Source organism: Scatophagus argus, chromosome 12 (genome assembly GCF_020382885.2).
Source record: "Scatophagus argus isolate fScaArg1 chromosome 12, fScaArg1.pri, whole genome shotgun sequence".
Lineage (NCBI taxonomy): Eukaryota > Metazoa > Chordata > Actinopteri > Scatophagidae > Scatophagus > Scatophagus argus.
The window spans coordinates 5,842,420-5,977,587 of record NC_058504.1 but is presented as its reverse complement, the minus strand read 5'-3'; the positions used below and the strand labels follow the sequence as shown (position 1 = coordinate 5,977,587).

Genomic DNA, 135,168 nt, shown 5'->3' with positions numbered 1-135,168 from the left:
AAGCTGCAGCAGCCTCATGAAAATGTCTCTTCCTCCATTGCACAGTGTCCTTTGGAGGTCCTCATGCTAGCTGAATAAAATGTGCCCTCTGCCTGACTACATCTGGTTCCCATCCTGCTTCCTGAGGTTTAGATGAAACCATCTTGAGTTTCCAGCTGCTGGAGAGCCTGTTCCAGTGGCCGTAACTTTGAATGGATGAACCAGAGAGGGAGAGAAGGAAAGGGGGAAGGGACAAAGAGGAAAATAGAGTGCGATGGCGGGATCAGGGGGTCATGAGGGGTACAAAAGACATGTCACATGTCAGCTCCAGTTGATTCTAGCTGATTTACTTATTACTTCTTTTTAAAGAGAAAAAACCCTTACTCCACCGTAGGTCAATTTACTGTCTGATCTGTATTTACTAAAGTATCTCTCAAGTTCACTCTTCTGATTTGGCGGATCTCCGTTCAAAATGGAAGTAACTGTTGACATGTATATTATATATTATACATCCATGATGCATTGTGTGCCTTCCACTGAATCAGAGCATATCCAGTCGATTTCCTCATCGCAAATATCCAATAGTGAATATATGGCAATTGAAAGAAAACCTGATTTGATGATACTGGTCTGTAAGCTTGAGCAGTCAAAGACTTACTGAGGTGTTGACAACCTCTGTATTAATGTGACACAGATGTACTGTTTATGTTTCGAGGAGCACATAAAGATGAAAATAGATTTATTGCAGAAATTAATCAAACTTGGAAACAGATGGAAGCAGCAGAGCTGGTTCACATTCAGTTGTTGCAGCTGGTTTGCATGTCTTTCCCCACAGTGTGGCTGTTACAGCTGTGCTAGTGACCTCTATTGGAATCAGCTAGTTTAACTTTTTATTCATTACTATTTTACTTTATTTTTTATGTATTATATTTAATAATATATCTAAGGGATTTTCGTGCGGTTATTTTCATTCTAGATTCACTGATTAATTGTTTATTCTGTAAAACGTCAGAAAATCATCATCATCATCATGAAAATCAGAACTTCCTGGAAAATAACATAATTCTTCGTATGTGCTGTTTTGCCTGATCAACAGTCCGAAGCCTCACAGTATTCCAAAGGACACAGCAAACTTTAAGAAACAGTGAAAGAAACGCTTTTGCTGGAGAAGTTACTTGTTGCTACTTGTTACTTGTTACTTTAATCAGTTATCTAAATGGTTGCAGATTTATCTCACCATTCACGACTCCATAAAGATTTCTTTGGAGGAACATTTTATCTTTGTTAAATTTCCAAATTTTGAAAACAGTTGGATTGAGGTTTCTTGTGAACTACCTATCAAAGAACACAAAGAAAACCCACAAATTTCACCTTTCCACAGTTTATTTCCTTTTAAAATAATTCATACAAATGCATACAGTCACAAACATATCTTTGTCAGGTTGTCAGTTTTGACCAAAAATAATGATATTTACTGTAGAATATAGAATATGTATACTGTGTATTGCTACGCCTACTACTTCACCATAAAGGGGACCAAGGTAGGCAACAGTGGACTGTGTGTTACTACCAGGGATGGAATTTCATGGAGCACCTCGATGATTGAAGAGTCAGTCTGTTGTTTCTACTGGTGGCACCCATCAGTTTGAGTGAGGAATGCTTTCAACTTCGAAGCATTAGCTTAGGAAGTATTGGAGTTTCTTCTCCATGTAACATCAGGCATCTGGTGAGGAAAGATTGAATGTGAAATTCAGAATATTCCACCATTCCTTTCAGGATTTTGGGGGCTCCAGTCTGAAGACGATATTAAAATGTCACCTCAGTACCTTCTGCACTGGACCCCCCCCCCCTTCAGATTCTAGTCAGTGAGAACTCAACACTAGCCTGTGCTGAAACATACTCGCCAGTGGCCAGTGAAATTTCCATCCCTGATTGCTACTCTTACTACCTCACCATGAAGAAGACCAGGCAGGCGACAGTGAACTGTTTTTACTACTCAGCTGCTGGTAGAAGGGGATCCAAAAAGCACCGTCACTTAGCTGGCCTGCTAACATCAACAACACGTGAGCTGGAATGAGTGATAAATTTTCCAGATAGAAAAAGAGTCTCAGATATTTCACTGCTGATGTAACAAGATCAGCATTTTCTGTACGCTGTGAGAATGTAACCAGTAAAACCATATGTTACTGGCTCAGCTTGAATTTGAAGACCAGTTTCGAGCATTTTTACATAGTGTTTAGTTGTGTATCGAGATGGCAGTCTCTGTAATGATGCCTTGTGGAGAGAAGAAATCACAACCCCTCCTCCCAGTGCTGCTTATTTAGACACAGATACAACCAAGTCACATTGACACAGGCAGGCAGAACACCATATGTACACATAGACACAGAGGCCACAGGGGGTGGCTAAATGGTAATCTCAGGAAGGACCCATCATGAAATGTTAAAGGGATGCTAGACTGGAGAAATCAATACATTCTGTCATGCTATCATGAAACATCTTTATTGTGCATATATGATGTCTCTCACGTTCTTAAACCATAGTTTTTTGCTATCACAAACCGGTCATTCCTCTTTTAGCAGGTGTATGAAATACTAACTGACAAGCCAGTAAGTGTTAAGTCTTAAAAGATTGATTTGGGAACAGATGAAAAGTCAGAAAATTTGGTTTGACCTAATTTCAAGTCACCATTAGCTCTCCTAACTGGATGTCACATCTGCACAAGTGAGTCCAAACAGGAACCAAAATGGTTTGGGCAGAACACAGAGGAGTTATATAAATGATAAATAGAGTATGTTGGTGCAGTTTTTCACAAGTTAGCTGGCTTAATTGACAGATCCATAGCTAGAAGGGCACCTTACTAAAACACTGATGTAGCAGCATGAAGCAACACACCAATTCACCAGTTTTGTGCATCATTTGTAAACATAAGCGTGCTGAACTCTTCATGCTCCGTATATGAATGAAAGTAGTGGATCATTAGACCTGAAGAAAGACAAAGATAAGAACTTTTTACATTTCTCAAACCGTAAAGCTGCTAGAAACTCTCAGTGCATTGCCTCATTCACAGCCTGCTTTGTCCGTCAAAGTAATTAACCCAGAGGGCTCTCTTTTGTCAAATTGTGAAGAGGGATGAAGTCGTCCCAGCCAAGCATACCATTATGCCACCTCGCTACAGCCTTTCCTCCCACAACCCCCTCAATTTGGGTCAAACATTTACACGAGTCCCAAGAGCAAAGTCGCATGCCCCTTAAACACAACAAACAAAAGCAAACATTAGATCAACTTTAGCTCTCCTTAAAGTTCTTTTTCTAATGCAGTGGGACACAAAAAAGGCAAGCAGGTAGAAAAACAAAAGCACTAAGTGGCATAAAAAGGAATTTTTAAAACTAAAAATGTAAAAAATATTATACCAACTGCGGAAACTTAATTTCCTGAGATGGTGTGCAAAAAGCTGCCTTTTTTGGGGGGTCTTGTTAGTCTGGGGACACAAAAAAACAAAAACAAATGAACAAAAAAAAACGGATATTGTATTTTCAAACCGGTTTGGGTACATAGAGAGATCACACAACCTTTGTTTTTTCTTAAGACTGGAATACAAATATCAGTATCTTCTTGCCGCATGTCTAAAAACTGTACATAGACAGGTTACATTCATTTCATAACCTACTACTTTTGTTTGTACATCAAACTAAGGAAAGGACACAGAAAAAGAGAGAAAGACATGAAACAGGCCCCTCTACCTTTGGACACACTACAGTCTAAGACAGCAGAATTTGATTCATTTTTTTTCTTCCCAAATCCAAAAAGTTCTTATTATAATCATAATTGTTATTATTATTATATTCTTGTTATTGTTGTTACTTCTGGCAGAACTTTTAAACTGGCCTATAGTGTCATTGCTATGTTAAGATAAAACTGTGGATCTTCCTCAGGACTTCAGGTTGGAGCAGAGGACAATTCTCTTGCTCTTTGATTAGAGCCGTCCACTCCTCCATCATCCTCTTTACTGTCATCAGCCTCTTCCTCTTTGGGGGCGTGAGCTGGCTGCTAAAGGTTGCCAGAGAGCTGTGAATCGATTCTTATTGGGACCTCAACCTGTAAATCTGACAAAGTGCGAACCTGTCTGATAACAACTTTGTCACAAGAGAACTTATCGCCATGATCCCATTTGCTATGCCAAACTCCTCCAGACAACACAGGCCAGTGTGTGTGTGGGTGTGTGTGAGTGTGTGTGTTTATGTGTGCATGTGTTTGTGTGCGTGGCTACAGTTGGTCATTTGGATGCTGCTCTCTGTCGCCCTCTGGTGGCTTGACTGTATTTTGTCCTGGGGACGGGGCATGAGGAGGGTGTGTGACAGCAGGTGGGAGGGTGTGTGTGATGGGCACAGCGCTGGGCACAATGCCTTCAACGGGAGGCGGGAGGCCTCCAGCTGGCAAGCTCACGACTCCTGGAGGATACCTGCAGGGAGAGAGAGAGAGAGAGAGAGAGAGAGCGGGATGCAACAAAGAGAAAGAAAAGAGATAAGGATTTTAATGGAAACAGCAGAGGAGACACACAAACTTTATTCAAGCTCTAAGAATGCTCATCTCCACACTTCCCACAATGAGGCTCAACAGATGTTTTCCATTACGTTAGTAAACCTCCACACCCTTAAAACTTAAAGCTCCCTGTTTGGATCACATTGTCTCTGTTTAGAAAGTTACAGTCTCCAAGTCAGCCTCAAGACAGCCTGATGATGTTATTTCCTCAGATTTTGGGCAGCTCTCACCTCAGCCACAGAGGACTTTATACAGCTTTTATATAGACGTGTTGGATTCTTTTAGTGGTTTTCATGATGTTTTGTATTGTGCCCTGTAACATTTTGTGTAATTTTGGTGGAAAGAGAAGCATGAGATGGGATTGGAGTGGTACACCAAACTTCATCCCCAGCATCAGCAAAATACGCGACCTTAGTACCACAATAATGATTCTTATTACGATCGATTAATCCATCATCTATTTTCTCATTCAAGAAATTAATCGTTTGAACTGTTAAATCCCAGAAAATTGTGGGAAAAAAATGATCGCAGCACAAAGCAACATTTTCAGATTGCTTACTAACACCTAACCCATAACCCACAGCTTTTCTATAGATTATCATTAACTAACTAATCACTGTCATTAATTAGTTATTATCAGTAAATGTGTGGCATTTCAGCTTGGAAATGACAATCAGTTATCAAAATAATCACACATTATCTTAAATCAGCTAATCGCTTCAGCTGTTCTGACATTTATGTGCAGTTTTATTGTTTGAGCTCAGTGAAGTGTGACTTTTTGACAGCTAGACCAGCAATGGATTAATACTGCCAAGTCTGGTCCATCAAAAAATGCGTTGATCAGCCCTCACACTGTCCCTGAAGACATCCTGACTGACTGACCGATGAAACAACAAATAGGCTTTGTCGTCACTGGGTTATTGGTGGATGCTAGTCGTGTATATCCCAGCCCAGTTTGTTGTAGCAACGCGATTTCTGCAGCTGCTTGCTGCTAACAACATTAAGCTGATGAATGCATTACAGAAACATCAAACAGAAACACTGTCTGCCCCATAGTATAATTATAGCCTGATGCAGAGCCTACAGCAGTAACACACTCTACATATCAGTGATCACATTCATCAGAAATCTGCCATCCATCAATCACTTTTCAGTTCCTACTGACCAGTGCAAGTCTCTTTACCCTGATGTTAGATATTACCTATAAGCCCCGTTGAGCTCAGGGTGGACAGTAGCTGGGTCAACTCCTGTCCAGTGGTTGTTCTGGGTGAGAAACTCCTTATTCACACAGTTCTTCAGACTGTCTGGGATACGACCTGAAAAACACAGGAAGTGAGCAAAACCACCTCACTGACCCGTTATCTAGAAGCCAAGCAGGACAACGGCGAAATGGCCGAGCCACAGGAGAAACCGCAGGACAGGAAAAAGGGAAGGAGATGTGGAAGAGCAGGTTGGAAAGAAAGAAAGAGGCAGACTTCGAAAGACCTCTAAGTCTCTTTGTGCGAAAATATCTCTTTATCGACTCATATTTATATTTTCAGCAGATGTTGATGTTACGCATCAGTGCATCTGCGTCTCTGCGATACTGTGTGTGGACGCTACCTGTGACAGCCCTTCGGATCTCCCTGGCTGCCTCCTCTCTCATCTCCAGCGATGCCTGTTCGCTGTACCAGGCGGCATGTGGGGTGCAGATCAGATTGGGAGCATCCTTCAGAGGGCCCTGACTGAAACTGACACATGTACACGCAGTGTGCCATCAGCTACAGCCATGTCAAAGGATTTTGGTTGTTTCTTGACTCATTTGAGTAGGTTATGTTTTTCAACTGAGTTATTAATCATGATATAAAATGAAAGCAAATAGTAAAACCAAAAGTCCCAAACCCAGAGAGATATAATTAAAAATGATACAAATTGTTGCATAAATTAATGGTTGATGATTGATTATCGGTCAGCTGTTAATTTAATTTATAATCTGAGTCATGTTAAAGTAAAAACATTATCTGTAACTATTCAGTCATCTGTAATTCACATTTTCTTGACCTGCAAAAGAAACATGAAATCACGTTTAATGACAGTATTTAATGTGGGGGGGGGGTTAGTTAAGTCTGTTACCTGAAAGGCTCTGTCTCGTGAACATCCAGAGCAGCTCCACGTATCCTCCCCTCCTTCAGGGCCTGAGCCAGGGCCTTCTCATCCACCAGACCCCCCCTGGCCGTGTTTACCAGGAACGCCCCCTGACGCATCTTTAACACACATATACGCTCTTGCAGTCTATGACTTACTTTGATATGATAAGGTCAAAATTTACATGTGATTCAAATTTTAATTTGGTCCGACGTTTGTGAGACTTCAACTGCCCAATGAAGCCTCATATAATAGTATGTGTTACATTTTATTGATCCCCAAAGAGAAATTTGCTTTTCACTTGCCCTACCCAGCAAGGTCAGTAATACTTAAGAGTGCAGCTTGTGTCTTGGAAGGAAAACCGGTTTTAGGCTGAACTGTAGAGATGAATGACGGTGTGTGCATCAGTCATCATGTGCATGTAGTGGAGAACACCACTCATTTGTGTGGGCCTCCCTTGATACCTGCTTCTTTTCATATCCATGACCACAGAATGTAGTAATTGATGTAGGCAGGAGCAAATCGTGCAAACGTGTGTATACGTGCTCAAGTGTGCACGTGTGTGTGCTGCTGTCACCTCTACCTGTTTGATGGTGAAGTCATTGATCAGGTGGTGGTTGTGTTCGTTGAGGCTGCAGTGCAGAGAGACACAGTCGGAGTGGAAGAGCAGGTCCTGAGGACGAATACAGAAACGGGAGTCAAAGCTAAATCAAAATCTCTTTTTATACAGCTGCTCATTACTGCAGGAGCTGAGATTAAAGCCATACTCTCACTGCTTTCCAGCCAAATCCTCTTTCAGATAGTCTGTAAGCCAAATCCATCACTAACTGGTAAAGTGTCCTTTTTTTTTGTTTTGTTTTTCATTTATTACTGACATTATCACAGTTACTGTTCATGAGCACAAGAGGGCATCACTCCTTACAGAGGGTGCAGCAGTAAAATGGTAAATGCACATTTGTCATGGTGGATGGTGGAGAAGGGAGCATTTTGTCAGCACAGAGAAAAGGAGAAAATGGATTTGGCTTCCCCAGTATAAAGAAGATTTAGTGTGAATTGGTTTTAATCCCACGCCTTGTTCTTATTGGCTAAAATCTTTAACATGTGTCTTGTGGAAACGGTGATAGGTTCACTGCAGTGATTTGCACTCAACAACTATATGAAAACTGAAATAGCACTTGGTGTTGGACAGTGTTGGTTCTGCTCTGTTTAATGCCATTTGATGTTTTCTTTGATATTGAGATTCCTTATGGAATACTGCAAATGCAAGCACAAATAACATTGCTGGTATGAATGTTTATGATAACGAGGATCTCTAATTAATATTTGATATGCAGTGAAATTAAATGTGTTAGAGGCGTAATTATACCATCTGGCTTCAGTTTACCACCTCACCATCTGCAGTGCCAATTTCCTCTGTCACCTTGTTGTAAGCTTGGGTCAAACTTTCCATGCAGTTATGTTTGTCTTTATAGATCGCAATTTTTCGTGGAAAGTGGCATACGCCTCCTTGAGGCCCTGTGTGGACGCGTATTCTTGTAGTTGTGGGGACAAAAATCTGTTTACACAGTCAGTGTGAGGACCCGTCTTGCTTATGGGGACAAAATGCAAGTCCCCACAACGTAAATCATTAAATATCAGGGTGAAGACTTGCTTTAAGGTTAAGTTAAGGTGAGGGTTAGGATTAGGCAAGTCATGTTTATTGTTATGGTTAGGTGGTGGTTAAGCCTCCAGGAAATGACTGTAAGTCTATGTAATGTCCCCAAAAGTGATGGAAACACCACTGCCTGTGTGTGTGTGTGTGTGCACTACCTGTAGTGTGGTGACCCTTTGTAGTCCCAGGGATCTCTCTACACCATCAGCCAAATAAGGGTCATAGAAGATCACATTGAAGCCAAAGGCCTTGGCTCGCAGGGCGACAGCCTGGCCCACTCGACCTAGAAACACATGAATACACACAGGCATGCAGATGCATTAACACACTCACAGGAGAATTCAGACAAATTGCATACACATCAATAGGCATTCAAATGAAACATTAAAAAAACCCAACTGTTTGCATTTTTGTGCGCATATTATTTCCTTTTTTGACTTGTGTTTTGTACAAATTACATAATTGTCTGGTTACACACATCTGCTCATTATTACTGAAAAAGCTTCCAGACTGTACAGTGAAGAGATTTGCATTTTGCTTCGGGTTAATCCGCTTATATTTTTATTGGCAGTAACTCCGTAGGAAGCCAATTTAGCTGAGGCAAGGACTAAACTTCCCAACATGAAAATGGAAAAACCAAGAAAAATCCTTTGATTAAAAACTTCAGCTTATTCCTCAGCAGCAACTTAAATCAACAATGCAAGCAAAATGAAAGCCTTTTTAGCCCTGCCTGTGGATGCCAATGTTTGTCTGTTGGTCAGTCATCCCACTGTTTTGGTCCAGGCTGAAATATCTGACAACTATTGAGTGGATTTCCATGAAATCTGGTCCCCAGAAGGTACTTCTCAATGAGTCCTACTGTGACGCCACCAGCTGGCTGACACTCAAGTCTCTCTGGGTGAATTTAATAAATTTGGTGATGCTTTGACTTTTGATGCAGCATCTCAGTTACTACTTTGTTACAACCAGACACAGCCTCAGCTCTACATTTTGTTCAGCGCTAATTAGTAAATGTTAGCATGCTAACGGGCTAACTAATACACTGTAGGCATTACACCTGCTGAATATCAGCATGTTAGTGTCGTCATTGTCAGTACGTTAGTGTGTCGATGTGGCTGTTTAGCTCAATGCACTTACTTTGCCTTACAGAGCTGCTATCAAGGCTGCAGTCTGTTTGTCTGGTTTGTACAACAACAGCATGTTGAAGGTCTCATTGTGGAGGCATGACAATGATATGTGTGTTATTACTCACCAAGCCCTATAAGTCCCAGCGTCTCTCCTCTGATCCTCGCAGCTCCTGACGCCACTTCTCGAATCTGCTCCACGCTCTGGACCCGCGTGCCCTCACGGAGAGCCTGGTGTGGACAAAAATTACTTATTCCATACAAATATCACACAGAGTTACAGTGTAACACAAGCCAGGCATACTTCATTATGTCTGCACTTAATAACCAAAGTCCAAATCCTGTGATCAAGTTAAATAATGATTTTTACTTATAACTGATTTGAGAAACAAATCATTTTACTGTACCTTCTACAACTTACATCAACGCCTTTCAAGTACAGCGACATTCTGAAGAAAATGAAATGTTTTAATTTTGCTGATTTGTCAGTAGACAATTACCAGTAACTGTCGAAACTAAAATTATAACTGTATGTGCACCTCTAACCAATACATTTAGGATTAGTTAATTTTAGACAAATTTATCTCAGGCCCTTTTAACGGCCACACAAGCATACAAACCTGGTGCAGCCAGGTGGTACGTCGGTACAAAGTGAGAATGTGACAGAGCGTCGAGTCCGCCGTCTCCTCCACTGAGGCTGCTGGCATATTACATACAGCTATGCCTGTTGGACCAGGGAGCAGATAAGGATTAGTTTTAACTTTCTGGGCCATTTGAGGAGAGAGATGAAGTTTGGTGAAAGCTGTTTTGATGGAAAAGTGCAGGCTGAAGGCGTGGTGTCAGCAGTTTCCTCTGCAAACACTATTTTAAAGTGACAGAGCCTCTTAATGGAAGAAGATAGGGAGTGTTGCTAAGGCTCTGACTGTTGTAGGACAGAAATTAGTTTTAACAAAAAAAAAAAAAAAAATGTGAATATTCCAGTACCTACTGGCAGCAGAAGAAAAAGGTTTTGGAGACTGGAGCAGTGGTGGTGAACTGCTGGTATATATAAGAATTTTGGGGTATTTGTATTTTCCATTTTATGATACCTCTACACTACATTTTGGAAGTCAATATTGTACTTTTTACTTTCACTAAATGCATTTAACAACATTAGTTACTAGATAACTAGATAACTATGCACCAGATAAAGATTTTAAGGACCTCTAGGTAAGATTTTGAATGCAGAACTTTGACTTACTGAGTATTTTTACTCTGTGGTCTTGCTACTTTTACTAAAATAAAAGATTTGAACATTTCCTCCCGCACTACCATTGAGTAATGAGTAAATACAGCAGGCAACAAAGCTTCCTATTCTTTTCATATAGCATGTGGTTTATTCTTGGCTTTGTAAAGCCAGCTGACTCAAAGGGTGTTTTCACACTTGGTCCCTTTCTGCCATCTTGTTCCAGTTGACTGTTACCCATAATCCAAAGCAGTGAAGGTCTGAGAGCTACAGAGGAACTTTGGTGTGAACAGAGAGAGAACTGGTCCTTCTTTCAAGTTAACTCACTGTGTGAAAGCAAAAAGAACTGAGTCCCGTTTCTGTTGGTTCACTTTTTGGTCCACTTTAAAGTGTAAAGTGTTTAAAGTGCACAGTTCATTTCAAAAGGACTATATGTGAAAACGCCCAGAGAAAGTCCAGCTGTGTGAACTTGCTTCGTGCTATACCCCTGTGCCTGAAACTACTTTTGCAGTTTACTTTTCCCGAAGTAAGTTTTTTGGCCAATAAAAAAAATTTTTGCTTTTCTCATTTTGAGATCAGTGTTTTTGTGCATAGTCTTTACTCGATAAAGACATTTGTGTTATGTTCTTAACACATTATGGGTATGAAGTATATTCATTGTAATAGCTAAGCAGAGCAGTGCAGGACTTCGCCAACGCAGACTTTCACTTCCTGTGTGTGGCTGCACGTGCGTGTTTGTGTGCGTGCTCTCACCCAGTTCCCCAGCAGATTTAATGTCAATGTTGTCATAGCCACTGCCAATGCGGACGATGATACGCAGAGCTTTAAACTTTTCCAGGTCTTCTCTCATCAAAGTGATGGTGTGGTACATCAGAGCTCCTACAGCTTCATTCAACACCTGAAAACACACACAGACAATCAGCAATCTGAGTTCTGTGAGTTCTCAGTTAAGTTTGTTTTTATTTTTTTTTCTATCTCTCTCGATATATGGTGGGGCCATGTAGGCAGTTTCTAAGAGAGCCGCCTTCTTGTGGGCGTTGGACAGAAATTAACCTCACAACTTCTCATCTGCCCTGAATTGGTCTGTACTTGTATTATGTGTGCCAAAAGTGTGGGGTTTGTTGCACACCACAGACAGCTGGGACAGTCCGGGACTTTAAAAGTGCCAAAGATTGCTAGACTGACTGACTGATTGACACATGTGAAGAGTTAGATATCTATTTTCACATTTCATTTCTTCAGAATGGAAACATCCAAGCCCTCATTCATGCAAGGAACAAAACAAAGAAAAAAAGGAAAGCCAGGTGTTCAGCTACTTGTGTTGTAACTTATACATCCATGATGCATCTGCTTTTATTCTACTAATGCATAAATCACAGGTTAGAACTGGACTAAATTAGAACTTAGACACAGCTGGTCCAACAGACTACAGGACTTATTTGTTCCAAAGTGCAGAAAAATGGAACTGGGCCTGATATGCTGTTTATGTCATTCTCATGTCTTGTTTGTTTGGCATCCCTGTCTGCATGCTATGATTGCTTTTCCTGAATGTGACCATGGAACCTTTGCTTTTAATAGCACAGAAATTTATATAAGGTGTCTCTGCATTTAACAAAACTCAACAGGAATCTTATTCTCATTGGCTCCCACTCAGGATGACAGCTTATAGTCTTAATAAAAAAAAAAAGAAAAAAAGAAATGAATGTGGCTCAAAAGCAGATGACTTGACCACCATATAGAATGGGAACATGGCTACACGTGGAAACCAGCTCGGTTGCCTTTTTAACTGGTTCGCTTGTGATCTTCTTCTGTCATTGCCAGCCCTCCTCTTCTTGTACATGAGAGAAGATGAAATTGACATGCGGTTCAATTACAATAAAGAAGCTCTTTTAATTACACAATGAGGTGGCTGCTGACTGGATAGCCAGAGAGAGAGAGAGAGAGAGAGAGAGATAGATAGTGAGTGAGGGAGAGCCATCTGTTTCTCCCACGCTGTGGCCTACAGAGCGCGCTCTCAGAGAGAGTGTGCCTGGCAGACGCCCAGAACGAGACCTAACCCTGCCAGACATACAAACCCATTTACAATCCATAGAGGCTGTGGCAAGATCTGACCCACATTTTAAGTTTGCTCTCTGCGCTCCCGTTTTTCTTTAATTTATTCTACTTCTCTCGTTCAATTTGTTCATGCTTTGCACACCCGCAGTGCTAATATTGTTTTAATGTGGAAGGCTTTGAGTGGACTGGCAAAAAACAGGAAAAATGAATGTTATGAATCCTTATGTCAAATGTCTTGAATCCATCTCTTTTTCCAACAAATCCAAGCTCCTGTAAAACCTGTTAGATGCATTTCACACAGAGATATGATTGAAATGCAGATTCTTTGTAACCTTTTCTAACAGCAGGTCATCAGAGAAACTACATCTTTGTGACTTGGCTTCAAAATCTCACCCTTGTTCGTGTCAGCCTTGGATTTTAAAGTTTAAGTTTCGGCAGGTAGTGACAGTTCTGCTGTTGCCTGTTTCATGGAAGCTACTCTGAAGTTAAAACACACTCTTCCTGTTGCAGAGGATGTTTTGCAGCACCTGTACACTTATCTAATCTATAATATCATCTGTCCATTCCAGAAAGTACAAAAGCTTTGTTGAACTGCTTCCTGCATCCATTATCTTAGTTTATATGAATAATTTCTTTCATATCGTAGTCAATTTATACACCGAGAAGAAAGTATTCACATGGCAGGATATGATCTTACTTGCAGCGTGTATGTGTGTGTGTTCATGATCTACTGAAGTGTGTTACCTTCTCGTGGATCTCCTGTGTGGACTGAGCGTCACAGAAGGCCACGGTCGCTACGTCCTTCAGGATGGGCATCTCCACAGTGCAGTCACGCCCGTCCAGCAGTGCCACCAGGGGGCGCGGGTGCATAGGCCCGTTCATAATGGGTGGCCTGATGCCTACACACACACATAGAAAAGAAAACAAAGAAACGGTGTCAGACAGTCAGTATAAAAGTGACAATGAAGAAAACAGAGCAGCATGGACAGAAAATAGCTTTCATTGTCAGATGCAGTGTAGTGTCTTATCGGAATAATTTGTCATTGTTGTGATGAAACACCTACACAGCTGCAGCCTCCCACTGAGAAATTAGAAAACTTGCTCTGGAAAAATGGCATCATTCTACCCCGCTGTGTGTTATTAGACCTACAGATGTGCTTTAGTCTGCTTGTTAGTCATTTCTTCACTTTTTGATATCTAAAACTGAAGATACGCTGTTGCTCTTGGCCACAGATGAGGTGCATCCCATAATGTTTCTGCTCTGTACTGGTCCAGTTGCTGTGACAACCACAACAGTGTGTCAGAGCAGGCTGTCCGCTATAGAATTAATTCATGTTGCAAGAGATCGTGTTTCACAGCCGTTTGCTTTCAACACCAAAACCTTATTATAAAGAGAGAAACATTTTGATGTTTAGTAGATCAAAAAAAATGTCACTCAAAAGTAAGTTCATATAAACTAGTAAGATCTGTGTCATTAGACCGCCAGCACCTGAAACCTCACAGAGATCTGTCAGTAGCTGAGTAAGAGTGAGTATTCCTCTTCAGCCTTATAAGGATGTTTTATTAAATCATCTCCTCGGGTTAAACATTATCCTGAGAGTAAGGCCCAGTCTAACTGAGCATTTAACAAGGCACATACAGCTCACCAGTGGGCCTTTGTTCAGCAAGAGCAATGATTCATAGGAGTTTCATTTATTTTCCTTAACTATGTCCTTCCACTACACTCTGCCTAGATTTGTGTCTCCTTTCAGGTAACTGAAGAGTGACTCATTACAGATCACTGACATACGTACTGACTGGGAACCAAGGCATGTGAGAGACAGACAGATTGAGAGGAAAGTTTGACATGCTAATTTTTTGACAGGCCTCTAAAATACTGGAGATGAAATGAGTGGAGAGTTATGCCTGTTTGTGCTGATGTCGACTCTACCCATCACTCAATCCTGACATGTTTTTGTCTGAAATGCGCAGGCTGACATCTCATATAACCCAACACCTCGGTCATTTCGCTCAAAGTATTCCAACTAAAACTTTATTGCAACTTAGACCTCCAGATGGATACGCAGTTGGCACTGCTGCAGTTTGAGACCATTTTCCAGTTGCTTCGGGTGACATCTTGAGAAAGCAACAGAATCATTAAACCAGCTATGTCCAAATCAGCATTCTGCAGTCTCTGCAATACTTTTAATGTCAGGGATCGCTGAGAATTTGACTTGTGGACAGAAGTTTGGCCACTCCAAACCCACAAATTAGCTTGGAAACTCTGGGCAGGGAAACTTGAGTGACACCCTTTCCTCGGCAGCTCTCATTAAGTGGCTTATGAGTGAAATGAATTAAAGGAAAAATCATACACTCATACTACCAGTATGTATCATATCATCACCCCAGTTGTGTTTTTCACTCAACAAAAATCTAAATGTCCATCCATCTGACAGGTGTGGCATATGCTGATCAAACAGCATGATTATTGCACAGGTGTGGACTGGTCACAACACAAAGCTACATGAAAATGTGCGCAACTCGAGGGAGAGTGGGCTTTGAGTTTCAAGGGAGTTTTCAATCTGCATGCTGGCAGCATGTTTATTAAACCTGTTTGAAATAGCAGCATTTTTGCAGCTGATAAAGATCGTTGTTATTCCGAATTGCAGATTTGCTTCATGAATCGCTTATCTTTATTTAGTCAATTTATATATTTAAAAAAAAAAACGTTTGCAGATCGGGATATGATCTTGTGGTGGTGTCTTTTTTTTTTTTTTTTTTTTTTTTATGTTTGCTTTGTCTGCAGGATCGTGTTGTGCTGGTCACCTCCCAGGGGTGAATAAGTAATACTGCATGAATAATATGATTATGAAGCAAGGAAGCACTGAGAAAAACATTCAAGAAGCGGCCCTGATCACATGTAGATGAATGACCTTCCTCTTTCCCGTGTGAAATGCTGTAATAGTAAGTAAATCCAAAAAAATGTGCAAAGATTTTGCTCACTGTTGCAAATGTGGTGATATCAAACAGACTCTGAGAAAGAGTGAGTCAGTGTGCATGCATGGGGAAGTAATGTACAGTGCTTACATGCGTGTCTGGTTCATGCTGCAGTGTTCTGTTGTGTTCTGGGTTGTGTTATCCATATATATCTTTTTGCACTGCACAGAGTACAGACAGAGATGTGTTACTGTAGCCACTGAATATGTTTGTGTATGCATGACATGTACAATTGAGAATTCTACACTGACATTTAGTATTTGTGGTTGGACGTTGTTTACTTACACAGATTGTCCCACAAGCAGAAATCTACAGGCTTAATCCTGTCTTTTGAGACTTATCTGAAAATACACTATACCACCTGACCATTACACCAACAGGGCCTTTAATGACGCTGAATTGCATTGCATTGGGAATCTTTGTCCATTCATGCAGTAGGGCATTTGTGAGGTCAGACACTGATGTTGGACCAAAAGGCCTGGCTCACAGTCTCTGTTCGTGTTCATCCCCAAGGTGTTGGGATTGAGGTCAGGGCTCTGTGTGGGCCAGTCAAGTTCTTCTACACCAAACTCATCCCACCATGTCTTTATGGAGCTTTGCTTTGTGCACTGGGGCACAGTCGTGCTGGAATAGAAAAGGACCTTCAACAAACTGTTGCCACAAAGTTGGAAGCATAGCATTGTCCAAAATGTCTTGGTGTGCTGAAGCATTAAGATTTCCCTTCACTGGAAGTCAGGGGCTGAGCACAACCCCTGAGAAACAGCCCCGTCCCAATACTTTTGTATATATAGTGTACTTACTGTAAGTGCCTGTGTTATATAGCTCTTACAGGTTATAGTGTGAGCTAAATGGCTTAAAATCCCAGTTCCTGCCCCGGTTCTGCTCATGAAATGTTGTGGTACTGTCAATTTGTCTTAAATGAACCTTAACCTGTGAAGATAAAAGCAGCTCCTGCGTGCTTTTGAACTAAATTGAGGGATGAGTAAATCATATTTCTTGCAGCACTTAGATGCTGCAGAGAAGCAAAGTCAGCTGATAACAAAATCCATCGCTCTGTTTCTAAATTGTCTTCTTGTCTGCATCGTCATATTACAGAAAGAAATCTGATCTGATGAAGCAGCGCAGTAAGGCCAGTAAGATGAAACTCAAATCCTGCTCACAATGCCTTGTGTGAGCTGGTAAAACATTAGCTTTCCATAATAGAATTTGCCTGGAGGCCATTGCACTTACACATCAATACAAAATCAATGGTGCGTAGCTGAGAAATTGGTATTCAGCGACAGCAAAAAGTACTCTCAGGCGTCAGCGCAGCCTTCGTTGTAGCCCAGATGTAATCATAAGTAGGCGCACTTGCCTGTAGGTGCAGCACTCAACGGTATTCCTGCCTACAGACTCATCTTTCATAAGATTTCATGTGAGCAGAAAGCCTCGGGAACAAAGTGTGATTCAGCCATGGTGCGTGTAATTAAATAGGCGTGATGTGCACAAAATAATGAAATCTGGTCAGGCTTGTACGTTGCACAGCATAATGCCGTTTCTGGAAAGTAGCAGAGATTCCAGACATTTCCCGGGCTCACACTTGGTCAGGCTGAGGGAGGAAATAGCTTTCATTCCAGCACCAAGCATGACCTTGGAAGGACCAGCACTGCTGACTGTTGTGTAGTACTACATGATAAAACACCCGTTCATCCTCTCGCTGTCTCTCTCTCTCTCTCACACACACACACACACACACAAACACACACACAAGCATTGATGTAACACTAAATCTGAATCCACTCTCTCTCGTTGAAATCAGACAAACTCAAAGAGCCATTATCCCCTCTTTTATTTAATTCATTTTCTCGCTTTCTAGTCACATTACACACTCATTAAATTCTTCATTATATTAAATAATTGCTTAGACTTTTCTCTCACTTGCTAAATTCTAAAACCTCATCCATCTCTTCCATCTGCATCCCCCCTCTCATTATATGCAGTACTCTCGTGAACTTTCTCTCTCTACCCCCCATAGCCCCAGGGTTTGATGGCGGCTGGGAGCCTGTTTCACAGTACAAACAGGCCTCTTGACAGCCAGCGGTGGCCACAGCTCCAGCTCTGCTCTCTTACAGTTCATCAGGGTTTCTCAAATCAAAAATGAGAAAACAGAGAACATGTTGTTTGTAATAATTGTCGACTAAAGCCAATCATCTTCATAATAACGGTTCTGCTTTTTCAATATACGCTTAATGGCCTGAGACACTAAATTACATCCCCCTGCCGATATGAAAATTGCCTGGCTTGGAAAATTTGTAATCAGACAAAAATGATGCTGAAGGCGTTTGAGTGACATTTAGAGATGGGAAAAGCATCTGCCAATGACTGCTGGGACTGAAACACGGGAGCCAGTGGGAAAGCCTTGCAGCCTGCCTGTATCCAGCTGTCATTGACCAGCTCACAAGAACAGCTGGATTTGTATCCCAGAGGAAGGAGACAACGTTTTCAGACTGTCAGTCAACAGAGATGATGTCAAAGATCAGCGATTTTCATGTCTTTTAAATGTGTAGGTCATTGGGAAGTGTGCCAGCCCCGCCAGAGAGCGGTCTGCCAAAACAAGCTGCAAATCCTGATGCTAAAGGGCCACAACGCACCACTCTCATGTCAAGGGGTTTCATTTCCAGAGCTTCTGTGGGTCACCGCATTTGATAACATCACCGTCTGAGTTGAGGAATTTCTGGTGGGCGTTTTTTTACTTCCGAGGACTAAGACAACCTTCATCATTGATGACTAATCAATGATGAAAACTGAGCTTAAGCGATAAATCAATCATTAGATTGTTATTACTAAATGATTTTGATAACTGTATATAATCATTTAAGCCAGTTATCCAGTAACAATGGCAACCGTTCGCTAATTCCAGCTTTTAAAACATGAGGATTTAACACTTATTTTTTTATATTTTATGAGACAAATAATTGTTAGCAGCAGCTCTACATAAATCTTATGTGGACGTTGTATGGAATATAACAGTCATGAACATCTCTAACTTTCACAGCCAGAACATCAGGCCTATCAGATAAATTAGGATTAAAGTGCGAGTCCATTCTCAGTCTATTCTGAACTGTGGTTAACAAAACGTTTTCAGTTGCTGCCAAACACACTCGTACAACTACCTGCTTTTAAGTGTTCTCTTGGTTTTTCCATTTATGAACTAAGGTCAGACTTCCTGAATCTTTTCGGTCTCTTTTCGACTGAACTGAAAGTGAACCCCGACAAGATGACACATTCAGATTTCGCCTGCAGTGTTTGTATTTTTTGCTGCAAGAGAGAGAGAGAGAGAGAGAGAGAGAGAGAGAGAGAGAGAGAGAGAGGGAACAGAGGAAAGCGTTGCTGTCGGCACCTGTGATCAGTCAGCCGCCTGCGACTGTAGCAACAAACCATCGAGCCACAGCACGGATGATTTATGATGTTACTGGCTCCTGTGGCATGCAGCAACATGGCGTGTTTAAAAAGCCCCTATATCCTCCTCTTTCACCCCCTCGGTGCTGATCTCGCCTTCCCTTCATCTGTTGTTGCCTCACTTTCAGATCTCCATCTCTCATTTCAGTCTTGACTCTCCAGACTTTCCTTATCTCCCTTTCCATTTCCTTTTTTCTCGTGTCCTGTCCCTCTTACAAAGAACGAGGAAAGCCACACTCTGTATCACAGCCGTATGTATCCCTGAATATCCAGGTACAAAGTGTTCGGGTTCGACGTGACTTTCCTGCAGTCTGTTATTTTTTTCCTTTGGGTTTTTGTCTGTCGCTGTCTTGCCACACTTCAGTTCCCAGGGAAAAAAAAGGAGAATGCAGACATGGTCCTCACCGCCTCCTCCCTCGTCTGTATGCTCTAACACACAGAGACACACACACGCTCTCAGGCATACAGGTGCATGCTCAGCACACAGTACATGCAGGTTGACATAACTGACATGCAGTGATATATGGCACACACACACACACACACTCAGACACACAAGTGCCTGCACATTGAAATAGTCAGCTTACAGGTTTTTTCTCTCTCTCTCTTTCTCACACACACACCCACACACACATACACATATATACAAGGTCTTGATTTGCATGAACTGTTTCAGCAAGCCAGTTCAGGTTTGTCCACTTCATGTTTCCATTACTAAGACACAGCAAGAAGATACAGCAACATTTGGCAGTAGTTTGATAGCCGACCAGAGTTCAACCCAACACACACACACACACACACACACACCTGCACTGCATCATTGTACAACACTGCAGTCTGGTTATAGAGCCTTTCCATGCCACTGCAAAACACATATGTTCAGTTGAACAGCGGATTTTCGTTGTGAAGAAATTGCTTTTCTATCTATAGAACCAATAGAAAACAGCTCAGCTTCACCACTCTACACATCCAGTGTGTTGGGTGTCACCTGTAAATGCTGCTGATTTGTGAGCTGTTGTTAACCACAAAAAAAAAAAAAAAAGTTAAGAGGTACTGCTTATACTGGCAATACTTGCACCACGGGAAATGCTACATGTAAATAGTGGGTGTAACCGGGTTGTCGTATGGCCAGCAGTGTATTATATTGGTACTGTGAATATGCAGAGGAAAGTTATCATTCTGAAGGTCGCTGGGGTTCAGTCTGGACACTCTGGATAGTAATGGATTATTAAGCCTATGATGGATTCATTGTATTACACACTAAGGGGTTCCCAGACTGACATCTAAGGGCCCAGAGGGGTTTCCTCAGTGAAATAATAAAAAAAGGTTCCATTTCCAATATTAATTCCACTTACTAGAGCTGATTTATTACTCACCATGACTGTTTATTACATGTATGAATAGTGTCTATTTGAGGGTATTCAGTGTGTCTGGTTGAGGTTTATTTTAAACTCACTTATCTATGTTTGATCCCAGTAGATCCATAGTGTGTTTGTTATAAGGTGCTGATATGAAACAACAGGTCAGCCACAGTGACTGGCTGTTTGTCAGTTTTTAAAATGACTGATAAAGTATTGCTGTAAAAGCCTTTCAGTGCAGACAATGGATAAAAAATAGTGTGTGTGAGATGACATCATTGGCGAACTGTCCCAGCTCGCTGTCTCTGAGTGCCTGCTGCAGAGATAGCAGCTGAGTGGGTTGTTTCAGCTGCAGGTTTGACTCTAAATAGACTCACTCGACTCTACTGATTTATAAATTAACAACAATAGTGCATGTTTCTCAGTCATTGGTGCTTCTAAGTTGAATTATAGCCTACCTGCTAATTGTTGTTTTGGGATGTTACACTGTTGGCCTGTTATTTTTTTTTCTTTGCATGATGGCACTGCTATTTAGCCACCTGTCTAGACTGTCAGGCTTTTCTCTTACATTTTCCCTTGTGAATCATGTTTCTCAATAAAATGCACAAGTTGTTTCAAAGTAGTTACTGGCAAGTGTCTTATTGGCAAACAACTGTTGCTTATGCCATAAAATGCTCAACAGGTACATCCTGTACTGCTTCACCTTTTGGCTCATATCTTTTCTTGTGCACATTAAGTATAATATAATAAGCCTTTCAGTGTTATTTTCTCTTTTTTTAGGGCACACAGGCTCTCACTAACCTGCTGAGTGCTGAGCGCTTTGTAAGCATAGTCAGTTATACCTGCTGAGTCTAATACATTTTATACTAGTCAGGTTTATGGCACCCTGCTCAAATCGAGTGCTCGTCAGTGATGGTAGTGCAGTTCAAATTAAAGGGGAATGTCTCTATGCAATATAAAAATTCAGTTTTTACCATATCTTTCATGTGTAGAGTTGGTAGATACAGATACAGATACAGATACAACTGGAGTCTCTTCCCAAAATGGATCTGCAGTGTTTTGGATATGTCAAATTTAAGACAACAATGAATACATTGTCTGTTCATCTGTAACTGTGCCGTTATAGCTTTTATTTAGTCTGCATCATGAAGGTGTGTTTCATGACTTACTACTTGCTAACGGTTCTCTTAACTTCTCTTAGCTGGCAACATGTCACAGCACAAGCAGTCAGCTTGATTTTGTCCTTTGACGTAATAAAGCGTCTGTATGCAACCTCCGGGTGGGAAACTGCCTGGAGCCATAAGCACCTTTTAATCAGCTCACAAAGTCATTCAATAATTCAAATACACCAGTAAAATTACCCAAACAAGTCTTCAACTGAACAATCCGATTACACTTTCTTACATGGTCTTTTGTCTGGCGAATCTGATTTTTGTAAGGGATTTGGGGGTGCCTGATGAATTCGGGCTTTTATAATCAGATTAGCCATGACTCATCACTCATGGATCAGAGGACCCCTGTGATCCAAAACACGAATCAACATTTCCGTCATTCACCAGGAATAATAAACTGGTTTTAAAGTAGCCCTTAAAGGTTCAATGATCTTTCAAAAAAGATCCAGTGACCACGTCAGACCTGAGTTTGTGCGTGACCATCTTAATGGGGAAATCCTCCCTTAGCCGTTATTCCTACTTAATATTGCAGTGACCTTGGACTCTCGAGCTGTTGGGGCATAGTTAGGACGGATATGGAGATCTCTCCCCAAGCAAGGCGGGAGGGAGGGAAAAAGATCAGAGCTGAAACTTTAATCTTTGATGTCATCAAAAGACACTGCCCGCAGCCTGTTGATGACATCACAGATTACAATCTGTACAGTCCTCTGGTGTCTTCTGAGAGAAGCAGCCTCTCAAATACACAGCCAGGTGACCACAGATACAGCGACTCAGTTTCAGAGTGGATGATTATTTATCCTCTCGCCCTCATCCTCCTACTCCACACCCAGCACCTTCTCCCTCCCTCCTCATTCCTTAGCAGCCCTACCTTGATCCTGTTTTCGAGAATAGTCTTTTCCAGCCCCCATCATCAGATGCATCTGTCACCTGTGTGTGTGAAACCGGCTGCGTGCATGCATGTGTGCACTTGAATGTGTGTGGCAGTTGAGCTCCCTGAATGTGTGCGTGCATGCATGCATGCACGCAATTTGTGTGTGTGTGTGTGTGTGTGAGAGAGAGAGAGAGAGAAGGCAGCCGTTGTCCATGAAAGAAGCATAATGAAATATGTGTCATGTCCTTGCTAGCCCTCGAAGGAGAGAGAGATCTATTTCTGTCGCCACAAATGGAGGTGTTCAGGCAGCATTCAATAGCAGAGATTTGCCTCTACACACACACACACACACACACACACACACACACACACACGCACAGAGGCACGCACACACACATACACAGACACTGGCAGCTAGAGAGAAAAGGCTAACCATTCTTGTGTGGCTAAGTGAGAGGCTGTGCGATTAAAAAAAAGATAATAGAGAGAGAGAGAGAGAGAGAGAGCATTAAGAAGAGACAGAGGAGGAGGAGACGGAAAAAGGGAGAGGAAGAGACAGAAGGGGGAGGGGAGGAGGAAGGCAGAATAATGTACACTGTAGTTCCTAAATATTGACACACACGCAGAGACACACGCACACACGCACATTTCCCACATAAAAGCAGAGTGCTACTTGTTTACCTAGAGGCATGCCTTTGTTGAGGAGATGTGAGCTTCCCATGGTGTGTTCCCCAGCCGGCCAGCACACAACAGAAACCTACAGTCTTCACACAGCAGACATGAACAGGAATCCAGTCAGCATATGGCGGCTGTGGCCAGCTACCTCGCTTCCCTTAGTCCTTCTCCCAGCCCCTTAGTGACAAGCATACACATGTGCTCCCCCTCTTCTCTCTCTCTCTCTCTCTCTCTCTCTCCTCTCCCTTCCGTCCCCTTGGCTCACCCGCTCTCTCTCTCTCTCTCTCTCTCTGTCTTACCCCTCCCTCTTTGTCGTCTCTAGCTGCCTCCCTCCCTTCGCTCCCTTTCTCACTTTCTATTCCAGAAAGACTTTTCTGTCTGTTAAGAAAAATAATAATAATGATAACGATAATAATAAAACAAACATGCGCTCACACACACACACACACACACCCCGAATGCAAACACTGCTGCGTTTATGGGAGTGGGAGGGCAAGAAAGTGTAAAAGAGATGATAGGGGGGGTGAAGAGAGAGAGAGAGAAAGCACAGTGTGTGTGTGTGTGTGTGAGAGAGAGAGAGAGAGAGAGAGAGAGAGCAGGAATGGGGAGGAGCTAAGGCTGGCAAAAATTCATCTTTTGTTTCCTGAAAGACGACAGGGAGGGAAAAAAAGAAGAGTAATGCACTTACAATAGCAAGACAGGAAAAACGTGTTCTTTCTGATATCAGGAAAACTATTACTAAGATCTTAAAACTTGAGATAAGCAAGACCAAGTTTCTGTGTATGTTTTTAATAAACAATGACAAACCCTGCAAAAGTCTGCGCCAGCCAAACTTAATCGCTAGCTTTGTCCTTGTTTTATTTACTTGATACTGACTTGTTACTAATATTAAATAATACATTGTGCTTGGCCATAAATAATCCAGAATTTCTATGCTGCATGCTGGATTTGTACCACATGTTTATACAAATACTGAAGTCTGCCTCTGATCATATTCTGGTTTGACATTTAAAATGACAACTTTTTGTGTTGTTTTGAGACTTGTTACTGTGGGGCTCATGTGAACCCTGCAAAACTTGCAGTATTATACTGATTATTTGTCGCTGATATGTCTTACCTTGTAAATGTGTCAGCTTCTGAGGGGTCAAAATACATTTGAAATAGATTTGAGGGATTAAATATTTACAGCCTTGATTTTGAAATAGTGAGTAGGGACAGTAATCATTTTCTTATCCTTTCTGACATACAGCTGAAAACAGTGCAAAAACTCTACATATTTATACTTTATTTCTCATATGAATATATGATATCAACGCACTGCTGATATATGATACATGTGGAACTTTAACACTGTAGCTTAGTATTACCTAATAATTCTACTTCTGATGATCACTGCACTTTGGTCTGGTTAAAGCCTCCATACCTGCTCGGGCTCTTATTATTCCTGCAGTGGTCATGGCTACAGTTACTCTCAGTTACATCTGGCCACTTGATTACCACAGTGATATAAGCCGCCTCAGTGAACCCCTAAACACCGGGGCCTAACCTAATTGAAGAGCAGTGATGGTTACATCACATCCTCACTATTGGGAAATGTCACAGACAGCCAGTGGGCAAGTTGTTCAAATCTGAAAGAGGCACCGGGGCATGGAAACAGTTGGTTTCAGCACAGTTGGTAGGCTGACTCATGACCTCCGTCATCACCCTCACCATTCTCATCAGCCACTCCTGCCATGATCTGTAGGTTTCATTATAAACACAGTGATCAAACAGACTTAGATTAAAAATTTGTTCTCATCTTGAAAAGAAATTTAGCAACATGCTCCTCCCTGTGTTTTGCCTTATTCTGACCATGGAATTCTGCCTCCTTTTAAATTAAAGAGTAGATAACTCTTTGGTAAAATAATACAACTGGAATTTTACAGCCTCCTCTCCAGCTGTTTGGTTTGCCACAGCCTCTTACCTCACTTGCAGTGGTATTGAGTGTTTGACAGGAAGTAGGCCTCATCAAAAGTCAGGGTTCATGTAGTCTATAAGGCTCAAAGTGAAATTGCATTTTGTGTGCTTTGTGACTGCTGCCTGCTATACTGCTGCAGGCGAATACCACCAACACCACGAGTCACTGCGATTCTAGGTGTGTCCATTTAATGATGTCCACACCAGATGGGAGAGGACATGACACACTCATTCCTCACACTAAATGCAATATAACAATGAAAGAAATGCAAAAATGCACACGTCCTCAATAAAAACATGGTGTGTTTGACTAGTTGCCGGTTACAGTGAATTTCGAGACTGTGACTTGTACAGCCCAGGAGCATATAAACCAAATTCAGCTTTGTATGGAGTTTACTCCTCACCTGACCCATGACATCTTCTTTGGAATTCATGTAGCGTATCTGTGTCGGAGTGGGGAGCTCTGTGAGAGTAATACAATGAATTTTGATCCATAATGCAGCCACCAGTTTGAAGGAATAACACTTAAGCTGCCTTGCCTCAATAACCATGATATAAAACAAATTATGCCAATTCAGGGCCAGTCACATGCTTATGTGTGCAGGTCCAGCTTCAGTTCTTACGCCAAATTCAAACTGACAACATGGAGTCAATAATGTGAGAAGCTACAGGCACATTGATCGTGCTGGCAGGGCCGATGGCTGCTTTCACGCCAACCACCTCTCACAAATCAAGAGACAAATTCTCCCCAGGAGATAAAGGAAATGGAAATATATTCGGGGTTTCTAAATAAGGATGAGGAGAGGAAATGACAGGGAGACAATATTTGGACTCCTCTAACTACACATGGGGAAAGGACTGGGAGGATGGCAGATAGAACAAATGCTCCTCATAATGAAAGAACATGTAATGATCAGTAGATCATTTAATGCTACTCATGAGGGAAAAGGGGAAACAGAAGAGAGAAGAAGTGAGGGGAATAAAGAGGAGAGAAAAATTTCTCTATTTACTTGAATACACACCTCAGTCATGCATGCAAGCAGAGAAGATGTTCACACGTGTGTTGTGAAAGGGGTGGACGTTAACCGTTAACAACCTTTCCTCTCCTTATCAGTCCTCACTCACTCTCCCTCCTTATCTACCTTCCTCCCTCACCACCCCTCTGTCTGCTTTTCCCATTCTGCTCTCTTCTTCCTCTCTACCTTCTGTTCTTCCATCTGCCAGTCTTGCTATCTGTCGTCCATCACTCCCAGATTTCTCTCGCGATCTCATTCACACTCCATCACCCCTCACTGCATATTCCCACATCTCTTTCGCTCTTTTCCCGTCCCCGCCTTGCTCAACATACACCCCACCCCCCACCTCCCACCTTTTCTCCTTCCCGCCGTAGTCACTGCAGCGTGTCTAATGGTTCAGCTCCTTCTCAGCAGATCCACCAAGTGGATGCCGCGTGAGCAGCAGCCACAACTAACACCTCCCAACCGCCGGCCTTATCAGGACTGACAGCCAGCTAGACCTAGAGCCACCGCTGACACACACACATACACACAAACATGCATAATTACAAAGTCTGCACGTCTGCACATGTACAACTGAGTACAACAAGCTTGTCTAGTTACACTAGCAGCTGCACGCCAAACAAATGCAGTCTGCAGCGCACGTTCAAATCCACGGCATGCAGGAATAAAACGCAGCTGCAACCAAGCATACACACATACAGAAATGCGTGACAAGAAATGTGGACGTACGCACACACAGGGCTGCAAGTGCACATTTGTACTGCAGTTCTTAACGTAGATTCAAAGAAACACGTCGTGGGCATCTTGCTAGCCATAAACGTGAGCACACAGCAAATTGGATTTATAGATACTGACAGTGAGCTGAAGAACAATGTGGTGACCACTGAGTGCAGATGGATGGAGAAGCTGGGAATCTAATCTACTGTAGAAAGAGACGAGCACTGTATTAAGAATGTAAGCCATATGTAAAAGAAAAGGAGGGCGAGAGGCAAGAGTGAAGAGGGTGGGGGACCAGCAGGACAGAGATGAGGTGAATGGATGAACAGGTTGTCAGAAAAGAAGAACGAGGGTGAGGGGGAAGAATAAAGGAGAGGTGAGAGGCGAACTGGGAGAAAAGGAAGAGGAATCATTAATCTTAGGTAATGATCTTAAGGTGAGAGGACTGTCTCTAAGTTAGAAAGTGTTCATTTCCCTCAACAGAGGAAAAAAAATCCTTTCAAAAACACTTTGACAGCTGATATCAGCCATAGTCCCTGTGTCTCATTCATACACGAGTGTCTTAATTCATAATAACCATAAACTTGCCATACAGCAGTTTAGGGCGGGCAGCTAACGTTTATTTGTATGATCAAATATATTTGTTTCTCCATTTTTTTCCATTTGCTTTATTACATTTCAGAAGATGTGTAGGAATCCCCCTCTCTTTGTGTGACCAACAGTCCAGAACCCAAAGCTATTAAAATTACTATCACATAAGACCAAGAAAAGTGGAGAATCCTCACATTTGAGAAGCTAAGACAAGGTTAGGTTTGGCATTTTTTTCTCATCAGTTTATCAAAAGAACCCCTCTTGCGTGTCATCAAGCAGATTTGTTTCACACTTTTAACTGAAACTGTATGCTGATGGTAATAAAAGCAGTGCAAAGCAAACGTTTGGTGTGAAGGATGTGAACTTGAAAGCCTCTCGCAATGAAAATGTGTGAGAAGATACCGTATTTCCATATAAGGATGAGGTTTTATTCAAGATTAAGCTGATAGCAAGATGTTTGGTGTCCTTGAGAATTAAAAACTCCAAGCTTCTTTCCAGAATAAATACCCAACATTCAACAACAACTCTGTGAGGAACCCTTCAGTGAAAAGGCAGTGATGGGAATACATTCATCATTAAATAATAATAAATAAATAATAAGTAATAATCCTCCTGTCACGTATGTACACACACAAACAAAAACACAGCCTCATATCCATGCAGTCACACACAAGCAAGCCTTCATACTGTAAGTACACACATGCATAGGAGTCATTTCCCCCTTGTTTAGCTTGGCACCGAGTTACCTCCTCAAAACCTAAACACGGTGTAGAGCCAGGCTGCAAGCACAGCTTCTTCTGTCACATAAGCTCACACATTGTGACACACGCAGACACCGACACACACACACGCACACACTACACACAGGAAGCACTTGATACTGGGTGAAAACACATCACAAACCTTGCATCACCTTCCTCTATGTGTCCACTGTTCCACTTTGTTCCAAAGCCGGGTGGGGGTGGAGCATGCTGCAGATAATGGGCCAATTGTAAGCGATTACAGCTTGTGCCAGCCAATCAGCGCTGCCTGGCACTGGACAGCGGCCAATGGCAATATGTTCATCGTGGCTGACAGGGGAGGGTGTTCTCGCTCACACAGGAAAAGAAATGTGGCCAGGATATGGAACGCGTGGTGGTGGGGCTTCACTGTTTGTGCTTCTGCACTGTAGCCTGCATTTTAAATATCTCACCATAAACACTATATGTCTAATTAATTATTACTATTATTAATTATTAATGGACCAACATAATTCAGATTCCTTAAAAAATGTATGGTTTTCTCACTGCCACAGATGTCTAATATTTGATATCTCTGACTAGCTTTTTTTGTTGTTTGTTTTCATTTGTAAATAATGTCTACCTGTCACAAATGAACTCCAGTCTTTATCCACATATTTCCTACTCTTAAAAACAGCTCTTGCCCTGCAGCTGGTTGTAGGCCTACACATTAGATTTTATTGACTTTCATTTCTGGTGATTTGTATTATTATTTTAATAATAATAATAAAAAAAAATAATATTATTATTTTAATTAAAGAGTTTGGTCTAGACCTGCTCAAATTGGAAAGTGTCATGAGATAACTTTTGTTGTGAATTGGCGCTATATAAATAAACTGAATTTAATATTATGATAATGCAGTAATTTGAACAGTTTAAACGATTGGACAAGTGGGCTCCACAAGACTGCAGCTAACATTTATTTTCATTAGCAAATGATTTTTGATGAGTTAATCCATCCCTAGCAAAAAAGAAGAAAATAAAATAATTGAAAATGCAGATTTAAATGTCTTAGAGTGGGTATTGATGGGGAGACTATCAATGACTTAAAGCAATTTCTATTATTAACATTGTTATCAAAATTGATTAATGTCTTGGTGCTTAGCTAAATAAGTAATTGTTTTAACACATTTGCCACACACTTTGCCTGGACGTGTAATCTATTATGTCTGGCAGCTGAAATCTCAGTCCTGAAACCTGATCTAACAGTTGTGCTGTACTAGATAGCAGCTGCTCTTAAAATAAAGTTCTGCATAAATATAGAGGATGATTGCTAAAGCTGAAACTCACGTCTGCTTGAGATGGATGCTTAAATACAACACTCCTAAGGAATACAAGAACGCAGGATCAGTGATGGTGTCTAATTGTTCATTTTTAGTGCAATGTTTGATTTACTTACAGGAACATTTTCCAAATTTGTCTGCTCTCACTCTCAACACATCGTGTATGGTTAGTGTGACAGTGACTGAATGAATGTAAGTAACATAATGTATTTTTCACTGAATCAACAAAAATGTCCAATCTGACACCACTTGAGGTAAGAAAAACATCTGAATCAAACAAAGCGCCCCATGCAAAGTACAGTCAGTACTGGCACCGTCTCACCAGATGGCGGTAGTGAGCACTCTGGCCATTCTGAGTTGATAGAAAAAACACAAACAACCACAAGACAACCACAAAACCAAGATGGCGGTGCAAGAGACAGCATCTCAACTGTCCATGGCTCTCAAAGTCCAAGAATATCCCACTCTGAAGGTAAACAGAAGTTGAAAGTGGTACATACTAATCGTCTGACGATTCCGACATGTCCAAAATACACGATGTGTTTGATGCTGTTTGGAAAATTGGGATTATTCGCTCATTTCGTAGCAAGAACAGCGAACATGACATGGAGGCTAACATTAGCTGTCCTATCTTAGGCAGGGGGCAGCGTCAAATAACTTAACTACCCGTCTTTGAAAAGCTTTCGGAAAGAACAAGTACTTCGAGGAATAGCAATCGGTGGTGGCTTGTTAGCTGGTTGTCTTCTGCCTTAACGAGTTGTGATCATCGAGGTCAAGTGTGTCGAGGGCCTCACTAATTTGAGCCTGTTGTTTCGACAGAATGATCCTTTGACTTAAGTTGTGACATGTCAGTTAACGCTGTACACCTAAGTTAGCCGACGCGACATTAATTAAACTTTTTTTTCTGTCTATGTGACCACACATTCATTATGTGTATGTTCGTACGTTAACGTTGGTAGTGGCTACGCTAACTTGGGTATTAACCGTATGACAAAAGAGTTCAGTTAAAGGATGCTATTAACGCTGTAATAAACATCACCAGAGGCAGAAAATGTAACTGCTGACACCGTGGCTGCTCAGTCCTTCAACATCCAGGCACGACGATAAAGAAATGGTTAGCAGACGTCGTTGGCCTGCTAGCTAGTGTGCTGTGATAAAACCAGTATTAGCAGTTTTTTTTGTCGGCGCAAAAGATAAACCGTCTGCAGGATACATAACGGCGAGCATGCGAATTTTAGTCGGCTTGAAGATGGTTCGGTTTAAATCACTCGGGGAGAGACCGTAAAGCTACTCTGTCAGACCGACACTCAGCCCCTGCGAGTTAGCGCAGTGTCATCAGATTGCTGCTGCCTCTCTGCACTTCAAAATGGCCAGCGAGAGAAATCACAGCCTGCTGCCGCACACACGCAGTGTTCCTCCATTCCACATAACGTTACTGCGACACCCCTGCTAAAAGACGAGCTGAAACAAGCCCGGGCTGCCTCCTGTGTTCAGTGGTCTCACGGAGGGAGAAAGCGTCGTCATATGAAGCTCGTTTGTGAGTAGCAGCGTATTGGCCGCTTTTATGTGGTATCTAATGGCATGATGTTGCCATGATGAATTTAACGTGCGATTTAGTGTTGTTGTTGGCGATGTTGAGACATGTCTGCGTTTAGAAAGACTGGCTGTGGTTTGGGGTGATGTCTGTCTTTTCTTGGATGCTGCAGTAAGGATGATGGGCACCATTTTAAGACAGGAGTGATGGTTATAATTGGCATCAGATGGGAGTCTACATCTGGGGGAAAGCATTGTTCGTTGCATTTAGACATATTTTGAACAGAATAATAATGTCACAGTGCTGCTTGGCATAGAGCCCGAGATAATATAAAAGTGCTGCATGTGTTGGATATTATGCCACTGGGGATGTTTCTGGATATTTTCACAGACAGACTGGTGTAAGGTTCACCACATGAAAATGGTAATCCTGTATATATGTGTGTGTTCACTTCATGCATGCACGCATGCATAAAGGGCTAGGCTTAGTGATCAGTGATCATGACCAGAATCTCAATTTGGTTAGGCTGCTGTCTGGTGGCCTGTTTGTTAGGCATTATTAAATGAAAGAAAATGCAGGCCCTTAATAGTCACAATACATTGTAATACTGCATAGTTGAGACAGGGTGTCTGCATTTAAGGTAAGTTCAAATTATCTTGCTAAAATTACTTAAAGTCTTAATCATTGCAGTAATTCTGATATCACTGATGAATAATGAGCACTGTTTGGAGTGGGCTTGTGGATGTCTTGCAGTGAGCCACCTCCCAACATATCATTTAAGACAACCACTCACACAGTGTCAGCGTGGCCGATATATTTGCTTTGTGAAATGTGTTCATGATTGAATTACCTGTGATTCAATTACTGTTTATTATTTTCTCAAAATGCACAAGAGAATAACAGAGAAACTTGTGACTTATTGCATTTGGGAAAAAAGTAACCCAAATTTGTTGCTTTTCACTCAGTTGTCAAGTTTAAACAGTGTTCACTGTTTTGTGGGATTGTTTTCAGTCTTCGCCTCTTGTTAAAACTACCTTGTCGCAGTAGACCAAAAAAAGCAGTTCCTGGTTTGATAGAGTAATTATTTTGGAAATTAATTTGACAAACGCCTGGGAAGCCGAGACAATTCAGATTAGAGCAAAATCTCTTCCGATTGACCTAAAGTCTACAGTGTCTGCTTCACCTTGCTTTTTTACATACAGTGAGAATGCAGTGAATATTTTATGAATTGATTTGGATTTCTCTTCATCTTGCTGTAATGGCATTTTCATTTCATGACACCTAAGAAATTTGCTCATCTTTTCCAATGTGTCTCACTAAAAATCAAGCACTGACCAGTGAAATGTGTCAGTGGGAAACCACCATCTTCCTGTAGCCCTTAGGAATAAAAAGTGCCTCAGGCTGACGTAAAGGCAGCGCTTTTTCCATCTTTTCTCCTTCATACAGTGGTCCTAGTCATTCCTGAGCAGAATAAGCCCGCTGTTCCTGTCAGCAGGACACTAATGAATATTTACTAGCAAATGCAAAACTGTTATTTAGTACAGTTTTAATATCTGAAGCACGGGTTTAATTCTAGCCTTTAATTTGACAGAATCAGCAATAATAATCCAGAGCCACATCTCTTTTTTTTATTCCACCATGATTTGTGGCAGGCTTGGATAATTTTCCTTTCCAGTGTTAGTGATCTGTGAAATTAACTTGGCTCCAACTTAAAAGAAAAAAAAATGCTCTCAATGGATTAAAGCTCTCTGTCTTGTTTTTTTATGCAGTATCTAACAGAAGGAATCACAATGGTCAGTCTGGCTAACATGTATCTACAAAGGTATCTTGTATTGTAGTGTGAAAAGCACTGTACTGTTAAGCTGGGCCATAGATAATGGTCTTTAGATCTTTAGATCTTGATGAATACAGATCTTCTAGATCTTCTATGACACAGATCTTTTAGTTAAAAAAAAAGGTAAGTCTGAAAAAAAAGTAGGAACCAGTCATCTGCTTCCTGCTTTAATTTGTAACCACTGAGGAGTTCTTGGACCCACAAATGTCATGAAGTGAAGTTGCCAGGGTCCAGTTCACAGGACATCATAAAGCACGCTGCTGATGATGTTAATCTCAATCCAGTTACTAGTGACAGAGAAACACTCTTAACAGACATTAAGAGCAGAGTGGAAAGACGTTATGTTATACATTGGAAAGAGAATTTTGTTTAGTCATGTTAAAGTTTTTTATCAGTATTTATTTGGATAGACTGTTCGTTTCTAGTCTGCATGTGATTGTTTGTGTTTGCTCCAGTCTCTTCAGTCCCTATAAAACAGAATATACATGCTCATGAATGTATTTTCATGGAGTAAACTAAAACACTCAACACTCTGTCCAACATCCATTATAGGTCCGCTATCTAAATAACATTCTGCCTTTTGCAAAATAAAAGCCTTAATCGGCTCCAAGATATTTTCACAAGCATGTGTTGAGTTCTTTACAAATGCATGCTTTCTCTTTGCCACAGCTGAACCTGAATGTCTGCACTGAAGTAAATGCCTCGTGGCAATGTCATTGCAGGTCCCCTACGAGACTCTTAACAAACGTTTCCGGGCGGCTCAGAAAAACATCGACCGGGAGACGAGTCACGTGACAATGGTTGTCGCAGAGTTGGAGAAGACGCTGAGCAGCTTCCCAGTGGTCGACTCTGTGGTGTCGCTGCTGGATGGTGTGGTGGAGAAACTCAGCGCCCTGAAGAGAAAGGTGCAGATGTATACGTATACACACTTTCCCACAGCTTCCTCCAAAACAACTTTAAATGTATAAAAGTCGAGATATTTGGATACACACATTAAAGCTGTGCACACGATCAAAACAAGTAAATTTCCTTCCATACTGACAGTTCTGGAATTTAAAACTTCAAGAGGATTGTGTGCCGAAATGTGAAAAATGTGAAAATTCCATGTCGTCAGTGGTGGTTTTAGATGGTTATCTGTCAGTGTACACTGACATTTAAAGAAAACCCAGAACACATAAATCTCTTGCTCACATTCCTCTTTCAGTTTTATTACTGTTGACAACCAAGAAAATGGTTCATTACCATCTTCTTCTCTTAAGAGATGTGGATTGATGATAGATAATTTTTGACTAATGTTGTCAGTTACACTTTGTGTATAACCACAGTGATTTTGCCACTACAGTTGTTGCAAGTCTTATCATTTCTGTTATCAGGGAGCTTCTCTGATCTCAGAGATAATCAGATGCAACAAACAGTTGGGTTAACATAACTTGGGTGTATGACCATGTCACCTATGTTTGGGAAGGTTTATTACGCCAATCATGGCTGTGTTTTTAAACTCACTTTTGTTAGTTGACCGATTAACCACCTTAGAGTCCATTTCAGTCTGGTCTTGGGTGGATAGAGATCCATAAAATATGTTAATGCTGTTTTAAATCTGTCCTCATCAGTGTGGCCAGGAATTCTCCATTTTAAGTGGCAACCCATTTAGAAGCTCTGAATAAGTCAAAGACTTCCCTTTAAGAAGCATTTGTAGTGGCCTTGGTACTTTGACCACCCGCAGTATCTCATCTACAAACAAGGTCTTCCTTCAGTTAGAGCCAGCTGTTAAAAGCCGCATTATTCGACCTTGTTCACGAGAGCACATTACTGTGGTTGTGGTTTCTTTATAATGGTAGAACTGTGGCCTTACTGAGTTGAGTGTGTCTGCAGAGGAATGCAGCCTGGCAAGTTCTTCCATCAGGCCTTTCTAAAACGACAGAAAACAAGTGATCCAAACACACCTATGTAGTATACACCAGCCAGAGTAGATATGTTGAGCCACATGCAGATGGTTTAGAGAAAACTAAATACCTGACTAGAAAGTGCTTTCGGACTTCCACTAAGGGGCTATTTTATGATTTTTGGAGACGGTTTGTTGCTAGTGAGTGACATGCATGCACTGCATGCAGAGCGGACGAGAGATATGCCAAGTTTTACCCTGGCATCAGACCATGTTGTGAAGTCTGCAACCCTGTAGCCAGTTTGCAATAAAACATAAGCCTTGTCTGTGTCAGGAAGAGGAATATTTTTGGTGAATAAGAGCATGTCATAGTTGGAATTTCTCTGAAGTTGCTTGTCTTAGCGGAGATGTTTTGTGGGGATTTGCAGTAAAAACCAGAGTAGACTTTTGATTTGTCTTTCTTCTAGTTGTTGTGAACTGGATTGGAACTGAGCTGTTTTGAGTTTATGGGGAAAACAAAACACACTCTTTACCAAGTAGATTGAACCTTGGAGCAAGTCTTTCTCACACGCTCACATTCACACACACACCAGTATGGCTTAACTTACTTGTTTTAATTTTATTTTTTTCCCAGGTCATCTGGTGAAACTTCATTTATAAGAGTTGAGCTTCTTAGTAATATCTTCGTTGTTCTTGTGCATGTATGACCCGCAGGCTGCCGAGTCTATCCAAGCAGAAGATGAGAGTGCCAAGCTGTGTAAGCGTCGCATTGAGCACTTGAAAGAGCACAGCAGCGACCAGCCGGCCTCCGTCAACCTGTGGAAGAAGAAACGCATGGACCGCATGATGGTGGAGCATCTGCTGCGCTGCGGCTACTACAACACAGCTGTTAAACTGGCCAGACAGAGTGGTATAGAGGTAATCGTCTGTGTGTGAATGATCTGTTTTATTTCTCTGCCAGTTAGAAGACACTGGATTTCTTTCAGTTCATACAGTATATTGTTGCATTTTAGAACACCAGTACAAAAATAAACTGGCCCGGTTCAAAATACAGTCTGTCAGTTGAACTTAACACATGCTGTTTTGTGACTTGTGTTGGGCCTTTTGATAAGTTAAACTGGCAGTTGTTTCTGAGTCTAATTTTTAGTTTGCCACTGTGCTGTTTTTTTTTCTTTTTTTTAAACATATCCTTTTTGCTGTGTTTTCAGGATCTGGTGAACATTGAAATGTTCCTCACAGCTAAAGAGGTGGAGGAGTCTCTGGAAAGGCAGGAGACAGCCACTTGCCTAGCGTGGTGCCATGACAATAAATCCCGCCTCCGAAAGATGAAGGTAGTTAATTTACAAGAGTTACATTTCAGCCAATGGATCCAGGATTTTCCAATTTAATATGTGACAAATACTCAAAAGGTTACCTCAGGTTACTTCAAGGTTCAAGTCAAACAAAGCAAGCAAACAGAAGTTCAAAGACAAATTATGCATTGACTCTGCATGTCCCTTACAGTGTTGTATGACTAAGAATCAGCAGTGCAACAGTGTTTGTGCTCAGAAACAGAGCTGTTCAAATTTAATTACACTTCCTGGGTGTTTTGCCCTTCTGGTAGTGGCAAGCAAGTGTTTATCCTAAGACAGTCCTATTAAATCAGAAATTACTCAGTAGAGCTCCGCCAAGACATAATCTTCCTAGTCAGCTGTTAACTTTGAGAGTCAGTCTTGTACTGCATAAATGCCTTAGTACTCCTGTTTTGGAGTACTACAGTACATTGGGATGCTGTCCTTAGGTAAAATGTCTTTGATTTTCATTTGTGAAGAAGTTTGTAAAATGTCGTTTGGTTTAGCTCCAGTTCCTTAACAAATACAGATAAAGAGACTTGTGTTTATATTGAAGCAGTGTTTATATTTATGTCTTTTTCTTTGTCATAAAAATCCTTTTTTGATGACGCAACATTTAAAGGCAGCTTGAGAAGCTACCAGCGCTGCAGGAATTGTTTTGAAAGGATGAATTTGCTGCGTTCTATGAAGATTCACAAATTAAAATACAAAAAATGAACATTTTGTATCACTTCTGGTTTGTATTTACTTACTTTTGTCTTATTCTTTGGCAGAGTTGTCTTGAGTTCAGTCTGAGAATCCAGGAGTTCATTGAGCTTATCAGACAAAACAAACGTATGGACGCAGTCAGGTATTGGACATATAACCATAACACACCCACACACTCATGTGCAAGAATCTGGGCCTTAGATGCTTTTACCTTAAATTCTTAAATGAACTGCAACTGTTTCCTGATATCATTCATTAAAGTCAGAAAAATAAATGTATCACCCACTGATCTTGTTTCTGTGTGTCTCTGTATGTCAGACATGCAAGGAAGCACTTCAGCCAAGCAGAAGGTGGACAGTTGGATGAGGTTCGGCAGGTGATGGGCATGCTAGCCTTCCCTTCAGATACACATATCTCTCCATACAAGGTAAAATCTTCTTTCTCCATGTAAATATGTACTTGTATGAATTTTTATTTTGTCAGATAAAATTATTATTCATCTGGGTTTCTACAGTTTGGAAGGTAATTAACAAAAAAACTTCACACACTGGAATGCCAATACTACCAGTGAAAATGTAGAACTTCAAGCAGAAAAAGAGCTATAACCACCGACTGCCCACTAGAGGGCACCTGTTAGCTGGTAGTAGTAGCTGCCTTTAGAAGCACTGTTGTTATTTTTCATTTTCACTTCCACTTAAAGATCCTTTGACTCAGATATACCATGGCACTACAACACTGTTCTCTTCTAATAACTCTGTAGTGAAATTTGTAGTGAGTCCACTCTTGCCTGCACTTCTCTTACCCATACTGCTCTGTGTGATGTTAAACTGAATTCCTACACTATGAACCTCCTTGATTTAAGACTGAATTGCTTGTGGAGGGATATAAAAATAACATGTTGGAGGAGAGTTGTGTAACACTGGTCTGCACCTCGTTGAATGTGCACTCTCAGAATTAGAAACTGTGGAATCTGAAGTCCGGCTTGAACTCTCTTCTGTATGTTTTTCATCATATTCTTTCAGGATCTTTTGGATCCCGCCCGCTGGAAGATGCTGATCCAGCAGTTCCGATATGACAACTACAGACTGCACCAGCTGGGAAACAACTCTGTCTTCACTATCACCCTACAGGCTGGTCTGTCTGCCATCAAGACGCCGTATCCTGCCATACTGTATTTGCAATAATAAGCTCATCCTGCCCTTTGGATTTAATCTTCTCAGACAAACTTTGCAAGGCTGCAAAATATATTTTTATTGTTATTGATTTATTTTCATCATGAAAATGGCATGGATTTAAAACAAAATGGAGTGTTCCTGTATCTCAGGGGTTTGTGACTACTGTGAGTTTAGGTGTATCATGATAGTTGATTACTGTAATACTACTTAATAAGCTTTAAGTATGTGGATTATCCTTTCCATGGATATCGTCTGAGCTGAGACCCATAGTAACATAATACATTAAGTCATTCTGGTCCTTAACCTCCATGCCCATTCCAGTCAGTGCTACAAGGAGGATGGTACCTCTAAGAACCCAGACTGCCCAGTGTGCAGTAAATCCCTCAACAAGTTGGCCCAACCGCTACCCATGGCCCACTGCGCCAACTCCAGATTAGTCTGTAAGATCTCTGGGGAGGTCATGAATGAAAACAACCCTCCAATGATGCTTCCTAATGGATATGTCTACGGCTACAATGTGAGTACCTGCCAAAAGTGAACTAAAGACAAGAGTACAGGGACTATGAGTTAAAGATATTTCTGACTATGTTGAAGCATTTTAAAATGCAACACAGAAAAAGTAATCAAAAGCCACATTATTTTTTTTTCTGTTTAATTTGGTATCTCACTTGTCTCTTTCAGTCTCTTCTGTCCATCCGCCAAGATGACAAAGTGGTGTGTCCCAGAACCAAAGAAGTCTTCAACTTCTCTCAGGCTGAGAAGGTCTACATCATGTGATCACTCAGATGAACCTTTCTGAGCATTAACACGATCGATTATTCCCCGTCATTCATCAACTGTGACGATTCCTACTCAGAAAGCCACCTGTGGACCTGTGATCCATTGACCCCTACACACACACACACACACTCTCAGACTTCGATACATGCAACATTTCCCACAAACCACCCTCTTCTTTCAATACACGAAACTCACACTCAGAAACTGGACTTTTCTCCTTTCAGACTCTGTTTTAGATGATAACAAGAAGTTGTTTAACCTGATCCATTTAGGCACATGGACTATGACCATTGTCTTTATTTTACAGGCTCACTCTGAACATTAGAGACTACAGAAAAAGACTGAGGTGGTGAAAAACTGTTAGCTAGATATTTGATTTTACTACAGCAAATAAAAACTTGTTGAGGTTCCTTTGATGTGTTCTTTTCACGAGTGGTGTTGCTTTGTTTTTTAAATAACATACAGCAGGACTGCATTTTCTTGCTCCTTTAATCACATTAACACGAGATTTGGGCCTTTTTCCAAAACAAATATGGCTGACTACCTGATCAGTGTAATAGCATCTTCTTCAGTGGTGCATGTCGTTGTCACTGTTTGTCATCTAGCCATGTTTTTTGTTGGGGGAGACTCTAAATGCTTCTTTAAAACGATCTACCTTTTGCTTTTCATCCCTTCTTGGTGGTGAAACTAGAACCTGATTAGTGCTGCAGTGGTCTCCTTTTCAAATGTAAATATTAGATGGGAATTGACCGACATTGTTGATGGTAACAAGCAGATTAATTAAGATTAATTAAGATTGCTGTGTGGACTGAACAAGTCATGTCTTGGGTGTTTTAAACCTGATGTAGCCCACAGTATCTTGAAGTTAACTGGTTGCTCAGTACACTTCTCATTTCTGAGAAAAAAAGTTAGTTTCACAAACTTTGTAATATCAGTTATGATATTTTTTACTACCATTGTGAAACTGACACAATATTCAAACAAGACAACCATCTATTTAACAGATTATATTCCTATTTTTGTTTGTAAGGTTTGCAGTTTTCAGCTCTCTTCAACTCCTCTTCTTTCTTTCTTTAGCCTAGACGAAAACATTTCAGTGACCTTTGATTTGTTTGACTTGTTGATCATTCTTCTTACAGATGAAAGCCTGGTCGATTTTAATTTAATTGCCCATGTGTCTTTAATTTCAGAGCTATTTTTGCAGAAATGTTTTTCTCAGGCATGTACTCAGTGTAAGCTTAAGCTGCTTTCTGCACCAACACTGCTGGGTTTATATAGCATTAAGGTGTACCAGCCTCTTCAACACTACATGTACTTCCATGCATATGCCTGCGTTTCATTTGGGAAGAAAAGCATAAAACGGCAGAATCAACTTTTTCTAGGCTGCTGGTTTTAATAATGATAATAATCCAGCTGTCTGCACTGACAACCAATGCACAAATAACCCTTAAATTGTGAACATTTAACCCTCAACACCCATACTAAGCAATCCAAAAGTGCAGATTTATGTTAAACATGATCAATCATTTCTTCCATTTGTTTTTTGTAATTAACAAACCAAAAGTTGCCTCATTTGTGTCCATAAACAACTTGGAATTGTATCTGTAAAGACACAGCCTGTCCTGTGTGTTTGTGTTGGTAGAATAGATAAAGGGACTGTTTTATGAGCGTTATGCCTCATAAAGATTTCATTGAATTTTGGTATAAGTGTTTCTTTATTTACAATGTCAGATTTCCTCTGTTGGCTCTAAAATCTGCATTAATATCTGGTAGGTGTGATGAGATTAATGATTCAGTGCAACCAAGTGTTGTGTCCTTTACCTGAAACTGCACCTTTGTGGCCTGAGGAGGTCAGCATTCTGTGGGGGTATGTTTTAGTAACGGGGGTCATGAAAGTAGATGGGCTAGATGAAGGTTGTACATTTGGCTTAGCGGTCTTTCTTTGCTTTGCTTCCAAAAGCTAAAATCTTTAAAACTAAACTAGATAACTAGCAAATATTCTTCATTATCCTGTTGGTTATTTTCCAAATGCAATTGATTGTCAGTCAATAAGTTTCCAAAGCAAAATGTAATTCCCTAAAATGGTTTTGTTTGACCCAGAAGTACAAAATCCAAAAATATTCAAATGACGGTGATATTAACAGAGACAAGGGTAACAAATCTGCACATTTGGGAAGCTGAACAACTCAACTGATTAAACAAATGACATTTTTATGTTGTCTTTCCATTCACTCCCATGAACTGAAGTTCCATTTTGTCAGATATATTGATATCAGTACCCATATCTCTGTGCCTTATGTGCAACTCTATGGCTCAGCTTTGGAACTTTGTTCATCTCTATACCACCCATCATATATTATGAGAATGAGGTTTTGGTTGAAGTACCGACTGTGACCCAGTTCAGAGGCCTGAGATTACTTCATTAATTTGGTCTTGGGGATTTCACATCAGGACAAAAAAGAAGAATACAGTATGGCCAAAAGAAAGTCAACCATTTTGCTATTCTAAAATTAATCTCTCTCAGAAGCTTTCTTTCCATGTATATGTCTTATTAACATAAAAACTTATTGCACACTAATCTCCATATCAGATTTGCATTTGGTCGATGCGTTTTGATGCCGTATGACATAAGAAGATGGTCGTATTAAAAGGCAGCCCGAAATGACAATGCGCCTCATAACACAGACACATACATATTTTTTTTTCCTTTTATCCACTACTACTTCATTTTATCATTAGCGTCGTAGTTTAAGAGGCCGTTGATTCTTTCGTTTCGTACCACCAAAGAAACAATAGTGAACCGGAAAAGGTGTTCCCGAATTTCAAGTTCCTTTGTCGTCACAGTGCGTCCAGTATAAATACAGTTGCGTTCAGTCCCCTCCGCCATCTTGAGATTAGCGCGTTGAGAAAGCAGTTGAGGATCAGCTCGCCGTTAGACAAAAATGAACGACCAGCTTTGTAAACTTTTTGTCGGTGGGCTAAACGTGGACACCGATGACGATGGCCTGCGCAAGCATTTCGAGCAGTACGGTACACTCACCGACTGCGTTGTCGTCGTAAACAAGCAGCTGCAGCGATCTCGCTGTTTCGGCTTTGTGACCTACTCTACACCAGAGGAGGCCGATGCAGCAATGGCGGCTAGGCCGCACACCGTCGACGGCAACGCTGTCGAGGTGAAGCGAGCCGTGGCAAGAGAAGACGCCAACAGGCCAGAGGCACTCGCAAAGGTGAAGAAAATCTTTGTAGGAGGACTGAAAGACGACATCGAAGAGGAGCATCTGTCCGAATACTTCTCACAGTACGGTCAAATCGAGAAGGCCGAAGTCATCTCGGAGAAGGAGACCGGAAAGAAAAGGGGGTTCGGGTTTGTTTACTTCAACGATCACGACGCAGCCGATAAGGCGGTTGTGGTAAAGTTCCACACCGTCAAAGGACATAAAGTTGAAGTGAAGAAAGCCCTGACCAAGCAGGAAATGCAGGCAGCCAGCAGAAACGCTATGGCGCCGAGGGGTAGACCAGGTAGAGGCATGAGGGGAAATCAAAATGGCTACGGCAGCAGGGACTACGGCGGAAACTACAACTACGGAAATGGCGGAGGCTACAACTGTGGCGGCTACGGAGGGTATGGCGGACCTTATGGGGGTGGCTATGGAGACCAAGGAAGTGGCTATGGAGGTGGAAACGGCTACAATGATTTTGGCAGCGGCTATGGCCAGCATTCTTCTGGTTATGGCCCCATGAAAGCGCCCCCCTTTGGTCAGAGGAGCGCTGCGCCCTACTCTAGAGGCGGTGGCGGCGGCGGCTACCCGAGGGGGGGCTACGGCGGCGGCTACTAAATGAAACTGTAGAGTGGAAAATCAGCTACCCCACCCCCTTTCACAGCTTACCTCCAGCCGGGATTCGGACGCTCAACTCAAATTCAGTAACGGGGCTTCTGCCGCGAAATCCAACAGCGGCAGAGATAGGACACAGAGATCCCCCCTAATCATAATGAAGACCTCAAAAACCCAAACAGGTAGGAAGGTCACTTCCCAGAGAACCTGATAATAACGATCAGCGGCTGTTGCCGTTCAACTAGGACACGTATAATGAAGAATAAACACAGTGATCCCTTTTTATTGTATGCCCACGCCAACGGCGTGTAGTTGTCGTTTAGAATATTTTTTTATTTGCGTTCACTCAGTTTATTTTCGATGTAGGATTGTTTTTCTGGTTATTCTAATATTTGCATTTTTAGCAATTAAATTTTTTTTTTCCTGGATTAAAATTAGTGTGATTTCAATGTATGAGGATGAGAAAGCATGTTATGTGGATTTGGATTTAGATGTCTCATTACATCAGTTTGTATAATTATTTACTTGAGTCATTCAACAAAGGCGGAACATTATGCAGTTACTTTGTTTCCTTCCCAACGACTTTGTATTCAAACTCTCCTCACGCATAGTAATAGTTTATAAATATTGTTCATTTCTCATTACCTGTAGCAACTTCTAATGTATATTGTATACTTTCATGTCTGGAGAACAAAAACCTACTGTTAAAACACCTTGGTATGCTTATGTATGTTCATTTTAAATAAAACGTTATACCACTTAGCTTAGTTACTTTACTTATTTAACCAGGCTTCCTCAAGTTCATCCACAGGTTTTGTAAGTGACTCATCTTGTTAGTTACATGGCATCTTTCCCACTGTTAATTCCCTTACACTCAGGTGGGTGACACGGTTGCAGAATGGTTGTACTCTACCCACAGCCAATGCATGTAGGCTTTGAAGGGTTTGACCTTGTTTTTAAAATAATGTTTTAGACAATGCTAATATGACTTTATTTTCTTTTTTACATATTTGAATACATATCTATATGTGGACATGAGGGCTCTGATTTTATCTTTGATTATTCTTACATTTAGGTGTTCTTACTCGTATTCCAGTAGGCTATCCCAGCCATAATAGCCGTAGCAGTTTGTTTTAGGCTACATCAGGACCCTGTTGATTACCTGGGGTCGATTGTGATAGGAGTCTGAAACATATCTCTTTAGGATATCCACATCCAGCAAACTAGGTATGTAAATCAACCTGTCTTCACTCTGTGTTGGTCAACCATGTATGGAATATCTTCATGAGATGGTGCACAAGTGTGCCATGATTTAATATTAAACAACTTAACTGACAATTTTAATCATAGCTCAATGCGTCTTACATAGCTAATCTTAAAGTAAAAACAAAGGGGGTTTACTTAATTTGGCCTTTAATGAACTTTTAAGTGGGTGGAAGGGGACCCAATTTTTTTTTTCCACCATTAAAAAATAGATAATGGAACAAGTAATTTGGTGTCTCATTCAGAAGACATTGCTCTGCCCAGTTTCTCACGCTGTTTTTCTCCCGTCTCCTCCAGGTTGCTACGGTAACCTGGGTAACATCACCCCGAACACGATGGGGGGGACCGGAGAGTGGTTGTGCCTTCTCTCCCTCAGGTGAAGTCAGTTTTCACAAAGGATTCCCCAGTGTGGTCAAATTGCATTTGGAAGGGTTGTCATTTAATTTGGTGGGTTTAAAAAGTTTGCGGGTCTTTTTGCAGGGTTCCTACACAGTAAGTAAATGTGTAGATTTTTATTTATTTATTTTTTTAAACAGTGTGTACTAAGATTCCCCACATGCCCCATACCTGTAAGAAATCTGGACATGACGTGATCAGATTAGTTTGTGAAGATGTGGCAATATTGTTGAATGGTGCACATAACAACCAATAATAAAATGTGTAGGAACCCTGCCTTTGATAACACAGTGCCCCGGTGCTCGTTAGTGCTCTTATTCTCAGTGAGTAGTGGAGATGTGATTTCTGAACAACACGCCAAATTATGCAAGAGTTTTCCAACCTTCTTGTTCTGTGGCCACTTAAAATGAACCTAATTGTCTAATTGGTGTGGACATGAGTGACGATTGAAGACCACTGACCTCAGTGCTGATGCCCAGGAAGAGTGAGTTTGCACTTTGGGCACTGTGAGTTTCAAAATATGCTAAGTATTTGATTATATTGTTTGTTTTTCTACAATATGGCTGTCATTTTCCACTTTAGCCCTACCTGAAATAAAATAGGTGGTAAAGAGGTAAATGCATTTGAGTGTAAATCTTGTGTAACTTTTTAAATTTTTGTGAGGTGTTAATGAATTGTGAATTACTCAGTTGCTGTGCATTTGGGCCACAAACCCAATAGGGGCTTAATATACACCTGGACTTGTAAGCATTTCTACAGACTTTGAAGACAAGGAATAATGAGGTCATATGTTGAAAAGCTCCAGATAAGATGATCCTTTATTAGTCCCAGAGTGGGGAAATTTACATTCTCACAGCAGCACATGGATAGCAAATATAGATAAAAAATAGAATGAAAATATACCGAGTAAGGGAATATTTCCACCAAATATTTTTTAAATAACTGTACAAAAACATAGTATTTAACAATTATTTACATTCACAATAATAAGTTATGTATTGCATTTAGGAAATGGGGGGGGGGGGGGGGTTATTGCACTGTGGCATATTGAAGTTCGGTTTGTGGTGGAGTCCATGGGGTCTGCTCAGTTGTAGCCTACAGTCTCTCAGCAGTGGGAAAGAAGGACCAGCAGTAGTCATAGTAAGGAGACATAAGCATTGAAGTTACTCACTAGATGTCTATTGCACTTACTTGTACAAGACATCTTCAGTGCTCATGAGAGTTTTGAAATATTTAGTTGCCAATGTTAGTTATCCCACTAAACCTAAGGAAATTATATTCTATACGATGTGTAAAACTTTTTTTAACTGGAATATCTCCTAAAAGTCAGATCTATAAAAGACAGGACCAAACAGCAGCATCTTTTAGCAGCACCGTTTTAAAATAGGTTTGCTGATATCTCACCATCACGGTGTAGTGACATATCTGCAGGCTGAGTGATGCAGACGGTGGGGTTGAGACGGGTGATGTAGCAGACTTGTAAATGGCATCACTGTAATCAATCTGCTGCCATTTAAACTGGGACTTTAGCCTGTGTGTAAAGCTTTTTACGCACATTTAAGTGTAAATTTTAATGTCTTTGCAAGATATTCAACATGTGTCCAAGTCACAATTTCCAGGTACTTGAACTTATCAGTACACTGAATAAGAAGGGTATTGATGGAGCGGTTTGGTGCCTTTGTTTGGCCGGGGGGGCACAAATCATTGTTTTAGGGTGAATTTGAGCGCAATTGCGGATCTGAGAGCATGCTGAAATCTACAGATATGGAAAGATTAGTTAGTTAGTTAATCTGCAGCTTGTTTCTTCAGTGTCTGTAAATTATAGATTGGTATCTGAGTAAAAAAAATGTAAGATCTGCTATGACAGCATAACATAAATCATTTGAAGAGAACAGGTGCTGTTGCTGTTTATATGTAATGAAAGGTCCAGAGATAAGTTAATTATCTAATGCAGGTGATATTTACATTGAACTTGCTCTGAAACACATTGGCCTGAGAATTTCTATTAACAAAATATTTTTTCCACTTTGAAATTCAGAAAACCCAGAAAGCACAGCTTATGGCAAATACTCGGGTTACTGAGTTTTCGTCAGTTTTATTATTGTTTTCGGTGTTCAGGGCTGCCAACCAAAGGTTTATCTATTTACCTAAAAATGCATTATTGTTGGTGAGGTCTCTGTGTTAAGTCAGTGTGGATTTTTATTTCATTGGTAAGTTTAAAGGAAGCTGCCTGTTCCTGTTCTGATTGTACTGTGACAGTCCAGGTGTCCCAGTGTGAAACAAGTACTGTGTTTAAGTGATACTTGACATGACAACGGGAGTGTAAATTTCACTTTTGTTCTCTTACCTTTTATAGGATATTGGTGTTTGATGATTCCTGACCCTTCCATAGGAAAAGGAAATGTTATGTTGGCCGTGCTTTTTTTTTAAAAAAAAATCTCCAATAAATATATATATTTCATACAAAAAGACTTGTTATGTTACTTTATTACACTGAGGATAGTTTGGTTGCATGTCTCTCCTGGTGATGCCTGTGATGGGGTGGGGGGGGGTCAAAAGTAAGGTTGCGAACTGACCTGTGTCTGTCTGTCACACTGATTTTCATCGTGTTGGACATGTGGTTTGCAGAAGTGGTGAATGTGTTCATGTTTAAAATCAACTAGGATGGGAGATACTAAAATCTTTTGACCAGAGTCCATTTTCAGGCTTTTAGACCACAGTAATGTGTGTTAATATCAAGGCTTCAAATTTGTGGTGCTGGTAGAGGAAACTGGCTTGGCTGGATTGTGGTTCATGTCAGGGTTCTCCTCTTGGGTAAGTCCAGCATCACCTCAGGGTGTGTGTCCCATTTCCAGCCTCAATCACACGATTTCCTGTATCTCGATGATTAAAACGTGTTGTGGCAAAATGTATTCATATCAAATAATGGTTGTTTACATTTTACCAAAACACACAATGCATATTCTTAGTGTTGTGTTGAATGTATGTTATGACTCAAAAATTTTTTTTAACGTTTTTTAAATAAATCCTGTAATATTTTTTTTTGGACACAGATGAGATAAGTGACAAGTCTGGGTCATAAAACTGAAAAAGGAAAAAAATAATCCCGTGTAAGCTATCACAGTTGGTGGTGGCACAAGTCAGTCCTGTTGTAACATGTCTTAATACCATGTAAGTTCTTTTGAACGGAGGTAGAAGAAACACTTTTGGATTCGGCTGCTTTGGGAGGTGGGGGCTGAGATGAGTTCCATAGAAGACATTTTATCTTTATCTTTCTTACACTTTCTGCAGAGAGGCCAAAGAATTACAGATGTGGGTCAGCACTGTGAATCAAATCAAGTAAAATAATGCTCTATTGGTTGCCTCAGAGTGTTGGAGATTGCTGTTTGCTGTGGGTTTAAGACCAGTGTGACTGGTTTGTCTTTCATAAATAATTAGAGGACATTGCGTTTACATTGTGGCACTGTGAACATGTTGCCCGTCTGTCATGGAGGTGCGACTCCCTCTTCTGTTTTGCCTTTTTTTTTTTTTTTTTTTTTTTTTTAAACATTTTTGGAAGCTATTCCTCATACAAAGCCCTGCGGATGGAAGGTGTATGCCACATGTCTTGTAAAGCTCCTTAATATGTAAAGTAAATGTGTGTAAGGTAAATATGTGATTTGTAAAATTGGGCTATGTAAAGTTGACTTCACAAAGTAAGACAATTTAACTGCAGTGGTAAACTAACTGCATGCATAATAGTAAGTCATGAAATCACGGTGAACACAAGACTTGACATCTGTTAAGTTTGTAGCTGCCATAGTAGCATATATGTAACTCACACAGCATTATGAAGAATTGAAATTTTAAAGAGTAAAAATGATCAAAGTGAGCCACCGCTGTTCACCAATGAAAATGCTGTGCAAAAGTTGATGTAAGCTAAGTGTTTGGTACTCTTGCCAAATATATTAGATTTTGGTATGAATTCAAGACCAGTGGGAACCATTCTTCCTGTCCAAAATGACGAATAACTGGAGGCCATGCTGTCGAAGCTCAAGCCCTTTATAAATGTTGCAAGGCAAGATACTTGCACACACTTGCATATGCATACTTAGGCTGCTATATGTTAAAACCGGCTTCTTATTTAAGGTTTAGCTTATTTAAATGTCTTTAAATAGTTTAATAGTTTAATAGTTTAAATAGTCCACTTACTGCTCCCGGGACCTGAGTCCTTATTTTGTACCATAAACATGTGAATGTGAGCTGGTATGACAATAAAATTCCTTGAATATGTTTTTACTTTTGTGTTACGACACATCAGCCTCCATATGTTTTACAAATTCTATTTGGATGTCTTATAGATTTTTTTTCCCGCGGGAAGCCTGCTTTTTAAATGTCTGTCTAAATCTGGTCTAATTTAATTCCAATAAAAATTCAAATCTAGTAAATGCCGATTTGCGGGGTATTTAAAGAATACAGAGTTGCACACCGTTGAAAGTCGGTTGGCTGAAACAGGCATCATCATTGCTGTGCCGCTGTATTTGGTGGTTGTACCGAAGCACCACTGATAAAAAAACAACTCAGGAATTAATTGGGGTTTATTTGTGTGCTTTTGTAATGTACTAGAACAAAACGAGAGACCGCGAGTGCTGCTTCTCCTGAGCAACTGAAAACAATATTTCCCACACTACTTGAATGCAACAGCAACGTGAGTCGCTTGCCAGCCAATGTGGTTGCTGGGTTTTCAAAGCTGACCAATCAGCAGCAAATACGTCTTACGAAAGCAAGTGAGTCAAATGGCCCGCCCTGACGTTTTTTCATTGAAGAAGAAAGACGGTCTTAGCATACCGTCTTCGGAAGAAATTCGATCATGTCGACTAAACTGACCAAGCTTTTTGTCGGAGGACTCAACGTGGAGACCACAGACGATGGCCTTCGCAAATACTTCGAGCAGTACGGAACACTCGATGACTGCGTTGTGGTGATGAACCAGCAATTCGGACGGTCCCGCTGTTTCGGCTTTATCACCTACTCTACACCAGAGGAAGCCGACGCAGCAATGGCGGCTAACCCACATGTCGTCGAAGGCCACAATGTGGAACTGAAAAGGGCCATCTCCAGAGAGGATGCTAATAACCCGGACATCCTCGCCAATGTGAAGAAAATTTTCGTCGGTGGTGTGAAAGATCACATCGAGGCGGACAACCTGACCGAATACTTCTCCCAGTTCGGTGTGGTGGAGAAGGCCGAAATCATCTCAGACAAGCTGACGGGCAAGAAGAGAGGCTTCGGCTTTGTCTTCTTCGAGGACACCGACTCCGCCACCAAAGCGGTGCTGACCAGGTTTCACACTATCGGCGGAAACAAGGTGGAGGTGAAGAAAGCTCTGACCAAGCAGGAGATGTCCACCGGTGGCCGAGGTGGAAGGGGGCGAGGAAGAGGGATGTATAACTATGGCGGCGGAAGAGGAGGAGGAGGAGGTGGCAGCTACGGAGGGGGCTACGGCGGCAATTACGGAGGTGGCTACGGCTATGGCGGCGGTTACAACGGTGGTGGTGGCGGAGGATACGGGGGATATGGGGGATACAATGAATACGACAGCCAGATGGGGGGCGAATACAGTAATGGTGACTTTGGGGAGGGCTACGAACAGCAGCACTCCAGTTATGGTGCAATGAAGGGGAACGGCTATTCCTACAGGAGCGGGGCTCCTTACAATAGAGGCGGCGGCGCTGGTGGCGGCTACGGCAGAGGTGGCGGATATGGCGGTGGCTATTAGTAGCTCCCTCAAGTTTTGAAATGTTCACGGGGACGATTCAGATTACAACGAACTTGAATTTTCAAACACGTATAACAAAGCCCAGTTGGGGTGAGGGGGTCAGTTTGAAGGGAACGGTGCCCATCACCCACAAAGAATGAATGAAACTGTCCCCTGGATCCTGCCCCCCACCCCGCTCACCCGGACCCCATTTGTCCTCTTATTCCACACATAATGTATTTTATGTACTACTAAGAATGGTGAATTAATGAATTGTGCTTCTGGTATAATGAAAAGACTTGTTTTGAACCAATTGCAAGGCTGTATTTAATGTCAGTCACTGCTTCTCAACTCAGAATCGAGTTTGTTTGTCTTGCAAACCAGCCAGATTTGTCTGTTATTTTTGCATCATAAACTCAGGGTTTTCAGTAGAGTTGGTGGCAGTGTCGGGCAGCATGGGACTCGATTGCTTAATTTTCTTGATCTTAAAACACATGACAAAGGTTTTTTTTTTTTTTGAGACATGTCACGGACTGTTTCGTCAGTTGTAAATTACTTTTTCCACTTTTGCCGTCCCATCACAGGCTTTTTTTTAAAGATTAAAATTGTTTAAACTACATGTGTTCACCCCTATGTTTATTCTGCTTTTATTAAAGTTTTTAATGTTTTGAAGTCTCGCAGTCTTAATTCAAATCATATGGATTACATTTTGACCCGGCCTCTTCCTTAACCCTGTAAATCAAGTTCATAAACCGACCACCAGGAGGAGGTGTTGCCTGAAAATTTCCGCATTTCCACTTCATCGGCCATTTTATACGAGTGATGGAACAACCTGTTTGTGTACACGAATAAAAGCTGCCCCTTTTTTGAAAACACGCAGTGAGTAAATCAGCTTTCCTCGGGTCAGTGAAAACACACGTCTTTTATCGGCGTTGTTGGGATATGTAACAGTAATCCATGAATGAAGTTAAAGTACGAAATCTGTCACACGCAGACCATCTTTTAGAGGTGACTGACTTTGTAATTACGCTCAGAAGACTTGATTTAGTTTGTTTTTGTCAGTTCTGCTGTTAGGTGCACTGGATGGTAGAGACGTGCAGGGGAGCTCTCACTCTGATCTTTTTTTCTGTGCGCAGAAACGTTTAGAGCAAATCTTTTAGTTACCGAACCGTACACACTGTTACATAATTAGGCTAAACACCAGTTAGGGGTGTTACAGTTTCATTCTTGAATCAGCACAACATCGCGATGCCTCATTTTTCTCATGTTTGCTTTACATTAAACTTTCAAGACAAAACAAGTTTTTACAATACAGAAGCAGACATAATAAGGCACGGAGATAACAGGGCTTGAGTCTTTCAGTCATTCAAAGTATAAGTTGAATTTCATTATTTGACATTTTCAGTTTAAGACCAGAGAATGTTACCTGCAAGGCCTGTTGATATTTGCAGTGCTGTATTTCACTTACTTGTTAGCCCATCTTAGATAAATAGATAATATCTAACGCCCCAACCCCCGTACATTTTGCTGATTGATCTGCAAATATTTAGAAAAATTAACTTGTTAATTCGGTAATTTTTCCCAGCTAAAATATGAAATGTTCGCTGGTTCAGGCTTCTTAATTGTGCTTTTCTGTGTTAAATCCTCATTTGGGGTGTTAGAACACCGTGCAGACACACACACATGCTTTACAGGCTTATATTCCAAATAAAATTTCGTGTGAATAAATTCATTATATCTTTGTGTAACGGGCATTTCTTTGTTTCTTTGCATTATAATTCCTGTTATTTATTATGTTACATTTTAAATACACGTTCAGCGCGTATAATTTAACATATAAATATTAAAAAGAATATCAACATATATTAAGATAAAAAAAATTCTTAATATATTTCATGGAATAGACGTTCGCCGAATCAGTCATCCTAGAATAGGATAACGGAGGGATTCCTCCTGTTAATAGACGATCTCTGTGTGGCTGTACAGCGCTCACGCCTGCTGGGGTATCTGACTCCGTGAGGATGGACGGTGTGTCGTTGGGGTAAGTTGGCTGAGCGGTAGGGATTATTTTGTAAGGCTGTGATTCCCGGCGCTTCTACGCCTGTCGGATAACATTTAACCTCACATGATCGACCAGCTTTAAATCCAGCACAGACAGTCCCAAGAGCGTTCTCCTAGCACACGAACCCAAGCTAGCTTTGTTAACTAATTAGCTTCGCTTAGTTAGCTAGCATCGTTGGCTGCCAAGCTGATGAAGTAGTGCTAACCAAACTCCCAAGTTAACATGTTGGCATCAGGAAAACTGGCATTAAGTCGCCGCTTATAGACAGTGAGCTGACTGTAGACTGGCTCTCCAAAGTGGTTCTTATTACGTAATTATTTAGGGCATGTAACGAGCTTATGTTAGCAGTGAAGTTTAATGATTAGCGATGCTAAGAGCTAGCCAGCCTGCCAACTTTACGCTCAGCAAACTCAAAACAAACATAATTTCTCGTTGAATTCCTCATGAGATTTGGACAACAGAAAGACGGGCTTTCCGTGAGCCGTCAGAGTCATGGATGAACACGGATTAGTCCACGGACTTGTGCTGGTTTGTTTTGAAATAATATCCACCGGCTTGTCGACGCGGGTCGCTGTGAGAGTCAAGGATGGACATGCACGGTCTATTTTCTTATTAATGTCAAACGCTACAAACCAAGCAAATCTCCCGAGAGATCAGTGCTGGGCGATGCCACAGTTTTTGTTTAATACCTGCCACTTGCTCTCGGGTTTGGACTCCTGGAAGACGACAGGGTTTTGTTTCCTGTGTGATCAGGCTGGATTATGAAGTGCTGTACCTGTCTGCAGAGAGCTTACAGGACAACGCTGGGAATATTATGTATTTTTCTTACTTTCAGCATATTGCATGAAAAGACAATAAATGTGGCCCAGTCATTAAGTATTTTTTTGTGAAGCCAAAGCCTGATGTGGTTTATTCCTGTCTCCATACAGTTCAGCGAGCCACATAGTTGCACTGGGTGTCTTGTTTCTTTATTGCAATGAACTTAAACTACTGTAGTTTCTATTGACTCCTCCCACATGCGACATACTGTGGCTGTAAATTACTTTGTACTAATACATGACTGAAAACTGTAAGTACAATCCCCAGCAGTTTTAGAAAAAGAAAATATGACTAGATTTTAAATGTTTTTGTCTTCTGTAGAAACAAATGGGTTCAGGGCTGAGAGCCAAAGACTGGACAGGGATGTCACAAAGTAATTGTTTGTTTGTTTTGGTCTTTTCATGGTGCCTACTGACCATAAGAAGAATAAATGACAGCAGCTTTATTCTTCAAGTCCCCATGACTTAAGAACACGAGTGAAAGAAAAGTGCTGGAACACATGAACGCTGCTGTGCAATGAACCTGAACATAATGGGGATCCTCAGTCAAATAGATGTGCTTGAGTGGTTATCTAGTGCGCTTGGCATGTTGTCAAAATGACATCCTTCAGTTTAATTCATTAGCTTTACAAATAGTGATCTGGACTTAGAAACTCATGTACTTCTCACTTCTCTCAACGATTAATCGATGAATCAAGAAATCAGTCATCAAACTGCTTGATAATGAAGTCATTTTTAGTCGCAGTCCTAGACGTAAGCCGTGCTTTCTTACCTGTGCGAAGACGGTTTCCGTGTAGAAATGAAGATTATTATTAAACGAGCAAAGGTCAGTGTCGTCATACAGGCATTCAGAAATGGCTGGCACTGGCAAATAGTGAGGCATGCTCAGAAAAAGCTTTTCACAGATTTCACCTGCGGAGTAACCTAAACAGAGACACAGTTGGACATTTCCTGAACAGCTTCTTGACAATATCAACAATGCGATTATATTAAAAGAACTCAAATCCTCTCTTTGTAACCCCAGAGATGAATTGTCTAACCGCTGGGTCATCATCTGCCTTCCGTTCATGCAGACACTGTCTCTCATGTCTTACCAATCTGGTGGCCACGCCGGCCTCGCCGCGTGGAAACTGTGCCACGGACTCAGAGGAGGACACGGTGGATGGAGGGATGCACACCTTCAACCAGAGGCACATGAAGAAGGCCTTCCAGCTGATGAATGACTTGCGGAGGTGTGTTGTTGACAGTCTTGTTTGCTACAGTTACTGCTTTCACTTAAAAAGCTGCCAAACAGAGCAAAATATTTAAACATAGTCTCTCCAGCTGCGTGAAGTCCTTGTACTCCTGGAAAATTTTTAAATAAAACGCTGGAGATAAACACCTTAAGTGGCACATTTGCTGGCAGCTGTCTCGTCTTGTTTTTAAAGATGTCCCTCCTTCCTGGCTTATTTATTTATTTTTTTTCCATCACACTTTAATAAATAAGACTTATCACCTTGTCCTCACTCCCTTTCACTCCTCATGCTTCAGTAAAAAGATACTGTGTGACGTCCAGCTGGTGGCGGGGAGCATCGAAGTGCCAGCTCACAGGGTGGTCCTGGCATCCTGTAGTCCCTACTTCTGTGCAATGTTCACCGGTACACACACACACACACAACCGTTTGCTTGGCATTATATTTTGATGTGTGTGTGTGTGTGCTGGTGTGAACTGAACTGAGTGTGTTTGTAGGTGACATGAGCGAGAGCAAAGCCCATCAGGTAGAGATCAGAGAGGTGGATGGACAGACTCTGAGAAAACTGGTCGACTACATCTACACAGCTGAGATAGAGGTCACAGAGGACAATGTCCAGGTGAGTGTGTGTGTGTGTGTGTGTGTGTGTGAGGAGGGAGAGCGAGGAAGTGAAGGGTTTTCCTGTTTTCACTTGACCGTTTGTCTCTTTTCTTCTGTTATGGTGACTTGTTATCGCGTTTCCAGCTTAAGTGTTGCTTTGAAAACACTGATGTCGTGTATTGACGGCAGATGTTAATAGAAGGATATAATCAACCTTCTCTCATCATGTATCCTCCAGTTTTTGTCACAATTTTTTTGCGCTTTGACAGTTTGGATAATTAAATCCAAGCTGCGCTGCTGTTCCCAGTACAAAAGAGCTGAGCTCATGTCTTTAGTCACGCAGTTACAAACCTTGTTGTGAAGTAGGAAACTTGCCTTGGAGCTGCTGACTTGACCTTTTTCCATGCAGAGCCCTTTTGTTTTGAGCAAAAGCACAAGCGAAAACACAGCAATCTTGTGAGTTGTGTGTTGACAGCCAGCCCCTCCAGGAAACTGCCGAAAATCTTAATTTTCAAAAAGACAGGTTTCTGTAAGCTGTGCAGTGGACACGCCGATACTTTCTGATTGTCTTTTATTTTAAAACCATTTATTCAGAACAGGAGCAGATGTTTGAAGACATCATGATTGCAAGACATGTGAGAGCTGGTGATGGTTGTGAGCTGTGAAAGCACCGGAGTTGAGCCCTTGTTTGTCTCGGTGGCGTTAGCGCGGTCGCTGAGCAGCTCTGGCTCGGACTTGTATAAATACAACAGGATCAAGCTGCAGGCAGGACGCTTCCTCTGATTATTAGCGCAGGAAGCGTGCGTAGAGAGAGGCAGGAAATCCTCCCAGTGTTAGCAGCGTGCTCTGTGTGTGTCTGATTGGCTGGCTCTTAAATGTGTGTGTGTGTGTGTTTTAAACTGTCGGCTCATGTTCAGTAAAACATTGCTTTTGCTTTTAATTTCTTCAAAGTGCTTGTTTTGCCTGTACAGTACAGTGTGTGTTGTTTGTTCTTTTCTCATTCCTTTCCCTCTCCCTCAAACTCAGCATCTCTGACACAAAGAGAGACAGAGAGAGAAAGTGTGCCTATTCTCTTTTAGGAGACTTAAGGTTTCACGCCGGCTGTGCACAACAGAGGACGGTAGCAGTACACAGTCAGAGGACGAGCGAATGTCGAGGTGGACGTAGACTGCGTCGCTGACCTTGTTAAGCTTATGTGTTGGGATGAAGCAAAGTGAATCTTCTTACCGTTATGCTTTCGTCAGTTCACCAACTGCCTGTCCGCCTCGGGGCTGAAGAAACACAGGATTCTTCAGCAAGAAACGCATCACAACATGTCATCCTGCAGGCACCCACTGCCAGTCTAATGTGAAGGCCGTGTGCCGTATTTCTGTTGTTTACCTCACAGCTGCTGCAACCAAACATGAAATGATTGCTGTCGTGGCAGCTGTCCAGACTTGTAAACTGCGGTGTGGCATTTTTGTGTCTGATGAGACCTCAAACTCGTGGATCTGTCATTCAAACCAGCCTCCCTGGGTTTTATTTCACTGTCCCAGGCCAGCAGCACTTGAAACAACACGTCTCCAACACCTCCTTGCCATCTGCGTACAAAAAAATGATTTAAAATATTCTGCTGGCCTTATAAACAAATTGACTGAATGGGTACACGTTAGCCAGCTTGTTTGGCAGATCGATTGAGTGGTTACTTTTTTACTTAATTTAATTTTACTTAACTTAATCCAGCTGACCGAAAACGCCACTGCTGAAGTAACGAGCCATTCACACATAGAGTATGTGTTGATGTGAACTGCTCGCTGACTTCCTGCAACCAAATGTTCCTAAATCCTCAGCGTGTGGGTGGTGAGAAATCGTGCTCTAATGTGTTGATTTTAAACATGTGTGAATCAGTAAGATGAACCAGAATATGGATGCCCTGTTTGTAAGCTCTTCCACCTGTTATCCACTTGAAGTTATAAACCGACTTCACGTGCGCGTGTGTCATCGTCGCCGCCGCAGGTTCTGCTGCCAGCAGCCAGTCTCCTGCAGCTGATGGATGTTCGTCAGGTTTGTTGTGACTTCCTCCAGTCTCAGCTTCACCCCACCAACTGTCTGGGCATCAGAGCCTTTGCTGACCTGCACACATGCACACAGCTTCTCAACCAGGCCCACGCATTTGCCGGTAAGCTTCTCAATATTCACACCACAAACTGTGAGTCAGTCTGTGCCAGTGTGTGGTCGCTGATGGTACTTGCATAGCCCTGAAAAATGCTGAAATATTTGGAAAATGCTACACGTTCAGACATCCAGCTGTCATGGCTTAATGGTCTAAGGGGTGTTATAGATGATGAAACAGACTTCTGGGACATGTTCACATTTTAGCTCAGACCAATTTTGGGTCGAGTGTTTTTCTGTTGCGTTAAACTCTGCGTGTTTGTGTCCCTCAGAGCAGCATTTCACTGAGGTGGTGCAGGGAGAGGAGTTTCTGGGTCTCTCACTGCAGCAGGTGTGCAGCCTCATCTCCAGTGACAAACTCACCGTTACCACAGAGGAGAAGGTCAGACTTCACGATGCACACACACACACACACAATGCAGCTCTTTTGGTAAAAGCTGTTTGTCTTTTTCCTTCTGAGTGACAACAAAAATTATGTGTATATGGGATCTGGGAGATAAAGGAGCTGGGAATTTCTGTAGCTGTGTTAATGACGTGTCCTCAACATCCACACTGTGTCTGATTAGCTCGCCTGGTAACAGGAAGAGCATGTGTGTGTCATCCTGCTGTCGGAGCAACAGCAGTTAACGACTGCTGCCCCCCCGCCACCATCACTCCACACTGGTGATAGTTGTGGTTGTCCTTCTGTCCATCTCATTCTTATGAACATCTCTGGAGCATCTTGAGGAGATTTCTTCACATTAGATTAGATTTTAGAGGTCGATTTTGGTTGTTACTCGAGAATTCATTCGCTTACTTTGACAAAATTTCGCACAAAATTCTGGCAGACTGCGACCGTATTTTATGTTTGGCCAGATACTGAATTAATTTTTTTAGTGTTTCTGTCTTGAAAATGTACTGATTGTGTAAATTTTCTGTGCCGCTGTGGTCTAAGATGTGTGTGAAGTGTCCATGTTTTAGAATTTGTAGCTTCTGTTGAAGCACACTTGCTTCCCCGAGTAGGTTGATGAGAGAGTTAAAACAGAGTCGTTGAATAGCCTTAAAACAGAGTTATTTATTTAGAAACAAAGATCTTTGGAGATCCCACCTCAGAACACAAGTCTGCTTCAGCCTAGCGCCAAGTGGGATCTAAAGCACTCAAGGAAGTACATCATCATATACTTTAAGATAACACTGGTTGTTAGTCTCAACACCTTTCCACTCAAGCCAGAGGGGAGGGGTGGTGTATCAGTGTCTTGAGAAATAGTGTCCTTCTCCTACTATGCATGATACCTCTGTCTCCCTCAGAGTGTGCAGTCCTGAGACAAACAACCAGTTCTACATGATTATAACATTAAGAATTATACTAAAGCATATAACAGAATAAGGCATGTTAAACATTTATTAATCCACAATTCCTTGCAGCAGCATCCATATTTGAAGAATTATAGTCGACCAAAAGCTCATTGGTTTTGAGGTATGTGTTGGTCGAGGGTGTCCAGTGTTAACCCTGGAAGACAAGGGGGTCTGGGGAGTTGCAGAGTAATGGTCCACCCCCCTCACTGATGCCATTGTGTTCCCTCTGTGCACAACAGGAGGGGCACTCAGTCCCTCGTTTGCCTGAGTGGAGGTGCTCCACAGGCCAGCAGGAGATGGTCAAGTGTGAATATGAGTGAATCAATGAATTTGAAACAGAAAGGTGCCCCCTCCCGCCCCCGTGTAATGCCGACGCCCTGCTGGGATCACCTGTGAACGGTCGACGCTGGCATTTTCCTATGAAAGGAGAGAGTATCTACTGCTTTACTGATGCAGTTCACACACTCTCAGCGACTGAAATCGCCCAAACACTGACACTGACGAGTCACTGTATTTTTAAGTCAAAGTAGGACAAAGAAAAGGACTTTGTGTTCGCTGTAACCATCGTTGCTCTGAACTATGAACAATACCGTGTCATGTTTTCTCCCCTGCTGCGGGTCGACTCTGCTCTCCATCTCTTCATCTGTTAGGTGTTCGAGGCTATGATAGCTTGGATCAAGCACGATAAGCCAGCTCGCCTGGAGTACATGCCCAAACTGATGGAGCACGTCAGACTTCCACTCCTGTCAAGGGATTACCTGGTACAGGTAAACGGCGTTGCTACCCTTTGTATCATTATGCAGAAAAACCCCAGCAAACACATTTTACTCATGGATACAAGTTTGATGTTGTGAAGGCTGTAAGTTCCATTGAAAGCAGGCGAGAGTCATCCAGATTACAGGATATGTAGAAATACTGTAGTTATTGAAGGCCTGAAGATGTTCCACTAGTTCTCTATGAGCCTTTAGTTGTTAAAAACCCTCCTGGAAGTGAAAGTGAAAACCATTTGAGGGGGTCTAGATATGGAGGTCAAATATGTTTACGTTGCTTTGGTTCCCTGAAAAGAATATTAAAGATAAATACAGTGTCCTTTTCACTTTGCTTCACCACAGTGCTGAATCAAAACTAGAAGTGGGTGGGGTTTATATTTTTTCTGTCAGTTGGGTTGATATAACACAGTGTTTGTTCTTGCATATATATACATTACTCAGTATGCTCCCCAGCCTGCTGCCTCCATCTGTGAATATCTATTCGCATAAGTAACTCGGTTACACTCGTTATGAGAATGAGAAACCCAGTTTACATGATTGGGGTGGGCGTTTAGAGAAACCTGAGGTGGATTTCCCCTGGAGGATGCAAATTTCTGTGCCTTTGTCCATCACCCCTGCCAGACAGACCCCTCCCTGTGCTGTTCGTTGGTGTTAAATAAAGGTGAAACTTGTTCTGAAATGTTTCAGATTGTTGAGGAAGAAGCGTTGATAAAGAACAACAACACCTGTAAAGATTTTCTCATAGAAGCAATGAAGTATCACCTGCTGCCAGCTGACCAGCGGCACCTCATCAAGACGGACAGGACGCGACCACGAACTCCCATCAGCATCCCAAAAGTACACAAACACGCACATAAATCTTCACGCCACTGAACAAGACAGCCCATAACCGAACATGAACCGATCAGCTGCAGCATTAAAACCACCTGCTTAATATTTTGTAAGTCCCCCCAAAAGTGCTCTGAGCTATCAGAGAAAAGGGACACGGCATCATCGGTGGGTGTGTCAAAGAACATCCATGCGATTGCCAGAACCCAAAGTTCCCCCGCAGAACATCACATTGTAAACAAAGGATTTAATCGCTTCACCCGTCTGTGGCGTTAATGTCGTGGCTGATCGGTGTGTTTGCCTCGTGCTAATCACCAACGTATTTGGCTGCATATCTTCTATTGTACGCACTCTTACTGTAACTCGGATGGCTGATGCTGACTGTGTGCGTGTGCAGGTGATGATTGTGGTGGGTGGTCAGGCCCCGAAGGCGATCCGCAGCGTGGAGTGTTACGACTTCCAAGAAGATCGATGGTACCAAGTAGCCGACCTGCCTTCCAGACGCTGCCGAGCAGGTCCGCCTGTGATTCCCTCCTGTTTTTGTACGGCTGTAAAATAGTCAGTCAGAGCCGACTGTGGTTTTTCAAACACTTCCTGAGTTTACTGACTGCTGATTTCAGTTATCAACAAGCAGACGGCCTTCGTGTTTAGTCTGCACATTTGAGTACAGGGAATGAACAGAATAACTTAACACAACGATTCAACAACACCACAGAACTGAACTTAAAAAGGTTAATTAATGACTCTCAGTAGACTTCACCTCAATAAATGAAGGACTATTTATTATTATTAATATTACATCATCATTTAGAAATGTAAGACGGTTGTCAAGAAGTGGGGAAAAAAGCAAAGATTAAAAAACATAAAATAATTTGATAAGTTAACTTAAAGCAACTTGTCTAATGTTTTTTTTTTTTATGTCTGCATTCTGATAAGATTTCATTCATTCATGTGTCAGTAAAATGCTGATGCCTGGATGTCCCTGAATGCAGCAGTAATTACTGCACCTGCTGTACCAAACTGCAGTAACAACAACAAAACTTTGGTTTATTTGTCATACCAGAAAAGCTGAGCTTTGCTTTGTACTGTATGTTGTCAGTGGGTTTAAACATGCAAAACCACTTGTGGTTACACCACAAACTGAACTTGTACACATTTCATTTTGTGTATGTGTGTGTGTGTGTGTCCAGGTGTGGTTTCCATGGCAGGTCATGTGTATGCAGTCGGGGGGTTCAACAGCTCGCTGCGGGAGCGAACGGTGGACGTGTACGATGGACTGAGAGACCAGTGGATTGCGGTGGCGAGCATGCAGGAGAGACGCAGTACACTGGGAGCTGCTGTGTTGGGGGATTTACTGTACGCTGTCGGGGGCTTTAACGGAAGTATAGGTGAACACACACACACGAACTAACGGGCTGTACAGTTGTAACAACAGTAGTTATTAGTACCAGGTATTTACCTTGTTCTTCTGTAAATAAAACATGTTACCTTCCACACAAGTTCAAAATTTTCTCTGACTGCACTGAAATACAAAACCATTTCCTGCTGTAGAAAAAGGCAAAGATATCTTGCAATCTAGGAAAATATTAGAATGTAAATGAAATTTTTGTAAGGGTCTAAGTTGATTTAAATTTCAAGTTGAGTTAAGACAGATGTGTGTTAACAGCGTGTGAGGAGCCCGTTGGGGACTCATGAGGAGGGAAAAAAAAGGTAAAAGACCTGCTGGTCACTGAGCAAAGTGCTCATGTACTGATTCCCTCCATGTTCTGCACACCTGTTGTTCCCATCTGGCTTCACAGATTTATCTGTAGAATAGAATATGAGCACACCTGCCTACTTCAGTGTTAACAGGAAGCACAGGAGACACGGCAGCCATTTTCTTCTCCTAACACGCCTACCAGCTGGATGCAGAATGTTCACAACAGTCTTATTCCAACACATTCACGGTATTTCATGCTCTCATTTGTTTTCCTTTCTGTTTTATTTCTCTCTCTCTCTTTATCAGGTCTGTCAACAGTAGAAGCCTACAATTACAAAACCAATGAGTGGATGTGTGTAGCCTCCATGAACACGCGACGCAGCAGTGTGGGTGTTGGAGTGGTTGATGGTAAGGTAGAAGTGTGTGTGTGAGTGAGTGACCTGGGTTTCATCATTTCAGTGGAAAGCCAAAATTCAGATGTCACCTATGTTAATAACCCTGCCTGTCTGTCTGTCTGCCTGTCTGTCTGTCTGACTGAATGAATGGATGTTTGTCCACAGGTAAGTTGTATGCAGTAGGAGGATATGATGGAGCGTCTCGCCAGTGTCTCAGCACGGTGGAAGAATACGACCCTGTCACTGATCAGTGGTGTTATGTAGCTGACATGAGCACACGGCGCAGTGGAGCAGGTACACACACACACACACACACACTGTATATTCGATATAAAACACACAGGCTTATGGCTCTTTAAAAGAGATGCCCGCGCCTTTACAAACTGCAGATAAGCATTTTTATTATTGAGATAAAATTTCTTTATAGTATTTTCTGTAATTTAAGGTCATCTACACCAGCTGAAATGTGTGTCAATGTGCTAATAAAATAGGCCTGACACAGTACATGTTGTGTAGATAGATACTTTATTGATCCTGAGGGAAATTCAATTTATATCTTGTTTTTTCTTCTTGTAAATGCTTTATTTTGTATTATTATTATTATTTGTTATTTTATATTTTGTATGGTGCCAGGAGAGAGAAAAATCCGGAGTCAAATTCCTTGTATGGTCACACATACTTGGCAAATAAAGCTGATTCTGATTATGATTCTGATGATATGGTGGTGCAGTTTTCCTTTGTAGCAACAGCACCACCAAGTGGACTTTCTCTGCAAATGTATGAGAAAAAGCAAAAAACCCTAGAAAGAACACAACCGTTACTGTCCATTACAGTGAGCAACATGATTGTCACTCACTGCGACATCATGAAGAAAAGCTCCAGATTAGAAGAAAACAAAATAAATGTAAAAAACGACAGCACGCTCACGCCGATGCCTCTCTGTTTGTGTGTGTCTGTGTTTTGTGTGCAGGCGTGGGTGTGTTGGGCGGTCAGCTGTATGCAGCAGGAGGACATGACGGTCCTCTGGTGAGGAAGAGCGTTGAGGTGTACGACCCGCAGACCAACACCTGGAGACTGGTCTGTGACATGAACATGTGCCGGCGAAACGCAGGTGAGATAACGACCGCAAACACACAGCGTCCATCGAACACTTTAAACGTTAAAGGTCTGCGTGAGGCTCTGATCTTGTGGCTTCATCTTTCCAACAGCCACACGATCGCATGTAAATATCTAGTCAGCAACTGTTCTTTAGGCCACAAAAGCTCGGTAACTAAAATAGAGATTTCGTTTTTTGTTAAGCTTAGCTTCAGATTACAGTTTTGTAAACAGCAGCCGAAACATTTGTTAACCAAGCAAAAAGTGATGAAGTTAGAGCTGATTTTCCTGTTAAATATTGTGTGCAACAATCTCAAAACGTTGGTTCCAGTGAGATCTTGCTTTGCTTATCCAATCAGAGAATGTAAAATATAAGCAGAATCTGTGGGATGTTTGTGTGAAATGTGGCTGAGAACCTGCAGAAACTCACGAGGCAGCAACGTTCATTTCCTGTTGTGGCGTTTACTCTTTGAATCTGCTGAATGACAGACAATTAAGAGTTTTGGTTACAGATTTGGTTACTTCGTCCTGATGAACACATAATACAAAAGGTATAAACAGCTTTGTTGGAGTTGTTCAGTGTGTACAACTGTCTCCTCAAGGTGTGTGTGCTGTGAACGGGCTGCTGTACGTGATCGGAGGAGACGATGGGTCCTGTAACCTCTCGTCTGTAGAGTTTTACAACCCGACCGCAGACAAGTGGAGTCTCATTCCCACAAACATGAGCAACGGACGCAGCTACGCCGGTGAGTGTGGCGTCGCCACAGAGAAGTAAACATTTTACCTGCTCGCGTTTCGCCCGGCTCTCACTCTTTCATTTTATTTTCTCACTCCTGCAGGAGTCGCAGTGATCGACAAGCCGTTATGACCGGGGGCCTCCCACGGCGTCGGGCCTGCGTCGGCAGAGACTCGCTCGCCTCGTGTCAGAAGCTCAGCAGGCAAACGTTGAATTGACGCCTGAGACGAACTCCTGTCCAAATGGAGGGGACGCCCTCAAGTCGTCAGCTGAGTGAACAGTTTAAGGATGCATCTTGAGCAGTTTTTTTTGGCACTAAACCACAGCCTGACTTTGTTGCTCTGTCCAAGTCATTTCCCTTGGTGAGATCCTGAGTTTGAAGCGCTCTGTTGCACTGGATGAAAAACACTAACCACAAGAAAGTGGACTTTTAAGAACTCGGCCTGTTTTGAGCACAAAGAAAGGCGGCCGTATCAGCTGACTGCGATCACTCACTCACGCACTCAGATGCTGCTGCTGGAAAGACTCGTGCTTTGGAAATGGACTCAGGTGGACTGAGCAGAGCGGAGGACTTTTGATGCCAAGTGGTGTGGCGTTCATGTGATCGGCCTAAACACACTCGGGAGGCTGAATGCAGAGATTTTACATGACCAGCCGTGGGAGCCATTTTTTAAAAAATGGGAAACTATTTGCACCACTTGATGTTAAGAAACGAACCAGGTGGTGAGATTCCAGTGCCAACCGTTGACAGGTCCAGAGAGGGTTTGTTTTTTATCTTGTGTGTCAGAGGCCTGGAATTAGCAAGATTAATTTGAGGAATGTAGAAAATGTCTTATATGCAAATCAGCTATCATATTTAATATTTTCGAAATTGTTTTTAGAGAGGTTGAGAACCACTGCTGGGGTCCCAGAACCAGGCGGCTGGTCTGGTCCCACTCAGCATGGCTTGTTCCTGTCGCCGACACACTACTGATGCACTGATCGTTTGCACTGACTGACGCAGACCGGCAGGCTGGCTGTCCGACTCTCTGATTGGCCCGACCGGACGTCTTCCCATCTTTCTGATTGACCAGCTGGGATCGTTGAGCTGCTATCAGACTGACAGACGGCTGCGCGGCCGGTCTGTCTCCATTACTGAGGATTCAATAATTTCATGGAAAATTAAAAAAAAAAAACCAAAAAGCCAGCAGGGATGATCAGAATAATCCAGGAGTCACATGGTGTTTGCATCTCTTACGGAACAAACAGAGAAGATGAGTTGTTTCTGTTCGTTCAGTAAGGGACTGTGTCAAAATGCACTGTAGAAATGCGGCTGTAAAATCCTAACGTAAAACATGCAGGTTTAAGATTTTCTATTTATTGTTTAAGGGCCACTGATCGCATAGCATTTGCTCATATCGAGGTGAGGTTCTCACTTCATTTTTTTAAGCCTTGTGTCACGCTTGTGCTCGACTCACATTTGTTCAGGTGACGGCGGGTACATTTTGGGTGTAGTTATTTAGACTGGTGCCATAGCTTTGAAGAAAAGAGATTAATAGAAACTGGGACCATACTGTTGTTTTTGTATGTTTGGTCTGTGGAAGTCAAATTTTGAAGTGACTTGACGTATTCAGCGATCACTTTGGAGTCTCTCCGCTGCTGCCTCGGCAGACAGCACTGATGCTTCGTGTCGAAACACGTACTCAAATTCTCATAGCACAGCAGCACATCCTGCTTTACATTTTTTGACTGTTGTTGATTTGTGTGCCAGTGGGAGTTCACACTAATCAAAAACTTCCACTTGAGCTCAGTTTGTGTGTGTGTTTTGTGCGAGCTGCAACGTCAGAAGATCAGAAATCCCAAAGGAAAACAAATTAGCACAGAGTGATTTTTTTTTTTTCTTGTCCTAACTAACAACGGGTGTAGCGTTGGATCAAAGGTGAAATTGTGGTATTTAATAGCCAATGTTGGTGCACACACCACAGACACTAGTTTTTCTTTTGAGTTTCTCTTTCTTTTGACGGTGCTTTACGGAGCATAAATTGCACAGTGAGAACTCAACACTTTAAAGTAGAAACAGACGACTTCTCCTGCTGCAGTTTCCAAACGCCAAGACAACCCGATCACCATCTAGTTTTAATAGCAGCCGCCAACAACACAGGGCAAAAGTGTGAGTTTATTTGCCCATTTAATCCGTAACGGTGACATAAAAGCAGCATAAAAGCCAGACTGGATTAGCAGTCGGCCTTCATTTCTCCCGAGATATTTCGTGCCTGGTGGCAGCTGAAATAGCACAGGGAAAGTGAGGTTTAGAGGCTTTAAAAACAAAAACAAACTGTCTTTTGCCAGCGTAACAAAATAACGGTGAGTATGTAAATGCGGTCGGCAGCAAATGACGGGTGATTTCATGCACAGCCAAATAGTGCTGCTTAAAGTGAAAAAAGGACTCTTTGAAGTTCAGGTGTGTTGGTGTTCATGTTCTGAATAAAAATGGAAACCAGCGGCTTTGTACATGGTGTTGCACACAGTAATCAACAGTAAGTTCTAACTGTTTGAAATTTGATCCGGATGTGCTAAAACATGTAAAAGCAGCAGTATGGATGAGTTCAAAGTTCACTGTTGACCTTTCACCTCAGCTGGTCTGGTTTTAACCTGATCGCAGGGCCCTCGACTTTCATGAATTATCATCTGCTGATGTTCAGACTTCCGGCGATTCTGATCATCTTCTCGAGACCTGAACGAAAACCCCACAAGAGCTACTGAACGGACACTGAAGTGAGACTTGTTTTCAGACAAATACGGTTCTTACTAAGCACAGATGTTATATTTTTAATATCCTAAACTGGATGTTAATAATGTATGTTTTAGAAGATCGTGTTTTTTTTTTCTCCTGAAGCTTGGAGTTGTGCGCTGTACTCACAGGTGATTTGTAACCCTTCAGACTTGAAATAGTTAACACTAATACTAAAGCAGGCTCACTTTGCAAAAGAGCTGCAGGCTGACTTGTGCTGCTTTGTCAAAATATGTACTGAGGATGTTTTATGTCAACAGAACTTCCATTTTCTGTCACATGAAAGTTGACTTTCTGTTGAAAGGACAGAACAACATATCTGTGGAGATTCTCAGTCATCCAGGTCATATTCACTCAAAGAGTTAAAGCAAGACGTCTGGACTTGTGAAGATTTGGCTTGAAGACGTTTCGCTGCTAATCCAAGCAACTTCATCAGTTCTGAATAAACTGTAATAAACAAAGGATCTGATAGTCCTGCAAATTTGTCTGTGTAGTTTGACTGCCAGTGATGGCCCTCTGTGGCCATCTGATGGCCCCCCACCAGTTATTCCAGAACTGATGAAGCTGCTTGGATGAGCAGCGAAACGTCTTCAAGCCAAATCTTCACAAGTCCAGACGCCTTGCTTTAACTCTTTGAGACAGAATGACATGAACAAATGGATTCTCCTTCAAGAGCACAGTGAAGTTCAACCTGATTTTGACTCTCAGCGTGTGTCGCGAACCAACGTAAACCTAACGTAAAGTGAACCTTTTGGGATCTCTGATCCGCCTCGATGACAGAAGACACGAGAGGGATTTCATTACACAAAATAATAAAAAGTACACCTAGTAAAAGTACACCTGATTTGTCAAGGTAATGACAGCACAAATAAAATAAAAATCATGCTGATGTATGTTGAGGACCATGGGAAACTTTATTTAAATCATTACTTTGGAAAAGTAATAGTACATTTACTCACATACTGTACTCAGGTACACTACATTTCATGCTCGTCGCCTACCAGATATTTTGCAAAGTAATTAATTAATGTTAATAAGATTAATTAAGAACACAACCAACACACAGATTATGATGTGTTACTAAACAGTATACTTAATGTTGTTAAATTTGGGTTTTTAATAGGGATGCACCGATATGAAAATTTTAGCCGATATCTGATACTAATATTAGTGTTATGGCCGATAACCGATATTTACCGATATCGACAATTGTTTAAAAAATATAAAACGTTTCTGAGATATTAACATTTTGTACAGACTGAAAATCATGCAAATTGAATTTCTGAATGTCTTCCTCTATTGTCAAAACGTGTTTTACTTCCAAATAACAAGGTTACAGGGCTACCACAGAACACAAGTAACCAACAGTGCCACGTTTTTAGCAAACTTTAACACATGTAGCAAGTGCGTAACTAAATTAAAGTACAGCTCAAAACTCCTGTGAGAAAGCTGGGGTCATAAATCACAATAAGGATCAGAAATCAAAATAATATCCTGACAAAGTTACCTTATCAAACTTGCCAGCATTCATGGTATTAAAGTGCAAAACATACTTTAAGCTACTCTATCAATTACATCCTGCAAACTCTTGTGCATGCAAAACTGCTCTCTTCATTTCAAAGTTTTCATCAATCCACAGAGCAGCAAGGCTCAGCATACTCACCTGACTTACATCTGAACTCCATATGAAGCTAATGTCACTCACCAGCGGCCACGACTTCGTGCAAACCAGGGAGGGAGACGTCGGAGAAGCAGCGCCGACTCGGCAGGCTGTTGCGGGGTTTAATATGCTCCATCAACCGCCGAGACGCTCGGTCCTCCACCATGGAAAACGGCTGGCCGTCAAGAGCCATCATTTCCATGACCTTGCTCGTTGTTGACTTGGCTTTTACGCTGTCCTTGGCAAACTTCTTGGTTTTGTCGCGTACTTGCTGTCTTGGGCTCCCAGCTGCGGCTGCTTTGGTTTTTGCCTGCCGGCTAACGTGAGCAGCATTAGCTTGTCTGCCATTGTTTGTGAACTTCTGAATGGCGGTTTTTCCAAATGACATATTAAATTTGTGCAGTTGAATGACTTGTCGCGGCATCCTCCTCGCATTAACTCGACTTAGCGTACTGCTTTTCGTGTATCTTCTTTCGACACCGTGAAAAACGACCACACCGCTGACATTTTTGCATCTCCTCGGTATAAAATCCCACAATCCTTTGCTGCGTTTGTCACGTGCCCAAACAAATACCGCATGGCCAAACCCCCCGACAAACAGCAACTACAGATATAAAATAGGTTGTTAATATCGGCCCATAGTGGACATTTTGCATGGACTATTAACAGGTGAGACTTTTAATGCATAAAAGTCACCACCGACATCTCAGTGACGGTTAAGAAAACGTCCACTTAGCCTTAAACATATTGAAAATATTTTAATTTTAGTGTTGCTGTTTTTTTTTTAAATGAAATTTGTTATGATCAAAAATGTATTTAAAGGCTTAAAAATCTGAAAAAATAACCTTAAACAGAATATTTAGTAGTGATAACATTTGACTCAAGAAGCAAGAGATCTGATTTGGCAAGCTTGTAAATTTTATTCTCGTGTGTACATGTTTGCAAATGATTGTTTTTTTATCAACCTCTTTGTTAATGAAGAAACAACAGACCAAAATAAAAGCACTCACGAAGTAAGAAAACATTTATCGACACATACGGCACGTCGGTGTGATGAAACGCAGCGTCACGCGCCGCTGACGTGGTGGAAGCCGCTCGAGGGAGTTCAGAGCAAAAGAATCTGATTTCTGACTTCTAACACGCCTGTCAGCGACGTGACCGCCTGTCCTTAAAACCCGACAGGCTCTTCAGACTTGTCTGCTCCGTCCGAGACATCAAGTATTTTGCCGTGAACTCCAGGTGTGCGAAGCCAAGCGTGCGTGAGGTGAAACACGTTTACGCGTTACGGTGCGTCAACCTGACCACTCGCTCGCATGTACGGCGACAAAAACAAACCAAAAAACAAAGTGAGTTAGAGAAAGTGACGCGCCGACTGTTCCCCTCAACTCTTTGGCGTGTCGTTTGACTCAAATAAATAAACAGTAAAAAGGAGAAGCACGTCGCAGGCTGATGACGATGGATTGTTTTCTCTTCCTGAACCATAACACAAACTGTCATGTTAAAAGACATGACGCACCTGTCACTGGCTTTTCACTTCCTGTTTGCCTTCCTGTTTAATTTAAATTCCTATTTGATTTTGCTCAGTGGCGCCAACATGAATATTACGCTTACACGCCATCCGAGCTGAACGTGTGTGTGTGTGCATGTGTGTGTGCCAGGCTGAAAACAATTATACTATAAAGGAAATAATATTGTACCCTCAGACATTCACACACAGTCGATTCCACTCGTGGTGACGCCGCATTTACCCCCCACGCACACTTTTATTATTGCTGCTTCTTCATGGCACACACATATTAGAAACAATACATCATGTAATCCATACTATTATGTTCTCTTTTGCCATGCAAGCTCACTACAGTACTGCTTCTATATTAGCTTATGTTACAGAGAGCGACAAAAGAAGTCAGAGACCAGAACAGTTTCGTGTTCGATTAGCCACACGCACACACTCACACACACTCACACACAGTGCCAGACTAACTTCTACAGCTGGTTTTACAGTTTGAGAGTAGATGCAAAAAGATTATTATTGTCGTCACACAAAATAATGGTTATGATAGTAATAGCAATATTCATAATAATAATAAAATAAAAAAACAAAAACAAAAAAAAAACAACAACACATTTTTTTAGGGCATCACAAACATCTTGAACCAAAGGGGGCCAAACGTAATGTTTGAAATAATTTAAACATTTCTGACATTCATTCCTTCGGGTGTTTTTTTTTATGTACAGTATATATTTATATTTGTATAGAAGTAGTGCTTCATTTTTTTTAAAAAATACAAATGAAAAAACACACAAGGGCTGCATTCTGTGAATGCTGTGCAAATAACGTTTTTACATCAAACCCCCCGAACTTGACTGTCCAGGCAAACGCGCTGCAGCCTGACTTACAAGAGTTCAACTCTTGACTCATTCAAAACATTGATTTCAAACCATCTGACATCCAACAGATTGCAGTCAGCTTCGATTCTGGCAGGCGAATGTACATCAGTTCAGCACATAAGAGCACTACTGTGTCCTGTCTGCCTTTGAACGTCTCACAAGCAACGAACCATCGAACTTCACTTGGCAACACGGCTTAACTTAACGGCCGAACGGCTTCTTCAACAGACAGCACGGCCTTTGTGAAGAAGAAGAAGAAGAGGAGGAAGAAGAAGAACGAAGAGGACAACAAACACGCTGGCGTGCACAACACTTCAGACTTCCTCTTCCTCACCTGCACTCATTTCACCTGCCAGCAGGAAATGAAACTCTACTGGGACCGGAGATTTGACCAACACAGCCGAGATTGTTTTTTGCATTCGCGCTGAAGCTTCCTCTGTCTCTCTCAGCATCACAGACATCGTGCTACAGACCGATCAGACCCTCTGCACCGACTCACCAGCTGGGGGGCATCAGGGAACCACAGTTACTTCTACGTGTTTAAAATCAGTGCTGGCAGTGTTGGCACCTCATCCATTCAATACAGCCTTTAAAGCTATGATCAAACTTTAACCAAGGACGCCCAGAGATAAAAATCACTTACTCGGTGACCGTCACATCAGCTGCACAGCGACAGCACACCGTGTCGTCACTCTGCGCCGACACAAACGGTGCTCAGACTACCACTGCCCGTAGCCAACGAGGCTTTGGTTTCAGAGAAGAAGCAGTACCAGATACTGGCTCCTCTCCTCGGCATCTATCAGCCATAGTCCCTCAGAAACTACCACACCTCCATGCAGCGAACTGAACGAGTGAGAAACAAACAAACAAGGAAAAAAAAAAAGTCACATCTATCTATCATCGTAAAATCTCCTGATCCGAGATTTCCTCGGAGTATCTTCAGTCCGATGCCGCTTTTAAAATCACCAACACAAGACCTGAAAAGTCAAACGTCTCAGCTTAAGTTAAAAACAAGAAAAAATGATCGTGGGGGAAACAAAATTAGGGGATATTTTGCAAACAACACCACACTACAATCTAGTGTTCATCGCACATCATGTACATGTGACAAATATGGCCAAAAGAGGAAAAGAAAAACCTAACTGCAACAAAATGCTGAAGAATAGAAATAAATGAAAAGAAAATGAATCAACAGTTTTTCACATCTCCAAGGGAGTTCATACTATTATTATTTTTCTCCTTTCTCTTCCCTTGGATTACTAAACATATTCTTTTTCATTTAAGGAAAGCATAAACCGCAGCGTCTCACAAGCATGTATGCACACACTTGTAAAATGAATTTTAAAATCAGTCAGACAGTGAAGCAACGCAGGATGTTATCTTTTAATGACGGGATAAAACAACCGATCGCCTCGCGCCGAGGAGGCCTCTCGAAGAAACCGTGACTCCCTGAAGCGAGGCGAAAAACGGGGAGTTTTCACACAGTGCGGCGTCCCAAAGGAAGAAGTCTTGAGCGAAAAGTGTCTGAAATGCCAGTCCTCAAGCTGTCCAGCCAGACTCCCCAGCATGAAGCACCGACAACAGAAAAACTCTTGAAAAGAAAAAAGTCCAAAAGGTTCTCTTTCTCAGAAGTCGAGGAAATAAGAGTACGAGTGCAGAGTCTTGAGTCACGTTGTGATGACGATGATGAAGACAAACAGTGATTACGATGGCGACGATTCCTTTGTTTTCTCCGTGTTTTTAAATGATATGCAGTCAGACGAGGCAGCGGAGATCAGGTGTGGATGAAAGGAGTGATTTTAAGTTTAACTTGTGGTGCTGCTGCGTTCATGTCGTGGGACAATAATTGTAAAAATGCACGTCTTGCGTCACCCTTTAGATTGGTTAATTAAACCCAGACTGTGATGTTCACATTAGTGACTTCAGCAAAATAGAAAATATCTCCAGTCACATGTAGTTAGTCATGTATTCATCAAAAGAATTAAATAATTTAACTGTCTGTGTGATCAAAACGTTTAAAATTTGCCCGAAAACCTTTCAGTGGCCATCACTCAGTAATGGTGCTTTTCATCAAAGTAGCCCTGAGAGCAAATTGTCAGGGACTGAAAAAGCTGCTAAAAGTTTTTTTAGCACATTTGTCCTTTACTCTTTTGTCCTGAGAGTTAGACTGAAGACATAAAAAGCCATTTGAGATGCTGCAATAAGAACACAGTCATCATGTTGTTCTTTTAATTTACTGCTTACCTAAATCCCATCCCTCATCAAATTGCTGAATACAGGCAACAACTAGCGTTTGGTTGCGATGGATGAAAATGGATGCCGTACACTTAGGTGCAGCGTTTAGGGTTGTGTTTGACCGGTCGGAGCTTGTTTTCCTGCACAGGTCAAACTATGTTTACAATGTTTACACAAGTTAAATCAGGACATAAATTTAGTTTTCCCCTTGACATGAGCGCAGCAAACCAAGTCGCGGTCACCGGGTTTGACCGAGCGTCACGAAATCACGTGATGTGGTTACTGTTGCTGGCTGGAGCGTCTGCTAAACCTTCCCAGGCGTGGTGACGTCTGACAGACTGATGGACGTCCCGGGCGGGTCCTCGCAGCAGTGATGAGAGTCCATGTGTACGTTGATGGTGGGTACCTGTGGACGTGTGAGTCTAGATGGATTTGGAGGAATCCTGTTTGCTGATGAGAACTTCCAGGAGGCGAAGTTTGGCTTTGATCCTCTTGTACTCCCTGTACTCCTCCAGCATGGGCACCCGGTCCTCCTTCTGAACGTTTCTACAGCAGAGGAGGGAGACAGAGGACAATGTGCTTTATACTCATGTCCTGAAGGAGTTCTGGCTTTTAGTTGTCTATAAGCAAACCAAACCTCTACAAGTGAAAGAGACGCATTGTCCCGGAAAGGGTACAAAACGAGGCCTGACGCTGCCGTATCTTAAAACTCGGAAAGTTCTTGCGCACTTAGCTGCAGTCTGAGACCCACCAGCTGTTCCTCCCTCCACCTGTGATCCCAGCAGCAGAGGGCGAAGGACAGAGGACAGGAGGACAGACTGATGCTGATTACTGACTCAGTCTTTCTAAGCCTTCTAACTCAGTATTGTGATGTGAAGTCATTTATTGACATTTTAGACTTGTGTCTAGAGAGACATTATTAAGGTTATATAGTGACTTTGCTGTTGAAAAATGATAAACCCGACGGTTCATCCCATTACCACCTCTTATGAGTGGTACATTACAGTCCCATAGAAGATTACTTTACTGTACTGTCTGAAAACTGATGTGTGTCTGTAAATGAATGTACTGCCCTTATTGATTAGCAACAGTGGATTGGAGTCAGCTTTCTTGGATGAAGACGGATTAAAGCATATAAATGTTACAACACAGGAGACAACAACACTGAGCTTAAACCTACCTTCCATTACGCTGATAAAAACCCTCCTCAAACTCGCGGATGGTCTTCCTCAGTTTCTTCTTCTCTGCTCTGGCTTTCCACAGCTGTTCCAGCAGCTCCGGCCTGGAGGATGACAGGATACACAAGAACACAGATGCTTTACAAATATGGTAATATAACAGGTAAAGTTACAGTGCCAATGCAAGAACACAGACCTGAGATGTGTTCAAATCAATTATAAAACGGCCGAAGCAATTCTATCATTGAATAAATGTAAAATATGTATCTTTTTTAACACTGAATCATTTGGACCTCAACCCACGAAGAAAAAGCTGTGACCTCAGAAGAAAGGGAGACAGGAAGTGAAGTCGCTGTGAGCACTAAGTGAACGGCGGTGGTGCGAGCCATCAGGATCACGTGAGAGATCTGAGAGATCTGGACACACAAACCTGAGCTGACTGAGAAGGTTGTATATACACACACACACATATATATATATACTGGGTATATTTTCAAGTAAGATTCCTATGTATTTCAACCTGTGTCTCATAATTCTGACTGAAGGTCCTACTAGCTTGGCGCTTGCCATCTCTGTTAGTTCCTCTGAGATTTGGGAAACAAGACTGTGGCAGAACAATACAGCACAGCAAGAAGCACCTGAGCTGCTTAAATTCTACATAAATCATTTCACATGCTTGTCCTGGATTAGTCACTAGAGCTAATGGGGAATGGCAGAGGGAGCTACTTTAAGGACGAATATCCAGTTAACAAAAAAAGGCTGCAGATTCTACAGATGGGGAACTAAAACTAAAAAGATGAAGACTGGAGAGAAGTGTCTGACAGAGGTCGTCCATGGTCCAACAACAAAACAAAACAAAACAGAATTATTACAGCATAGGGAGAAAAACTATTGTAATTTTCCCTGTGACATAAATGTAAACACAATAGCGGGTACATGTGATGCAGGTGTACAGGAAGTGTGTGCGTGCCTGTGCGTTCTTACATGGACGAGGCGTTGGAGCTGGACAGCCGCAGATCGAGCGCCAGCCTCCCCGAGCCCTCCTCCAGCTTGGCCGTCATTGGACAGTTGCTCTGTCGGTCAGCTTGGTTCTGGCTGCTCACTGGTCCGAGGTCGACAGCCATGATGACCTCAGAGCTCTGCATCTCCCCACCGCTGCTCTCTCCTTCCTCCTCCTCCTCCTCTTCTTCATCATCATCCCTTTCCTCATCCCGCCCGTCTTCTTCTTCTCCTTCTCTTTCTTTCCTCTCGTCCTCCTCCTCTTCTTTGATCTCTTCCCAGAAATGAGCAGTTTCACCCTCAATGATTGGCTGGAGGGTCTGATTTCGCCTCTTACTAGAAGGGGACACCTGGGGAGAGAGGGGGAAAGTGAAACAGTAAGTGTGTGTGTGCATGTGTGTATGTGTGCCTGTATTAGCTTAATATGCAGTAAAGCAGGAATGACAAAAACAAGAGCACGCAAGTTAGTATTTCATGTACTTACAAACTAACAAACCTCTAAATTCATCAAGTCAAATCAACACTTTTCTAAAACATTTTTTTTTTGTAAAAAAAAAAAAAAAACGAACACATATATATGACTTCTGTGAAGGGAAGATTTGTAACTAGGGTGTTAGTAAATTTGTCTAATAAGCAGAAGATGAGTACATCTACAGGATAGATAAAGGCCGTTAACTGTGTGTTGTTCTACAGTAACAGATCTGCTAACTCCATAGTGAGCATATGGCTAACACAGATGTGGCTTTCTTTGTGTCGGTACATACTGTGACAGGTGCGATGCTGACTCGGGTGAGCATCTGTTTGACCAATCTGTAGCGATCGTAGAGAGGCTTCACCACCAGACGCTCCTCTCTGGTCACCTGAAGGGGGCGTGAGAGACGGTTTAAAAGGGCACTTTAACACGACTTCATCCTCCTCGGACAGGCTGAGTTAGGATGCTGGTTACTTACAGGTCGTCCATGCAGGTCCTCATAGTGCAGCAGGTTCTTCTGAAGGACTGTCTTCTCACAGGACAACTGCTCCTTGGTCATCTTCTGAGAGAGACAGAGACAGACACAGACACGGTTAGTCCTGTAATATGACGGAAACTTTAACTAAACACATTCTTGACACCTTGTGCAAATGGCATATACTAACCTGATGTTGCACAGCTTTGACCTGCCACAATCCCTGTGTGTGTGTGTGTGTGTGTGTGTGTATCAATGAGCTGTGACATCTTAGTCTAGACAAACTGCTATTATTCCAAACGTATTGTTATTTGTGTTACAAAAGGACAAAAAATGGATACATGGGCGCCTGTATACGACTACACGATTTGCATTTGTGTTATTCTAATTATATTCAGCTTTTAGTTTCGTATTAAACTGCGTCTGATTTCCATAACCAGTAACTCCAAAAGGACACACAATGAATGTTTTATCCTATAAGTAAGAAATAATTACTAAATGTCAGCTTAAATCAATAAAAAAAATAATCATTACATTATTTCAATGAGTCCAATGTCTCTTCACACTTTTGGTTCACCTGCCTGTCTGTCTGCTTTATTTAGTGTATTTTGTTGGGTTTACAGGGCCCGTAACATGAGTCTTGTTTCAATCTCTGATTCTGATTGGCAGCTTACCTTGATGTCATCCGGCCAGCCGTCCTCCTGCCTCTTCCCTTTGACCCTGCGCTGGATCAGCTCCAGTGTTTCCTCTCGGGTGGGACGCAAGCCCTTGACCTCCATCGCTGTGTCGCAAGCGCCTTGGTCCAGCGTTGAGCCGAAGCTCTTGGGTAAGGTGTTGCTCCGAGGACGAGTCTGGGGGCCAAGCTCGCTCTCTGCGCGGTGTTTGGCGTCTGGTGATGGGGGATTACAGCGAGGAAAGAGAGGAGGGAGAGACACAAAAGGGATGGGATTCGGGGGGGAAGTACGAAAGAAGGAAACCGGGACAAGAGCAGTGGTTACAGAAAGAGAGGATGGAGAGAAAAACATGAGTTTTCAGACCGCACATAAAAGATCTTTCACAGGACAATCAGGCATGCAGAAGCTTGACAGATGGCTGCGGTGGTTAAAGTCAGCCAGTTGCAATATGGGGAGAAAGACAAACACGCGAACAAACAAGTGACACAAACCGAACCAAACCACGAACGCTACGCGCAGTCAAAACCCAAATTCAAAAGTCCCTGAGTCAGCCTGATACTGAGCTGCTGCCTGCTGAATACTGCAGTGTCAAATTCAAGTATTAACTCTGCACAAGTATACAGTTTTGGTATGCAAAATGCACAGTACTTAAACTGCACTGTTGTTTCCTTGTACAGCAGTAAATCTTATATAAAATGTTCAGGTATTATTAACATATTAATGACAGAAAACATTACAATGTGCCTACAGCAGTTTCTCCCTTGTTGGAAAAATGTCCACAGTACAAAGATGTAGAGCACAGGTTTTGTCATGTGTCAGAAAAATATCAACACTTACATTAAGCTATATATATATATATATATATATATATATATATATATATATATATATATATATATATACACACACACATTCTTGTACATATATTTATGAATGAGAACATGAATTTAAAATGTGATAAAATGTCAAACTTTCGAGAGAAATTCATGGTTAAATGTCGAAAAACACCAAAGCAAAGAAGCAACAAGCTCTCACAATGCACGTCATTAGTGCATGTGTTGTCTACTTACTGAGGGGTTGGTACTTACTGAGGTGATACGGTCTAGAGCTCAGGCCTGAGTAGGGGTGGAGCAGGGGGGTGAGTGTGTGATGGGGAGGTGAGCAGACAGAGGAGGAGGAGAAGGAGGAGGAAGGGGAGGAGGGAGCATGGTGGCGCCTGTATGAATGGAGCAAAGCCTGGTGCTTCAGCGTGCTTCTGGGTAAAAGGTGGTGCTGGCGTCCTGGTTGGCCGATCGGTCAATCAATCAATTGGTCGTTGGGCGATAGGAGTAGGAGGGAGGAAAGTGGAGAGCGGGTGTTTGTGTTATTGTTGATTTCAGTTTTGATTTGAAACAGAGAGAGAGAAATGTTTTGGCCAGTGCGTTCTCCGGAAAGGAGAGCCGTCACCTCACACAGAGACGGTGGACGAGTGTCATGGAGTTTGTTCAGAAAGGTGAGACAATGTAAAGGAGACACGTCAGAGCATGAAAGACAACCTCTAGACATCAGATGTGTCATATATTGTTCACTGGCAAAAAAACAAACAAACCAACAAAAAAATACTTTAAATTTAAATTTTCAACAAAAAGTAGAACATGTTGCAGATTATTTCTTAACCCAGATGAATAACTTGCAGTCTTATCCACTGTTTCACCTTTCCAAACTCATCACAGGGGTAATGGGTTAACAAGGACGCACCAGCACACTGGAAGGTGTAGCCACGCATGTGAAAGCCATGTCAGCTCCAGGCATGTGCATGTCTGTGTGTGTGTGAGTTAGACCAGCATACATGTGAAGTTGTTACAAAGGTGAAAGGGTTGGAGTGGGGGAGAGTGAAGCTGCCCAGCATGGAACGGGATGGGACAGAGACACTCTTGCCCTGAAACACACACAAATGCACATTCACAGGAAAAAGAGCGAGTGGCGTCTACCTTTAATCTGCCGCCGGATCTTGGTGAGGTCGGTCATCCATTTGAGGACCTTGGGGTTAGCTGCCTTGTCTCCATGAGAGGGCTGCAAAGAGAACAAAGACAAAAGAGAGCTGATGCTTCACTGAAAAAGTCACAACAAAACTGCAGAAGCTGGCATATTTACTTCTGAGGGACTTGCACAAAGACACTAAAATGCTAAATGGTATAGTTAGCAGTAAGGAATGCAGCAAAAGTCAGACTGATACCTACCGTTCGTTTCTCTGTAAAATGATTCAGTAATGGTTTAAACGTGTACAACTTTTCAGAATAAAGAAGACAAACAACAGACCAGCTCACAAGACCACATCAGGTCCAACTGATGCAATGATGAGATGAAGGAAACATGGATCATGAGGCTCAGAAAGTGCTGCTGCTATTTTTCAGCTAACTTTAGTCACTTACGGGCTACGGTCCTCTGCACTGTGTTTACAAAATACAAATGTAATTCGCATTTTGGCCTTTTTTTTTATTATTACTAGAAAGTTCTTGATTTCAAAAAGGTGCTTTTAAACAGGTGCTTAGGATGATCTCTGTGAACTGTGAAAGAGCAAAAAGGTTCCACAAACTCCAAATCACTTGTGCCAATTTAATTCACAACGTTTTTGGTTCTCCGACCCTCATCAGCTCAGATTCATGCATGAAGAAAAGAGGAAGCGGGATGAGAAAAAGATAGAAAGAGTGAAGTCTGAGCGAGTTAAAGAAGGGTGGGGGAGCATGAAGAAGGAGGAAGGAGGTGAAAGTCCAAAACACTGTGACCGACTGTGTGTACAATGTTTTAGTGTCAGTCGGGTGTTTCATTATTTGAATCATAAATGTTGATGGGTTCATGTACTTCCAGTCATCCACTGATTTAATTTGTGAGAATTTTGTTTCCTTAACGAGTCAACGAGTCATTTTGCAGCTTTATATAATAAATAATTTCTACAGTCACATCACATTTCTGTTTTTACCTTGTAGTTCCTCTCCTTCTCAAACTGCTCTTCAAACTGTTTGATTTTCTTCTTCAGGTGCTGAAGCTTCTTGGTGAGTTGGTGTGTCACTGAATCTCCTCTCATTGCTTCTTTGGAGCCAAACGATGCTCGCCGTGGCCTAAAGTGACAGAGCATACACAAGTATGAATGAACTGCCACCGTAAACCCACAAACAGAATCTGCACCAGGGTGCCCGCCGCTCATCGTACCTCTGCGCTTTAGTGGGTGAGGTCGCATCCGGGTCCTGGTGGAGGAACCGCTGGGTACTGTGTGCTCCAAAGTCGAGGAAGCGGCGTGCCAGGAGGTGAGGGTGAGAGCGGGAAGAGGAAGGGGAGGCATCTTGCCCTCTCTCCTCCTCGTCCTCTTCGCCCTCCTCCTCCAGGGGCAGCAGGGGGAGAGGAACCATGCGACCGGCCAGCGGGGAGAGCTGCGCTTCTCCACTCTCGTTGTCATCCTGCCAGGATTTGTAAGCGGGAACCGGGTCTGGAGAGACAAGGAGAGAAATCAAGAGAGCAGCGAGTCAGACCAAGTTAACGGAGGTCAAGAAAGGCGGCAGCAGTAGATAAACTGAATCCCTGGCTAACAAGAGTATTACACGCTAGGTAGATGCTGTTACATATCAATTTTAACACACACAAAAGCTGCCTGGCTGTTGAGCTGACACATTTCACAACAAACTAATTTTGCTCGTCAGTACCCTGCTGACTTGTTCTTCGCCTGATTAGCCTGATCAGGACTGTCAGCGCTATGCTAATCAGCTGATGGGGAGAAAAGGGGAAGAAAAGGCCGGAAATAACAAGACAGGAGTGAGAAGCTGAGTCAGGGGGGGAAAATGTGTCTAAAGAGGAAAATAATCTGCCCAGTGACCCTGCAGCAGAGAGGAAAGAAGACACCCACTGTGTTATCAAAGAAGAGCACATGCAAGGATTTATTCCTAACATCACACACGCAAATTTTAAAATGCGCTAGTAATAAAGCTCAACATACTGTGTGCAAACCCATAAACCATCAACAAAAAATATAAACGAGACAAGGATGAAAGGAAGGATGGGCAGACTGGTGGATGGTGGGCAGATAATAACTACTCACCTTGGCCTTCTTTTTGCAGGTGCATACATGAGAAGTCTATGGAAGGGAGGTGGAGATGGGAGAGGGGTGACGCTGATTGGATGGAAGGAGGACCAGAAGGAGACGAGGAGGAGAGATAGAGAAGAGGAGCACCGAGGTCAATCATTCATAACAAAACACTCACCGGCAGTCATTCACAACATGTTTAATTACGGCAAAACGATGCTGAACATCAAATCTCAGTCACACTAGGTATCTGGCAACTGGTTATGGGGGAAATGAAGGAGAATGACAGCTCACAGTGTTTTGATGAAAAATAATAAAAAAAAATGCATAAGACACACAGGCATGGATTTTTATTTAATTTTGCAACATTTTAATTTTGCGATGGCCCTTATGTCAATTTGTCTTTTGTTTAACACTGGTGACATTAACTCTCTATGAGCTGACAGAAAGGAAGTTTTAGATCTGTTTCAAACAACAGCATTATTCCAGCCTAAACCTTTATCAACACATACGGCAGAATAAGCTTAACATGATTTCCTTGGACTTTGAGTATTTTGTAAATGAAGAAGTCAAAATTTAAATTCATGTCATGTTAAGAGTTTGATATGCAACTTTTTATTGTCGAACAAGGTTTTAATTGCATGAACAGTGCATCTCAAAATACCTGAAATCCAACTTGATTTCCTATTTATTTACATAGAAAGTACACTGTGACAGCTGAGACCGGTGGGCACTTACCTTCCCATTGGTTGTCGGGAAAGAGCTGGAGGTGGGGGTTGTGGCCAGAGTTTGGTTGGCATGGCGACAGATGGTTCCTGTCCTCCTCGCTAGTGTTGGCGTTCTGATCACAGCGGCAGGAGCCTGGGTCCTGGAGGAACAGAGAGACGGAGAGAGAGATTCAAGAAACAAACCAGCTATGGAAGAAATAAGGAGATACTACATCAGGCAGACGCTGCAGCAAAGGTACATTTAAAGTGGGCATTTATGGCGACTTACACAGCTAAAGGTGTCAGTCTGAGTCTGCTCCATGATGTCACAGCGTTGATTGTCCTGCCTGAAATCAAATATAAGAAACATAAAGTATACATAAGAGCCAAAAAAAAAAGATAACATTAAGACACTCATTCAACCTGAGCTGTGATTTCTTCCCAATTAAGGTTGCAAAATTTGTCCATTTTACTTAATATATATTTTCATGTTAACAATCAACAATCCATTAATCATTAGTAAGTAATTAGACACAAAAAGTGTGTCTCTCTCTAAATTATTATTGAAACAACTGGAAGGATGCTGTTCCATTTTTGTGCACTGACTTTTCAGGTGGTACAACACTGAGGTATTGAGGCTGTATTTTATTATGGTGCACTGTCCTCTTTTACAGTGTAATGCTGAAATACGTCTCTTCCTTTTCTTTCTGCGTTAAGCCTATAGTTTCTCTGAACAGCAAAGGTAAAGTACGTCCGCTTCTATAAAACATATGTTGTTGGTAAATACATTTTTAAGCTGTTAAATTCTTAACAGCAATTAATCGATTAATGATTCTTGTGGGAGAAACACACAAAGCTGTTGCTTCAGATGTTGAGAAATCTCACATTTGTCACGATGTCTTGTGATGTTTTGCCCATTTTTTTCCCGATATGGTATGAAGCAGCATTTAAACGCTGGCTGCTTGAATCATTTTTCTAATTAAAGTCTACATGGCACATCACCCACAGCACATTATCGGCACTTACAGGCGTGACATCATATGACATATGAGGCCTTTTCTGAATAAATAAATGAATAAATAAATACATAAAAAACATCTGTTTCAGATATAGCGTAAATATGAGCTGTGCCTCAGACAGCATGTCGAAGTGATTTGTTGCCATCAGACAACAGCCCTGCAAGCACTGAAGAAAATAAACTGTGCTCTCTTTGAAACAACGATGTTCTCTCTCCACATCAGTGAAATTCACTAGGCTACAATACTGCACATCTGCAAATTAAGCCTAAAATTGGCCCAAATGTTCCTTGACCTCTTAAATGCTTAAATTTGCAAACATATTGTTGATATAAAGTGAAACCGAACTCAGTGAAGGCTTGAAAACAAACTAACATTCGGTGCAGCTCACCTGGCAGAGTTAATGTTGTTCTCAGCATCTCTGGCCGCCTCTGCATCCAGGTCCATTCCCAAACCCTCCTCTAGGGTGGCGCCAGAGCCCAGTGAATCCTGTGAGAGAGCATCAAGGGTGTGAGCAAGGACTCACAAGTTCTCTGAGTATTAGGAAACAGGCATGAGCTGAAGTGAGGAGCAGGATGAAGGTGTAGGCACACGACTAACTGCACATTTAACACGTGTCACGCTGGTGTTATGACTGTTATAAAAAAGGGAGTAAATAGTGTGTGTGTGTTTTGACGTTGGGTGCACAGGTGTTGCTGTCATTCTTTGGCTCTTGGCTGATGTAGTGGACTCAGATGTTTGTTTAAAGAGGCGACAGGTTTCTCATCAGTCTCAGGACACATTGCACTCCGTCTGCCATGTTGTCTGCTCTCTGATCTGATTTCTCCTGCTGTCTGGATGCCAAAATGGTTCCTGGGACAAGAGTGACTGAGGTTCAAGGAGGGTTCAAGGCGAGGAAGGGGGTGGGTGTGTACTAGCCTTAAAGAGATTTGATTTCCACTGACGAGGCTTACTAAAATTGCATGTGACATATTTGCGCCTTTAAACTTGAGGAGTTTAAAGATACAAAGACAGATGTACAGGTGGCACAGTCAAGACACGCTCTCTGTATGTACTGAATCAGATACTGTGATTTGAAAATGCGCTCCCAGTTCAGGTCATATGTCTGCAGCTCTGTACCCCTGGCATACAATAGTAAGACATTTTTCACCACTTTCACAATAAGCAATGTTTCATCTATAGCGTTTGCACTGATCTGTGAGTGTATTTGTACAACAGGTCTGTTTGTTGTCTCTGTTCACTTCCTTGGTATCATTCCAGCTATCGTAGCAATCAGGACAAAGATGGACTGATAATACTGAACATTTAGTTCTGGAATGACCTGAAAGACTGAGACAGGAAGGAGGTTAGCTATGAGAAATATGCTGCTAGCCCACACAGCTACTGGTCTGTATATCTCTGCTGTGTGTGTGTGTTTTGTCAGCTGATATCACTCTTGTGTGTGCATAAGGGAGACGATTATATTTCTGTCCTTGTTCTATTAATGTTAATATTTTGTATATGAAACATGGATGATTCTGTGATGACAAGCTGGTAGTGCACGTGCAGGTCTATGTGTTGTATGAATTTGTGTGTAGGTGTGTGTTTCTTTGCCTCCCACAGACCTGTGTGTCTTTCTGACATTGATGCACATGCTGCTCGTTCTGAGTGATTGGGGTCTCCTCTTCTGTGCCGCAGGGATTTTCCCCAGGGTCAGATTGTTGCTTCTCGTCTCCATGGAAACTGTGGTCTGCAGGCTCACTGGGGCTCGCCCTGGAAAACAAGAGAACATTAATAAATTGATGAAACTATACAATAAAAGTAATAAAAGCATTCCTACCGACTCACCTAACATACTAATTGCTTTTGTGGCGGAGGTGCGTGCCAACGTAAAGCCTGTTTCAGTATGAGTGTAAAACAAGTTGACTGACCTCTGAACAGCTGCTCCTCTCAACATGTAGAGTTTGATAATTAACATCACAGTTGTCAGCATGTTTGCTGGTAAACTGAGCCATCTGGCTGGCTTCGTGCCTTTGTATTCAGTGTTCAGTATGACAAATATGTTTCTTTAAAGTCACCTGATGCCACTTTCAACCACTGAGGAATCTGTGTTACGCATGTTCCTACTAGCAGGTGCACGGAGGGAAAAAGAGCAGGACAGTTTGTTTTTTTTGGAAAGCTGTAGAGGACTTCAATGTGTACATATTCCTGTGTGAGATTCAAGTCTAATTGTTTTTCCTTGACTGCGCGTCTCCTCCCTCACCCCTGGCTGTCGTAGTTGCCGAGGTCTTGGTCGATGGAGGTTTTCAGCTCAAAGAAGTGCTGCTCCACCGCAGCCCTGATGGTTCGCTGAATTATCCTGGGAAAACACACAAATTACATCGACTTAATTCATAAAGATTTCCATGCATATTCGCATTTTGTTACTGTACGTGAGTATGCATTAAGGTTTCATAAAAACCGAACACCTGCCTCATATGATTTTTAAGGTTTTTTGCAGTGCCTCAGCTTCTGTCTGAACAGACAGACACCCTAAATTCAGTACAATATCAACGTGTAAGATCAGCCAAGTGGACATCAAACCCTGAAAAATGTTACTTTTGTATGTTGCCCACTGAGCTTCACAAGTTTTCTTTGAGGCTCTCCTACTTTGGCCATCTGGAAGGCAGCCAGCTGCTGTTCAACTGCAGTGTGTGTTTAAAGTCCTGCTATATGATGAGTAACGATTCAGCACGTTTCCTCCACTAGAATGAGTTGAGTTCAGCTGTAATGACAGCGAAAGTGTAACAGTTCAGTCAAACAGTGATTGTGGCTACAGAGGGCCAAACCCAGAAGTTTACCTGGGTTTATTTAACTACTCTGGACAGAAGTATCAAGGCAAATCCACAGGATTAATTTTGGTTGCCTGCACGTCTGAGGGTGTTTGATGCAGTGTAGTAAAGAGTCAAACTTGAATGTCTGCACGTTCCATTTACAAACAGCTATGACTAATGACAGCAGGAGCTGGTGCTGCAGGACTTCTTCAGCCTCTGTGGTCTCTGATGAATAAAAATTACATGATAACCAGACTGAAAAAATAACTGGCTTAATGTTACAAAGCCAGAATTATATCTGACCACAATAAATGATGAACAATATTACACAAGCTCTGTAAAAACACATGATATAAATTTGCATTTTGTGAAAGTTCTTTGCATTCTTAATGTATTGCAACATTCACCAACAACAATCCAAAACTAAAAATCTGGTAATCTGGCAATCTGATTTTCTCTTCATGACCAGAACATAAAAACTCAGCATATTAATGTTACCTGTTGTGTTATAGATAGCTACTATCCTCGGTTCTAGATTAAGTGAGCTTTTGTTCAGTTATAATGAACCCATTAGCTTCGTGCATTGTTCATCTATTTAATTAAAATCTTTGTGTTCAGGATAGTAATGGTGCACTGGTTAAAACCTATTAAAATCTCTGGCACCGCATGAAAGCTTCCTCCCATAATCCTACCTGTAATACGCTTTTTTTGAAGAACAGAAATACGCCCAATCAGCCATAACATTAATACCACCTGTTTAATATTTTATAGGTGCCCTTTGTGTTGACAAAAAACACTATATGAACAAAAGTATCGGGACACCCGACCATAACACCAACAGGGACCTCAGTGATATCGCTTTCTAAATGTAAACAGCTTTACAGCTATAACAGCTTCCACTCTTCTGGGAAGGCTTTACACAAGATTTTGGAGTGTTTCTGTGAGAATTTTTGCCCCACTAAGAGGGCTGTCTGGATACTTTTGTCTACACAGTGCAACTCTGACCTGTCAGGGGACACAGTACCAGAATCCAAGGTTTCTCTGCAGAACATCGCACTGTAAACAAATGATTAATGTGATTCACTTCACCTCAGTGATTTTAATGTTGTGGCTGATTGGTGCAGCTCTACTAACCAATTACCAGACAGAGGACTTTAAGTGACAAACTGATGTGTCTACCTCAGTGCCAAATGAAAACAATGTACCTGCCAATGAAGGCTATGCAATAAGGTACATTTACTCAAGGTTAATAATGAATCAAGCTTAACTATCACTGAAATGGGTTCTTTTCCTTTTTGGGCCAGTTAATAAGTCCTTATTAAGTCAATAACCTGGTCCGGTTCTGACAGGATTAATAATGCTTAATCTAGAGTCAGTAGGAGAGGAGAGAAGGGGAGTGGAGAAGACCTCAAGGCCTATAAAAGGTAACAACAGCAGTCACACTCTGACCTCATCTACACTGATACGCGACAGTTAATCTCCAGGCTCTGCTGAGACTTTATTTAACTTCCTTGACCGTGTGTGTGATCATAATCTATTAGGCCCTTATTTACTCTAGTTTCTAGCAAGCTGTTAGCCATGTTTCTCCTCCGCCTTAGACAGCAGTAGAGGCTGAAAACCTGGCAGAGAACTCATAGCTCTTTTCACACTCCTCCACACCAGCTGCTGCTCCTGATGGCTCGCACTAGATCATTCAGAAGATAATACTTGGTGTGTACAGCATACAGTATTTACACAAACAAATTAAAGTGATTTTAAATGAGAAACATGACTGCACATTCAGGACCATATCAATTATAACTCACCTACGCCCACCTTCACCTGCAGCAGCAACTTAAGCTCTCGCTGTAGGAAGTCCTATAAATAATAATGTTCTATTCGCTTCACACAGACACACTTACCTAACACCTAACAGGTCCTAACTCATGAAGGCGCTGGACCAGAGGTCACTTATTAGTGCAGAGGAGAATGGGGATATTAATCACACTCTGAGACACAAGACTGTCTCAGCCACCAAGGTTTTTGCAGCTACCCAATGAACTTTTAGAAAGGAAGCAGTTACTGCACTCACACGACACCTACAAGATACTGAAACCTCTGATTTAAGTGGCATATTTTTGCCTGCTAGCTGAGGAAGATCAGTATTATACTATGTTATCTTTTTGTGCTTTCATGGAATGTGCCCTTCACCAGGGTCACTGAACAGCATGGTGTAAAAGCAAAAGAATGTGTACATGTTGTGCACGTGTTGTGTACAGCACGCTGTATGTGCATCAAACTGTTCAGCACAGAGGCTCTCAAAGCAAGGCTTTCATCCAACAAATTACACGTTAAAATCACTATTTGTTTGCCTTTTCATTTCTGAGTCCACACATCCATTTTCTTATGTGTAACTATTTAGTTATCAGTTTGGTTCCATTTTTAAATTGCATCCTGCACATTTACGTAGATGAAGTCTGATTAATAAACATTTATTTTGAAAAATACAAAAGGTGATGCTTGCAGGCTATACACCCAAGAAGACATAAGTTGAGGTTGTTGTAGTATGTTTGTAGTGTTGGAAACAAAACATAAATGTCAGCCCAAGATAACAATTTATCAAATACTTAACATACTAAAAATAATCAGCCACACCTTTCAGGATATGCTGATGTCACCAAATGCAAATGTCAGAGTAAACATGGTGATTTTGGCAGGACCAACTTGACTTCATGTTTTCCCTTGTGTTCTTGAAACATTAGACTAATGACTATTCCTGAGCATTGAGATATTTTGTGTTTGTGTCCACAAGCCTTCACATCAGTAAAATGATAATAATGTATAACACCATAAAAATTATTTTAATCCGTTTAATCTGTCATGTCATGCAATGGTGCAGAAGCCTGACAGTCACGTGACTGCTGAGTTCATGTCCTCGAGGCTCTAAAAGCACCTAGGCAAGCAAAAGGCTTTAATTTAGCTTGACACTCGAAACGGAAGACCATCCTTCCTCCTTATCACTTCCTCTGAACTTCTTACCTCTCACCCAACTCGTCTCTTCTCGCTGCATGCATTTCCTCTTTCTTGATTCATGTTATGCCTTCTCAGCAGATGTCTCTCTCTCACACCTCTCAATTTCTATCATTCTATCAATCTTTAATTGCATTTGTAGGAGGAACTGCTTACTGTTTTACAATTACTTGCGAACAAAATTTCAAATTACATTACTTAGTGTAGCAGGAACATGAGATGTGTATCTCCGCAGGTTGTCAGAGTGTACACTGATCAGCCACAATATTAAAATAAAACCTGCTTAATAATTTGTAGGTGCTTTCCGTGCTGCCAAAACAGCTCTGACCTGTCAGAGAAAGGGACACAGGACCTCTGGGGGGTATTCTGTGGTCACCATCATCAGAATAGTGCCCACCTGATGGGAAGGTGAATTCAGCTTATCCCAGTGCATCCAAAAGACTCTCAATCAGGTTGTGATCTGGGGAGTCTGCAGGTCATTGTTACGGTGAAACATTTCTGAGCTGTTTTCTAAACGTGAGTACGTTATCCAGGGGGGTGGGAGCGGCTGCTGCTGACAGGAAGAGCCGTTGCCATGGGTGTGAGTATTTGCTCTGCAAATGTTTAGGTGGGTGGTGTGCACCAAAGAACATCCACATGACTGCCAGAACCCCCGCATAACATTGCATCGCAAACATGTTATTAATTTTATTCACATCACCTGTCAGTGGTTTTAATGTTGTCACTGATTGATGTAGGTGTGAGTGTGTGTACATAAAGAAGTGCCTATGTATGTTACTGCGAGTGGTTAAAATTACTGTTGCGTGTGTGTACTTACTCTGCAGAGTCAGCAGGCAAGATGGATATTGGGGAGAGGTGGGAGCTGCGAAGAGAGACGGGAAAAGGACAGCGTGGTTAGAACATCACGTACTCCTCGCCTCCCTTCCCATACTCACATGAAATGACCTTGGGTGGGTGTCAGGCAGTAGTAGAGTCAAAACAGGCAAAAAGGATGAAAAAAATAACAACTGAACCATGAATACATCTGTCTGTACTGTGTGCTAGAGAGACAGAGAGCAAAGACTAAGTGTGAGTTAAAAAAAAAAAAAGTCATTTAAGATCCCTTGTGCCAAATGACAGTATCAAAAAAAACAAAAAAACTACTCGCCCAACACACACACACACACACACACACACAAATACACAAAATTTCAGGCGCCTATCTGGGTGGGAAGATTGTTATTTAGGCTACAGTGCTCTGCTAAATCCTCCCTAAGCAAGGAAGTGAGTGTGTGTGTGATGAAACAGGGATGTGGCAGGGATGTGTCTGTTGATTCAGCATCCTGCTGGCAGCCTCACACAGACACACACAATGATTCCAGATTTATATAATACTCTTACAGACAAACAACACAAGGTCATTCACATAATGCTCAAGTGCAGGGGCATGTCTCATATGTACTTTTTTTGTCTCTGTGTGTGTGTACAACAGCAGGTGATGTTATGCAAGCTTTTTATGTATGTGGATGTATGCTGCCTGCAGTAAGAGGTCCTCAGGCAGATCGATACAGACTGAATTTTTAATGGCAGATGGTAGACGATAATGTCTCCATTTTTATTCTTCTTTCTCTATCTTTTCTTCTGATCCTTTCCTGGTTTCATTTTGTTGTTTTTGCAATGTATATTATATAATATCTATCTTTTTATATATCTATATCATACATATATATATATATATATGTATAGAGAGAGAGAGAGAGAGAGAGAGAGAGAGAGAGAGAGAGAAATAAGAGATGTACCGATCGACTGGCCAGGGACCGGAATCAGATGGTTTTCACAGATCAACCGACTGGTCAGTCACAGCGGCACAGGCGACAACTCACAGCTGCACGCTAACAAGTTCTTCACTGCGAGTACAGAAGCACGCAAAGCTCACAGTGCATAATACATGTAAGGTCAAAGTACACCATGGGGGAACACCACAAAAACATCCAGAACAACAAACCTAATCAGACATTTAAAATCCCATCATCCAGCTGAACCTGCTGAAGTGTTTTTTTTTTGTTTGTTTTTTTGGTTTTTATTTTACCTAAAATACCCCCCCCATTACTTTTTCTCTCCATTTCCTTATTTCAATCCAACTGATCAGGCTTTAAACATATTATTTTTAATCACCTCTACTTTTGGCTTAACTTTATCTCAAACTGTCCTTTCTCTTTGTTTCTCCACAGTGTTTCTTTACTCGTTCAACCTCCTCTCCTCCTCCCTCAATTCTTATTGGCTTCCAATGGTATGTGTCTCACATTCCCTCCCTGACACTGTTACCTTGACTGCGAATGTGCATGTGACGGAAAGACAAACAAAAAGAGGAGAGAATTACTGGTGTTGAGGACATCAAACAATAAACCTGCCAAAGAAGTCCAAAGACTTTACGAAAAGGAGTAATTAAACGTGAAAACAGCTCTCCCAAATTGACGGATTAAGTACTTAAATTATGCTAAATTAGCTTCTGACTTTTCTCTGTTTTGTCTGTCTCTCTCCAACACCTGACATATATTTTTGAGTCTACAATTATCTGGACTGAGTTTATATTAGATCATTTGTCATTTGAAACTTTTCTCCTATTAGTCAGCTTAGAGAACTGCCCTTTGAACCCACTCTGCAGGCCCCCTACAGCAGGGAACAGGACCACTCTGGGAGGCTGCGTAACAATAGATCCATGACAAGGTACTCCAGGACGTTATGCAATTGCCTTAGAAGCAAAGATAATATCTGACCTCACACCATTTTGCCCCTGAAGACCTGAGCTAAAATCACTGTTGTGGCCTTTGGGGCATTGCTGCCATCCTTGAGCTCTCTAAGCAGAAGAGATAGCATTTATATCAGTGTCAGTTGAGCCCTAAAGGACCACAGATCTGCAGTAGACAGTAATTTTGAAGAGATTTTCATTAAGTGTGATTATGTTATCTCAAACATTAATTGGCTTTTAACAAAATGTGGGCAAAAAGATTTATCTTTCCATTCCGCTCTGAAATTTTAAGATTAAGTTTCTCTACTCACATTACTTTTTCTAAAACTTGGCTAGAAATATAACAATAGAAAACAAAGACAGGGGTAACTGCTCTGACAAAAATAAAAATACATAACTAGATTCACTTCAAGGGGTTGTTGTTGTTGTTGTTTTTGCTCTTTAAAGACTAACTTAAATGTCCAGAGGGTAGGGTTTATCAGGAATTAGGGGCAAAAATGGAACATAAGACTCATAGTTATGTTTTTATTAGCATATAATCACATGAAACGAAGAATGAGCCTTTTATAGCTAGAGAACAAGCGTGTCCTCCTCCATGTTTTCAGTAGTCATTGTAGGGGTATCAATAACAGGGCGTCCCCAAACAACTTAAAACACATGAAGGTTACATATGTATTGTTGTTATTGAGTTTGGCCTGTAACTGCCATATGTGCAAGGGTGCCAAAGATGCACTTGGCAAGTAAAGACTTGGCTCTCGAATGTTCTCCAAGTAGGTCAGATTGGATGAGCTCCTGTCCTACCGTGACAACTGCAGTAGTAGCCAAAGGGAGAGATAAGACCTTGATAGCAATGATACCATAAAACCCTTTAGAGTGGCCTAAGCAGTATGTTGTCTGTGAAGCAAACAAATAGTCTGCTTGTTTAGGAATCTGATTTGATGATGATGTCTCTTACTATCGACCAGTCCAGGGTGAACCCTGCCTCTCGCCCGTAGTCAGCTGGGATAGGCTCCAGCTCCCCCTGACGGATAAGCGGTATAGAAAATGGATGGATGGATGGAGGTCTCTTACTATTTTTTTTTCTGTTCATATCCGCCCATCACAAACGGTCTACCACTGTTACCCTGTGACATGATTAGTTTGATTTAAAGTGATATTAAAAGACATTATTTATTATTAGGTTACTGTTTTTATTTCACTAATTGCATCTGAGGTGACTGGAATCTTGTCAGATTCGCTCACATCACATCAGGCCAACCTTCAGTGTGCTAACCGGATTCCTCACAGCAGGAAAAATCTCTGGTGGCAGATTACAAACTCAACCAGAGGGCTGACTAATGCATTTAGGTCCCCAATGCTAATTTATCTTCAGAGTGGCACAGTAGTGCCACTTGAAACTAGTAAGAATTTGTTTTTTTGTGTATCTGTTCCAACCTGAAGTTCTGCAGTATTTTAACTCAATAATACTGCAGTATCACATACATGGTGTACTGCGGAGCTGAAAGGTTGTTCTGAGATATCAGTGGACCCATCTGAGCTGAGTGAGTGACAAAACAACAAGGACATCTCACAAGGACTATAAAGTTTTGCATTAAACAGAATAAAATGACAAACAAGGAACTTTGTGCTCTTAGTGCAGATGGGAATGAGGAAAAGCCCTGATCAAGTACATCCCATTATTTACAACAATTATTCTGATGGCTCGATGTAAAGCCAACAAAGAGAGAGACCATACTTGTGTGTGCATGTGTGCATATGTTGTGTTTGTAAATGTGTGTGTAAGGTAAGTTAGAGGTTAGATGTGATTCCACAGAAGTGCTGCTGTCAGCAAACCCGACTCTTCTCAGTTCTGGCTGGGAGGTACCACAGACTACTGCAGTCTATGCATCCACACACACGCACACACACAAATTCATCAACCACTTTAGCATGCACAAAAGGAGATATTTCACTTTGGCTGCTAAGCAACACTATGTAGACAGAAGAATACAGACACACCTCTTTGTAGGGGTTGGGCTCGTCCCCTGACTTCCAGTGAAGGAGAAATCTAAATGCTTCAACATACCAAGACATTTTGGACAATGCTATGTTTCCAACTTTGTCGAAGGCCCTTTTCTATTCCAGCATGACTGTGCCCCAGTGCACAAAACAAAGTTCATAAAGACATGGTGGGATGAGTTTGGTGTGGAAGAACTTGCCTGACCCACAGAGAGCCCTGACCTCAACGTCATTGAAGACCTAGATTTAACTGGAAGATTGTGAGCCAGGCCTTTCGGTCCAACATCAGTGTCTGACCTCACAAATGCTCTACTGCATGAATGGGCAAAAATTTCCACAGAAACCCTCTAAAATCTAATGGAAAGCCAGAAGAGTCAAAGCCTTTATGGCTGCAAATCTATCTACGTAGGGAGGATGTGATTAAAGTCACTGTTGGTGTAATGGTGAGGTGTCCCAATACTTTTGGCCACATAATGTACTTCAAACACAAACACACCCATTGTCTATTAAAGCTTTTCCTTCCCTCACACACAACAACACACAGAACCAGTGTGCAATTCACAAAGCACACACACACACACACACACACACACACACAGAATCATAAGCACCATCTAACATCTCATAAACAGCTCTTCTTGCTGCCTCTGAAAGAGTAAACATTTATAGTCCTTCATGTCAGAGCCAAGAAACTCTCACACAGTCTTACAGGAACTGTTTGAGTTCAAACAACCCACAACTCAAACACACACACACACACACACACCCCAAAGACTTCAGGTCTGTGTTTTCTGCATGGACACTGCTCATTTGCTTGTTTCCAAAAGTTGCTTTGAACTTGGGAGTATAAATGACCACTGCAGCTCTCCTTCATTGGTTTCCCCTTAATCATCGCACAGACATGTGTTAATCTATTATACTGACTCAACAAAGCCTCTGCAGCTCCTCAGTCTGCCTCAACCCTCCTTCAACAAACGGATACAAAGTCTGAGCATGCATATATAAATGCATAAACATGCTTAGAACATTCTCCAGGTGTGGACTGCAGCTAACAATTGTTTTCATTAATCTGTGAATTATTTTTTATTTATTTATTAATCCACATCCAACCAAGAGATGGTTTGGAACCATCCAGAAGACATAGACAGAAAACATAATCTGTTACAGCCGCAAAGCTGTCAGTGTATTCACAATGTGATGCCAATTAATCATTTCAAAAACTTAAAAAATTTCTCTGTTTCCAGATTCTCCAGGGTGAGGATGTTGTTTTTCTCTGTTTCACTGCATAGTAAATTAAAAAAAATTTGGATTTTGGACTGTTGGTCAGACAGAACAAAAAATAAGAGGACATCATCTTGGAAATTATTCAATTAACTAAATAATAAAGTAAGAGTAATTAATAAAGAAACTAGTTGTAAGTTGCAGCTCCAAATAAATCCACTTTTGATAAACCATTTAATGATTCATTATTTATCAAAATTGTTGGAAACTAAATTTTTGTAAATCAATTAATTCACCAGCCGTTTCACCAGCAATTCCCATACCCCTCTCCCTCACCTCTACTCTGTAATTGACACATATCGAACAAATATTTTAAAAAAAATTTAACAAATTGCTTGCTAAGAGTTTCTTAAGGTATTTTGGTAACCGATAAAGTTAAGAACATACAGAAACTGCCAACAACCGTGATTTCCTGGAGTCACACCTATTTGCTAAAGATGGATGTGTCAAATATATCAAAAAAGCACATTTGGCTGATGAAGTCTTAATTCGAGAAAGTGCTTATTATAAAAATGGGTCAGGTGTCATGTTCTGCCCTTATAAAACGCTGACACATTCCCAGCCAGACTGCACCACTCCCCTCCTTGCTTTCTTTCTTCTTAAGATTGCATAACACAATATCAGCTGTTAAGTAAGTCCGTGACCCCTTTCAATCCACCTTCTCCTGTTCTGTTTGCTGCAGAAAGAAAAGACACAAACTTCCTGTTGTCTCAATTCTCTTTCATCTGCCTGGCACAAAAACAATGAGCAAGAAACACAATTCAAGCTCATTTCCCTCCATTCTTCCACACATAATAAAGTAAGATCATAAACTCAGGAAGTTCTCAACCAAGTCATTCCAGCATTCATTAGTTGATCCATTCACCAGTCATTCTATCACTTATTTGATTTTTCCCACATCAATTCATTTTTTCATCCTTTCATTCAATCATTCCAGTCCAGTAGTTATATAACCCTGGTGTTTACCTCTGCAGCAGAATGTCACAGGCCATTCTCATTTTCCCAGCTGTGTTTTCTTTCACTGTGATCTGTCGTTTTTGTTTTGTTGTGGGTGTTTTATGTCAGTGTCTCCAGCCTGTAGTGGTTACAGTGAGTCGGATGGGCTGTTTCCGTCAGTTTCTCTGCTGTCACTTCGTCATCAGCCCAGTGTGGTCAGCAAGCTAACACGCAGGTTAGTTTCACATAGGTAAGTCCCATCTGTTTTTATTATTCTTCAAACCCGGCAGAGAAATCAGCTCAAATGTTCTCTTCACTCTTTCTGCCTGTTAATGACTTCACACGTCTCCTGTAGGAGCAGTATCCAGCTGCTAAGCTTGTTCCATCTGAACTCTCAGTGTCTTCTCTCTTCAAATTTGTTGTTTTTCAGTATCGGGTGGGTCTGTAGCACAGCCTTGTATCCAGTGCGAAGGTTATCCCAGCTGAGCACTTTGAGGTGTCAGCGTCAGCAGCAGCAGGTCTAGCAGCACAGCCAGGGTATCGCCTGGGTGCATTCTGTGGAGTCCTCTGAACCGGCGAGTGTGTGCGTGTTCTTGAATGAGTGTGTGTTAGTGAGGGAGGTTGTCTCAGTCTGCACTCTGTAAAAGTGCTGCAGTAAACATCCAGAGCTCTGCTCAAATATATGAGTTTCTGATGTAACCAGGCAACAACTCCAGAACCACCAATGGGATAGGAGGGGCTGACACTGGGAGCCAATTGAAAAGAAGGAAGGAGTTCTGTGGGCCAATCAAGAGGCAGAAAGTGGGAGGGGTGGCTGATTTTTTTCTGATGATCAGCGGTGACTACAACTCAGCAGTTAGTTATTAGTCGACCCAGCGGGCTGTGTAATGGCACGCACACACACGCACGCACACACGCACACACACACACACACACACACACGATGCAAATAATCATAGTCAATCTTGACAAGTGTTTTGTAAGGGCCGTGCTTCCTCATCTTCTCAGACAATTATTGCTGTTAATACACTAGTCAAATGATTGATAATGAAGGGATGAACAGCAGATAGTGATACATAACAAGATGATCATTACGACAAAAAAGAGAGGGAGCAGGTACCAAGGGACACAGAGGGCAGAGGGAGGAGGGGGGGAACAAAGCATGAGAGAAAAGAGAACAGAATAAAGAACGAGAGGGGTATTCGCACGTAATTAATGTGTTTCACAAGAGCATATCAGTAATATCTGTGTCATGTGGCGATGTTGGGCAACACTGTTGATTAGGCGTAAATCAACATACGCACATATCACTGCCAAGAAAACTAGGTTAGCACCTTTAGTCCTCATAATGTTTCTGTTTGTCAGCCAGTGTGTCTCCAATAGGACAAGACTTCACATTGACTTCTTTCAAATCAAAGAGAGCATATCATATTAGAGACTATACAAGATTTGATCAAGGACTAGAAAGAAAAACCTCACAAAAAGGGTTTAATCTACCAACTGATTGTTGCATGGCTTAAGCAGATCTGAACTGGAGCTGAAAGAAAGCTTTGAAAAGACAGTTGGACAACACAATTTTACAAATAAAGACGAAGAACATCAATAGAATAACCAAAGAATATTTGACTTTAAGATGATGTGTTTAAATCTAAACCAAATAAACATTTTAACTCTGAATCAAAGGAGCTACTCAGAGCATTTTGCCTGTAAGACTTCAATATTTTGAGTCTGTTTTGATCAGAAACCTTTCAACAGAAAGCCATTTTAAGATCAAAGTCACGGCTCAGAGAGATGTTTGGCATCTAAGAATGAACAAGATTTGTTAAATGCAGTTAAAGCATTTGCCACCCTTACTGGCATGGTGCCAAATGAACATCTGCTCCGAATGTCTAAAGCTGAAGTCAAGAATCATACATCATGTTAAAACAGTATTTGAATATGAACACACGTTAAAAGTGGAATGAATAACTTGTACAAAAGTAAAGTAAGCAAACAATCACTCTAGTTCCTGAAAACATTGCTGACTTATTCATGAATTTCCATGACAAACCTGAAGCCCATATAAGAAAGAAAATGGCCATTTATGTGATACAGTAAAAATAATTCCTAGTTTCCTTCCTGGTAAGGTTGTTAGGTCTGTCTTACTCATGACAGTTAGCTTTACTCTGGGCAAGAACTGTTGCTGATGATGATGAATGATTAGTTGTTCAACAATTTTAGTTGGGGTGTGCAGATGTGCTGCTTTTATCCATCTGATTTATGATCCACCATTTTATATTACATATTTTTGGACCGTGGACTGTTGCTCAGATAAACCAAGACTTCAGGATGAGTATTACTGACACCTGTCAGTAAGGAATAAGTATTGTCCATAACCATGGTACTTTATTAATTACAATACAACACAAGCATTACTGCAAGTAACTGTGTGAAATATACTGTGGAACAACGTGTGGCTGAAAGATTGTAAAATACCCTAACAGTCCCCAACTTCCTCAAAGTGACACTACAACATTCCAGAAATCCCTAAACAAAAGAAAAAAGAAAGAATAAATAGTACACAACTTCAATCACTTATCATTAATAGATTTGGTTAGTTTGGTGTCCTTCCTGGTCTTATTCTAAGTTTGGCCAACTCCTAACTAAACTGTATATTTGTCTTCTGCCAAAACTGTAAATTGCTCCTCAGAAAGCCAGATAGGACAGCTGTACCAGAACTGTGGGTAAGAGCTGATAGAAAACACTGCGAGTAATGCTATCTAGGTCAGTAAGTATATCACATTACACACTGTGTCCAGTGCTGGCACCAAGGCTTCAACCATATCAGGAAGTGAAGACTGAGGAAAGCAGGCGAAGGAGGGCATGAAGTCAGACAAAGTGAAGGAAAGAGAGAGAGGACTTCTATTTCTTCAGTCATCACTGATTAGTACAACTGTACTGACCACTTTGTACATCTAATAAATAAAAAAATGAATCCCTTGAGCTTTAAACAGACCACGAAATGACAGACGTATCTCTTAAGAATGGTTTACTACTGAAGTAAAGTGTTTTCAGGCACACTTTGGGGCCTGTGCTAACTTACTTGAGTTTCAGAAAATATTTAATATTTTAATCCTAAATTTTGATTAATCACTTCCTTTTGCATAGAACAATTTAGAACAGAATTTAAATTCAGCTAATTAAGTTAATGTACTAGGTACTTAGACCAATTGATTTGAGAAAAATCATAGAGAAAAAAGAAGGTGCAACCTATAAACTAGGTCAAAACACCGTAAGTACACAGCTGATACTCCTGTCCTGACCTATTTACTGTATTTATATTTGCATCTATTTGTAGGTCACATATTCATTTTACATTTAACATATACTTGTCATGGATATGTACCGTGTGGGACAGGGCATTCTGTTCACAAAAAGAAAAGGGTCAATACTGAGACATATTAAGTATGAATAGAAATATAAATTTTGATATTATGGATGCATGTCACAGACTATATTCAAAAAGCGACCATTTTTCTCTGCCATCATGCTCAGGATGGGAAGCTCAAACATGGTGAGAAGGTTTTTCTGATGTGCAGGGAATAAGTGTAGTGAATCTGACAGATCGTTTCACCGCTTACCAACTGATCAGCAACTGAAAAGACAATGAATAGTGAAAATCTGAAGAAACAACAGGCCATATTTTAAGGTAAAATGACATATTCGATAACCCATCAGTTGCCATTAACATGAGCATTCAACAACTTCCTAGCTAGCATTATCATTTAATAGTGTTACATAAGCTCATCAGTCAGCAAGGACATAAATGATAACGATTTGTCAGATTCCCTGTTTGTATGACTTACAACCAGCAACACAGAAGTATTTGAGATTCCCGCGTCGGAAAACGACCACCATGGAATTATGGTTTAGGGCACTGGTTTCTTTTGACAGGTCAAAGTTAAGTCAACACTGATTAGAGGCGTTAAATGCATTGTCTCTGCTTTCTCCATAGAAAACCAATGGCTTGCACAATTTTTCTGCTGGCCATGTCTGAAGAACCTACAGGTCCCTTTAACCTGAGCAATTTTTAGGCTGAGATGAAACATGATAAAATGTTTGGTCCCAAATCCAACACAGTGGTCCTAAATCTTATTTTGAGACCAAACTTTTTTGAGCTTTGACAACCATTTAACCATGGAATCAAATAAATAAACTGGAGAGTGTGATATTTTGTGATTGCCAGTTTTGAATTAAGTTTAGGGAGAAAAAAAACAGACTTTCTTGCACTTTCGAGACATGAGAATAGCACACGCAAACTGTTGTCTTTGCTCAGCTATGCAGTTTTCTTTTTTACACTGTAGTACGATTCACCAATTACACACAGATCGCAAGCAATGTTTTATTAGACTCGACTTGCACAGCCTATAAAGAGTGTATCTGACATATACATGGAGCTCTCCAGTGCATTTCCACATAAAAATAACAAGAAAATCCCATGAGAGGATTCACCACCCTGGCCTTCGGTAAGAACTGGCTATCTGCAACACGAGATGGTATATCAATATGTCAGTCATGCTACAATGGTTGTAACAGCAAGAAGGAAGGTAGGAAAGCTCTTATTCGAGGACAAAATTGAAGACAAGTGTTTTATAATGTCTGCGGTTTCACTCAGATTTAAAAACAGCAATTCGTTCACAAGCAGGGACACTTTCCAATTCTTTGACCCTCTGCTTGCTCCCATGGGCCTTCTCTGCCCTCTGATTCCCCATTCTCTCCATTAATTCCTCCCTCCGCTCTCCTCACGGGGGGCCAGGATTTCATCCTGAGAGCCCTCTGTGTCAGCATGCCAGGATAATTCACTCTCGTGAACTCGTGAAAAAACACTTTCCACAGAGACAAACAGAGGCAAGGATATAAGAAGAGCAGCGAAGGAGGGAAGCAATGACAGTGTAAGGAGAGAGATTTGAAGAGAAATACCAGGGATTATATAAGATTTGAAATGAGCGGAGGCTGCCAGCATGTAAGAGGTGTGTGTCTGTTTGCTGTCAGGGTCTATTAAGGGAGCACTGTTAGAGCCACAGAGGACAGACTTCCCTGTCTGTCAAGTGGTAGACAAACAACTCAACCACAGTTAATGTTGAGTCAGTAGATGGGAACTTCAATTCTTTTTTCAGCACTGTCACAACCAGTTATGTGTCAAACAATGACTGATGTACACATGGAGCAGTGAGCTATTCTCAAAACAATCAAGTCATGTCGAGTAAAAAAAAATACATTTCCTCAATCAATCAAAATTTTTCTCAACAGACTTGCGGTGATATTTACTGACACTATGAATAACAATCAAAGTAGGTAACACTACATTCTGTAGCAATGAAATGGAGTCAAACAATAAATTAACAAACCGAGACACAAGACACATACATAAAAAACACCCCTCAAATGACTTTACAAAAAAAAATCATTATATTTAAACTACAACTGCAATCTTTGAAATTGTAAAACTGCTGAAACATGTGACATTTTCTTCACACAAAAAGACCAAATCATCTTGACATGACCAGAGCTGATACAAGTAATCAATTCACTCAATGGCAAAAAAATTAATTAACAATTCTGAGGGTTGACTGAGATTTATGAATAAACAATGTCCAAGATTTACTGGTTCCCAATGCTATGATGAATGTTTTTGATAAAGTGAATGTCTGAGGGTGTGTACTGTTACTCAGACAAAGTAACTGTATGAATATTTAAAGTTAGGTGTCAGGAAATGATGATGGGACTTTTTCACCACTGTCTGGACTTCCACAGACAAAACAATTAATCAAGGAAAAAAATCATCAGGTTAATCAAGGCAGAAATTGAGCACAGGATGAACGGGAATGTTTAATAACTGATCATTTCTCTAGTTCGAGCTGAAACTACACAGCTTCAGGTCTATATCTGAAATTTGTTTTATGTGAACCTGTGACTCAAAGTAAGTGGGTTTCCACAAAAGAAAGACATACATATTCTTTATTGTTCCCTTCAAAATAAATCAGTGTGTGACATTAGCAATATAAACAGATGCTTTCTCTAAAGCTCTGGGTCTACATTGTTTAAATGGCTTTGTGGTGTGGGCTGTCTAGAACAAGATCTACAAATGCAGCATTAATCCCCCTGACTAGACACAGAGGTTAGACAAGGTCAAGCCACAGCTAAAAGACAATTAATACCAGCTAAAACAATCACATGAGACTGAGATAAAGACAGCCTCGCCAACGTAGTTTAAATTAAATAATTTACCTTCAGCACCGATTAATGCTTTGAGCGCCAACAGCTGTACCCTAAATCCACACAAATATAAACACAGAGGAATCCTTTTGTGTTGCCCCACATACAGCGTAGAAACTACTAAACCACTTAGATCCCGAAGATGCCAATACCCATGCACAGACGACACACATAGCAGCCTGAGCTTTGCTGCCATCAGTGACCTTATGTATTCACACCCAGACTGTTGGACATTGGCATGCTGGTCTTAATGCAAGTGAGGTGAATACAGTAAAGATTTTATGTTTAAATATGTCCTCATTTGCATAAATGTCCATTACTGAAATTCAAACTTCAATTTCAATCAATTCAATCTCTAAATTGACAATGTCTTGCCTGGAACATCCTGGCAGCATGTTCAAAATGTTAACATGTTATCTTGATCCATCAAGATCATCTATGAGGCCAGCTTTTGGATATGCCTTTGTATGTGTGTTACAGTGGGTGGCAAAGAGAATAAAACGTATGTGCTGCATGGGCTAAATTATGTGAACATGAGTGCGTGTAGTGGAAGAAACTGTGTGAGTGTGTGGATTATGGATTACTGTCTGTAATCATCTTAAAGGGCAGCAGGACAAGGCTAGCAGCATGACACACACACACACACACACACACACGAACACTAAAGTGCAGTAGCATGGCTGTAATATAAAGTATGAACCACTGTGGAATCTAGAGTCAGCTAAATAGGCTAATTTGAATGATAAAAAGAACATTTTGGATAAAACTTTGACAGTCGTACCATGCCCTCCTTCCCGGGTCAAATGACTCTGCAGTATTTACAGATATTCATTGGTCCAATCAGATGTGCTAAAAACATGACATTGGGATGGACACTATTTTTCAACTTTTTTTTTTGGTACAAAGTTACAACATGCTTTGATGTTAAAAGGTGCAAGTATGTAAATACTTTGCCACCTGTTTCAAGTAGCACTCAAACATTGTTCAGTCAGTGTTGAGTTTGATATTAAGAAAAAGGCAACCACTGTCTCCTAAGATTGAACACATTGCCAGCAAAACACTGGCTGAATTTGAAGTTTGAAATATTTTACTTCTGACCATTTAATTATCCAATTCAACTGGCCTTATAAAAATAATCTTCAAGACTTCCATTTCCTTGCAGTTCCTAAAGGCATTTGAAGGGAAGCAATCTGCACGTTTTGTTTGTAAAAGTGCTCTATTCCAGAGAGGGACTCTTCGTACATTTATAATAATCATTATCATCTTCTTTGTGCACTGCTGTGATCTCTGGGTGTCAGGGTGTTGTGCCCAGTAATCAACTTAAAGGAGATCAACAGATCAGAAGAAGCTGAGAAGATCTTCATGTTCCTTCTGGGCGACTGAACTCTGGCCCTTCAGAGTCAAGAGGCAGACTCATTATCTTGTGTACGTGAGTGTCTGCATGCCAGCATCAGACCTTTGATTTCTGCTTGGTCAACAGCTACTGAACATGAACAGGTCAGATCAGGAGCTCTGCATCTTTTAGTGTGAGTAACTGTGGCTGCAAAAATGAATTAACAAACATTTTTAATGCACAACCCTAAACACTGGACATCTGGGAAGATTACTCAAGTGTAGAGATGTCTTTCTAGGGGTAATTTTTGCAAAACTGTGCAAGTCTTACTTTAAAGATCTCAAGAATGCAAGCCAACGTTTGATCCGTTGTCAGATTTGTGAGTGCTGATGTTACTATTTAGCTCCCACTGGAGATTACTGTATTCATACACACAAACTACACATTTGTTACATTTGTATACACCACTACTAAATATAAATATTTCATTGGGTGAGGTGACCTTGGTTGATAAACTTTGTCAGGGCTGCAGAGAGTTGTAATCTTCCTTATAGCCTTTAAAATTTATGACTGTGTGTTCAAGGACCTCACGTGGTTGTGGTAATTCATATTAACAATTTACACACTGTTTTGTTGACTGTTCTGTTTTATATTGCCTTTGATTGCTGCCTCTTCACTCTTCCTAACCGGTTGGCTGTGGTTGAAAGTGATCAAACCTTCAGTTTGCCTGCACACTCATTTGGCAGAGATCCGCACTCAACTGAGTACGTTGTTCTAGTTTTGCTTTGATTTTAGTGGGACACAGTAAGGAAAGAAAACAATACGTTGCAGTCCAAAGTCCTGCACTACATTAGTGAAAATGATAAGATAAGATAAATGAAATTAAAATTCATCATTAAAATATTGAGTCGAAGATATGTAAACACCACAACAGTGATAGGATGTTTTCATAATTCCTGCTGGCTGCTGTAATGACCAAATTTCCCCTCGGAGATCAAAAAAGTCTCATCTCATCTTATCTTAAATCAGACTGAGACGATTAGGTGGCAAACAGCGTCACAACCCCCTCCCAGTCCCACTCTGGGATGACACTAGTGTCTTAAATAATAACGTTACAGTAGTGATGTCTTACCTGGCTGCAGGGCTCTTATCACTGTGTGTGTGTTGTGGTGAGTCAGAGGAGGCAGGACCTTCCTCTCCATCCTGAGGCAACTCTTCACATTCTGCCTCACACCTCTCATCATCCAACAGCTCTGTGATCTGAAGACGGACACACATGGGATTCAAAAAGTTACCATCTTAAAATGCTCCATATATCAAGACTAAAGGTACATGTATTACACACAGATTTCTCACGTGAAAATCCATTGTGAAATTGTAGGTTTTTTTGGGAGTGTAAAAAATTATGCAAAACAGTTAAGATGTGATTCTATCTGATTTTAACTTTAAAAAGAACTAGATAAAAACTAAATGCTCTTGTTCATTTAAGAAAGGCGAGAGGTGGAATGATCAGGGGTGTCTTGAGCCTTGACATTTAACAGGGTCAGGAGAGAGGTCAGTAGAGAGAGTATAACAGTTTCTGTTCCTGGTCTTTTGCAACAAGAATTACCAAGAGTAAGATGGACAAATCACGTTGAAAAAAAGGTCACAGATTTTACCTGACTAATTTGGTATCAAAGTTCTTTTATCAAGATTTATGAGAAGCAATAACTGCAATTCATTCAGACGGGATTGTATGTAACTATTTATAACTCCCCTCTACCATGCTATTTTAATCCCCAGGATCACATTAACATAAAATTACCCTGTCCCTCATCACTGTCCAGTACAGCAGAGTAAGAAAGGAGCTGATTGTCCATGTTTGCATATACAACATGTGTGCGCATAACAGGAATATAACAGTTTCTTCCATGAGACATCTAACTATAGATGAAGCTCATGAGTAACAGATTGACGCCACAGATACAGTGGTAAGCAGAGAGACAAAAACAGAATGAAAACTGACCAGGAGAGGAGGGCGGGTTTAGAGCAGGGCGACATGCAGTGAGATATCATCTGCACGTTGAGTGACTGGCCACGCTTGAGTGTCACATTGCAAAGGTTACAATGAGGACAAGTGGGCACACTACAAGTGGATACCCTATCAAAACTATCTTACTACTTGACATAAAATCAAAACTTTACAAGACATTTAATATTTGAACGACAAATTAAAATATTTGAATTTAAATGTGTGTTGGATACCATCACTTACATTACAGACCATCCCAGAGTGGAAAAAGACACATCAAGGAAAACAGCAAAACTATCTGTTTCATATTGAGTTTTCCATTTCTACAGCAACATTGTTGTCAGGACAATGACAGAAACATGAATTGTGGGTGGAAAACTGCAATACTTGATACTGACGTTTCCCCTCTCTTCACAGACATAAGTTAAAACTTTCATATGTCCAATGCAATTATGCTTTCTATGTCAATTTAACACAGTATATTTTACAAGGGGGCAATAGAGGGCAGGGTGTAATAATTCTGAAGAAAAAGGAGGTAGAAAGTGGCAGTAAAGGTACACAAGGCAGTAAATATGTGGACAGAAATAACTCCTCACAATACAGACAGCTGACACCAAACAGGGATGAATAAACAGAACTCTCATATGAAAAACAGGTCACTTCTCTCAGTCACAAAGACTTGAATAATAGCGATGTGACTTTTCTAAATAACTGTGAATTTGTTTTATAACGACATCAACTGAGAGAACGCATTAGTGACTAAAGTTAAACCTCGGTTACAAAATCTTTTTTCACAAGTTGTTTTATGCAACGAGTATCAGTTCAAATTTAACTTGGAAAAACAAAGGGCGGCAGATGGCTTATAAAGGGTCATGAACCACATTTGTCATCCTGAAACTTTGATTTTTCCCCATATCGGTCTGTTTGTCCCTGTTTCTGTTGTATTTGTTCCTTCACTCATCTCAACCGCAACCTCGTCTGCTGCTGTCACTGTGGCGTTGCTACAGCAACACCTGTTCCAAGAGCTCTGATTGGCTGTCAAGGAATTCTTGTATCGCCACATGTGTAGATCAGGGATGATGACTCAAAACAACCGTCTCTCTTTGCATGTGTGTATGTATGTGTGTGTGTGTGTGTGTGTGTGTGTGTGATGTGATTAGGTTAAGCAAAATCCTACTCTCAGATAGCTTCAGCTGCATTTTATATCTTCTTATTATCGGCAGGAAATTTCACAGTGAAAATATTCTTTGTGTTGGTGTGTAGCCAAGCAGAGCCACACTGTGATCTGCATCTTCATGTGTAGGTGTCTGTAAAATGTCATTATTAAATGGTGTGAAAAGCTGAGAAATAATCAGTTATCACCATATCCTATCACTCTTGCTCTCGTGTATATGAAGAAAAAAAAATAAAGTGCACTCGAATGCTGCCTTATTATATTTGCACAAATGGCATTTGTTTAACATTTATCTTTGAAGTCGTTGTTTAATAGCGGCCCTTAAAACTCTCTGTATTAATTTGTCATCCACTATCTGAGTAAGTCAGTGGGTATCAGAAGTATGCCATAGGAACACTGCAAGCAATAACTAAAATTGAAGATATCTCCATCTTACTTTTGACCTACTGTAACTGCTCAGGTATATATACACACACACACATATACAATTCAACATTGATTAGTAATATCTTTGCATAAGATATCCAAATAGATTATCAAGATAAATGTGCTGAAATAAAAATATCTTTAATTATAATTATGACTAGACAGAACTAGTCATATTGAGATTTGAGTTGACTAGTGAATGTTAGTCTTAAGGGCTAGAATGTTCACCGTTGCCTGGCAACATCATCAGTGTTTCCCTCATTGGCTAGTGTGATCTCTTCCAGAAAGTGCTGACGTAATCATCTAGATCTTAAATTGTAAATTTCGCAGGCATCCCTGACGTCGATGAACCTCTTGTGTTCTGCCAAGTGAAAAGCCTCACGCAGTTGTATGATCAGGCAAGAGAAAAATACAGGTGATGTTTAATGTCATTCTATTTGAAATCAAACTGCATACTCCAGCTGAGCTGGTGGGCAAGTCTGTCTTATCACCAGTTGTCAAACAGACAACGGAAGTTATCTGTGGGCTCGACAGTGTCGTATACAATACAAAGGTTACTAAAGTTAAGTATCCCTGAAACACTGAATATGACAGGCTTTGTTGTTAGCCATCCACCAGCATTCCCAGGATGCTTTGATTGAGCCTGTCGACCAATCAGAATCTTCCTGACTTGTCAAGGCTATCAGAAAGTCTTCAAGATGGGATATTAGAGGGTAAGAATGGACGAATGAAGCTCTATGAATGGCCATACACAGAGCTGAAAATATTATTCACTTATTCAAGACTGCGGAAAACATAAAATATTTTAGCTTGCAGAATCAGAGTTTAAAAAGAGTTGCTGTGTAGGCTTTTCAAAGATGAGTACATTTGTGTATGGTGTGTTTGTGTGTGTGTCTATGGGCGACACGACAAGGCAGAAAGCACCTTGGAACAAAAGGTCTTGACCTTGGCCCTGGTTTAGCAGTCCGACCCCGTGTTTTAGGGTGGAAAACAGAGAAAACAACAAGCCCCAGTGACATCACCAGTGAAAACTGTTCGTGGGCCAAGAACACAGAACAATGATAACCGACTAGGGCTGACATCACAAGTCTCAAACCTTCATCTGCGGTTTTCAAGGCTCTTTTGTATCCCCCTTTCCTGATGTTAGAAAGAGAAAAAGTCAGAAATACAAACAGCTTGTCTCTATTTTCTAAAACTGTGAAGCTTTTACATTTATCCACTTGTGGAAGGGATGTTGAACTGTCAGTCAGATTTTGTTCTCCGTTATATGAACTAGCTTTCTGTTTTACTTGTAATGATTTCAACTTCGCATGTGACAATCTAATGGACTTATGAACTTTTTCCATTCAATTTTTATGTTATTTGCTGCTAGGTTCCTTTTCCCTTTTTGAGAAAACACTGCCTGAGTTCTGTATGGGTGAAGGAACATCACTAAAATGGATCACGAGAACAACTAAATTGACTGAAATAAATACCTGACAACAAATACAGATTATGGCTCGGTCACATAAAGGAGCAAGGAATAAAAACATTGAGATCGTAAATGAGCAAACAGTCTGCTCCCATATTCACCTTTCACCTGTCTAAGCAGGAGGAGGGAACAATTTTAAAGTGTACAAGTCTAAACAGTTTTCTATTCCACAGTTTCTTCTCTTGGTGTGAGTGGGCTGTGTAATCCAGCTCTCATCTTTACCTTCAAATGTGTTAGAAACTGATTTACAGACATTCACACTTTGTCTCACCACTCCTAAAATGCTGTCAAAGTAAAAAGAAAAAAAAAATCAATGGTCTGACTGTGTATTTCTTAACACTGACATGGAAAAAAATATGTTAACATGTTTATACTACATTACAGATCCATCATGCATCTCTGACTGCCCAAGCGGGATGTCACCTCCTTAAACAACTCTTACGTTTGAATGCAAATAGGTCACTGCTCAACAGCTTATCGCTGTGCTACAGCTTCAAATATGTGTGTGTGCCTCAACCTATACAGACCGTTGCTGAACACTGTGACAGCATCTGGTGCTCACCCAGTTCTAAGTAGTGTCCACAGTCCAGGGTGCAGCTATACATTCACTGTGGCATCTGAAACATGGCTCAGCTCCAGAAGCACTTGACTAAGCTGGCACAGATTAAGTAACAGGACACATACTGATTTGTTTATCTCCTAAGGTTAAACTAACAGAACTGGAAAAATGAGTCTGTCATTAAGAGACTAATTAATTATGTAGACAGACAACAGACACAAATCCAACACTGTATCAGCAGTCTAGACAAGACACTGCAAAAGCCCTTTTAAATGATGGTATATGTAACACTACTGGCTTCACTTATCTGTTGAAGTGATGGCTGCTTTTCAGTCAGATATGGGTGGTGATGACGTTAATGTTCCTTAATATGGCTTTACTCAGACATGACAGGATCTTGGAGCTGGGATTTCCTCACAGGATGTATCACTGACGGATTTTGTTGTTGAAGCCTTTATTAACGGCTGTCGTGGCCCAAAGATGCCTTTGTCATTCTCACATTAAATCCCCTATTAAATTTCCTCATCAGCTTTGTCATTTATTTAGCGAAAAGGAGCATTGTGCTAACAGTTTCTTTAATGTCGAGCAAAGCACAGTGCAATTAGAAGTTCGGCCTTTCATTCTAACGCTAACTGCTATTTGCTCACATGTTGTATGTGAAATGTTCACAGCTGGCATGAATGTGAATCCAAAATACAGGGATGGTGCTGCTCTGATCATAAATTGTAGCCTCCACCCCGACATCCAACCCCTTTCTTTTGCTCCATATGACAACATGCACAGGCTTGAGATTCAATGGCCAAATTAAATCAAGTCCTGTTTTCTCTACAGCAAACAGCAGCCCCAAAAACAGAGATACAAGCTGATTATGATGGAACAGTCTGCTTATTTTTCATGTTCACGACACACTAGACAGCAAACAACAGCACACGTTGTAATGTGGATGATTATAACTATTATGTTTTCTGCCTTGCATGCATCTTAAGAAAATGTGCGCTGAAGAATCAAAACAGACTCTCCAACAGCTGAAAATGTCATGGCTATCTCGGCACGGAACACACAAAAGTGAAATTTTATATTCATATCTAAAGAAATAAGCGACTGAGTTCTGATTTCAATTATTTTTCCTTGCTTTGCACAGATATCCTGGTGCTACAAAGTGTTGTCTAACACTGAATCAAAACAATCACACCCACTGGTTTCACCACAGCAACAACAAGCCTCAACACTGCCTCGTTCTTACCTAAATAATAAGACAACCGACGCACATTTTGCCACCACAACTGTCACTCCCTCCATGTTTCCTAGGCCTCTCTGTTAAAAGTTCATCTTTCACATTGTCTAACCGAATCTTAAAATGTGTACCGTCAGTTATTTAAATTGTTCATTCGAACTGTTCTCACTAACCTTTTGTGAGGCATGAAGCTTGTGTGCTTCCTGTGTGAAAGCAGGTGTGTGTGTGAGAGAGATAATGTTCTAGCAGTGCCAGGGCTGGAGGTGTGAGCTGCATGGTTACATCATCATGAGTTTCTTTTCTTATCCTTCCCCTCCTTCACTTCATGTCTTTTTTCTTCTCTCTCTGTACTCCCACTATTTCACCCTCAACTTCCTGGCTACTTTTTCTCCCTCTACCTCTCTAAAACAACTCACTTTTTTTTTTACCCTGTCTGTTACATAAGACACTGGGATTAGTGCACAGATGACTTGTCTTCTCATCGTTCCTCTCTGCTCCTCTTACTTCTTCTTCTTCCAATCTTTTTCGCATTCTGCCTCTTTGGTAAGATTTTTTTTTTCTTTAATACAGTTAAATTACGTCAGTTAATGGCTCAAAGGGCACAAAATTAAAAGGCAAGCAAATTTAGAGCCACGTTCAGAGCAGCAGGGCAGAAATATCAATTAAAAACACAGCAAAATAGAAACACAAACTGCAACAAAGATGAAATAAAAAAGGAGATAACCGGTGGAGGAAAAAGGAGAGATAAAATGAACTGAAAGTGATGGAGTGAATTGGTGGCCTAATGTAGACAGGGAAAGTTGGTCTTTTCTCCTCTCTTATATGTGAGGGGAGAAAAAGCAGTATGTGACACTTATTAAGGGTTGTCACGTAATTATTGTGTTTGTGTAAATATTATCATTTCATAATAATAGAACTTATTCAGGCTACTGTAAAAAGAAAATGTTAACTATGCCAGTCTGTTGATCCAGTAGAGAGGTCAAGGTGCTGCTGGGGGAACGGAGGGAAATGCCTTCGAGTTTGTTTAGTCTGCCAGTCATGTTCTGTGTGTTCAGAGTAAGACAACAGATGGAATGTGAAGTTCAACACAAAGTCCAACAGCTAAAAAATATTTGCCATATGCTCATTAAACCACATTCATCTGGAGTCAGATTCTGATCTCGATACTGAACACACCTCAGACCTTAGAGTGAGTGTATTTGGGTGGGGCTTTTGTACATTCTTTCACAAAATATTTTGCTCATAGAAGAACTTTCTGTTCTGTGATACCAGGTACAACATTAGCTCGAGGAGGTGAGTAAAGTTGAATATTAACTTACAGCCTGGATGGTTTGTTTCACCAGAAGAGAAACAAACCACTGTGAAGAAGTAAAAACTCACAGGTTAAATCATCTGTATCAAACCATATTAATGTTATCTTAATATGAATGACATGTTATCACTTATCCATGATTTCCCCTTTAAGTAACTACATTTAAAACAAACTACAGGTTTATGTGTTAGTATGGCCTTGCCTTCTTTCTTTGCATAAAGGTGAGCTTGCTGTGTTTTGCTAACAGTTTGGTGGAATCCTGAAACATTAATCTTCATTTTGCACAGAGGGATTTGTCTGTGCGTCAGTCCATCAAGAATTTCAGCACTGTTCCTGGCAAAGTTAAATGCCACATTCTGTCTCAGTGCCACTGAAGAGGAAGAGAAAGGACCAAGAGGAGAAGACAAAGAGTATTTTGATGGGTTTGTAATTTGACCATTACGTCAGGAATGTTAACTGTGAATTCATGTATTCATAACTACATGCAAACAGCCTTACAACAACGTGGTTTCAAACAATAGATTTATAGACTCACATGATCACATGAGTTAAGAATAACCACAAAAACCCCTTTGGGTGGATGGAATGGTCAACAAAAATAGATAAACATACTTTTACTATACTTAGGAGGATCCATTACAGCGTAATGACAGAGACGTGTAGGCTTAAGACCAAAGATCAAAATAAAGAATAAGCTGAAGAAAGGACAATGTCTGTTTCTCTGTGGCATCTTAAACAACACTGACACCATCTTCAGCATTCACATACTGACACATTTGGAAATGTCATTAATAAATCAAAAGCCTTTGCAAAAGCATTTGCATAAATTGTGAAACTTTGCTGTGTTTACTATTCTTGTGTTAGCAGAGCTAGAGAGACAGTTTAACAGAGACAGAAAGCCATAGATAGAGAAGGTGAAGAAATTAGAAACAAAGGTGACAGACAGTACCTGTTCATTGATAGAGCTGTAGTCGTTGGTGGTGGAGACGTCATCGTCCTCCGAGTCAAACAGGCCCTCCTGGTTGTCCAACAGCTCTGCCAGGACTCGGCTGACAGACTCCTGGTCCCGAAGGTCCTCTCCTTCTGTTGACAGACTGCACATAGATGATGAGAGAAAAGTGTGTTACGTTGGTTGTACTCTTCTTCCTGAGGGGTGTTAAATAATTATAATAGCTGAATAATTGAATGTGTTATGCTTCCATCTGTCTCTGAGTGCATGTTTATGTGTACTGTTGCTGGCCATTTGCCACATAAATTATTTTCTACCAGCACGGTGACCCTTTTCTCATGTTCCCACTTTCTGATGATAAGGGACAACTTGTATTAGACGATTTTACTCCCAGCAAAGATTCGGAACCAAAAAAGTTAAGAGTTTTGACACAGGACAGCAAAATAAATACTACAATGCCAGGTACACACCATCTACTACTGTAAGCAGTGGCTTAAGTACACAATCAATCCAAAAGCAGTGCAGAAAGACCTGTCTGGATCTTCACACAACTATAACAGTAAATAGTAAAAAGTATAGTGAGAAGGTACAATGATTATTAATAACAATCATTAGATGTCCCAAGACAGGTATCTTACTGAAAGATGTCTGGCCCGAAGACGGCAGCCAGTGCCCCGATGTTCCAGCTTTCCTGTTGAAGTGAAGCCACGCTGGCCAAGAAGCGGCACAGAAAGCGCAGCAGGCCGTAGTTCAGCTGGGGAAGCTGCTGAAGGAAGTACTTCAAGTTTCTACACAGCTCCTCTTCATTGCTGTAATCTGGAGATGTTCAAGAGTAGAACACAGGTTATGGCCACACGTGACTATTTTTACAACTTGTACTGCAGACGGCAGCTCTTAATCACTGTAATTATTTTTACTGGAAAAGGGTGTTGGTTTTAATTATCATTGCCATTCAAACTTACTTCAACTTCAACTTCAAACATACGCTGTGCACATGTTGCACTCAGTGTTGGTGCAAAGTTCCTTTTAATTACTCTATCTGTACTGTGAAGTGAATTGTGGGTTATCAAATCCTACCTGTTCCTTCACAATTCACTCAATCTCATTAAAATATGCAAACACAGATAAGACTAACGTACAATCCACTAGACTAGAGATGGCAATGAGGAGAAATGGACAAAAATGGTGAGTTCAAGCAAACTGCCCCACTGCTCTAATCTGCATGAGACCAACAGGAACAACCATGATCATGACAAGGGGATTAGGACAGATTATCTGTGAGTCAAAAGAGGACAGGGCAAAGTGAAAGAACAGAAACATAGCAAATTTGAAAATGATTATTCATTTTCCACTACACATGTATTACTACACCTCTTAATTTTTCGCCTGGATTGTTCTGACTGTTACCAATATCCTAAATGATGTAGTGTAAGGACAAACCTGGTTATCGATTTGGTCCTGCACCTTTTTAAAAACAACAAATAATAAGTGTGCATGTATCTGTATGACATAGTTTTTTAAGTCTACATATTTTAGGAAATTTATTTTACGATTTAAGAGAAGGAGAAAAAAGCACAAAGAGGTAGCAAAAAATCAATTTGTGCAACATGGAAAACAACACTGTATCAGATGCTCACATCAGATTTTAGTTTCAAATAAAGAGAGAGAGAGAGAGAGAGAGAGAGAGAGAGAGAGAGAGAGAGAGAGAGAGAAGAGTGGATGACAGGAGAAGTAAAAAAGCAGTCTCTGTCACACACCTTGGTGTAGCTGTAGTATGTGTCCCTGTATCTCTGTCGGGATAACCGGCTCAGGAAGCTCCTGCAGGAAGAGTCGGAGCAAACTGACTGCTGATGCCAGGTCCGCCTCCTTCTCTAGCTCCACCTCCTCACCACTGTCATAACGCTGGCGCAACCAATCCACACGCTCTGCGTTGCCATTAACCAGGAAGAGTCCCTCCAGGTCCAGGTTCCCTGAGAACATATGAAGCAAATATTAATTTTAAAGAATTAAAAGAAAGTTCTTAACATCTGCGCAATTGACATTGCATTAAAACCATAGTGTATATTATATTTATATATACATATGTTGTCATATTTTCTGAGCTTTGTTTGGGCACTAAGCCAACATCCTCCCTCCCTTTTAGAAGCAATTAACCACCTGTTTCAGGACAGTGAAGCATCAAACAGAAAAGGGTGAGCATAAATTTTACATTCGGGTTTGAGTCAAAACCCTAACATGACTTGCATAATCAGGTTTTCAGGTGTAGGAGCTCACTATCTGCTGAGAAACTTCAAATGTTTTGATAAACTATCCTATTATAGGCTATGTTTTCAGCAATATAACTGTGCGATTGTGCTGCCTGCATTCATGTGTATATAATTGTAGTCGATGGCTGTAACAGCGTGCAGGGGCCTCATCCCCTGAGGCACACTGCCCACAAACACAGGTCCTTCAGAGAACCAGAGGGCCTGACTGAACCTGTGCTTTCATCCCATATGACAAGGTATTGCTGAAAATAGTATAATCATCAATTTGTGAAGTCAGAAATGATTCACACGTGCATACAAAGTGAGTGATGCCATTTTAATCAAGGTGGACAACTAGAAAACCAGGCAAACAGACACATGAACAAATGGTTGAGTGTAGACATGGCATGTGGACTTACGGTCCAGCTTCTGAATTTGATACCCGGCTTACATTAAGGCAACACAAGAATACAAGTACAAAGATCTCTGAGTGTATTTGTACATTTGTGTATGTGAACCCCTCCCTTATCAGTGTATGAAACACCATATGCAAGACCACATGTATGTGGTGCGACAACATCAGCATGTTTGTGATTAAAAGAACAAACTGATAACATCAGCAAGTCCTGTCAGGGTTTGACCAGTTTTAGAACATTTTTATATGTATATAAATATATATTATATATATATGTTTTTCCTCTGGCCCTCTGTTCATTTTGTACAATGTTAGAAAGTGTGTTGTCACATGAATCTTCTGAAGAGCATTTGATGTTTTCTGCAGCTACAACTATACTAATGACAGTTTTGTTTTTAGATGGACAGCAACACATGGTCATCTACATTTAAGCTCTAATCATTAAGTCTTAACTTATCATGCTTCAGTCCTGACAAACGCTTCATCTCACAATGGCGATAATCTACCATAACGTGAGGTAAAAACAATGGCTGTCAAATAAGAATGCTGATCAGCCTGTTTGGGTACATTTTTAGTTTGTTTCAGAACAAAAGCAGAAGTTTGTTTGTTCCAGAACCATATGCTTCAAACAAATCAGTTTACACAAGCCTCTAAAAGCAAAAGTATTAATAACTGTTCTGAACAGTCACACTTGGGCTGGGCAGAAAGCCTGCAGTAATAGAAAGGGGCAAGATGAGATTAATTGTACAAACTGTGATAACAAAGCACATCATTAGATAGTCTATTCTTAAAGGAATTCATGGTACTGTACTCAGATGTACATAAAGATTGTCAATTTTGGAAAGTAAAAAAAAAAAAGAAAGAAGAAAGATAAAGAAAAAGGCGGACAAATATCTTTTCAATGCCCCGCTCCAATAAAAGAGAGAATCAGGCCTTTTCACTGGCTGAATAACTTCTGGCAGCACCACTGTAATTAATGTGCCAGCAGAGGCCCGGGGGATTAAGGACTTATTACATAACCTCATATGGTCAAGTGGCTCTCTCTCACACAAACAGCTCACCTGCTTCCCTGGACACTTGAGGGAAGTTGAGATGAATTCCAAAAATTAAAATAAAAAATATCCACTGATTTGACAAATCTATAGCAACTGACAATGTTTACTGCTCCACACCAGAACACTGACAGGAAATCCAAAAGGAACTTGTTAATTCAGATGTGCGTTCAACATGCTTTTACAACCCCAGGGTCAATTAAAAAGCCTGTACACCACACTTGTATGGTGGACTGTTCACTAGTGTCCCGAATTTCACTGCAGGCAACATGAAATGACAATAAAGGAAACTTATCTTCTATGTGTCGTGTAATTTTTAAATCTGAACATCTATTGTATATTAGTTTTCAGGAAGTTTATGTTTATTCAGTAATTTGCAAATCAATGACTTTTCAGCATTTCACCTTCTTTCATTCTATGGGAGGCATTTCACAGACATCTGATTGATGTCCAGTGATAATGACATAATGGAAAACAAGTTAACCAAGGTAAATGACTAAACACATCTATTTCCTCAGGGTTCCAACAATGCATCCTTAGCATAAAGAGGATTAACTGGTTAGCTGCCTGGCTCAGGCTTTTATGGACTACGCAACACTCCAAGTCAGTACTGATGGTGTTATGCAGCCAGTACAGTTGCCAGCCAGCTGCAGATAAATTCTATGGCTCATTCGTTTAAAAACCTTAATCTGATTGGTGAAATAAGCAAAATCTCCATTTTGTATGCCTTCAGAAAAAAGCTTAAACCGCCAACCTGCTCTCACAAACATAATGACATAACACTGAAGCTTCTGCTCTGTAGGGCTTGAAAAGAAATGCTCCAGGAGGAATATGACTGAGGGCAAGAACTCTGGTAGCTTCCCCTCTTCACTGTTAAGCTCTGCTGTTTTCACAAGAGGAGCTGCAGTTGACACAAGTGTTGTGTAATAAAGAATGAAGCAGGCTGGCCAGGCTGTCTGCCAGTGCATCCAGAGTTCATCTTATCACATAAACCGGATCTCCTCTACAAATATATTTTGGTTTATCATGATGCAAGATAAGTCAAAATAACAGCAGCAGCCCATATTTGGGAGAGAAAAATCACAGAAAGCAATCAGATGTACCTGAGCACTCAGGAGTCTGTAAGTGTCAGAATTCAAATTACATGCACAAATGGGTGCAATGAGAGTAGGCTGAAATTTATATTGTAATCTTATTCTTTTTCTCATTTCAATCTGACAAAAACTCTTCAAGTATATTAAAGGACAAATTTTATGTTTTGCTTGAATGAGTGATAATGTTCTGCTTCTATTTTGTATACTAAAAGCGTGACTTATTGATCATTTTCATAGAAAATAATTTTAATAAAAAAGAAGCCTTGTTAATGCATAAATACAGAAGTCAAACTAAATTGTGTTTTATTAAGAGTTTGGCAAATTAATGCATGCACTTTGTCACTGTAATAGTGTTTTATGCTTTCAGTTAACGTTTTCCATTAAATTCCGATAATTCCTTTTACTGTGACTTCTTTGGTTATATTTAAGAAGTAAAAAGAAGGACACTCAACTGGCTTAAACAAAATGCATCAGCACAAACATGTGGGTGTTTATGAGTCACATATGCTGTATCAGAATACAATTTTTATTGCTTTAGTATCTTTCAAATTTACTGGCATCATTTGCCCTGGCTGATAACACAGATATTTTAAGTTTATGAATAATGATTTAGTGGAAATGACTCCCAGATGAATCATTTACTGTTCATTTAGTGGTAAGAAACAAAGATCCGCAGCCCAAAGGATTTTAAAAAACACTTTAACCTAAATTTTAATGAATGACATCACAGAAGTGGCTTGATCTTGCATCTGTACGTGTTGCTATCACTCACCATGCTCCTCAATGTATTCAACGATGTGTTTCACCAGGGCAGGAACCTCATGGCCACTGATTGTGTGTGTGCGTGTCACCTCCTCCAACGGAACGCCAAAAACCCGCGTGCTGCCAGCTGAGCCCCCGCCCTCGTTGCTTGGCAATGGAGACACGCTCTTCCTCATGGCCTCCTACTCCTCCTCACCACAACCCCGCCAAGACCTCACGTCTTCAGAAAGAAGAAAAAACAAAAAGGTGAGACAAGGCAAACTGTGAAGATGGAATGATTTACTAAATAAATGCTTTGTTCAGAAATGCAGCCTGGTGTAAACAAACCATCACTTTTCATCTCCAGTCATACTCACATTGAAAGCAAAAGAGTGGCAAAAACGCAATAACAAAGATTGTTCCAAGGAGAAAAGCAAGACGAGTGGTTAAGGGTCATCAGCAAACACTTTACCTCGGCTGTTCAAACAAACAAAACAGGCACACACTCTCAGACATATGGGAGTGCCTGGTTTACACACTGTTGCATGTTTGTGACATTTAGCTATGAAACAAGAGGAGGAGGAAGAGGAGGAAGAGGAGGAGGAGGAGGAGGAGTTGGAGAGGAAAAGAAAGAATAGAAAGTAGCAAAGGCCATTGGCCAGAAAAGGCATTTACACCTGGTCCTTCAAGGAGGGGAGAAAGAACAGGTGGAGTAGGAGTACAACTTACAACTAGGAAGTCTATATAATTGGCACAACTATGAACTAAGACCAAAAATTACTTGTTATGACAAGTCCTTGTTAGATGCTGGCAATTAAAAGATCAATGACTGGATTTACAAGATTAATTTTGCACAATTTAGGTTCTTTGCTTTATTAATGGTAAGTGCATGATGTCCCTGCATTCAGGGAGTCACAGTGGAAAGAGAAGGAGACAGGTTTAGGTAAGAGTGGTGGTGTTGCTGTCAGGCAGGGATTATGAAGCAGATGTCCTGTCTTAACCGAATACAATGGTGGCTACATTAGGACAACAGGTTTTTTTGTTCCTCTATAAAGTAGTATCGTATTAACTTCTTACAACTGTCAACTGTTTGTCCCCAGAAGGGGATGTGGATGAACTGAGTTACATAAATATGATTCAGCAGAGGCAAAATCAGCTTGTTTAACACTTGTCCAGTTGTCTGTTACATAATCTTTATTTAAAGGGCAGTAATTTAATTAAGCTCCCATCATTACAGTAATTGTTATATTATCTGTCATCATTACTCCTTTGATATCATGTAAAGGGGATGCTGTCACTGGCCGAGAGTGCAGTGGAAATCACTGCAAAGCAAGCCAGAATCTGCAACAATAACTAATTAATTAAGAAGCATAACTTTGACGATGGCCAGATGGTGAGTAATCTGAATACAAACAGTGGCAGATGGTGTCCATTCTACTTGTCAGGGGAGGAGAAACATTACCAAATGTTTATCAGAAAATCTTGTTTTGTTCCAGTTAAATGAAGCTTATAAAACCGTGCACCCAATACAGTGTGCAAGACTTGAACCTTTGCAGAGCCGTGTTACAACATCTACAAAGTGTGCATTCAGCTCAAAAACCAGCAACCCAACACACGCACACACCCAGAGCATAATGGAGCAGTCAAACAAGATTTTTCTGCCGGGAACAAAGTATATTTTTTTTCATTTGTTCAAAGTGGTCAGTTATTTGCTCCTCCTCTCGCTCCACTGGTAACCAGTTTAAAACCAGTTTGTTGTTGTCTTTATGTTCAGCCTGTTATATCAGATGTACAGCTGCCACAGTCAAGTCAAGAGAAAATTATTTGGCAATTACTTTTAGAATAAATTAATTGTTTTGGTCATTTTCAAAGTGAAATGTCAAACATCTGCTGGTTGCAGCTTCTTAAATTTGAGAATTTGCTGGTTTTCTTTGTGATTTATGATACTAAACAAAGAGTCCACTGTTGGTTGAACAAAAGAAACAATTTGAAGATATCTCATTGGGCTCTGGGAAACTGTGATTATGATTTTTTTTCTAGTTCATTACAGACTAAACAATTTATTCATTAATTGTAAAAATATCCAACAGATTATAATGAAATTTATAGTGGTAGACTTAACTGATGACACAATGAGACAGTAAGGACTTTAAGGAAGTGCAGGTTTTATTATTACATGACCTTCAGTCAGTGGACAGAATAAAATTATTTGAGATTTTGTGGTCATGTTTAGTTAACAATAATGATAATCATTGTATCAGAATCACAATTTTAACAAGTACAAGTTTTAAACTGCAAGAGTTGCAACTGGACATAATGAAACTCTGGGCTGTTTCCTGTCAATAGGATTTCTGTATGCCTGAATCTCAGTCTGTGTCTCTGAACTTTGATCAAAGACTGTTTCCTCAAAGAAGCTTTTGTAATATGAAAAGACAGAGTGGCCTGTGCTTTATTTCTGCTGTTTATGATGGACCAACAGAGTGGTGATTCCTTCTCTCAAAAAACAATCTAGTTGATCTAGCTGCCACACTCCGACTATAGTAAAGAAAAAAAAAAAAAAAAATTCAACAAAAAAAAGTGCTCTGAATTACAATCTATAGGATTCCAGGTAGCAAAATGATTTTCAAACATTTCAAATATTCATGTGCCATGAATGTGGCTCTGTACTCACCGTGTAGCAGTGAAAGTGTGTCCTATCCTCTCCTCCTCCGGCCAGTGAACCACTGAACCATCTATGGCTGCTTCAGGTTGTGGCAGAAGATGAGCCGGTAGTTCCTCATTGACGGACCGCAAATCCCTCTTGCAGGATTCCCTTCTAGCTACACTGAGAGGAGAGAGAGAGGGAAAAGGCAGAGGAAGGAAAAAACACAGAAAAGAAGTGAGGTGGAGGTGGAGACAGAGGTGAGGAGAGAGAAAAAGATGGAGCGTTTTAAATTTCTGGTTATCAACATCTCATTTGGTGAGGTATATTGTAAAACATACAGCACTGTTTCAGGCTGTAGCACATTTATAGCCTTGACATTTGCTGTTCTCAACTGCTAAATTTTACAATGTAGAGGAACATATGCATATTATGTCTGTAGCAGCAACAGCCATTTTCTGAAAAAACAAAGATTTTCTCACACTTTACCATGGTGAGTTAGTCTGTTCAATGTTGAGTTCTTAACAAAAGCAATATGCAAAAAAAAACACCTTGATTTTCCATTTAAAACCAGAAAATAATACACAAAATAAAACAGTGACGTATACATTTACACTTGCTGTGCTGTGAAACTTGGGAGACCCGTATTAAATGTAATTAATTAGAACCAAGTGCAACATAAGGAATCAATGGGATAAATAAAGCAAATGCTTACTAAAAACCACAAGCAAAACAACATTTCAAACTGAACCCAGACGATGAGTCAGACACAAAATGGGGAAAAAAATAAAAAATAAATAAAATACATAGACTGCGTCACAGAATATCCTCTTAATCCAACTAACCACTTCTTCTCTCCATTTTCTATATGCCCTTTCAAGCCTTTTTTCCAGTTTCATCTTCATTTGCTATCCTTCTCCCACTTTTTTACTTCTCACATTTCTTTTTCTCTAACCTAATCTTCCCACTGCGACGCTTGAGATGTCAGGTTGTCCTCGAGTGTACTGGAGGTGACACTTGAACGCAATAACAAAACAAACACCGGTTAGGCCAGAAAGCTGCTCCAACATCTGTGTGTGTGAGTGTGTGTGTGTGTGTGTGTGTGTGTGTGTGTGTGTGTGTCCTGCATGTCTGTGCAAGCCCATGTGAAGCAGAATGTGAACATACTGTCACTTTAAGTCTGTGTATGCCAGGTGTGCGCACCTATCAAATTATGCCACTTCAGTACATGAGTGTGTGTGTGTTAAAGTGTATGCATGACGGCATAAAAGGGTGAGTGTGTGTGCGAGAACGGAAACTGTCCTACGAGTCTGTCCCCATCAACTTGACTGGTCTACATGGAAACACAGCCATGTGGTAAAATTTTAAAAGCACAGCTCTATTTTTGAGAGCGCAATGGAGTCAGACAGACGCTGAAAAATAGCAGAAATGGAGGAGGAAGCGGAAAATAAGAGGGAGAAATAAGTGGGAGAGAGGAAGGAGGAAAAAATGCATCTGCTAGTGACACAAATCATGTCAATTTAGTTCTTAAATAAAGTAATTTATTACTTCTAAATATTGATTGCTTAAAAAAAAGTGTACAAAAATGAATGAAATGAATGAATGAATGAATTTAAACAATCACTGACTCAGAAGCTCAACACTCAGATTGCCTGAATGTTGTGCCTTGATAAATGTGCGCATTTATTATGAATAACGTTTGTAATTCTTATAATGAATTCTTCTTAAAAGCCATCTCATCAAGATTTAAAGATACAGACACATTTTGTATCCATGGTGCCCATCTCTCACTGTACTGAGCTAAAAATGAAAATGCACACAAGCACCTGGTTGAGCCCTGATATGCAGTATGACCAAACTCCTTTGAGAACAACCCTCTCATTCTTGTTTTTCTGCTGGAACACACTACTATACTACCTGTTGGTCCTCCTTTCATTGGGGGAAAGTGTCAGCATTGAAAGACATTTAACAGATTCCAGCCGATTACAAGCAATTTTAGGTGTTAGTTCCAAATGGAAATAATTCCTGTGTGTGTGTGTCTATGCTGTTAACTCTGAAAACTGTGGCCTGTGCAATGTGTCAAATTTTTCGCACATACATGGGAAAAGCTACTATAACTTTTTTATATACGAATAAAAAACATGGAGCTAAATCAATCACCATGCAAAAAATATATATATATTTTTAGCAATGAAATGAAAGAAAATAAAATCCACAGTTTGAATTGACTGACTGAATCCCTGGCTTTTACTGTTTTTGGTTAATGTAAAACCTAAATCCTTGCCAAGACCTTCTGTAAATGTTTCTACTGTGTTTGATGGGACAGTTATGATTTGGTTGCTGCTTTTAGTGCATGTTCTTTTGTTAATGAGCTCAGTGCCAAATGCTCTATGAAACTGGTTATTTTATCATAACGATGATATATAGGACCACACATTTCCAGCCGACTGTGTTTTAAGCTCATTAAGTAATATGACACACATTACTTAATGATGTGCAAGGTTGCTTATAATTTTTATAAAGGATGGCTCCAAATCGCATCAGTGTGGGTGCGGTGTGAAAGCAACTGAGCTACAAAGGAAAAAAATCAGTATATTACCCTTTCTGAAGCTGAGGCAGAACTGAGATGATTGACAAATCAGTTGGTGCCTTGAATGGCTGTGGTCGAGCCTCCTCCTCCTCACTTTTCAGTCAAACCAAATGTAAGAGTAAGCTTCACTTTGCTATTATTTTATCAGATGTAATGGCTTCTTTTTGTTATTATTCACATTCGTTGAGGTTGAATGGAACTCACCTCCACTAGTCAATTCATTGGCACATTATTTAGTTCAAAATTTAAACCCGAGCAGAATTTTAAACTACACCTCCCACTCATGTCATTTTTTTTTTTCCTTCTTCGCCCTGGAAAATTTATTTCCTTCTTATGCCATACTACCACATTAGGGAATAAACAGGGGCTATAGCAAATCCCTCCAGTGGATACCTGATAAGTAATAGAAAATATTTTTTGTTTTAAATGGCCTGTTGACAGCAAAAATTAAGAAATAAAGCATTTTTAGGTTTTCCTATTACTTAGGATTATTACATGGGGGTTTCACGAGTCTTATGCTTGCTCATAAAGATTGCCGAGTTATGCACTCGTCACTCTCTATTCTTTCCAAAACCAACTAAACTGGCACTGCTATGCCATAAGCCTCTTTAAAAGCCAGAGAAAATCCCCCTATTGGACCTGAAATGCTTTTATTGGGTCAGATAATTTACTACTGAAATCAAATCATGAAAAGGTACCATACACCAGATAGTTTTGCTCTCTGCAAACTGAGGCCATATAAAAACCTTAACTATTGCATATTATTGACTATAATGAATCAACAATTTGAGGGCCTAAATGGCACAGTACCAAAGATCAGATACCTTTAAAATAGGATAGGAATAGGATGGTCTTGTTAGTGCCGGGCTCATCACACTTGCGCTATAACAGACATGAAAACTAACCCTAAAGGGAGTGAGGATTTGGTCAATAATGGAACAGTGTAGAACAGTCAACACTCATGTTTCCTTCAGTCTGCCTGTGTATCTTAATCACAGATATTATTGTTCCAGATATCGTGCATGACAACCTCCTGCTCAACAATGAGGGACATTGTTAGAAGACAAACAGAAATCTAAGGCAGTGCTCTAAGAGACAGAAAGGAAAAATACACGAGACAAAGAAAAAAGAAAGAAGAAAGAGAAGAGAAAACTAGGAGACCCAAGGGAAAGGAGCCAACTGATAATATGTAAACAACACAAAGTATATATTGGGAGACACAACTAGACAAGACAGTATAAAGCAAGAAATTCAGCGTCAGAGCTATGCATCATATCACTCACAATAATGCCAGTATAGTTTTTAATACGACTCACAAAACATTCATTTTGTGATAATGACAGTTTTCCAATTTGCTGGCATAATGACGTCATATTATTGAACACTGCACTAACAAGCATGGCTGAAAGAGAATGTATAATTGCTACCATGGTAATATGTACCAAGTGCAAGAAGACTAACTGGAAAAGACGGCAAAATAATAAACTTCACCACCTCAAGCAGAGGAACCTAATTAACATGATGAGAGCCAAAAATCCCGCAAGCTCAATGGTTATTATGGGTTGTAAACTAAATATATACATACATACATATGTACACACACACACGCACACAAATGAGTGCATGTAATTCTGAACAGACTTGAGTTTTTAAGCTAAACGTTTTGTTTCACTCTGTAGGAGTCAAGTAAAACAAAGATATGGATTCATCAATTCGACAAGAATTAAAGCAAGAAAACAATTGTCAGTCTGAAAAGTTGTCCAGGAGGTAATGGGAACAATGTAGTGAATTAAATGTTACATGAACTAACTGCTCTGTGCAGAAAGGACAAAGTTAAAAACACACAATGCATGATTTGGAGACAGACCTAACAGGTCTACCCTACAGTTAAAAGGTAGAACAGACCACAAAGGAGGCAGTCAATAGCCAACAAAAACACACTTCAAATAATGAATGAGTTCTGAGCTTAACAAGAAAACTCTACTTCAGGAATAGAGTGGACGGAGCTGGAGAATAACCTGATTCAAGAGGATGGATAAACTATGAATCACAGACTTCTTGACTTGTTGCCAGCGGCTGGCAAAGCTAACTGACAATCGCTCGGACAGACTAGACTTTTCCACTGGTGAGTAATGCTAGATGCGAAAATGCACTCAATTCATTAATATTCTGTGGGCAGGCTGGGAAGCTTTGACGGACTGGATGAGGTCCACAGGCAGCCAGCTAATGACCACTGCTTTAGGGACACCTTTATTCATTCAAAGTCACTTTAAAAAAAATGGCAACAAAATGAGCTGAAAACACAAAGAAGGAATATTTAGGAAAGGCAAAATGACCTTAATTTTTACACAAAGTAAAAACTGTTGAAAGTATATATATAGAAACATAAATATACCTTGATGTCCATAATATCATTTCAAATGAAAGACCCCTTCATTCATACATTAAACATAAGCAAACGTAAGCAAACCCTGGACCTTAGAAAGACAAAGACTAAAGACAACTTAATGTGCAATGTGTTACGGTTAATCTGTTAACTTCCAAAACCAAGTCCATGACCAAAAAGAAGATTAAATATTCACAAGATGTTCTAAATAAATCATCAAATTTCCCCAAACTTGCATCATGCTGTTAAATTCCAAAAATAAAAAAGATCAAGGCAGTCAAACTCTACATCGTCTGTGAGCACTGGCCAAACTGTCGTGGTCAACCAAAATCAGGGAAATAGAAAGTGAAAGGTCAGACAGCAGAAACCCTCTGCAGAAGTTAAGATCGACCACATTTCTGCATCAAAGCATATGACCAGCAGGGTGGAAAAGTAAAATTTAAAAAGTACATTTATATCAGCTGCATAAGTTTAAAAAGAAAAGTGCTCTTGCCTCACACACAGATCTCTAGACTTGTGAGTTGATTTGAAAATCTTGAAAAGGTAAAACAAGCAGAGAAACACCCCTGACGAACAGAGAGGAAACCACTGAACTCTGCTCTCTGGCAGTTGAGTTAGCTAACATTTCCATATTTGACTTTTGGGTCCATTCTTAAAACTTATATCCCATGACACTGACAAAACATAACTTCTTTGTGCTCTCAAACGGGAAATCCAGTATGCACATGACCTGTCGCTAAAACAAGCAGACACCTAAAAAAAACAAGTGAGGACAAACACGATCTGTAAGTGTGGCTTCTATCTGCAAACTTGTCTATCAATTGCTTAACACCAAGACTGAGATCCTTATCTGATTTGTCACAAACGACCTGTCACACTGTTTTCCTTCGACGCAGCAGTTCCTTTAACAAACAACTACAAATTTAGGATGGGTTTATGAAATAATATGTCATGTCTACCAAATCCATGCAGTAATTAGTACTATGTGTTTCATGTTTCAGTTCAACTGGTTAACTTGTGGCCTTCACTTCCTTCCTCTAGCTATGAGTTAAATTGTGTCTTTCCATATGTTATCATGGCTCATAATCACATCTTGGACACGTATGACACAAACAGACGAATGTGCAAAAATGTACAGGTCTGCCTCATCAATTTTTAAAAAGCTGGTCTTAACAAAGCCTTTCAAGCCAAACAATCTGTTATTTTTCCTAAAGGCCTTCTGCATTTTCAGTTACTGCAATCAATTTTAGGTTGAACCCTGGCAAGCGAGTGGACAGGTAGAGGGATGCTGTGAACATTTCTTACTGAATATTCTGAACACTATTAGACCAACTGAAATGCATGGTATGATACAGAATTCAAGAATCTCTTTTAATGAAAACCAAAGCACGCAGGCACATAACTTAACCAACTCTGAGCCTGTCTGCCTCCTTGTCAGTTTGTCAACCGTTCCCTATCTGTCAGTTTGCTTAGACAAAGGAGAGGCTGTCCACACATCCAAGACTTTCAAACTCCCAAACTGTTTTTGCATGGTGATGCAACATTTTGACCTACAAGGTTTCATCATACAAACATTCATGTGAACAAAAAGCAAACATAAATATGTCCAATATGTCCTGTGTCTCTACACACCTGGGGTTAGGTGTGCATATTATCTTTTCTTTTATTAGTTTATTTAACATTTAGTGCTACTCACAGTGAAATCTATTTGCTTGTCTATCTGCACTGTTTCCATAATGAACTCTGTTACATGTGACCTCAATATTTCTGTGTCATTTGTCAATTATTAGTTGACCATTGAACAATTTACCATTGAACAAACATACTTCTAAGTGGGGGTAAACAGCATGCATGGCAACAATGAACAGGCAGGGATATTAGTGAGCCTGTTCGAAATAGACGTAAACATATGTTTATCCCTAAAACAATTGAACAGATGAAATGATGGAATAGCAACAGTGATTTGAGGAAACTATTTTTACAGCTACTTGTAGGTGAACACTATTTTCTTCAGGGAAATAATTCAGTAAAATTTTGGCACAATTATTATAAATTCTGTCATTTAGTGATAGAAAAAGTATTTTGAGGTCAAAGGTTAGTACCAGAAATGAAACTACAACTGGTAGTGAATAAAATATTATTATGATGGTACAAAGTAATAATTTAAGCACACAAACTAATTTAAGTTTTAGTTTTGATAGCTTGCAGGTTTGCAGGATGTAATCGGTCAGCACTCACTCACAGTTTTAAGGTCATGGTGTCTTCCAGGTGGATATCATCAGGTCAAATCAGGTTGTGAGGCATGGATGCAGACAGATGAAAGGAAAACTAAAAAGAGGAGAGGCAATGCCATGGAGAATAAAGAGTATCAGAAGAGAATGGCACAGGAAGATTAGAGGAGAGAAAGCAGCGGGGAGAAAGGAAGTGACAGGTAAAAAGGAGTACGTGAGGTGAAGAGAAGCAAAGCCAAAGGAGAAGAAACAGAGGCAGGAAGGCAGTGTTTGCCCTTGAATCAGTAGCAGTAGTTCACCGCCCCAGCCTAGTTTATCGGCTCCTCCCAGGCCAGCCCTGTCTTTGATAAATTAATAAGCACATCTTCAGAGGACACAGGCTTTTCAGGCCTTGCTATCTCTAGTAGCACACTCTTGTCTTTATTTACTCTGAAGATGGCAGGAACATCTAACAAAAATAACGATCGCCTATTTTTTTATGTCATGCAAAAGATCTGTGAAAAGGCTTAAATAATCTGTCAAACTACTTTTCCTCCATCCTGAATTTTGAGCCTGAAGATCTGACCAACATGCCTGCTAAGTGGATGAAGAGAGCTAAAGCTTGTCCCCAATCCAGCCTGTCATTTTTGCTGTCGAGCTAAAAAAAAATACATAAAATTATTTTTTTAATAGTTGATTACTGTTTAAGGTATTCTACCTGAAAACATTCTCAGTTTGCAGTTTGGAAACAAGACTTGCTACTTTTGTTTTCAATGGTATAGAACTGAATGAATTTAGGCTTTGAACAACTGGTCAAATAAACAAAGCAATTTGAAGATTTTTAGGGTTTTTGATATTTCATGATAAGGTGCCAGGGTATCTATGCTCTAATCAGTACCATCACATTTCATACACATGTTGTACATTTTCACCCCATGCAACCGAAGCCAACAGCAACTACTGATTAAATGCCACTATGCACTTCACTTCCAGGGTTAAGTGACCCACTTACGGGCATTTGCTGAAGGAGGAGGGAGTTTCTCTGAACTGGTGATCTTACGATCTCAAGCCTGCTTCACTACACTCTGATTTCATGGTCGCCAGCCATTCATACAACTCACTGTCATACAAGTGCTGTTTAGGGGCAACAATAAAATAAGATTCTTTGTTGGAATCAGGCGATGCAGAGCTGCAAGCAGCTTGAACGCCTACAGTGGAAACAAGTGCAGCTCTGTGTTGGCAAATGTTGGAGTGGAGCATTTTGTTCAGGACATTTGCATTGAGTTTGTCTGGTTGCCATCTGGGGCAACAGTCATACAGGTTCCTCTTTTCATGCATTTATATTTACTTTAGAAAACATACCATTTTCTGAAGACCACAATAAATGCTTCAAATCACGCTGCATAAGAAACCTCTTACGAAATGTCAGATTTAAGCAACTTATTTGCATGTGTGTTTCACAGTTTGTCGAAGAGCTTCATTTTTAGAGTCTGATCTTCAATAATCAAGCCCACGCTCTTAAGTGCATACCACTTCATTAGTAACGCTGACGTGCACCACGGTTAAACATCTACTACAAAAGACATAAAGTGTATACATACATAAAGAATAAACATTAAGTGTAGCTCTGTTATCTTAAGTGTCCCTCTTGTTTGAAGGTGTTATGCTGCAATTCTCCACGTATCAAGAAGTGTTGAGAAACTGTTGTGAATAAAAGAAGAAGTAAGAATACTGCCTTATATTAAAACAAAAATCATAAAGCAATCATTTTCATTTACACAACAATAGTTTTAACACACTGTGGCCTACTGTATATAGGATTACATTGCAGAATACAGGGTTATGACTGTGACAATTAATCTTTCTTTGCATAGGCCTTAGGCATAAAATGTGCACTGAGTGTTTTAATGTGATTCACAACACAAATCTACAGTTCACAGACGCATCAGCAAATCAATAGAGTGATCCAAACCTTAGCAGAGCTTACTCGAGTAACTGGGCCCAGCCTTGTCTGAGACAATGACATTGAGCTTTATTGATTTAGTATTGATCTAAATCACCTCTCTCCCTTGCTGTGTCTCATACTGATGGAAATTTACAGACCACTGCACACTAAAATATCAGCCAGTATACCCCTGCCTTTTGCTGTTTTGCTGCACTGAAACAGATCCCTCTCCATCTGTTGTGTTATACTGTGCACATGCCTGACAACTCTATGAACACAATGACAGTGCAATAAGGAAGTGAGGCCATAGTTAATCAATGAGGAAATCCCAAGCCTGTGGTTGAAGCTCACTGAATAAACCATCTCTTTTCTACTGTAAGAGGATTGAATGAGACTCAGTAAACAAAGAATATATTGCTCACGCAGTATAGCACAAGTCTTGTCATTTTCGTCTGTGTGTGTGTGTGTATGTGTGTGCGTCACAGTGTGTAAACAGTAGATCAAAATACGAGCTGTGAGAGTATGCTAACAAATGAGCGGGAAGAAGAGCATGGAATCAGTCACCAAGCAATCTGACAGTGCAGTGTGAGTGATTTTCTCACACACCACACAGAAGTGACAGGTTATTTATTCGTAGGTTTTTATTGTGTTTACTTTTGTTCATTTCAGTAGCTTTGTTTGTAAATTTTACAACACTCTTTCAACAGAATGCATCTGATGGTGAGTAAATGGACATTTTCAGATACTAATGTGTGAAAAAATACTTAGTACTTTGGACTGCCAAACACACTTTAGTTTTAAAATATCTTAATATAGAAAACCACAGCATACAATGTAACAGTCCACCAAACAGTGTAGAAAAAGGGGCCAGTGGTTAAAGATATAAGCCATGATAGGCTGACATACTGTATTTCTAGTCATGCGATTTTCATCACAGTACAAGCTCTCATGTGGCTTCACACACTCAGATACTGCACAGATGGGACATTGCCTTTAAACCTACTGAGGACATTTTGTCAATTTACTAAGATTACTTAAAATCAACCAGCAGTCCAACACAGGATTCTGCCATCAGCTTTCCTCCTATATTCAAAACTGTGACCTTCTGCTTCTGGTAAAGTACAAAAAATGTCAGCTTATGCAAATTAATTTAAACTAGATGCAAATGTTTAGTTTGGAGAGTGCAATATGGATACAATTTTCTCTCATTCTATATGTACTGTATTCTATATGTATTGTTACACAATCTTTGGGTCATGTCAGTGCCATGCTGCATGAAACTGTCGTCAGCCCATATATACATATCTATCTGTATCTATCTATACATATATATAGATAAATAAATATAGATATAGATAAGATATAGATATATATACATATATATTAATTTGGACCCAGCATTATTTTAGTAATATTCTTTGATATTATGAACATCAGCTTATTCTTATAAGCTGTTAATTCTATCATATCATGCAAAAGAGCAAGAGTTAAACACTTAATTCTAAAATGTAATTAGATTTTAACCAACTGAACGTGAGGTTATGAAATATATTTTCATGCAGGTTTGAACACAAGCAGAAGGATTAAATCTGGTGAACTTCTGGCCAGCTTTAGAGAGATTTGGACTACGTTTGGTTTAGCTTGGCCCATGTCCACAGAGTCTAAAACAACCACTCACTGACATGGCAACAACAATCCCACACTGCAGGCAGCTGTGTGGTTATGACACTGCTGTGAATGTTGTGAGTGCGCATGTTTTCCTTCCATATAAAAACTATGGGTCGTCTTACATACACGGCCTTATCTCACACAGCAGGAGGTTGGAGAGTTTTGACACCATTGGTATGTGCATACGTGAGACTCATCACGTAAAAAGGGTACAGGATGAGCTGGGGTAAACTTAATGAGCATGAATGCTAATCATGGCAGGGTCTCGAGTGTCTCACTGAACTTGCATTTACTTAGTAGTTTGTCACCAGGTTAACTTTTACAATATAACAATGTGTTGGTTCAACATAATATTTCGCTCTCAAACCTGAAAAACCTGAAAAAAAACACTGAGTTGTCAGTTAAATAGGTACACATACCTGAAGCTGAAATAATTATTCAGTCAATAAGTCAGAAGACTGTTCATATAGCCAGTATTTTGACAACTGGCTAATCATTTCAGTAATTTTTCAAGCAGATAACCCAATGAGTTTCTTAAAATATTACTGAACATTAGGACCTGATTAAAATAAGCAGTGATAGAGTCAGAACAATTTTCTTTATGCACAAAGTCATGTATCCATTATTTCAAAGCCAGCTTTCTCCTGATCTGACTTAGGAAGGCTGCTTTGAGTTGTCTTCCAGCTCCATTTTAAGGAAATGCTGGAATAACTGGACCAATTGACCTCTAACCTAATTTGCTGGTTAACCAAAAGCAGATTGCGTCTTATCTTAAATGTTCTCATTCTGCCATCTGCAGACACAGCAAAATTAATTCTCAAATTCAATACTTTATTTTTGATAAGTTGTTCACATTGACATAAATTAAAGTCACAACACAACACAAACTAAACAAAAATATGTTCACCTGTTAATCCTGTTATTTCCTTCTGTCAAACTAGCAGTAACAAACATCAGGAATAAATGCCATTAGTTGAATTTTCATTAAAACAAAACTATAACTTTTGTGTGAACTACCTGCAGTACTTCACAGAGAACAATCATGGTGTAACAGCATTACTGATCTGTTTTAACCATGTATTCTTGAGTTAAGCTCAGCTAAATACACATAAATGCTGAATCTGACAGCTCATTAGAATGTTGTTCACTATAAGCCTGTCTGTAAGCATTACATTAATTCATACATTACGCCTCTGCTTCACTCCATCAAATGAGAGTACCTAAATTAGGTAAAAAACATAAATCCAAGTATCAACAGCACCCCAAAGTACAAATTCCAAAATGATCACAAAACTGACATCATCATCATCTCTCTAAAACAGTTAAAACAAAAACTAAACTGCACTGGTTTAACTTGGTGAACCTAAATTTAGCTAGAAATTGCCTTGAAAATGAACACCACCAATTACCACCACCAATCCAAACACCACCAATGTATTACACCTCTAATCCAAAGTGTACAGTGGCTGGCTCAACAACACTTCTGCTAACATTTTTCCAACATCAGCACCGCAGCAAAGTTGACCTTTACTCCAGCCTCTCTACAGACATATCTGCTGTCTCTTACACAATAACCTTGCTGTTCTGACAACAGGTTAAACTTAACTGAGCTATAGGACAGATTTTTAAGGCCACAGATCAAGTGTATTCTGCAAAACTACTGCTGTTTATGTTTTTCTTTTTTGGGTTGTGGCTGTTGCCAAAATACTGGAGTCAAGAACCCAAAAACACAAGACTACACACCAAAAGAGACCATTTTTCACAAGAGTACGCCTATATTTGAATCTTAAGTATATTTTCTGTAAACTGCAGTATGGTTTGAGGGAATTTGCCACCCTTTGTGTATACAATCAGAACATTAGTACATTGTTGAACCCAACAAGCTCACACCACATGGATGCCTATCGAGTCAGTGTGCAGTGCAGAGGCATCAGAGGCCAGAACAGCTGTATTTGCATAAATTAGCATTGTTTACGTCAGTCTTGGACACAGTTTTCACAGGCTTGTTTTCACTTAAGCTCTTATTTATATAACTATCTTTGTTTTCCTTATTTATTTATTTTTTTTACACTTCATACAAATTTTAATATTATTCCACAATTCCTATTCATGTTGTTTTGGGTTCAGTCCAAAAGTATTAATTTACTATCATAAAAGACAAAGAAAAACAACATTAATAACTATTTTAACCTATATTACCTGTATGTGTAAATATATTTTTGTATGCATGCAAGTTTGCACAACAATGTGTGTGTGCCCAGTGCACTACACTGTGCATGTGTAATACATGGTGGTCCCTTTGCTTGTGTCTGTAGTTCACCATATGGAGAGCCAAATCCGATCTAGTTCAGGGCTATGAACGGACACGGTTATGCAATGTGCAGAGGATTTCAGATAGCCCAGAGATGAAAGTCAGCCCATCACATTCTTCAAGCGATTTATTATTATTATTCTACATAAAAATATGTTCACCGGCAACAGCACAAGCAAACTCGTTTAATATATAGCGCCCTGCCGCAAAACACCAGAACATTCCAGCACATATAACCGGAACGGAGCATCCGTGTAAATGATGAAGCTTTCCAGAAACTGTCAGAACAGAAAACGAAACTGCCAGAGACATTTCAAAGGAACGGGAACTTCAGCGACTCGAAACTTGAATGATTAGTTCAGGATTTGTTATGTTTCTGTAATGGGTTGTGTACAATAACCCCCAAAACCAGATGTTTCTGAATTGCATATTACATCTCACTTTGTCGATACAACTACAGACGACAGACAAGTATAATATCAAATGTCTGCAAAACTGAAGAAGAGGTATTTTTCAGTTTCGCTTGTGGCATCTAAAAGAAACCCCTAAAACACATAATTATTTATGACATTTTTCCTTTTTTGTTTCCGAGTTTACGCTAGCTTGCTGTGCCTCCCGAGGAGCCACAGATGTGATGGAACTGCCTCCGTCACTAACCGTTAGCCGTTAGCCCACAATGAAGGCGAATAAAAGCCATAAAAGGTTTAACACACATTGAGAACTTCAACGATACCCTCTAAAGAAAGATACAACTGCGGCGGGTGCATTCACAAACTACCTATTAGCCATAATTAATTAAACAGATGACACAAAGCGCCAGACGGTTAGCTTAGCTGGCTAGCATTAGCCCATAAGATGCTGAGTGAGACAGAAGAAGCTCTCTTAGCAAAGCAAGCTAATCAGTCGCTACGGGGTACCTTACCAGGTCAAAACAAACAGGAACGCGGAGCAAGATGCATTAATTTCTTGTTTGGTTTCTGTGGCCGACGTCTGAAGAGACGGCAACTTCGATGAGATCAAAGCAGACGACGAAGAATTATCGTCGGGAACATTTCAAAGACACTGAAAAATAAAGTGGTTCCTGTTTTACTCGGACTGGCTCAGTTGCCCGTTTGCAGGTCGTTGCTTAGCGAGTCTCTCTCTCTCTCTCTCATACACACACACCCTCAGGGGACGAACCTGCCAAATACTGACCCCGCCTCTTTCTCTGAACAGAGCGAGAGACAGCTGCCAAATACTGACTCCTCATGGCAAACAGTCAGGGACTGGGGGCAGACGCAGAGATATATATATATATATATATATATATATATATATATATATATATATATATATATATGTTTTTATTTATTTGTGGCTATGCAGTTTATTTGATCATAGTGTTAGCTACCAACCTGGTTTTTCTTCTTTTTTTTAACCACACATTACTTTATTTTTAATTTAGCTCTAACTGATTAAGTGTGCTGTATGTACAAGGCATAAATGTAAGCCACGTTTTGACATTACTGGCCCTTTACCACAGGCTACAACTGAAAACTGAAATAACAAATTTGTTACATTACAGCTGTTCATGTTCACACTTTATTATTTGTGTTAAAAGCCTCATTTTCTGCATATAAATTGCATTCCACAAACATGTAGAACATATTGGCAGTATAGCTCTATATTTGCTTGTATCAATGTAGTACAAGCATTTATGTTTTTAACAAAGCCTGCTGGTATTTTAATATTTTGGACTGCATCTACTCACAGTTCAGAGTAGCTATATTTATGTGTCAGTTATTTTACAGAATAACAAACCTGAATATACTAATAAACCTGAAAAAATATGTCTGCAAAAACATATTTCTTATAGCATCTTAAGATCCACTAACTTGCTTTTCTGAACGACCAAATTGCTGGCAGGTCTGTTTTGTGTTGACACACTGAATACAATAAAGTTACTTGATGTCAGATTTAAACACACTTTGTCAGAACATGGTTTTAGTTAAACTGAAATTGATTAAACTGTCAAAAACTTTTGTGTTTCACAATTCACATG

General features: G+C 40.7%; 6 protein-coding genes across 12 annotated transcripts; 4 read left to right on the top strand and 2 right to left on the bottom strand.

Annotated features, from left to right (window-relative positions):
* Window positions 1–1,344: 1,344 nt before the first annotated feature.
* LOC124067919 (C-terminal binding protein 1) lies at window positions 1,345–23,455 on the bottom strand. The gene is made up of 11 exons (XM_046405710.1): window positions 23,197–23,455; window positions 13,445–13,599; window positions 11,399–11,543; window positions 10,041–10,144; window positions 9,549–9,651; window positions 8,455–8,579; window positions 7,229–7,318; window positions 6,634–6,764; window positions 6,124–6,251; window positions 5,723–5,837; window positions 1,345–4,441 (listed from the first exon to the last, which is right to left on the bottom strand). The coding sequence occupies exons 1-11, from the start codon at window positions 23,234–23,236 to the stop codon at window positions 4,246–4,248; spliced, it is 1,332 nt and encodes a 443-aa protein (XP_046261666.1). The 5' UTR covers window positions 23,237–23,455; the 3' UTR covers window positions 1,345–4,245.
* A 6,398-nt stretch (window positions 23,456–29,853) lies between these two features.
* Window positions 29,854–39,189, top strand: maea (macrophage erythroblast attacher, E3 ubiquitin ligase). Its single transcript, XM_046405709.1, has 9 exons — window positions 29,854–30,007; window positions 33,626–33,808; window positions 35,500–35,703; window positions 35,994–36,116; window positions 36,890–36,966; window positions 37,143–37,251; window positions 37,847–37,980; window positions 38,321–38,516; window positions 38,681–39,189. Exons 1-9 carry the CDS (start codon window positions 29,939–29,941, stop codon window positions 38,774–38,776), a joined length of 1,191 nt encoding a protein of 396 aa, XP_046261665.1. The 5' UTR covers window positions 29,854–29,938; the 3' UTR covers window positions 38,777–39,189.
* A 2,467-nt stretch (window positions 39,190–41,656) lies between these two features.
* On the top strand, window positions 41,657–46,737 carry LOC124067917 (heterogeneous nuclear ribonucleoprotein A0-like). Of its 4 annotated transcripts, none has more exons than XM_046405706.1 (4): window positions 41,657–42,794; window positions 43,688–43,839; window positions 44,173–44,251; window positions 46,628–46,737. In XM_046405706.1, the coding sequence occupies exon 1, from the start codon at window positions 41,722–41,724 to the stop codon at window positions 42,613–42,615; it is 894 nt and encodes a 297-aa protein (XP_046261662.1). In that variant the 5' UTR covers window positions 41,657–41,721; the 3' UTR covers window positions 42,616–42,794; window positions 43,688–43,839; window positions 44,173–44,251; window positions 46,628–46,737. The 4 variants fall into 4 exon arrangements, with proteins under 4 accessions (XP_046261662.1, XP_046261663.1, XP_046261664.1 ...); XM_046405707.1 differs by having other exon boundaries at window positions 44,173–44,322; XM_046405708.1 differs by lacking the exon at window positions 43,688–43,839.
* Window positions 46,738–49,052: 2,315 nt separating this feature from the next.
* LOC124067916 (heterogeneous nuclear ribonucleoprotein A0-like) lies at window positions 49,053–50,680 on the top strand. The gene has a single exon (XM_046405703.1). The coding sequence runs from the start codon at window positions 49,121–49,123 to the stop codon at window positions 50,027–50,029; it is 909 nt and encodes a 302-aa protein (XP_046261659.1). The 5' UTR covers window positions 49,053–49,120; the 3' UTR covers window positions 50,030–50,680.
* A 1,237-nt stretch (window positions 50,681–51,917) lies between these two features.
* On the top strand, window positions 51,918–66,698 carry klhl3 (kelch-like family member 3). Its single transcript, XM_046406691.1, has 15 exons — window positions 51,918–52,049; window positions 53,962–54,120; window positions 54,419–54,525; window positions 54,618–54,739; window positions 56,716–56,878; window positions 57,144–57,253; window positions 58,857–58,973; window positions 59,664–59,813; window positions 60,202–60,319; window positions 60,995–61,192; window positions 61,810–61,911; window positions 62,064–62,192; window positions 62,869–63,009; window positions 63,596–63,739; window positions 63,833–66,698. The coding sequence occupies exons 1-15, from the start codon at window positions 52,030–52,032 to the stop codon at window positions 63,859–63,861; spliced, it is 1,809 nt and encodes a 602-aa protein (XP_046262647.1). The 5' UTR covers window positions 51,918–52,029; the 3' UTR covers window positions 63,862–66,698.
* A 2,361-nt stretch (window positions 66,699–69,059) lies between these two features.
* Window positions 69,060–134,286, bottom strand: fam13b (family with sequence similarity 13 member B). 4 transcript variants are annotated; one of them, XM_046406686.1, is made up of 24 exons: window positions 134,050–134,285; window positions 120,048–120,200; window positions 117,408–117,617; window positions 113,586–113,798; window positions 112,467–112,644; window positions 111,829–111,973; window positions 103,825–103,952; window positions 88,979–89,023; window positions 84,603–84,698; window positions 83,965–84,112; window positions 82,752–82,849; window positions 81,634–81,691; window positions 81,376–81,505; window positions 80,653–80,724; window positions 79,773–80,046; window positions 79,543–79,681; window positions 78,554–78,635; window positions 77,672–77,863; window positions 76,584–76,798; window positions 75,913–75,996; window positions 75,727–75,822; window positions 74,948–75,312; window positions 73,966–74,067; window positions 69,060–73,331 (listed from the first exon to the last, which is right to left on the bottom strand). In XM_046406686.1, the coding sequence occupies exons 3-24, from the start codon at window positions 117,571–117,573 to the stop codon at window positions 73,208–73,210; spliced, it is 3,150 nt and encodes a 1,049-aa protein (XP_046262642.1). In that variant the 5' UTR covers window positions 117,574–117,617; window positions 120,048–120,200; window positions 134,050–134,285; the 3' UTR covers window positions 69,060–73,207. The 4 variants fall into 4 exon arrangements, with proteins under 4 accessions (XP_046262642.1, XP_046262643.1, XP_046262644.1 ...); XM_046406687.1 differs by having other exon boundaries at window positions 120,048–120,195; XM_046406688.1 differs by lacking the exon at window positions 80,653–80,724 and having other exon boundaries at window positions 134,050–134,286.
* Between the last annotated feature and the right edge of the window lie 882 nt (window positions 134,287–135,168).

Excerpts from the sequence above, each read along its gene's own strand:
- klhl3 (XM_046406691.1), top strand. The coding sequence starts at position 52,030 with ATGGACGGTGTGTCGTTGGG. Across the intron at positions 52,050-53,961 it reads ATGGACGGTGTGTCGTTGGG|ACACTGTCTCTCATGTCTTA; the intron begins GTAAGTTGGCTG and ends CCGTTCATGCAG. Across the intron at positions 63,010-63,595 it reads CATGTGCCGGCGAAACGCAG|GTGTGTGTGCTGTGAACGGG; the intron begins GTGAGATAACGA and ends TGTCTCCTCAAG.
- LOC124067919 (XM_046405710.1), bottom strand. The coding sequence starts at position 23,236 with ATGGGAAGCTCACATCTCCTCAACAAAGGCATGCCTCTAG. Across the intron at positions 7,319-8,454 it reads AAAGGGTCACCACACTACAG|GACCTGCTCTTCCACTCCGA; the intron begins GTAGTGCACACA and ends ATTCGTCCTCAG. Across the intron at positions 6,765-7,228 it reads ATGACTTCACCATCAAACAG|ATGCGTCAGGGGGCGTTCCT; the intron begins GTAGAGGTGACA and ends TGTGTGTTAAAG.
- LOC124067916 (XM_046405703.1), top strand. The coding sequence starts at position 49,121 with ATGTCGACTAAACTGACCAAGCTTTTTGTCGGAGGACTCAACGTGGAG.
- maea (XM_046405709.1), top strand. The coding sequence starts at position 29,939 with ATGGCGGTGCAAGAGACAGCATCTCAACTGTCCATGGCTCTCAAAGTC. Across the intron at positions 36,967-37,142 it reads AAACGTATGGACGCAGTCAG|ACATGCAAGGAAGCACTTCA; the intron begins GTATTGGACATA and ends TCTGTATGTCAG. Across the intron at positions 37,252-37,846 it reads CACATATCTCTCCATACAAG|GATCTTTTGGATCCCGCCCG; the intron begins GTAAAATCTTCT and ends ATATTCTTTCAG.
- fam13b (XM_046406686.1), bottom strand. The coding sequence starts at position 117,573 with ATGAGGAAGAGCGTGTCTCCATTGCCAAGCAACGAGGGCGGGGGCTCA. Across the intron at positions 112,645-113,585 it reads CATACTACAGCTACACCAAG|ATTACAGCAATGAAGAGGAG; the intron begins GTGTGTGACAGA and ends GAACATCTCCAG. Across the intron at positions 84,113-84,602 it reads GGCAACTACGACAGCCAGGG|GGCGAGCCCCAGTGAGCCTG; the intron begins GTGAGGGAGGAG and ends CTTGTTTTCCAG.
- LOC124067917 (XM_046405708.1), top strand. The coding sequence starts at position 41,722 with ATGAACGACCAGCTTTGTAAACTTTTTGTCGGTGGGCTAAACGTGGAC.